Consider the following 121896-nt stretch of genomic DNA (forward strand, 5'->3'; position numbering starts at 1 on the left):
AGTTATTCTGGTCATGAAATATTAACAAATATGAAGGTAGTAAATTTGGATAATGTCATGGCCAATTTGCTTTTTAGTTTCACATTGATATCTTGACTTTCTCATACGTGTATTTGGATGCAACACGTCTTGCGTTGCATTATGGCCTTTGCCTCTTGATGATGTCTTAACCATATCTCTTAAATTGTTGTAGGTGAGGTGGTGGTAGTTGCACGTATTGTCTTGGTTGGACTATTTGCCCTGCAGCATTATAGAACACAAAGATGGCTTTCATGTTTACAATTAATGTATATAACATCATTGTCTGGAATCCAACTGTACACTATGGGCTTTCTCCATAACACATCTACAAATTCTTCAAGAAAGCAGGAAAAGCAAGGTAGATTTCACTTGGTGGAGTTCTACTTTGCATTACAGGTACTTGAGGAACTTTTATTCTCTAAAAGTCATTTATGATTGTCCTGTAATCCTGTAATATGCAGCTGCTTCTTCATATTTACGGCACCAACAATCATGGAATTTTTTAGCAAGTGTAGCATTGGTGTCTAACAGTTATCAAAGCAATGTTGGCAGATCTTGGACGTTTTACTTCAATATCGATAAGAGTATTGTGGCAGTGACTATCAACTTTTTCTATATGAACTATTTTCTGGTTTTGCATGCTTCATTTATAGTTTTGATGAACCAGGTCGCATTTTTGTTGGATTCATCTACCTGTGTAAGGAAATGCAATATATGGGGCAGGCTGCATACTTATCTAAAAAATTAGATGATATATATTAAGTTTGTATTACTCCATTCCAGGTACATTTCTTTCAAGCTGTTGGTTGATATTTTCTACGGAGCTTACGCTTGGCTTGTGTTTGTGATTGCAATGCTTCCTGAAATTGTTGCTAGCTAAGTCATAAAAACAAAAGAGAGAAACTCAGATTTAATGTGGTTTGGTACCCTATACCTACGTCCATGGTAGCTCTCAAAAGTATGAGAGACACACTATCTCCATCCTTTAAATAATACAGATTTTTCTACAAGGAAATTTACATGAGATGTTTATCATATCAATCTCATTGATTTCAGTATTGGGGATTACATTATCTTGAGAGAATTTAGGAAAGGAATCCTGGCACATTTGAGTAATGATTTTGGCTGGAATGTTATCTCTGCCAGCCTGCACAATGATGATTTTGGCAGCGTCAATCTCTTCCTTATTTTCAGCTTGAATATCTTTCTGATTGGCAGCTTCAATGTCTTCCTGATTTTCAGCTTCAATCTCTTTCTGTTTTTCCTCATTTCTGGTTTGAGCCTTATCGTTAACATTGCCCCTCAAATTGGTGGGGGATGCAATCCATACACCAATTTTGTTGCGTAAATCTTCAAGTTGAAGTCAAGGCAGTGGTTTTGTAAAGATATCAGCAACTTTCTTAGTAGTGGGGATATATTTGGTGATGATGGAGCCAATAACAACTTTCTCCCGGACGAAATGGCAATCAATATCAACATGCTTCATCTGTGAATGTAATGCTGGTTTGGTGGAAACCTGAAGAGCAGAGATATTGTCACAATATAATGTTGGAGGTTGAGAGAGATAGACTCCAATATCCTGCAGTATGTAGGTGAGCCATATGAGTTCGGTGGTGGTGGAGCACTCCAAGAAATAGGATTAACCCCAAGAAAAGTGCAAAATCCTGTTGTGGAACGTCTAGTGAGAGGACATCCTCCCAATTCGCATCTGAGTAGGCCAACAGTTCAATGGCTGAATTCTTCATGAGTCTAATTCCTTCATCAAGAGTTCCATGAACATATCTCAATATTCTTTTAACCAGAGACAGATGAGATGAAGTGGAATTTAGCATAAATTGGCTTACATAATTCACATGATATGACATATCTGGCCTTGTCATTGTGAGATATTGTAAACCCCCTACCAAGCTTCTATACATGGTAGCATCAATTTCCATTGCATCTTGAGGTAGGGGCAGGCGAAAGTTCATGTCCATGGGTGTGGGCATATCTTTGACATTCAATAGGTGAGTCTTATCAAGCAACTCATAGGCATATTTCCCTTGATTGAGGATCACATATTGAGTTTTGAAGTGAGCCTCTATGCCAAGGAAATAATGAAGAAAACCTAAGTCCTTCATGGCGAATTCTGAGCTGACTTGTGAAATAAAATCTTGTATCTGCTTTGTGTTATTTTCAGTAAGGATAATATCATCGACATATAGTAGGAAAATAAGAATTTCCTGTGTATTTCGACACACAAAGAGAGACGAATCAGCAACACTTGCAAAAAATTTCAATGAGAGAAGAAATGTACCAAATCGGTCATACCAAGCCCGAGGAGCTTGTTTTAAACCATAAAGAGCTTGCATATATGATCTGGTTTGAGAGAATCCCAAAATCCAGGAGGTTGTTCTAGATAGACTAGCGCTTGTAGAAGTCCATACAAAAAGGCATTTTTGACATCAAGTTGATGAATATCTCTTGCATTATGAAGAGCAATAGATAAAACAATCCTAATAGTAGAAGGTTTTACCACTGGTGAAAAAGTCTCAAGAAAATCTATTCCAGGAATTTGAGAAAATACTTTAGCAACAAGCCAAGCCTTAAGGCGTTGTACTGTTCCATCACTTCGTAGTTTTGTTTCGAAGACTCATTTGCTGCCTATAACATGCATGTCCTTGGAATATGGAACCAAATCCCATGTATTATTATCATGAAAGGCTTGTATTTCTTCTTGTATGGCTCTCTTCCAGTTAGGGCCTTTGAGGGTCTCTTTGATGGAGCGAGGCTCTTGAGGAATAGAACAAGCAATGAAATATTTGGGATTAGGTTTCACAATCCCATCCTTAGAACGAGTCACCATGGAATGAGAGTTGGTTGTTCTATTGTTGGTGATGATCTCCAGTGTATTTTCAGCTCGATCATTGTTTGACATATTTCCTTCTCCTTATTCACTAGTAGGAATGCCATCTAGCCCATGTGAGATAGTGTCACTTCTCGTTGACGCATTCATACGTCCAGGACTATCATTGTTGGAGTCATTATTGTTGTACATATTTTCTCTGTCTTGAGTGCTTGTGATAATGTCATTATGTGCATCTAGGATAGTGCCCATGGTGATTTCCTCATGAGTAGCATTTGACTGAATAGAACCATGAGTGTTGTCATCTGTTGTGAGCTTTCTTAGATCGTTGTTTTGGTCACCTGCATGCTCACTAAAACTTGTTACCTCTTGAGTTGGGTTCATGGGGAGAAATAATTTGCTTGGTTGTTTGTATGGGAAATTTTTCTCATCAAATATGACATGTCGTGAGATGAAGATTCTTCGAGTTGGAGGGTATAGACACAAATATGCCATGTGTTACTCCAAATAGCCAAGAAAAATACATGGTAAGCTTTTTGGTTCAAACTTGCTCTTTGCGTATTCACCAAGAAAAGAAAAACACTTGCATCCAAAGCTGTGAAAACTGGAATAATCAGATTGTTTGTGAAATAATTTCTCATAAGGTGAGGCCATGTCGAGTGTAGGCAAGGGAAGCCTATTCATCAACCATGCTGCAGTAGAGAATGCTTTTACCCAAAAGCACATAGGAAGATAGCTATGAAATAAGAGAGTGAGGCCAAGTTCTAGATCGATGACGCCGCTCTACCATCCCATTTTGTTCAGGTGTTTTGGACAAGCCTTATAATGAGTAATACCATTAACCTTTAAATAGGATGATAAATACTCACTGTTAAACTCCCCACCTTCATCAGTTTGAAAGATTTTAATCTTCCCATCAAACTGATTTCTAATCATAGCATGGAGTTCACAAAAAAATCTTAAACAAGTCTGATTTGTTTTTCAAGGGATAGAATCATATAAATCTTGTGCATTCATCTATAAAAACAGCATAATAACGAAACTTTTGATGAGAAGAAATCGGTGCTGGCCTCCACACAGTGAATTCTTTCAAAAGGCACTTGAGAATGTTCTTCAACTAGATCCATTAGGATCAGCTTTACATTTATGTAATATTTTATAAATTCTATTTTGGCTGAATCACAAAATTCTTTCGTTTATCTTGACAGCTAGTGGAAGTTACATGAATCTCATCTAAATTTGAATTATCTTTTGAATTTGAATTTCCAAGAATAATATCTCCATTGTGATATTCATAAATATGGTCCTTAATTTACTCTAATACAAACCCCGCCCCCCCCCCCCACCAAGCTCAACATGAGGTGGTGCAGATTGAGTTTGTCCTAGAGTATTGTAAACCAACACAACAATAATTAGTTCATCCACTACACAACTTTTTAGGGTGGTGGCCGTTGCGACCATATATTTTTCATTCATTCACACACCATTCATCATGTTTCCTATTTTTCTCTGGAGATCTTTTTATCTCTAAAAATAAGTTTCAGATTCCTTTGGTGACCTTACCTTCCATTTCATCATTTCAGCAACTTCTAGTTGTTAATGGGGTCTGGCTTTTTGTTGGATCTAAGGGGCTGATAGTCACAAGAGGCACTACTCCAAATGTACATGTTAACACTTAAAAATTCACTCAAACAAAACCATCATTTGAGACCTCTTCTTTGCACCAAAGATCAATTGGATGCTACCTTCTTTCACCTCTCTCTCCTTCTCCATTGCTTTTCCCCTCTCGTGTTCCCTTTCTCTAGTTCACATACTAGATAACGACACCAGACTTATGAGCAAGCCTTTGTCTCTCTAGCATGGCTATTCTTTGAACCCTAGAAAATAGTTTCCTTTTGCTCAGCCCTTAGCTCAGCAAAAATTGGCCAGCAATTTATTCAATAGCAATCTCTAGATCCTAAATGCATTGCCTTCCTCTTCCTCAAGGAGCTCCAAAGCTTCTTTAAGCTAGCTTGTCTTAATCCTCGCCCTATCGGTGTGACATCCCCCACTTTTTTGTTTATGTTTTTCCTTGATTTTTTATGAATGTTTACTTTTATTTTTTGCTAAGTGATTCGCTTTCGAATTGTTGTTTTTTAATTTATTTTATGAATTGATGATGAGTAATGGATTTAAGAGAGAGAGAGAGAGAGAGAGGTTGGATAGATGTTGTTTACATGCAAAATTTCACAGTATTTTATATGACTATCCATATGAAAAAAGGTTCAAAGAAATTACACTAGCCTCCATATCTCTTGTAGGAAACTATGAAAGGTAGGACATTACCCATATGAGATTGATCGTTCATGACACATTTACCTAGGTAATCAGATCAAGGACTAGACTAAGTTTTTCAGATTCTAAGTTATGTGTGAACAAGATCCTAACATTTCCATCACAGCTTTTAACGAAGAAATTCCAGCTGATTGCAGAACTGGTTTCTTAGGTTTTTGGATGTAGACCCGAGATTCCCAATCTAAAATCCAAATTATTGAGATTCAAGCATAAATTCAAGATCTGACTTAGGAAAATCCACATATGTACTTTGTGGTCTAATTCAAAGATGTAAAACTAAAGACTTGAAACTAGGGTTTAGATCTAAGGGGTCAACTGAGTTTGATTCTAAAACCAAAATTTGTAAAATCTAAGATCATTATCTGAATAATATGATTTTGAAATCCAAAGTTTAAATTGGGGTATGATCCAAACTCTAAGATCCAACTCGTAATTTTGCACCGCTCTTCCTATATTCACGCTCACCAACCACCACTGTAAATTTGGTGGGAAGTACCATCCAATCTTGCCACTCTTTGTCAGTTTTGAATATAATATTCAAAATGCAAATTGGAATCCAACTCAATGTAAGAACGAAAATCATGATCCAAATTGCCAGTAATCTAGATTTGATGCACCAAACATAATATTCAAATTATTATCCAATTTCCTAAATCTTGATTTAATTAGATGATGTAAAATCTAATTCACAACGTGTTGATCAATTCTACTCTCACATGAAGCTATTTACACTCAAAAAGAGATTTAGGTGAACCTTACTGGGATCTAACTGGGTTCTAATGTGGGTTAGTAATGGACCCGTTATAGTGGGCTTCATGTCGGGTCTTGACTAAGGCATAAATTAAACCTAATGTGGATTTGAGTATGATCAATTTTTGTTTTATATCACAATCATGTTTGAACCTAGCATTTTAGAAAACAAGTTTGAAATGTAGTTCAAATTTGAAAATGTAAGAGTATGTTTTTGAAAATATGTGTTCCTATAGAAACCAATTTGAATTAGTTGCATCAAGGGCTACTGTCGCATGCACGTATCTGATAACTCAACCCAATTATCACATGGACATAATTGTATGTGCGTAGTTCAAATTAAATGCATGATGCAACACGAAAGCAAGTTATGTGAATGTACATCAACATCACATATCATAACAAAACATCTAATTATAGTATGCATAATTTTACAAACTGAACCCACATAAGAGCGAAGCTAGATCAAGAGTTGAACTAGCTCAAATTCTTTTATTAATTTGAATGCAAATTTGAAATGAAATGTTGCATTATAATATTAGAAAAAAGCACAATATGTATAATAACATGATGTAGACTAACATGTTGAATTATGATTTGCAAGACTAGACACTGTCGGTTAGAGTTAGGATATGTTGCAAAACACTAACTATGTTGAAGACATGAGATAAGTCAAAGTTGAACACTAAAATCTGATTGAACGTACGTCAACAATATGCACAAGAAAATTTAGATAAGTGGAGAGAATAGGACAACTTGATTATGTAGCTGATTTGACAAATTGAAAACCAAGTATGTCTATGTTTGATTGACATGAAATTTAGACTCTATACATGGGACCATTAACTGAAAGTGATAGATTTGCAAAATTGTGGGAGCATTTCAGCAAACTCTGACTATTAATGGTGTCTGCGTTTTTGTTGGATCTAAGGTGCTAATAGTCAAAAGAGGCACTAGTCCAAATGTACAAGTTAACACCTAAAAATTCACTCAAACAAAACCCTCATTTGTAGACCTCTTCTTTGCACCCTTGATCACTTGGATGCTGCCTTCTTTTACCTCTCTCTCCTCCTCCATTGCTTTTTCCCTCGCGTGTGCCCTTTTTCTAGTTCACAGACTAGATAACGACACCAGACTTATGAGCAAGCGTCTGTCATCAGCATGGCTATTCTATGAACCCTAGAACAAAGTTCCCTTTTGCTAAGCCCTTCAGTCAGAAAAAATTGTCCAGCAATTTATTCAATGACAATCTCTAGATCCTAAATGCCTTGTCTTCCTCTTCTTCAAGGAGCTCCAATGCTTCTTTAAGCTAGATTGTCTTCTTACTCGCCCAATCGGTGTGATCTCCACAACTTTTTTTGTTTATGTTTTCCCTTCATTTTGTTTGAATGTTTACATTTATTTCTTGCTAAGCAATTCACTTTCAAATGGTTGTTTTTTAATTTGTTTTATGAATTGATGTTGAATAATGGATTTAAGAGAGAGAGAGAGAGAGAGAGGTTGAGATAGATGTTGTTTACATGCAAAGTTTCACAGTATTGCATATGACTTTCCATATTAAAAAAAGTTCAAAGAAAGTGCACTTGCCTTCATATCTCTTGCAAGAAATTACAAAAGGTAGGACCTTACCTATCAGTATGAGATCTGATCGTTCATGGCACATTTACCTAGGTAATCAGATCAAGGACTAGACTAGGTTTTCAGATTCTAAGTTATGTGTCAACCAAATTCTAACATTTCCTAAGTTGAGAAAGATGAAAATTTGAAAAATCTAAGTGGATAATCAGAAATTTGAGTACATGAACTGGGAGAATGTAAATTCAGATCCCAAGACATAGTGCAAGAACTATATTATCATTGATCCATGCAATGATTCATACATCTAATATGAATGCATGCAAACTAGGTCCAAATAGAGTTAAAATCTGGTTTCTTAGGTTTTTGGATGTGGACTGGAGATTTGTAATCTAAAATCCAAATTATTGAGATTCAAACATAAATTCAAGATCTAACTAAGGAAAATCCAAATGTGTATTTTATGATCTAATTCAAAGATGTAAAACTAAAGATTTGAAATTAGGGTTTGGATCTAAGGGGTCAACTGAGTTTGATGTTGAAATCCAAATTTATAAAATCCAATATCTTGATCTCAGTAATATGATTTTGAAATCCAAAGTTTAAATTAGGATCTAATCCTATAGGGTATGATCCAAATTCTAAGATCCAGTTTGTAATTTTGCACCCCTCTTCCTACATCTCACGCTCAGCAACCGCCACTATAAATTTGGTAGGAAGTGCCATCCATTATTGCCACACTTTGTTAGTATTGGATATAATATTCAAAATCCAAATTGGAATCCAACTCTATGTAAGAACTGAAATCATGATCCAAGTTACTAGAAATCTAGATTTGATGCTCCGAACATAGTATCCAAATTATTATCCAATTTTCTAAGTCTATATTTAATTACATTATGTAAAATCTAATTCACAATGTGTTGATCAATTCTAGTCTCACATGAGCTATCTACACACGAAACGAGATTTAAGACAACCTAACTAGGATCAGGATTTTAACTAGGTTCCAATGGGGGTTAGTAGTGGGCCTGTTATAGTGGGCTGCATGCCGGGTCTTGACTAAGGGATAAAGTAAACCTAATGTGGTTTTGAGTATGTTAAATTTTTGTTTTAGATCGTAATCATGTTTTAACCTAGCGTTTTAGAAAATGGGTTTAAAACATAGTTCAATTTTGAAAACATGTAGTTCAAGACTACGTTTTAGAAAACGTGTGCCCTTATGAAAATCAATTTGTATCAGTTGTCGCATGTTTGTATCTGATAACTCAACCCAATTATCACATGGACATAATTCTACATGCATAGTTCAAAATTAAATGCATGATGTAACACAAAAGCAAGTGATATGAATATACATCAACATGAACGAGCATAACAAAGCATCTAATTATAGTATGCATAATATTAAAAACGAAACATACATAAGAGCAAAGCTAGATCAAGAGTTGAACTAGCTCGAATTCTTTTATTAATTTGAATGCAAATTTGATATGAAATATTGCATGATAATATTAAAAAAAAAAGCACGATAAGCATAACAACAAGAATGTAAAATAACATGTTCAATTCTGATTTGCAAGCCTAGACACTGTAGGTTGGAGTCAGGATATGTTACAAAACACTAACTATGTTTAAGACATGAGATAAGTCAAAGTTAAACATTAAAATCGGATTGAACCTACGTCAACAATATGCGCATGAAACTTTGGCTAAGTTGAGGAAATAGGACAACTTGATTAGGTAGCTGATTTGACAAATTTGAAAAACAAGGATATCTATGTTTGATTGACATTAAATTTGGACTCTATACATGGGACTATTGGCTGAAAGTGATATATTTGAAAAAGCATGGGAGCATTTAGGCAAATTCTGATTGTCAATGGTGTCTGGGTTTTTGTTGGATCTAAGGTGCTGATAGACACAAGCAGAACTAGTCCAAATGTACATGTTATCACTTAAAAATTCACTCAAACAAAACCCTCGTTTGTAGACCTCTTCTTTTCACCCTAAATCATTTAGATGCTCCCTTCTTTCACCACTCTCTCCTTCTCCATTGCCTTTTCCCTCTCATGTGTTCTTTCCTAGTTCACGTACTAGATAATGACACCAGACTTATGAGTAAGCCTTTGTCCCACTAGCATGGCTATTCTTTGAACCCTAAAACATAGTTTCCTTTTGCTAAGCCCTTCAATTTGCAAAAATTAGCCAGCACTTTATTCAGTAGCAATCTCTAAATCCAAATGCATTGTCTACCTCTTCGTCAAAGACCTCCAAAGCTTCTTTAAGCTAGCTTGTCTTCTTCCTCACACTATGAGTGTGATCTTCACCATTTTTTGGTTTATGTTTTCCCTTGATTTTGTATGAATGTTTACTTTTATTTCTTGCTAAGGGATTCACTTTCAAATGGCTTTTTTAATTCGTTGTGTCAATTGATGGTGAGAAATGGATTTAAGAATGAGAGAGAGGATGAGATAGATTTGTTTACATGCAAAGTTTCATAGTATTACATATGACTTTCCATATGAAAAAAAGTTCAAAGAAAGTGCACTTGCCTCCATATCAATTGTAGGAAATTACGAAAGATAGGACCTTATCTATTAGTACGAGATCTGATCATTCATGGCACCTTTATCTAGGTAATCAGATCAAGGACTAGACTAAGTTTTTCATATTCTAACTTGTGTGTCAACCAAATTCTATCATTTCCTAATTTGAGAAAGATGAAAATTTGGAAAATCAAAGTGGATAATCCAAAATTTGAGTACATGAACTGAGAGAATCTAAATTGAGATCCCAACACATAGGACACAATGCGTGGTCTGTATTATCATTGATTCATGGAATGACTCAGATCTAATATGAATGCATGCAGACTAGGTCCAGACAGAGTTAAGATCTGGTTTCTTAGGTTTTGGATGTGGACTGGAGATTTGTAGTCTAAAATCCAAATTATTGAGATTCAAGCATAAATTCAAGATCTGACTTATGAAAATCCAAATGTGTACTTGATGATCAAATTCAAAGATGTAAAATTAAAGATTTGAAATTAGGGTTTGGATCTAAGGGGTCAACTGAGTTTGATTTTGAAATCCAAATTTGTAATCTGATATCTTGATCTCAATAATATGATTTTGAAAACCAAAGTTTAAATTAGGATCTTGCCCTATAGGGTATGATCCAAATTTTAGGTTCCAGGTTGTAATTTTTCACCCCTCTTCCTATATCTCAGGCTCAGCAACCGCCACTATAAATTTGGTGGGAAGTGCCATCCATTCTTGTGACTATTTGTTAGTTTTGGATATAATATTCAAAATCCAAATTGATCCAACTCTATGTAAGAACAAAAATCATGATCCAAATTATTAGAAATCTAGATTTGATGCTCCAAACATAATATCCAAATTAGTATCCAATTTTCTAAATGTTGATTTAATTACATGATGTAAAATCTAATTCACAATGTGTTGATGAATTTTAGTGTCATGTGAGCTATCTACACTCAAAAAGAGATGTAGGTGAACCTAACTAGGATAAAGATTTTAACTGGGTTCCAATGTCGGTTAGTAGTGGGTCTGTTATAGTGGGCTGCATGCTGGTCTTAACTAAGGCATAAAGTAAACCTAATTTGGCTTTGAGTATGTTAAATTTTTGTTTTAGATCGCAATCATGTTTGAACTTAGCATTGTAGAAAACGGGTTTGAAGCATAGTTTAATTATGAAAATGTGTTGTTCAAGACTACATTTTTGAAAATGTGTGTCCTTATGAAAATGAATTTGGATCAGTTGCATAGAAGGGCTATTGTCGCATGCATGTATCTGACAACCCAGCCCAATTATCACATGGACATAATTCTACATGCATAGTTCAAAATTAAATGCATGATGCAATGCGAAAGCAAGTTATATGATTGTACATAAACATCACAGAGCATAACAAAACATTTAATTATAGTATGCATAATTTTAAAAACTGAACCCACATAATAGTGAAGCTAGATCAAGAGTTGAACTAGCTCGACTTCTTTTATTAATTTGAATGCAAATTTGAAATGAAATATTGCATGATAATTAAAAAGAAAGCATGCTATGCATAATAACAAGAATGTAAACTAATATGTTCAATTTTGATTTGACTCTATAGGTTGGATTTAGGATACATTACCAAACACTATGTTGAAGACATGAGACTAGTCAAAGTTAAAGAGTAAAATCAGATTGAACCTACGTCAAGAATTTGCACATGAAAATTTGCTATGTCGAGAAAATAGGACAACTTGATTAGGTAGCTGATTTGACAAATTGTAAAACAAGGACATCTATGTTGGATAGACATCAAATTTGGTAGAGAAACCCTCTAGACATTGGACAATCAGCTGAAAGTGATCGATTTGAAAAATCATTTAGGATATAAAAGATATAAGATCAGAAACATATGCTGGAAACCCAAAATTGCATTAAACAGAGTCTGAAAATAAGTTAACAGGTACATTTGCTCTGACAAAAACTTTATCAAATCAACTTAGATCATTCTGAAAATTGACATGTTGACTCTCAGCGTAACGGAGTATCAATAAAACTTTAAAGATCAAAAAACCATTTGGAAAACAAAAAGTTATGACTTTGGGAACTTAGAGCAGAAATATAGATAACAGAAAACAACATAAACATAACTGACTTCATGATTACGTTTGGAACAATGGAAATGGTATTAAATCAACTTGGTCTTTCCTAAATTTTGATTTATAGATTCTTTACATAACATAGAATCCACAAGAGTTGAATGTTTTGAAAAATGTTAAAGGGAGAGTGAAATGACATCATGAAGTTGGTGGCGATTAAGCCTATACACAATTCTACAGAAAGCTGCAAAAAAATAGTCACCTAATGAGCTGGTAAAATCAGCTTCGAATTAGCTAAATTAGTATGGAGAGAAACTAGGTACATAGAAATGACTTTTTCATTTTACAGAACACGAATTGGGGTCTTAATCAAAGGTGATGAAGTTTGTAAATTAGATTAATTTCATGATCTGATTTCTGTAGAATGTTGCCGAAAACAGACTTTGGGAAAACAACCAAATACAAAAACAAATGAGCTTAGAATTTGATAAAGTTTGGGAAAACCAAACTAGACACATAGGAAAAACATGTCCCTTTTATGAATTGTGGTTAGAGAGATATAACTTCTTGAATTTAGGCAAAATTGTAAAAAATACATTCCAAAATAAGATATTTTACGAATTGTTGTTAGAGAGATATAAAGAAACTCAATAGGATATTAAACAAAGTACATTCCAATAAGATTAACATATTTCCTGATTAAAAGATAAGAGATTAGAAAGTGAAGATGAGGAATATTACTTTTTGTTTGGACACCATGTGTGGCTCACATCTCAGTGTGCTTTTAAGTTTTAACTACAAACTTATAAAGTTGATTGGCATTTTCCCTTACATTTCTTTGTTGGAACATTAAAAAGGTAAAGGAAATAATAACTGATCCTAGGAACCCCATTAAGATGTAAACCATCTCCAACATTTGATGACACTTTAGTTAGATAATGTCTTGCATAAGACCATCTATAAAGACTTTTATATGTGAAGTGATCAAAGAACATAAAGATCCACAAAAACCATAATTAATATACTTCATTATAGATTGCTTTGTATAACGAATATGTTTGTAACCGTGTTAGTATTATTTTGGTATGCATATGCACATGGAGAACATATTGCTAGCTAGTCATTTGTGAGAAGGAGTAGATTGTTGTTGTTGTAAAGGGATTGCAATTCCATGTTATATGCATAAAAATAACTTGAATCAGGTTGTACTGCCAGTAGGGCCAAGTATTGGTTTCCATTTATTTAGATTTTATCCAAATATATTGTTGGCAAAGAGTAGGGTCCTATAAGCATTTAGAAGCATGGGTGTGATTGAGATTTGTGTTCAAGTGTTCAAAGAACAACTTGTACATGCTTGCTTCAAATAGCTTCCTAATTAAGAAAGTCAAGCTGTGAGTAGGGCTGTTATCCAATGATGTGGCTAAGCCTGAGTTCAAATAGGGTTTAGGTGGTTGCTGTTTGGCTCTTAGAGGCATCATTCTTTTTATGAAGACTGCGTTATCAAGAATTTAAGGATCAAGGTCCTAGCCTAGAAATTCTACCATTTAAATTTTCAATTAGATAGAAGTAACCAACCATTGGACCACAGAGCTCATTTTGAGTATTTAAGGCATTGTAGTAGACTAAAAAAAGTAGACCTGCTATTGATCTGTGACAATCACAAACAAAATCAGAAATAGCTTATTGATAATGCTCAACACATGGAAGTTCCTCACTACATTATGTCACTCAACCAATTGAAATAGATGACTTGCTCAATGTAGTTCATTAGTTTTGACCATTGAAGTACGCATGCATGGAAGTTCTCGTAATAGAACGAAGAAAATAAAGTCATATAGTTCAAGGAACTGATAGCCACCTAAGCAATAAAAGTCATTGTAATGAGAAAATATCATTTATGTTAGAGATAACCAAAACCACTTCGAATGACGAGAATGTGTGTTTGTGTGTGTGTGTGTGTGTGAGAGAGAGAGAGAGACAGACAGAGAGAGAGAGAGACAGAGACAGAGACAAATAAAGAGAGAGAGACCTCTAGATTTCTAGCTTAGGAGCATTACATTCGATATCTCAAATTGCACCTCCAAATCCCTTATTTATAACAATCTTTAAGGTAGACCCCATCCAGACCCAAACCTCGGCACTAACATTAATTGTAATTTGAGATAGGTCAGGAATCGGGTCTATTGGACTGACCAAAAGATTATTATAAGGGATTTGGGAGTGCAGTTTGGGATATTGAATGTAATGCAATCCTTCCTCTGGGTCATGTGACTGAGTCTTGGGTAGTGTTTTTATTGTAAGAGGCGGTAGTTAGTAGTTGGGTGCAATGGTATCACAGCCGGACTATGAAGGCAACCTGATGAGAGACGTTCCAGATTGGCGTAGGTGGGGATCGATGGGAAGTGCGAATGAAAGAAACATTTAAGATGACTAATCGAAGGATGGCGGACATCAACCAGAAACTGCAGGCAATCAGCTCTGGGCCACTCATTATAAAGGAGTTGCTATTGTAGTTGCTTCGCCACACGTACGACACTTCTAAGCAAGATACAACCAGGGACGACGGAGGAACCTCTGATTCAAGAGTGACCCTTGGGAATATGCTAAGCACATCATCGGTTGTCGCTGCTTCTAAGGTCAAGTTTGTTGCCGAAGCGGAACAGAGAAACAGTCCAGCGTTTTCGGATCGTATGGGTGAAGAAGATGTTGCTCCAGGAATTGTGGCTGAAATGCCAACGAAGAGCGACACATTCATTCCTAGGAATAAAAATAATGAAAAGGCAATGGGACATGCCGAGTTGACCCTCAAGTGGGCGACCATATCTATTGACATCCTCCTGTTGGTGGAAGGGGGAGAGGGATGCCAAGACGGTCGAGATCTTTGACCAAGACTTCCTTCAGGATATCTTTTACAGCAATGATTAGATGCAGCCTCTGGCTACCTTGGGTAGACACACCTGAAGCGTTCCGTTTGGCGATCAAGTATTGTGGAAGATGGCGAGCATGCCACTACGTTTTTGCATCCATCAGTCACAGTTATACAGCTTTGTGTGCCCAATAACAAAGAGGGTGGTGCCTACATTCATTATCATGATATGGATGAACAAAGACATGCAAGCCTATAACCTTTTGGCTGATATGTGTCCCACCTCTTTTAGTATGGAAAACTGTATGATATTATTCACTACTCTAAAATCAGCCAGCAAGATGCTACCCTGCCATCATTTTGAATTTGTAGCTTGGGTAGGAAAGGCCATTAATGTGTCCCTTTTTGGATCCAATGATGGCCAACTCCGCATACGTTTTGATGGAAAGAAGGAAGCAATTATTATTTCTTGCATGAGCGTATGAATTGCGGGCAGACATTCACTTCATGGAAAGGAGAGGAACAAATGAAATCGAGGTGCCAACTAAAGAGGCAGAGCAGGTGTATAGAGCCCTACAATTGCAAATGAATAAAAGGGAAGGCGCTTGCTCCCATCTAATAGAACAATTCCTTCAACATACTTCTGCTAGAACAAGGTGGACCTTGGTAAACTGTACTTATTCTTGTAGATCAACAGCTAGAAAGTGTTATGAAGTGGATGAGATAGAAGATGAGATCGTACGAAGTCTAAAAATGTCTGGCAGTCCATTCTGAAGATCCCTATAAATATCTCAAGATAAAGGATATGTACTGGGCAGAAGGCTACCACCCCATGACGTTACAGGCTAAGGCTGGTCAAAGCTGGTGCATGAGTTGTGCAAGGCCTTCCATCGGATTGGATATTGGAAGAGTTTACGGGCAACCCGCATCAGAGGCCTTCCCATCAGTTACTATCTCATCTTCTAGAGCTGGGCTCATGCTTTGCATTAACTTCCACCGCAACTATCTAAACATGAAAGAATAAGAAAGATAGGAAATGGCAATCCAATTGATTGTTATCTATGGTTATCTCTCGTGCTCATTTTGTGGAAGCGTCGGAGAGGGAGCAGCTGATTTTCAAGTGTGCACTTATACTATCGCGACTGTTAGTGGGTGGTCCACTTTGTCCTGCGGACAGCAAGGAAGGAACCTTCTTCGTTGGCATTCAATTCCCATGCTAACACCTTGAGGTCAATCTCAAGGTGTTTTTCGAAAGAGGGAGTAATGTTAGTATCCAGGTTTTGGATCAGGAATCGGGTCTGGATCGGGTTTACTGGACTGATCCAAAAGATGGTTATAAGTAAGGGATTTTGAGGTGCAATTTGGGGTATCGAATGTAATTCAATCCTTCCCTGGGTGAGGGTTTTGCTCTAATTGTGTTATGGCAGAGCATGTGAGTGAGTCTTGGGTAGTGTTTTCATTGTAAGAGGTGGCAGGTGGCAGGTGGCTGCTAACACCAACATCAAGATAGAATCTAGAACCACTACTGCTGACAGCAGTAATATGACACTGTCAATGGTCATCTCATGAAGTTAAATTATGACACACAATTCAAATTAATTAAACATTGAAGTTAATATAAGTAAGCAAATAATGAACTTTAGAAACTAAATGCAGATTATCACATGGAACCATGAAATAGTTAAACATATATATAGTTGCAAAAACTGACCAGATGTTCCTTTATGTCACATTTTGTGCAAAATATGCATTTTTCTTCCATCCTTCTTGGTTGTCTAGAAAACCGTAACAATTAAAATATGGAAAACAAAAGTGAATATGAATGAAATATATGCTTCCTTTTTATATTTCAATACTACGTATTAGGGGGAGGTTGTGTGATGATCTGTGGACACATAATGGTGTTAGTAGTGTACCTCAACATTGCTTAGAGTACAAACTCATGGAGGTATAATAAGTGGCAGTCTCCAGGACGTAACTCCTAATTCAGCTCATAACAAGGCCCTACCAGGAAAGCTAGATTTGAGCAAGCACACACTTTGCTAGGATAGTAGTAGAACTTCTAATTTGTAATTTGGTCTCAGTGCTTTTTTCATGGTCAGATATATTACTAACATGAAGGATCAATCACCAACATGTCTAAGTGTCCATGCCTAAGTGAAGATCAGGACAAGGAGAGGACAACCAGTACATATGAACCACCATGGTAGAGTAACATGGATATATGAAGATTTGAAAAAGAAAGAAGCCGACAAAAATGTAAGTTAAGTGCATAATATAACATATTTATCTGTCACTATTTGTTCAGATTGTCTAAAAATTACGGATTAAGTTGACACAACAACATCTTTACTCAAACATGTCGGTTAAATGCTACTTGACTAGTTAACGACTCAAGCTTGAATATTTGCAAGTTCAGTTTTACATATAAACTCTAAGGGGTCTAAGGACCTGCTTTGGTATCAGTATGGGTGCCAAACCACTTTTTCGAAGAAAAAACCAGTTTCCTGTCTATTTTGGCTGATAGAAACCTAGTTGTCCCCACAAAATGTGGTTTTTCATGTTGGTGGTCAGACAATGAACCCCGCTCTTTCATCAGTAATATTTATCCACACCATAGTTAGTGGGGATGAAGCAACGTTTTTCCCATTACAATTGAGATTATTTCCTACTGGATTACGACTTGTCTTATTTTGTTTTGTTAGAATTGACTGCTGAGAGTGAGACATTAAAGTTGTAATTGTTAGTCTGGCACTACTTCAGTTGGGAGACACAATTCCTGGGCAACCACAAACCAAAAATGGAAAAGAAAAAGTGAAAGAAGCTATTTTTGTTTAGTTATAGCACTATTAGTAAATATGTGCATCAGGTTGCATTATAACATGCCTCTTTATCCTCTTAACATTTTAAACTGGACTCATTTATGTCATTTTCAGGCATTAATGGTGTAGTGCCTAACAACAATGGAAATCAATTATCTATGTAAAACATGATTCTAGTGGGAACTAAGCTATGTGCTACTGTCTTTTGGTTTTCTGTAGGTCTAGTCCGTTATTTATTGTCGTACGCGCATATTTAGATGGAGAAAGGTGCTCAACAAGAGTGAATCATGATACATGACGGCAGCTGACAACTAGTGTTCATGCCTCCACTTTGTCAATTTTGCACTAAACACTATCCCTCTCCATATACGTGTTCAAGTGAAATAACTTGAGAAGATGTCAAAATCATTAAAATTTCCAGCCCTTCTCCTTTTTCTTCCATGCTCTGCCACATGTAAAGGGAAATGCGTTGCTTTTATGCCTTACAGTTTGTTTTGTGACATTTGAAATTTGTTACTAACTCATATGTCTCTTGTCTCTGTAGTACTATGCCTCGGATACAACTTATTTTAAGTCCTCTCTGAACTCTCATCCCTAGGTCTTCTACGGAATAAGTATTGGGTGAATGCGCTTACGTCATCTCTATTGCTGGGAAATAAGGATTGTATTACCTGACAAATATCAGTTCTTCTGGAATTCGAAGTACCTGTTAATGCAATTACTATGGATTTTCTTCTTGGTTCCAATTTTAGATGTTTCTCTTGTATTTGAATAATTTAACACATTATAATGTGTACTTGCCTATTTAGGGACAATCTGCATATTATGGATGTACAAACCTAAGACAAATATATCAATCACGAGGCTAAAAGAGTATCAGATATCTACAAATTTCTTCACATTTATTTTTCCTATCTATATAGTACAAGTACAAAAGCCACATGATTTGCACACAACTGGGGAAATTCAATGAACTTCCGTCATCCTCGTGAAGGAGCGCACTCTTTTTTTTCTCCTTTTTTTTTTTTTTGCAATGGTGGAGCAAAAGATTTATGGCTGAGAAGTATTTATATACATATACATAAATACATACATGCTTATGTACATATATATAAATGACAATTTTTTATCGCATAAGAAATATTAAATTTGAGGGCACCAATATATCATTAACTAAATTATGTCGGGGAACCATCATGGAAATAAACTATGTTATGTGTGTGCATGTGGGCAACCACGCACACTATCCCTACACCTAGCTTGCCAATGCATTCTTTATGATGTTGAATATACATACTGTCTCCATGCTTATGTGTGTGTGTGTGTGTGTGTGGAGAAAGAGAAAAGATGACTAATTAATTCACAAAAAATTTTATTATCAACAAAATAAATTGTCTGCAATAAAAAAATACATTCGCAAACCATTTTTTTTGTAATGGTAAACTCATCCTCCATCTTGTCATCCATTGGTTTTCCCAGGATTATGAGTTCCAGCTTCAGCCTGTTCTGTTGCTGCAAAAGAACCTCGATGTGGATGTCTACAGACTGTAGTGGAAGAAAGACTCACTTGGTTAACATAGATGTTCAGTAGGCATCACGTATAACAATCTGCTGAAGCAAATTATTGCGCCAGTGGTTTCTATTGGGAAATTGCCTTATTTGCAAATAACCACTTAAACATATTTGCAATGAGTGGGCGCCAAACAACTTCTGGGCATCAGCCCAAACTTTGCATAAACAAACTAGAGCAATATATATATATACAATGAATAAAAGTAAACCAATAGATTGGGGACTAGTTCGTATGTTCTCGCGCAACATGTGTCGGGGCTCATCTCAACCTGGGGAGTTCGAACTTATGTTAACCCTTAATGCGTAACCTGCTTAGGCTAAGTACTGCGCTAGCCTGATAGTACGGAGGCCAGCCTCGTCTTTGTTCTCATCAATCTGTCATTGCGATCTTTAAGTTCCTTTCGTTTTTCAGTGGTCTCAGATGGCTCGATCATTTTATCGATGCCCAGCTCATCCTTTCCCAACACCTCTTCCATGATTTCGAACTTCAGTTCTTCATCTATCAGTTGCTTTATGGCTTATGCTCATCAGGAGGTGCATCGCAGAAACATCAACCATTTGCATTACTACAATTCTCCAGTAAGCAGCCAGCTTAATATGCAACAAGCATCTCTATATCATCAGCGCTGCTGGTCGATGCATCGGCATTCCGAAAGCTGTCCTTTAACTCCTTCATGTTCATGAATTCTTTTAGTTTGTTGAAATACTCAGGATACTCAGGGTTATATGTGTAGTCTGTGTATTTCTCCATCTCAACCTCTTCGACATTTGCTGGGATGACAAATCCTTCATCTTCATGTGCACATTCTATGTTGCATCATTAACCACTTTCTTCATCTGTGGGCAGAAGACGAACTTGTCATCAATCACTTTTTTAACCACAACTAAAACCTTGTTCCATACACGCTCCAGGAATTTGGCGGGCAATTCAGCTTCTTTATTCGCTTTAAAGGCGTTGCAGTGCAAAACACATGGAAGCCAAGGCCCCTGAGTCTCCTTCAGTTGCTTAAATTCTTGTGGAATAGCATAATCAGTAGCAGCCTGCGATGGAGAGGCCTGACCCTGGGGAAATGGATCTGGGTACTCTTTGTTGAGATCTTCGTAGAATTGCTCAATGTCTTCACAGATGCGGGCCGTGCAATGTAGATCATCAGAGTCGGGGGTATTCTTGAAATTCCCCTCACAAGGAGCATCTCCAATGACTTGATCAACTTTTCCATTAGGTTACTGAATATGCTTTTTGCATTCTCCTTGTGGAGTATGGGTAGCTTCTTTAACTCAATGGTGTTGTCATCTTCTCGGTAGACATTCTCAGATCTGCCATTCTTGAATCTGCAGCAGCCGACTCAAGCATGGGAATGCCAACCATGGAGCGGTCAATCATATGTAGTGGTGGACTTCCAAAGAGCTGCTGCTCTTTCTTTCTTGCTGTTTCATGGGCCTCTACGGCCAAGCGGTTACAAACATACACGAAGCAGCTTTCCTTCGAGTTAGAGTCCATCTAGTCAAAGTCCATTTGATCTCATTCATGTGGATGTGTGGGGTCCTAGTCGGGTTCCTTTTTACTCACGTTTTTCAGTATTATCTTGTTTTAGTTGATGATCTTACTAGAGTCAATTGGGTATTCTTGTTATGGGAAAGATCATAAGTCATAGGTATTCTTTCGAAATTTATCAAAGAAATAAAAACTCAGTTTCATTTCATTGTCAAAAATATTCGCATTGATAATACTATTGAATTCAAATCCTCCGTGCTACTTCAATTTTATGTCAATCATGGAATTCGACCTCAATATACTTGTCCTCACACGTCCCAACAAAATGGTGTTATTGAACGTAATCATCGGCAACTCCTAAGTGTAGCATGTATCCTCATGTTGCATTCACACATGTCTGCCTATTTTTAGGGTGATGCAATTTTTACTGCATGCTATCTTATTAACATATTACCCTCGTCAGCCATCCAATAACGTATTCTCATTCAACTTTTATATTCAGATCGACCATTATTTCATATACCTCCCAAAGTATTTGGATGCACCTGCTTTCAACACATCCTAGACCCATATAACAACAAACTTGTTGCCCAAGCCATCAAATATGTATTCATTGGATACTCTGCCAATCAATAAGGATACAAGTGCTTTGATCCCCAGACTAAGAAAGAGATTATCAGTGCGGATGTTATTTTTTTTTAGTCTCGTCCTTATTTTTCTCCTTCGAGTCTTTCTCTGTTTGAGATGCCTGTACCTGTTCCTCATTCACCAGTGTCACTTGAATGGATCCCTCCATCTCAATCTATGTCATGTGAATGTTTCCTTGATCCTCCATTAGTTTACAATCGCTACATTATCCCATCTTCTAACCATCAAGCCTCATTAGATTCACGGTGGCGGCAAACCATGCAGGAGGAAATGGATGCTCTTATCTCTTGGGAGACTTAAGATTTGGTGGCTCTACTGATGCACTCTGATGTGGTTGGCTCCAAATGAGTGTTCACCATCAAGTATCTTTCTGATCGATCATTTGAACGGTTCAAGGCACATCTTGTTACTAAGGGATATACACAAACCTATGGCGTCGATTTCTTTGAGACCTTTTCGCCCGTGGCTCGGTTGGGCACTATTCGACTGATTATATCTCATGTTGTCCAGTGAGAGTTGCCTCTATTTCAGCTGAATGAGAAAAATGCTTTTTTGTATGGAGATCTGTCTAAAACCGTTATCTCTCTCAACCGCCCACCAACGTCTTCTCAAGAGGTAAGCTCCACTGATAAGACTGACTTAGGATTAAATAATGACCACACTGCAGATGATCTTCCCATTGCTATTCGCAGGGTCAAGCGACAATGCACACTACATTCGATTTCTAATTCTGTCTCTATTGACCATCTGAGTACAAGTTTGACGCAGTTTGATCGAGCTCTATCTAGCTACATTATCCCATCTTCTAACCATCAAGCCTCATTAGATTCACGGTGGCGGCAAACCATGCAGGAGGAAATGGATGCTCTTATCTCTTCGGAGACTTAGGATTTGGTGGCTCTACTGATGCACTGTGATGTGGTTGGCTCCAAATGAGTGTTCACCATCAAGTATCTTTCTGATCGATCATTTGAACGGTTCAAGGCACATCTTGTTACTAAGGGATATACACAAACCTATGGCGTCGATTTCTTTGAGACTTTTTCGCCCGTGGCTCGGTTGGGCACTATTCGACTGATTATATCTCATGTTGTCCAGTGAGAGTGGCATCTATTTCAGCTGAATGAGAAAAATACTTTTTTGTATGGAGATCTGTCTAAAACCGTTATATGTAGCAACCACCTGGTTTTGAGCGATAAGAGGAGTGTTCCAAGGTATGCAAATTAAATAAGGCTATTTATGGACTTATACAGAGTCCTCGTGCATGGTTCCATAACTTAACTGAGGTTTTATCTAAGTATGGATTTCAACGATCCTAGCTTGATCACTCGTTGTTTATCAAGCGAGACACATCTGGTATAGTGATATTGATTGTATATGTGGATGATATTGTTTTCACTGAAGAAAGTAATCAAGAAATAGCTCAGACAAATGAGTTTTTACAACAACACTTTGTTACAAAAGACCTTGTTCAACTCTGTCATTTTCTGGTATTGAGGTGACTCGTAGTAGTAAAGGAGTTGTAATGCCTCAAAGAGAATATGCTCTTGATCTTCTGTAAGAAATAAGTTTATTGGGGGTTAAACCAGTCACAATTCCCATGAATCCCCACATTCATTTACATGATGATGCATCAGAGCCTTTTGACTCTAGATCTTATAAATCTCAAATAGAAAAACTATTATATTTGACTGTCACTCGCCCCGACATTAGCTTTGTTGTAAATAAGCTAAGTCAGTTCATGGAAAAACCCCAAAAAGTTCATTGGGACACTGCTCTAATGATTGTCAGATAGTTGAAACCAGCCCTGGGAAAGGGGTTATGGTTCAAAGAGGGAGAAAGGTGTTAACATCAAAGCATATAATGATGCTGATTATGCAGGATCTATAGATGACAGGAAGTCTACTACAGGTTTTTGTGTCTTTGTGGGAGGTAATCTTATTTCTTGGAGGATCAAGAAGCAGAATGTGGTAGCTCAATCTAGTGCTGAGTCGAAATATCGGGCTATGGCTCAAACTGCGGCTAAAATGTCATGGGTCATATCATTGCTTCTAGAGTTTGGTGTTTTAGAGAATCTCCTAATGAAGATGTATTGTGACAACAAGGCCACAACTTATATTGCTACCAATCATGTCTTCCATGAGAGGGCAAAACACATTGAAATGGATTGCTACTATGTTCGGAACCTAGTTCAAGAAGGAATTGCTAGCACCATTCATGTCTCATCAGAAGATCAGACAGTTGATATCCTCACCAAGGCTCTTCTCATAGGCGATTTCCTAAGATATTGTAACAAGCTGAGCATAATTGATATATATGCTCCAGCTTGAGGGGGAGTTTAAAGAGTGTTTTTGAAATATTAGAAAGTTAGAAAGAAGGTCTTTAAATATTTTCTTATAGTAGTTGGACTGTTTTTGTAAAGTTTGTGTCGCCAGCCCTAATCTCTTTAAAACGAGATCAGTAATGAGTAATCTTTTTGGCTTCTCCCTCTCGGGTTGTAACACCCACAAAAGTGGTTTTCCATGCTGGTGGTCACCCGATGAACCCCTCTTTCTTTCTAGTAATGTTTATCCACACCATAGTTGGTGTGGATGAGACACTTAGTTTACCCATTCTAGGCGAGACTATTTCCTATTGTTTTACAACTTGACAAATTTTGTTGAAATTGACAGATTTTAAAGCTGTAACTAGGATACAACTGACTATTTCCGGCAACGACCAACCAAAAATGGAAAAGAAAAAGTGAAAGAAGCTATTTTTATTTAGTCATAGCACTATTAGTAAATATGCACGTTAGGTTGCATTTTAACTTGCCTCTTCATCATTTTAACATTTCAAACTGCACTTGTTTGGATCATTTTGGGGCATTAATGGTATAGTGCCTAAAAACAATAGCAATCTGTTATCTATGTAAAACATGATTCTAGTGAGAACTAAGCTTTCTGCAACTGTTTTTAGTTTTTTGTAGGTTTGGTTCATTACTTACTACTGGATGTGTATACTTAGATGGGAAATGATGCCCCAGGAAGATCATTAACTACTCCTAAGCTAGTTTTGTTACATTTCATAGTCTACAAGCTTCATTTGTTTAAGCCATACAATAGTTTTTTATGCTATTTGGCAAACTAGATACTATTTGGTGAACCTTGAACTACATTTTCAAGTAACCTTTCAGGGCAAACAGGAATACTGCAATTTGCAAATGTTTTATCCAATTGTAGATGCATCAATCATTATACGTTTATCATGTTTATAATTCATCTAGCTATTGGATAGGAGTAGGACTTCAGGAAATACCAAGTTACAAAATGAGAGTCCAGACAAATGGGCCGTTCAAGACATTGTAATTTAACATGATCATGTGCTGCTCCAGTGACTCAACCCTACACAAAAGTGAATCATGATACATGACGGGAGCTCACAACCAATGATTGTATTTGTGCCTCCTTTTGTAAATGTGACATTATCAATTTCACACCAAATACTATCCCTCACTACATATGTGTTCAAGTAAAATAACTTGAGAACATGTCAAAATCATTAAAATTTCCAGCCCTTCTCCTTTTTCTTCCATGTTCTACCACATGTAAAGGGAAATGTGTTACTTTTGTGCCTTGACTGTTTGGTTTATGGCATTTGAAATTTGTTAATAACTCATGTGCCTCTTGTCTTTGTAGTACTATGCCTCGGATACAACATATTTTAAGTTTTCTCTAAACTCCCATCTTCTGGGTCTTCTATGGAATAAGTACCGGGTGAATATGCTTACGTCTTCTATATTGTTGGGGAAAACGAGATTGTATTGCGGGACAAATATCAGATCTTCTGCAGTACCAAGTACCTATTACTGCAATTACTATGGATTTTTTTCTTGGTTCCAATGCTACATGTATCTCTTATATCTGAATAATTTTACACATTATAATGTGAACTTGCCTGTTAAGGGACAATATGCGTATTTTGTATGTACAAACCTGAGACAACTATATCAATAAGGAGGCTAAAAGAGTACCAGATATCTAGAAATTTCTTCACATTTCTTTCACATATCTATATAGAACAAGTACAAAAGCCAGTTGATTTGCACACAGCTGATGAAATTCAATGAACTTCCATCTTCCTCGTGAAAAAGCAGACTCTAATATTTTTGCAATGGTGGAGCAAGAGATTCATGGCTAAAAGGCATTTATATACATATACATAAATACATACATGCTTATGTACATATATTTATATGTATATAATGACAGTTCTTTTATTATTAAAAAATATTAAATTTGGGGGCACAATATGTAATTTACTAAATTATATCAAATTTGGGGGCACCAATATGTAATTTACTAAATTATATCGGGGAACCATTATGCAAATAAACTATGTATGTGGGCCATGTGAGCAACAACCCCCACTAGCCTACACCTGGCTTGCCAACGCATTTTTAAGGTTGTTGAATGTATTAATTGTCTCCATGCTTATCGTGAACAGTGAGTAGATATCATATATATACTTAAAGTCTGGACCTGCCAAACTGAAAGTCGCAGCGTAGCTGCTCCAGCTGCCTGCCACCTAGCATATTAAGATATCACTTTGGGCAGGAGCGAGTGTGATTTCTTCGCCCCAAACTCTGCTCGTTTTGGGCTAGGGCCCAACCCAATCTAGGGGCTTGATTGGGTCGTCCATGGCCACGTAGCTTGTCACTCTCTGCATCACCCATGCCTGATGCAGCAACAGAAGGGGGGGGAGAGAGAACCTAATCTGCTGTTAAGGTTTCCAACCTTTATACGTTTAATGGTCGTATGAGACCATTGTTGGGGATAGTAAAACAATGCAGGCAATTGTGCCATGGTTCATCTTATAGAAGTTAGCATTGCTTATCCTTGAAGCAATGGTTCAATGGTTTTATAGTGGAAAAGTGACCAGCACCTCATGGTAGAAGGCGTGCATGATTTTGTCCTACTGAATATCATACAAACTAAAACCCATTACAAATTGAAAAATCATGTAAAACTAAGATGCTCTGATCGAAACTCAACTTTCTTCCAGAATGTTACAAACTTAAAATGCTTACACTTCCAATCATATTCTTTGGATTTCAACTATTTATTTCTAGTACATTACTATAGTTACAAAAATTTGGTATACGACCTCGAATTTAGAGGCTTATTTTCAAGAATAGCTTAACTGGGGCACTAGACATGTTGGCCAACTCCCTCATTGTACCGTTTACTGTACTTTCTATACGAAATCATTTTTGAATGCCTGAAAGAACTGTTTGATGACATCCATGACCTTGCTTGAAACACTATCTATTTTGTCCCTCTTCAAGACTCATCCTTATTATAACCATCCACCGAGTCCGATGTATGTTTTGTCATTTGGTATTTCTTTTCCATTGGTGAGATACTATGAGTTGAATTGTAGATTCATTAACACATGCATCATTTTGATTCTTAGTTGTAAATTAGGGCAAAGGGTCCCTCACTTCATGACATATTATTAGAACTGTCAATCCGCTTGTTCGCAGTATCACCCTCACTTTGTTTACTACCATCACACAATAACAGATTGCTGTAGAGGCCATCCATCTATATTTCGCTTCAGTTTTAGGGCAAGCCACCATTGGTTCCAAAGAATGTGCAAAATCCAGATGTGGACGTCGTGTCTCTTGGCACCCGGCCCAATCCGAATCAGAAAAAGCATACAAGCGAAAGGATGACTGAGGTGAAATGGTACATCCGAGTTCAGTGGTCCCATGAGCATATCTAAATATTTTTTTTAACAAGCATAAAATGACTTTGAGTAAGGTGCTGCATATATTGACTTACGTGGTTCATACTGTAGGAGATGTCAAGATGTGTGAACGTGAAATATTGAAGTCCACCTACCAAATTGTGATAGAGTGTAGGATTAACAAATACTAGATCTTCGGGGGTGGCCGAAAGTTTTGAATTAGTGGAGTCACAGCTCGTTTGCAAGCTGTTGGATCAGCACGTTCTAAAAGGCTGTATGCATACCTTTTTTATTGAAGAAAAGTCCTTGAGGTATTTTGCAAACCTCAATACCTAGGAAGTGATGCAAACTTCCTAAATCTTTCATCAAAAACTCTTGACTAAGTTTAGTGAATAATTCTTGAACACAAAAATTGGTGCTGCCGGTCAAAATTTTATCATCATCATATAATAACAAAATGATGGTTTCCTTTTTATTATGGCAAATATAGAGCGAAGAATTTGAAATGCTGCAGAAAAAACCTTTGGAGAGTGGAAAAAATCTGAACCTATCATACCATGCCCGTGGAGCTTACCGAAGTCCGTAGAGAGCTTTATGAAGCATGCATACATAAGCTGGTTTGGTAGGATCTGCAAATCATATGGCTGCTCTAAAAAAGCAGTTTCTTGTAGCTCTTCATGTAGAAAGGCATTTTTAACATCAAGTTGCCCAATATCCCAATTTCAAGACAAGGCGATCGTCTAACACAATGCGAATTGTATCAGGTTTGATGACTAGTGAAAAAGTTTCCATAAATTCAATTCCAAGAATTTGATTGAACTCGCAAGCCACTAGTCGAGCTTTTAAACGATCCAAATTTCCATAACTTTTCAGCTTAGTTAGAAACCCACTTGTGGAGATAACATTCATATATGAGGTTCGGGGTATTAGAGTCCACGTCTTGCACAATTTTAATCTTCCATTTATTCCTCCATTGCTTTTCCCTATTCTGGATGCTTGAATGCCTTTGTGACTGTTTTAGGTTCCAAAGGAACCATAAGGCAATGAAGTAATTGGGATTTAGTTTTTAACTATGCCATCTGTTTCCCTTGTGACTACATAATGTGAATTGATAGGAGATGGTGACTGCGGATCGGATCTAGAATGTGGCATTGGATTAGCATGAAATGACTCGATGGCCTCTTAGGAAGAGCTAGCATCTGCAACATGAGAGTTATTATCAACCATAATAAGTGCTAGATTGTTACTTGGAGAAATTTTATGGTTGTCATTATGTCAATGGGTTCTAATGGATCCATTCTCACGATCATCTCTAGAACAAGACTTAGGTGCTTCCACAAATAACTGTTTGTCATCAAGCCATTCCTTGTAGGTGACACTCCTTTTGTAAATTCTCCTTTGAATTTGAATTTCCAAGATTAATATCTCCAAAGTGATTTTCATGAATATGGTCCTTAATTTGTTCCAATGTCCCCACTCTACTGCAAGTTGAGGTGGTGCAGATTGAGCTTGTCCTATAGTATTGTAAACTGAGCATTAGAGAGGGGCTGAGTCAAAATATGTTCATAAATACAAATATATATGTATATATGTGTGTGTGTGGGTGTGTGGGTGTGTGTGCATGTGTGTGTGCACGCGCGGGCGTGAAGATATCCACTAACAAGATTTTTTTAGTTAGATCATTAATATCACCACTTGATCGGCCAGCTCTGCCCTTCCGACCATGACCATCTATATTAACGTAAAAAATGGGATATGACAGCAGTTGACTGGTTCAATCTCTTTCACACCCCACTGGATTATTCTGCCAGCCATGCATGCAGACGTCCTACAGTTGACTTTTTTCATCCATCGACATTTTTATCCTTCAGTTACAACATCTCAACCAGATCCCTTAGGATCAGCTTCACAATCATGTAATCATGTAATGTTTAATGATTTCTATTTTGGCTGAACTACACAATTCTTTCTTTCATCTTGACAGCTCCTGTAGGTAACATGAATCTCCTCCAATGTGAATTATCTTTTGAATTTGAATTTACAAGATTAATATCTTCAATATGATTGTCATGAATATGGTCCGTGCTCTTGCTCAAACTGAAGCTGTGCAGATTGAGCTTGTCTGATAGTATTGTAAACCGAGAGGAAGAGAGGGGCTTAGTCAAAATATTTTCATATATATATATATATATGAACATATGCAGAAACACTAGCATGATTTGTCTAGTTGGATCATTAATATCACCACTTGATCAGCCGGCTTTGCACCTCCAACCATGAACATCTACATTAACTTAAAAGCAATGGGACATGACGGCAGTTGACTAGTTCAATCTCCTTCATACCCCACTTGGTTATTCTACCAGCCATGTGCGTATGTCCTATGATCGACCTTGCAAATAATGCCTCTTGTAGAAAAACCAGAATAAACTTAAATTCTTTGAAATTTTTTGCCAAGGAAAGGATATTTGTAATTTTGCATATGTAGTTAATTTGTCCACCTAAACGAAGAGGAGAATGTACCATTTCTCAGACATGCGAGTCCTTGGATATTTGTGCCCTTAATTTCTGTATTGTTATATGAGCATGCCATCTTCATGCTAAGGGCAATTCGGAAGCCGAAGCTTGTGACTTTTTCTTGCGAAGGCACTGCATTAGCATGACAACAAATGTTAAGTAAAAGAAATAAAAAAAATGATGAGAGTTAGGGAGAGAATAAATTCTCGCTCCATCATTTGCATGAGATGAGATAGAATATTTATTTCCTTTTTTTTTTTTGCTTGAGTTACTCTTTACATTTATGTAATATTTAATGATTTCTATTTTGGCTGAACCGCACAATTTTTTTTTTATCTTGATTGCGCGTGAAGGTTACCTGAATCTCCTTTAATTTGACTCCACCGTGGATTTTGAATTTCCTAGATGAAAATCTCCAATGTGATTGTCATGAATATAGTTTTTAATTTACAATAATGTCCCTACTCTAGCTCAAGCTAAGGTGGTGCAGACTGAGCTTCTCCCATAGTATTAAGAACCGAACAGTAAAGAAGGGCTTGGTCATAATAAGTTCATAAATGTGTGTTTATATATATATATATATATATATATATATATATATATATATATATATATAGAAAGAGCATGATTTTGGTAGAATGATCATTGATCTCACTGATTGGCCAGGTTTGTCCGTCCAGCTGTCAAGATCGGGATTAATTTCAAAGAGATGGGACACGGCAGCAGTTGACTAGTTCAATCTCTGGCACAACCCACTCGATCATTCTTGCATATGTCCTGCAATCAACATTTCCCATCCATCCACACTTGATGATGCAAACTGATAAGTAACATATATCTGTCCATTGCCCGTGCAAATAATGCCTCGCATGGTAAAACCATGATAAACGTAAATGTTTTGAAACCTTTCACCGTGGAAGACATTTGTAAGTTTGAATCTGTAGTTAGTTTCATTGCCTAAACTAAGACAAAAATATACCATTTCTCAAACAAGCAAGTCCTTGGACATTTGTGTGCTTAATCTTCATTGGCACCATAGTAACATTTGAAATATTATGATGACCATATTATTGTATGAGGATGCTATCTACATGCTAATGGCATTTTGGGAGCAGAAGCTGCCTCTTTGTATTTCTTCTTGCAAAGAGATAGGGAATGAATTAACTCTCCCTCAACACATGCATAATGAGAAAGAATATTTATTTCTCTTTTCGCTTTGGTTACGAAAGAATGTTTATTTCTCTTTTCGCTTTGGTTACGACATCTCAACTTGATACCTTAGGATCAGCTTTATATTTATGTAGCATTTCATTATTTCTATTTCGGCTGAACCACAGAATTCTTTCTTTTATTTTGATACGTGAAAGTTACATGAATCTCCTCTAATTTGAATTCTCCTTTGAATTTAAATTTCATAGATTAATATCACCAACGTGATTTCCATGAACATGGAGCTTAATTTACTCTAATGTGACTACTCTAGCTTAAGCTAGGGTGGTGCAGGTTGAGCTTAGGGGCTTAGTTATAATATGTTTATAAATGTATCTCTCTCTCTCTCTCTCTCTCTCTCTCTCTCTCTCTCTATATATATATATATATATATATATATATATATATATATATATATATATGAAATAGAAAATGTCCAGAAACACTAGCATGATTTTTGTAAATGGATCATTAATCTCACCAGTTGATTGGCCAGCTTTCTCCTTCCTGTTTTGACCATCTACATTAACTTAAAGGCGATGGGACATGACAGCAGTTGACTGGTTCAATCTCTTGCACACCCCACTTGATTATTCTGCCAACCAAGCATGCCTGCGTCCTACGGTTGTTGCTTTTCCATCCGTCGACGCTTTTATGCTTAGGTTACAACATCTCAACTTGATCCCATAGGATCAGCTTTACATTTATATAATATTTACCGATTTCTATTTTGGCTAAACTACATAATTCTTTCTTTCATCTTGACGTCTCGTGAAGGTTAGATGAATCTCTACTAATGTGAATTCTCTTTTGAATCTGCATTTTCAAGATTAATACCTCCTATGTGATTTTCATAAATATGTTCTTTAATATACTCTAAGTCTCTAATGTCCCTAATTATTATTGTAGACCGAGAAGAAGAGAGGACTTGGTCAATTATATATATATATCCTGAAACACTAGCATGATTTTCCAAGTTGGATAATTAATCTCACCACTTGATCGGCCAGCTTTGCCCGTCCAACCGTGAACGTCTACATTAAAGCAAAAGCAATGGGACACGACAGCAGTTAACTGGTTCAATCTCTTGCAGACCCCACTTTATTATTCTGCCAGCCATGCTTGCGCACGTGTTAAGATTGACCTTCTCCATCCGTCTACACATGATGATGCAAACTAATAGGTAAAACATTGCCATCCATCACCCTGTAGGTAATGCCTTGGTAGTAAAACCATGATAAGCTTAGATGCTTTGAAATTTTACGCTAAGGAAGAGGTATTTGTAATTTTGCATATGTTGTTAGTTTGTCCACCAAAACTAAGAGGAGAATATACCATTTCTCAAACAAGCGAGTCCCTCGGATTTTTGTGTGCTTAATTTCCATCGGCGTCATATTAACCTTTGAAATGTTATGATGACCATATTCTTATCTGAGGATACTGTCTACATTTTAATGGCAAATTGGGAGGTGAAGCTACTCTTTTTGACTTCTTCTCGCAAAGGCACTGCATTAGCATGGCAACAAATGTAAAGCAAAATAAATAAAAAATGAAATATAATGAGAGATAGGGAGAGAATAAACTCTCACTCAATCACTTGCATGAGATGAGGGAGAATATTTATCTTCTTTTTTGCTTCTGTCAAACCATCTTAACTGGATCCCAGCTTCAGATTTATGTAATATTTAATGATTTCTATTTTGGCTGAACCATACAATTTCTTTTTTTTTTAATCTTGATAGCTCGTGAAGGTTACACGAATGACTTCTAATATGAATACTCCAATGTAATTTTCATGAATCTGGTCCTTAATTTACAATAATATCCCTACTCTACCTCAAGCTGACGTGGTGCAGATTGCGCTTGTACAGAGTATTGAAAACCGAGCAGTAGAGAGAGGCTTAGTCATAACATGTTCGTAAATATATATCTGATTGTGATTTTGGTGAAAAGTGAAACATATGTGGTGTTTATATCTCGAAGGGCTTAGTCATAATAGTCACCTTATACTGTCTTCCTGTCGAGGTCCGCAGAGCTGCTTCCAAGATATACATGTGTCGTATGTCTCCCAAGAGAAACTTCGTCGCAGACTCGTCGACGATTGCAACTTGAAACAGGCAGGTCTTGGAGCAAGGAAATTTTAAGCTCCAAAAGCCAACAACATGTTTGACGACGTGCTGTAGAAGGCTCAATTTCTTATCATACAAGAAGAATAGAAGCCCCAGGTTGGTCATTTATGTTGAAAATTTGTACATGGACCAAACAATATTTTTCAGTATATTTTTATGCATGTCAAATTAATTTTTTTTAAAAGATGTAAGTATAATATTTTTTTATGAGAAAAAAATTTCAAACTCATTTCAGATATTACAGTTGTTTCTAATGATGTTAGGCACGTAACGTGGGGCATTCATAACCATTACTTAGAAAATGAGATCTAATGACAGTCAACTTCTATGTGTTTAGTGCGCTCATGGAATGCCAAATTTGCCCCAATGTAAATGGAAGTCATGTTGTCGCACATCATCTTCATTGGCTCCTTTATCTCGACATTCATATCTTTTAATAGCATTTTTACCCACATAAGTTCACAAGTGCAGCTTGCCATGGCTCTATACTTGGCTTTGGCATAGATCGGGTGACGAATGATTGTTTTTTACTTTTTCATCTCACAAGATTTCTTCCAACAAGGGTGCAATATCCTAAGGTCGGCCTCCTATCATTGGGGTCACCTACCCAATCTGAGTTTATATATCCAATAACATCAAGCTGCTGATCTCGTCTCATTAGGATCGCTCTGCTTAGGGTCCCTTTCAAATATCTCAGAATTATGTGGGCAGCTTTGACATGTGTAGACCTTGGTCTATGCATAAACTGACTAATCAAGCTAACTACGTAACCAATGTCTGGCCTTGTAATAGTCAAGTATATAAGTTTCCCAACAAGTTTTTAAAAACTCTATACATTCTCCACAAGATCTCCTACATCCTTCTTTAATTTGCAATTAACTTCCAGTGGCATATCAATAGGTTTGGCACCAAGATAACCTGTTTTCTTAAGAATGTCTAGAATATACTTCCTCTAGCATATAAAGGTTACCTTGTTTGAGTGGTTCACTTCAATGTTTAAAAAATATTTCTAGGTTTTAATATCTTTGCTTTCAAATTGACGATTTAGATATTTTTTGACATAAGCCATGATGTCATTATATGTTAGAATAATGTCATCTGCATATACTAGTAGAATGACAATTTTTGAGCCTCGAATAAATGTGAACATTGTGTAGTCTGAATTGCTTCTTTTGAAGCCTATTTTGCTGAGGGCTTCATTTAGGCTGCCGAACTAGACACAAGGTGATTGTTTGAGCCCATACAAAGCTTTCTTTAGCATGCATGCATGTCCATGCTCATTTTTTGTACCTTTTGGGGCCTTCATAGACTTCTTCATTGAGCATCCTGTGAAGAAATCAAGTTGCATCAATGGCCAAGTTTGATTTGAAGCAACTGAGAGAAGAGTCCTGGCTGTGTTCATTTTTGCAAATGGAGTGAAGGTCTCATTGTAATGCCCTCTGTCTGAGTGAATCCCTTTGCCACCAATCATGCTTTAAAGTGTTCTATAGTTCATTGCTAAGGTACTTTATCTTGTCCAATTACATCCCACTAACTTTTTTTTCTTTTGATAAAGAACTAGGTCCCAAGTTTGACTTTTTTCTAATGTTGTCAACTCATCTTTCATTGTCTCTCTCCACTGTGGATCTTGACTGTCCTCAAAATTTTTTGGGTTCATGATGAGAGTAGGCATTCAGGACATAGGTTCTATAGGATTCTAATAGTCTTTCAAATGACAAGTATTGGTCTATAGAATAAATTTTGTGGGTGTTAAAGTAAGTATAGTAGCCACTGAGTTTAGCTGGAGGTCTAGTAGGATGGGAGGAGCGTCTGTCTGACAAGAGGGTTGGTATCTTCGGACTAAACATGTTCAGAGTTTTGAGAAATTGGAGGCTGGTTGGCTTCATCTAACTGAAGTGGCTCAGTGTCAGTCTCTTGATGTCATGAGTCACTATAAGTGTTCATCATTTCTCTAGGATAAGGCCGACTAGGATTTGAGACCTCATTCAATATATCAATCAATTACTGTGCGGAGGCAGAGCTTGTAGTTTTAATCTACCCTTGACTTTGATCTTCAAAGTACAGCTCCAGCTCAAAATGCTTAAGATCACGAGTTACAAATAATTTTTTCAAGGTAGGATCATAACACTTGTATCTTATTTTCCAGCTAGAGTACCCAAGAACTATGCATTTCTTAGCCCTTTATTCAAACTTGTTTCTGAATTTTTCTTGGATGTGAGCATAGCACTTGCATCTTAACGTCCTTAAATGTTCGATAGAAACAGTTTTGTTGAGAAACAATTGAATGGGAATCTATCTGTCAATACTAGAGTTTGGCAATCTTTTGGCTAAGTAGCAAGCGGTGGCTATGGCATCTGCCCAAAATCATTGGGGAACGTGCATGTACATCATAAAGAGTACGGGCAATGTTGAGTAACTTCTGGTTCGTTCACTCTGTAACACCATTTTGTTGAGGAGTACCAACACAAGTGAATTTGGGTTGTATGCCTCTTTTTTTAAAAAAAAATTAAGGCATCATTCATATTTTCTTTGCCATTGTCAAACCGAAGTTTTTTAATCTTGCCTCTATATTGTGTGTACACCATATTGCAATATTCTTCAAACACACCACACACTTCATTTTTATTTTTGAGAAAACATATCCAAGTCATGCAAGTTTTGTCTTTAATAAAAGAAACATAATACTTAAAACCAAATAAGACATCTCATGGGTCGGACCACATACATCTGAATGAACAATGTCAAAAACTTCCTTAGACCTCTTAGAAGAAGACTAAAATGGCAATCTTGTGGATTTTTGGAACTCACAAGCATTGCATGCCTTATCTTCAACCTTGAGACTAGGAACAAACTGTGCTAAATTCCGATCTAAGGTGTGACCAAGCCTTGCATGCCATATCTAATAATTTGTCACCTTGATTTTTGGATGATGAGATAAGAGACCGAAAAAGTAGGCATCCATAACATATAGGCCATTCTACTCATGTCCTTTTCCAATCTGTTTCTTCGTTACAAGATCTTAAACTATCACATCCTTTGGGGAGAAAATAGCCAAATAATTATGAGATTTGTGATCGTACTTACTAACATTAAACTATCAGGTATTTTTGGCACATATAAAACAACATATTTATTGCATCTATCTAAAAGTATTGTTTCCTCTATACCCTCAATGTTCATGGAAGCCCATCAATAGTAAAAATAGGACATTCACTAACTTCATCAACATCGATGAATTTAGAGAAGTTGCTAATATGATCAACTACTCCAGAATGAACAATCCAAAAAGAATTATTTGAAAGAATAATAAAAGCATGATTATTACCTTTAGAGTTGCCGACTGGTTGGTATGATATCTGATTGGTTTGGGAAAATTTTTGAAACTATTGATTAAATATATAAACAATGGTTTGAAGAAGATCATGATCAATCGTGTTTAAATATTTTATCTTCTTCAAACCATTGTTTATATATTTTTGGATCAAACTTAACTGGTCTATATTGCATAAGCTCATCAAATAAACTTCGAAGTTGAGAGATATAGAGGTGGATGGGCTTATCATCTTTCAAGAGTTTTGCAATTGCGACTTGGATTTCATAAACACGAGCCAAGTTGTTTTGTTCTCAAAATAGCTCCTTCAGGGAGTCTCATATCTCCTTTGTCATCTCTATGTATAGAAATCAATTTGAAATAGATGGTTCCATAGAACTGATCAGGCACAACATAACCATGCCATTCTCAGAATTCCATTCACCAAATTTGGGGTCTGTTATGGCCAGTGGAGTAATCTTGCCGTTCACGTATCTTCACCCAACTCAAATAGTTTTGCTCCTGATCTTGAGAGTGTTGCTATCATGATCATTTGTGATATGTTTCAAATTGGACGCACCACACGACCACCTTGCGATTCAGCCAAGGGAGCAGAAAAGAGGTGGGCAGAAAGAACACTTAAACAGCAGAAGGAACATTCTCCAGGAAAAATTGTATAGTCCACTCTGATACCATGTTCAACAACATAAAACCGTCATGTGATAATGAAGAAAGAGGAAGAGGAATGAACACAGAGAAAATATGTGGTTCGGCATGTAAACTACATCCACTGGGAGAAAGGGGCACTTTATTTCCTTGATTGTTTTTCAGAGATACACAGATGGTTATATAAAAAGGTATAAGATTACTCCAGCAAAGCGACAAAACTCTGAAGATTTTGTTCCCCAAAATATGCAGCCAACGGATATGCCTTAGCTGGGAAATAACCTGCCTTAGCTGGGAATAATGACGTTGATCTCTTTCTCCAAAAAACTAGTAACAGAACCATCTACCACAACTGAAACAAACATACAAAATAGACTTGCATTTTGTTAGAAGAAACTTTCTTGAGGAGACATGTTAATCAAGTACATTTCAACCAAGTGTCATCGACATTTTCACCAAGCCATTAATGAAACAATCACACAATGTACTTCTTCAAAGGTGAATTTGATCATGTTCACCTCAGTAGACTCAATGAACTTGAGGGGGGATGTTAACAAGCCATTGGGTATCAATGACAATTAATGATGCAGCAGTGGTCTGCTCCAGCTCAATGTTCAACTCGTCTGCTCAAGAAAGAAAAAAAAGAGCTTGAAGAAAGAGAATGACAAGCAATCTCAACGTGTAGCTAAATCCAGAAAACAAGAAGACGCTGAAAGGGCAAGAAAATCTGGTGCCAACAGCCATTTTGGAAACCAAAATATATAAAAGCTGAAATGTATTGTCGTGTAAATTGAACTTCGCGGGCATAGGATTTATTGTTGGAACCACGTTAAATTTGGCACTCTCCCCTTAACTCTCTCTGACGTCTGTCTATTCTATTAAGGCTTATTGTACATACAAGTTCAAATGAACTAAACCATATAAAGTTGATGTGCATTACTTCTCCTTTCTATCATTTTTTGTCGACAATTGCCAAAAAGGGATGCTGCCGTTAAATGGTGATATGCTGGAAAATGTGAAAAGGTATACTTTTCACATTTATTGCATAAGGTGATTTTCTGGCCATAGTGTAGATTTGCCCGAAGCCTTCAGTTAAGCAAAAGTTGCCTTTCTTGAACTAGCTGGTAAAGAAGTGTTTCTTAACGCTCGGCAAAATCATCAATCTACTTTTTCTCAAAACGACCAACAAATTAGCAATATTGGTCGTGAGGTACCACTAGAATGTGTCATTCAATTGAATGTTCCTGCGCTAATTAAATAGATGAATTGGATATTGCTTTTCTGGAGGATGTCCATAGTCAGTTACCAAGTCTTCGTAAGTGCCAAACGAATCCACTTTCGCCTTGCTACTAAGTTTTTCCTTTCTGTTTGAGTTATCTACACTGTATTGGACATTTAATGTGATTGTATACCTTGCATCTATTATGGGAATTGCCCATAACCCTTCGGCAACTCATTACACAAATCTAATGTTATGCATGGGAATTAGTTTTGCCGTTGGGCAATAGTACTCCTATATGGTCTTGTTGTCTTGAGCTCTTGTTTGCCATGTCTCCGCACTGTCAAGATCCCCATTTCTAATCCAAAGCTTTCCATCCAATTTACCACCTAATGTTTCTTACTAGAACCCAAAGTTACTTAATGGCACATACTATATGTGAATATCAATTGTCTAAAAGATGATGGTAGACATTAAAGCAAACCATCACCATAAAAAATGCTGCATTCAAGGCAAGGATTACTGTGTCCATTGCCCAAAGCTTGATGATGAACATTAAAAACAAAACATCATTTAAATGATGCTGCATTCAATATTCTGTTTATGGATTTTATCGGCATTGCGTTTTGATTTTGGTGATCATTTTCGCTTTTGTTTTGTCCTTTTGTGTGTTTCTGTGCATTTTGGAACTGCTTCTCATTTCCTACTTCATGACATTTCTGACACTCACTTCCTCACTTTTAGAGGCCCTCATCCAGCTGGGTGTCAGGTTACCTACCAAGCTAGCTTGGTTGACACAATCTTTCAAGTCCCATTGTGAAGAAGAATATTAATGCTTGAATCACACATGATGGGTAGAGTATCGGGCTTCTATTTGGTTGTCCATCTTCTAGAAGGAGACCCCTCAAAACTTTGTGAGGTGACATAACTAAAGGATATTGGCGGGTTAATTAGTTGGTTCACATGCAACAGTAAGTACTTGACCACTGTGGTTGCTTTACGATGTGAGCATCATGAACAATGAGCTTGCGCTTACTAGAATTTTAATTATGTATGGGACAGTTACTTGGCAGGGTCTTGACCGAACTCGGCCCTTTGGACATTACATATTCCCAAGCTCCTGCTGTGCCTAGCCAAGGTTAGATGGGCTCAGTCCAGTAGGACAAGCCTCGCAGCTGGGCCTCACCTCACTGGTGCGGCTCTATTATCAGATAAATTGCACTAGCTGTACTTGCTTACCAAACTTAAACTTTTGAGACTTGTTACCGATGAGGAGGTGATGTCCTCCAACCATCAAGACCTCCATCCAATCATCTCTCCCTAATGCATAGCATCAAGAGGGAGAGATCAAACACACAAAACAATGCATTGGATGGTGTATTGTGAGATGCCAGAGGATTGCTCTGTCTAAACCCGGATAAAAGAATCCACAGATATATATATATATATAAGTCATCTGGCCTTTTATCTAATCATGATGCTGCAAACAAGTTTTAAATCCAACGATCCTCTACATTATATATGTAGGCAAAGATTTGGAAGAGTGTCACCAACCGACTTTCACAGTTGCATGTAGGGAAACACTTTAATTTGATGGGTTATCCATGAATATGACACTTTTCTTTCGTTGAAGAGGGAACTTGCCCTCCTCTCCATACTTGATGGGTCATTTAAGGAAATAAAAAAAAATCAACAAATAAAGGAAATCAAATATTTCTGTGACGACACGAGTTGGAAAAACTGAACGAATCTCAAAAGAAAGAAGAAAAAAAAAATCAGTGGTTGATGTATGAGTTTACAGTAGTGATAATTTCTCCAGCAAAAAACACCTTTAAACAACTTTCTCCAACAAGGATATGCATTTTAGTTTTAATTGTGCATTAAACATCGTTTAACCCAAACGGTGTTCTAGTTACCAAATGGCCCCTTAATGGGTGTTAATTGGTGACAATAACATGTTATTTTTCCATATATATAATCCAGAAATTAGAAGAGATTGATGAAGCACTATATGACATCATTTCATGGATACTAATTTTTGAGACAAATTCATGAAACAGTAATAGCAACTTAACAACCCCTTATGGAGTGTATGTTAATTTGTTAGTTTTCCATAAATGTGTGTGAATGATTCGGGCATATTCATATCCACTGTAGGACAGGTTCATGAAAACACATGGTATTCCTATTATCAAACCCCTTAATTAAGAGAACACCCTTCATAGGCAAGTTTTGGTGTGTCCCCCTTCGTCAGGTCTCATTTGGAAAACATGTCTGAAGCACTTGATGCAAAGTGGCAGATCTCTTCGTTGTCACAGTGGCTGTTCAACCCAGCTATTTATATTTGCGTATCTCACAAATGTCGCGAAAAACAATATTTGCTTCATAAATCGTTGAAAAATCAAAAATTTTCTATTAAACTTTGCAAAATATTTCAATTTGACCCTGGTAAAGATTTTGAAAATTATATAACTGTCCACCAGATTTCTTATCAATATTAATATTGGTCCAAAAAATATCATTGCATATCATTTTGGGTTACTTTTGTTTTCTCAATTTTATGAATTTAGAGACAAGTTAAAGTATATTAATTGATTTAAAACTAATGAATTGAAATAACAACCAACTTAAAACTTCAATCAGCCTCACATGTCTCCAGTATGCGTCGCTAGGGAGTGACGTTGATATCACTATTCATCGCCATTCAATTATTTGGTTCAAGAACTTTCCCCCAACATTATATATCATAATCAAGGAGTTCATCTGTCTTACTCAAAAGTTACACTCCTGGAGGACGAGAGAGAGAGAGAGAGAGAGAGAGACGCACCTAATTAACAATTAGGCATTTGTTTTATCCTTAATTTGATTATTACCCATATTAAATGGAGTCGTATTGCCAATATAAAATCTGAAGTAAAATTAAAAATTAAAAAAAAAAAGACCATGAACCTAGGAAAAGGCACAACATGTGGACCATATCATATCAGCATGCCACCAAAAAACCTTCCAACAGTGGCACTAATAAATTCCTTTTAAATTGCATCGTCAAATTTCTTAAGCGAACACACTCTTAATCACTGAATGGGCCAGCCAATGATTAACTGGAACCCCATTTCTTAATTCATTTAATGGCAGACAAAAGCAACTCACCACTGCATCAATATGTAATGCGCCTTGCCTGCCAGTCTTGGCCTTTGCGGACTTCTTTATAAGTTTTCTTACAAGTTTGAGAGGTGGGAAAGACTTTGCGCAAGCCAAACAAGCAAACGGTCGATTTGAAAATTAAAATTTCAGTCTCAAAAAAACTGCAAAAGCAAGCGGGAATGGCCAAGTTTTTGTTTAGTTCCTTGGGCCCTTGCGTGACTTTGTAAAGTAGGTGCACCTAACTTTTTGCCTTTATTTCCGCCGTTTGCACAATAGTATAATTCTTATGGAAGTTTCTATTATTACAATCTACGTTGCCCCAAAAAATGTACTTTTGTGCAAAGACCTGACCAAGGGAAATATCAAATATCCCGTTAAAAACAAATTTATAACTGGGAACACAAAGGTTAAAATATGCAACCTAGATAACGTTAACAAGATGTTAGGTGCCTGAAAAGATTAAAACCCTGACCAAAGTCATTACAAAACACAATTTGGTTGGGTTGGTGCCAGTAAAATCATGTATTGTCTGTTGGATTCTCATGGGTGCTACGTCTATGTGCCAATAAGGGTGGGAATGTCATACTAGTTGCTATACGTTAGACCCACTTCAGTCGTCTTTGTAGGGGGGCAAAAAGATCCTGAAGGAGGACCTCTAAACCATGGGGGCAAAAGGAAAAAAACAGTGCTTCGGCCTAATACAAGGCTTAAATGAAAAAAATGACCCTGAAAGTAAGGGAAAGGAAAGATAAAAAAGAAGTTTTCTTATGGACCTCCAAACCATGGGGGGCCGCAAGGGGAAGGGCAGGTTTCAACCTGATAAAAAGGGCTTAAATGGAAAAAAAAAAAAAGGCCCCCGCTTATAAGGAAAAAAAGAAAGATGAAAAAGAAGTCCTTTTTGGAGCCCTAAGCCGTGGGGCAACGGGAAAGGGGAGGTTTCAACCTAATAAAAAGGCCTAAATGAAAGAAAATAGCCCCCCATGTATGGAGAAAGAAAGATGAAAAAAGATGTCTTATGGTGGATCTTCAAGGGTGTAGTATAGCTAGTTAGGTTAGTGGCCAGTGAAAGCCTAGTTTTCAAAGAATGGTGTAATACTTTAAATTCTTATGTGTGCTACTTCTCTCGATTACAAATACTAGTAGTATGATACTTTAGTTGACAGGTGTACTATAGGTTCATTTAGATTCTAAAACATCCCTAGATCCTAAAGTGGAGGGGAGAAGGAGGGCTTCAGCCCTTCTCCAAGCAGTTTTTGCGCACCCAAATTCTGTATTTTTTTGTTTTCTAATTCACAAATATTTCTCAATCTTTTCCCTCATAATGTAGGGGAGTCGCTAGTTCCTAATCAATTAATCTGAATCTCCTTCTTTAGCTCCACTTAAGGGGACAAACCATTTGATGCAATAGATCAGCTCCTTATCATTGTTTCTTTGACAGCCTATTGGATCTTTTATTTGCTTAATTGTCAAATTTAAGCATTGACAAAATAGAGTAAAAATGTGTATTCAATGCAAATCTCTGTCTCATTCTGCGGTATATACCTGGTGCAATTCACTATTTACTTTTTGGCGCGTAACTAACTTTTACTACTGCAAAGTCAATCTTGTAAGTAAAATAGTATTGAAATATGTTGCGGTGGCTTTATAAACTGCTTAAATAAGTAGCACGTTTTTTGTAATTTTTTATTTCTTATTAGCATTGTTTTAGATAATTTTCTATTTTCTTATGGCCAAGTAAATTTATTTGTTTTACAGTCAGTGACCCATAATCGATTCGGAGTTGTACGGGGTTCATACACGAATCACATATCCACGTGCATATATCCAATGACGTGTTGCTAAGTCCAGGGGCGAAGGTAGGGGGGCCAGCCTAGGCCATGGCCCCACCCTGGCCAATGAAAAAAAAAACTTTTACATTGGAAAAAGTATTATTTTTTAATCATTCTATGTATTTTTTAGATTTAAATTCAGTTTAGCCCTACTCGGATCCAGAGGTTGGACTGTACACTGGCTAAGTCTGTGTAGAATTATATACATGTAGAGTGGATGTGCATAAAGTTTCACTTGGATACAAGAAAAACAGCCATATAGGCCGGCATGCACTTGCGCATATGAAAACCTTGTGAAATTCCAACATGTAAAAGCTCTAAAATTAAACAACACAGGAAAATGTGCTAATTTTATATATAATTTTCAAAATACGTATTCTAAACATATATAAGAGATAGCTATGCAATTAATTATGAGCTGTCTAATCATTTGCTTAATAGTTTGAATTTTTCAAAGCGTGAGCAAATGGCATCTATTGATTTGGTTTTGGAAAAGTATTTTCTACACATCGTACTGTATAAACCATTGATCAAGTTTAGTGAAGGATTCGTAAATATTGCAGATAATTATCATATTTAATTACTCACTGCGTATATATATCCATGGCATTATCTGAGCTGAAGAAATACATAGACCCTAGAGTTTCCTCGGTCTGTAATCTACTAATCTCTCCCGCGAGATCGAACGGTTTTGAGATTTAGGATCGAATAAGAAATGAAAAAAGTGGCTACCACCGAGGTCGAATGGATGAGATTTTGGCTTCGGATCAAAGATGAAAAAATGGACATGCGAATACATAGCATGCTCAAAATGTTCGTACTTTCTTTTCAAATTTCAACTCTTACTCTTTACCTAAAAAGGCAATACAAATTCAAATTTTAGTACTTTCCTCATCTTCCATTCTTGAGACCTCATCCATCACATCTCTCAAAAAAGGTGTGAGTGGGTTTCTTTTTTAAAGAATATCCTTTTTGGACTTTAACTTTCTCAAAACCTATTTTTTTCCTTATAGAAGGACTCCCATTTTTACTTACCAAGGGTATTGTAATCATTATGTACTATGGTGCGTAATGTTTTGTGTACAGTGATGCACATAACTAGCTTTGATTGATGATGGATGATATGTAGACAATTCATGCATTTTCTACTTCCTCCAATTCCTCGTTCTACATATTTTTGATCTCATGTATATATGAGAAATTAGTAGGTACAAGACTCTTATCGTGAAACTTCAATTTACCGATTGATGGTTGAAAAGAAAAAAATTGTTAACTATGCTAGCTGACCAGAATGTCATATTTTCTTTTTCTTTTTGTTCTTATTTCAATCATTCATCTTATAGAATCGATGGCAACAATGATTAATTAATGGTCAAGTACCTTATAAGAGTTTAAGACCTATCAATTTCTTTTATATATATATATATAGAGAGAGAGAATTACCTTACCATCTAACCAAAGCTATTTATCTAAAGCAAATAGATAGTTAAAAGAAAAACAAAGAGAAAAATGTGTAAACTAGTATTAAATGAAATTTTTTCTTTATATTTATCTCTTAAATGTTCGATCTGTTGAACCCAATAATGCAAATTAAATGGTTGGATGACTTTAAAAACCTATAATCACCATTCGATTTATATATATATATATATATATATATATATATATATATATATATAAACAAAAACTAAAACTTATAATAAGGTAATATTTTGGACCAACTAAACTTAATGGAAACTGTTACTGTTTATTAGTATTATTTGGCGTTTTAGTTGTCTGTGCACGTGTGCGGGCGCAGATGCACATAGATAGAAATGCTGCATACGGGTGCGTTTGTGTGGCACAGCGCCATGTGAACAGCGGATCAGTGGTACCTCCGTGCGTGCATGCATGCCATGCTTGAAGATATCGATGTAACAACTCGACATGGGTGGGATATCGATCCACCTTGAAAATTCAATAACAACGTCATCCCGAAACGGATCCATTGTGTCATCGGCTCCCATCGTCTTGTAGCTACCAAAGTCATGATCATGAGTACGACGATCATCAAGAAAGTTAACTAGCCATGACCTTCATTTCTCACATGCAAACAAATGAGCAATAATGGCTACAGCATATTCTTTCAAGCCGAGTACCCATGAAAATTAAGTTATTGGGAAGCTGATCAAGATGTGCATTGTACAACAGTCCATGTGTATGACACGTATTTCATGTGAACGGGTTAGAAAGATACGTGTAATGTACATATACCTGTTACACATAACCCACCTCCTTTAGCTAGTTTCGGAGTAGTACTGCTGGCATTGATATTGAAGCAAATTAAAAGCCTGAGCACCTGACTGCAATGGCCCCGATCGAATATTAATTAGTCTCACGTGGTTAAGCTATTTAATTAGGTGTTATATGTAACGTACATGCTTCAAACATTAATCAATCAGTTGCCCATCATCCTCAATGCTAGAGCCTGCAGCTCCCCAAGTTCATCATGGGGCAACCATTTCATGTTACAGTTTTGAGCAGCTGATGAATGCGGGAAGAACGATTCGCCCTCGTTGTCGACACAATCGGTGGAGCTCTCACTAGGAGGAGACGCACCTTCGTCGTTGAAACTACGTCCATGGTGGACATAATTAGCTGCGGCTGTTTCATTATCCAGCTTCCTGCAGGACCTTCCCCTCGGCTGCAGCGTCCCCTGCTGGCCCGTCGTGTACTGGCCGTGTGGATGGTGCGGGTGAGCGCCGCCGCCGCTCTTTGCCCACTGGTTCTCCGCCGGCAGCTGCAGGCCGCCCATGTTGTGAGCCAACTGAGCCTTAGCTTGCATCACTTGTGCTTGTAGTGTTGCTACCTAACAATTAAATTTAAAGTAATTGTAGGCTGTCAGAGATATTGTTACTTGTGGAGATGACTTCAAAGCACAGGTTGCTTAAATTTTTCTTTTTTCTTTTATAATATTTTTACGGGAAAACTGCACCAAGTTTTAGGGTGCAAGTGGGTCGAATTCCGATCGACTAATGCATAAGAATTAATGTTGGGTTTCCCCAATTAAATTAAAAAGTAAACAAACAAATAGAAACGAATGCCTAATGCCATACCAAACGCATCCACACCTCCTCCCAAGACGGGAGACTTTAACTATGTTTTAGGTATATATATATATATATATATATATTCTATGGTCACCTTCTTTGAGGGAGCATAAGCAACATTTCATTTTATTTTCGCATCCACTCTCTCCGGTCTCACGAAAATAACAGGCTTCCTTTAAAAAAGATGCATGTGAATGACGTCCGGTAAAGGAAGATGAGGGTCGCAAACTTGCAAAATGCCTTAAAGGCTAACTCAGGCAGCTCTAAGTGGTTATACGCACGACCCTAGTGTACAATTATTTTCTTTCTATGCCAAGATGTGAGAAATAACAAAAACACCCATGCCTTGTCAAAAATTAAGCCCTGTGTAAGGCCAGAAGGTGAAAAGTAAAAAAGATGAAATTTTGAAATGGCAAAATTGCCCTCATTCTCATTGGTGCATAAGTGTTGTTGCCTGCACTAGGGGGCTGTAGAGAACTTGATCTTAGCTCTAAGCTTATGTCATAAAACATCTTTGCCATTTAAAGAAAAAGTGAATTGCATGCACCACACAGTAGTACCGCACACATCCAATGAAAAGAAGAAAGAAACTGAGGAATTTCGGAATCTTTCAAAAAGAAATGTTTGTTTGGATTGTAACTTTTTTTGTCATTCTTTTTTATCGTTGTACGAAGGCTCTTCTTTTAACTGATCAGGGTAGTCTGGTCATTATACCACCTAGTGCACAATTTTTTGTACACCAAATGATGCATATAAACCACCTTCACGGTTCCAAGCAGGCTACCTGCAAAACCCTGTGGACAAAAAAATTTGTGCATATGATTGTGAAATAACCAAAATCCCATGATTAAAATATTTTTTAAAAGGTAAAAAATAATTGTAAAAAGAGTAAAAAAAAAAAAATCTAAACTAGCCATTATTTTTATAGAAAAATTCAAAAATACCGTCCACCCCTTTGGGCATACTCGTTGCTGAACATAAGTACACTCAACTCGATCTCGTTACAGAAAGTGGCTTTTCTAGCAACCAAGTAGTACAAAGACTCAAACTAGACTTATTTCATCAGTCAATCAAGCAAAAAAGTATGCCTTATGTGCTCGGTCGTTGCATTTATGCAGGAGGAAGGACCAATTTAGTACCCGGCTCGAGTACCGATCCCTCTTGCTAATTATATGCTTAATGGAATTTACCTTGGAACTGGGCCAGAATATCAAGCGCTCGAGTCGAGCGCTGAGATGGGCATTCATCCATGGGAATATTAATCCTGCAACCCTAAAGATTCTGCAATCTTGTGATTTAAGAAACCCAAAGTTCCCCAGTTTCTAGTGTCAAACCTTTTTGCCGTTTATACACAAAAACAGAGTTATGCTACAAAAGGGGCTACTGACATAAACAAGAAACAGTGGGATTCTAAATTTGCCTAACTTGGTTTAATTAAAAGTAGTAAAGCTAGAGATCATTCGATAAATATCGAGTTTCATCCAAGCTTTTCCTAAGCTAGCATCAAGCTTTAGAATATATTGTCATTTCATTAGTCATAAACGGCAATTTTTTTCTTCTTCCACCACCAAGACTTGTTCCCCATCACTTTATGTAGTAATAAACAATAGCAAAAATCATGATCACAAGCATCTCCATCGCATCGAGATTGCTCATGATAGAGACGTCATTTTTTACTTGTGGACGTCGATCATTTGCAATACCACTAAAGAGGTGCGAGGTGTGCTTCTCTTGGCACAAGGAACTGATAATTGGAGAAAATTTTCCAATAACAAATTAAGCAAGATATGCAATAAAACAGGACACGGTCAATGTGCAGTCTCTGCTCTCCAAGGTAACTGCTTGTTCAAAAAATACTTCAATTTTTGTTCTTGAGATATATATGTATATACTTATATACACTGCAAGTCCAAATTTATGAACTGCCCGAAGACTGCTAAAGTAATTTATGAACTGCCCAAGTTACTTAAGAAGAATATAATTTGTGAAAGCGTGGACAGGACGCACATGCAAATATCTACGCAAATATCACACAAGTTCCTTATATGCTTCCATATATATATATACACATATACTCACACTGTGAGCCTCTCGCTGCAAGTGCATCCCAAAATTAAAGAGGATATCAACCTGGGGATCAGAACTGATCGGAAACGACCTTTAAAGGATAGCCTCGAGAAATTATATACCTGCTGTTGCAGTGCAAAGATTTGAGAGACGCAGCCATAGACGGGGTCCTTGATGCGCGCGTCGGCCTCGTAGGCGATGGTGACAACCGCCTCGCTCCGCTCCGACGCCGGCACATGGAGCAGAAGCTTCGACACGTTGCTTGCACCGAAGATCTTATGGATGGCGGCGAACCGGGCCGCCCCTTGCTCCGAACAGAAGTACGGTGCAAATATACAGTTCGCCACGCACTTTCTTCGGAGAAACTTGCAGGCACCACAAGGCGACCCTGCACCAGCCATTCTCTCTGCCTCTACGACACCAACAAAGTTCAGAACAACGGCGAACGAGAGAAGAACAAGAAAAATAAGAATACAGGAATGGGATCTTTTCCTTCTTCAGAAAGGGATGATAATACTGGAAGACAAGGAAGATTGAGTGGGGAAGCAGGGGACCCTAGCTGTTGTATAAATAAAAAAGGGTTGGAGGGGACAAGAAGGTTAACGGTGTCTTAAATTCAGGGGACATTTCTAACTTGTGTCCGTGTCTAAATGCGGAAGTGAACGAGAACAAGAAATGGAAGAAGAAGAACAAGGAGGTGTGGGGGGGCAGACCTGAACGCGTCCTGATCATCTGCAGAGGGCTTAAGGTGGTTTCCTCTTCCTTTGCCGAACCATGGTGATGGGTGTGCTGGGTAAAATTTTCTTTTCTTTTCTTTTAAAGGGGAAAATAAAGAAGGTAACATGTCCGCCGAATGGCCCCCTGCTTGGGAAATGGTGATACGGTTACGCTTTGACCGACAGGTGCCAGTGGGGAACTCACCTGCTACCGGGTGGCGGCATTATTGGCGCTTCTCTCCTGCATGCCTTAATCCGTAGATTAATTAAATGCCTCCCACGTCACTTACTTATGTGGTCATCAATAATAAATGCTTATCACATTAAAAAAATAAGCAAAATTGAATCCGAATCGGTTTGATGTAATATTTTAACCTTTTAACCAGCTATACATATTATATGCACTCTACTTGCTTATGTAGTATATAAAAAAAAAACATTCCCGAACTATCTAGGTGCTTTGGTTTCATATTTGGGAAAGATTAAACCATGCATCAAATTTAAATCATATTTTTTTAATGTGATAAGCAATGGATAATTGATAGCCACATAACTAAGTGAGGGAGGGCGCCCTCCCTACGGTTAAGGAACTTAGAGCATCATCTCCTGTTAATTCATTTTATTCGTTTTCACTCTACTCTTAGAGTACAAACCTATCCAGGGGCTACGGTTGGTGATATGGAAAAATAACCATTCACCTTAAAAAAAAAAAAAGGTATGTCCCTAAGTTTTCAATCAGTATTTCTTGCAATATTTTAGTTCATGTGGTTTCTCTATAAATTCACGTCAACTCTTTTAATTGTATATTTCTTGGCATATTAGGCGTGTACGTCATTCCTCTTATATTAAGGGAGCATTTTTTTTCACCATAGGCCTGCGGGTAGGGATGCCAATGGATTCAATTTGAATTAGATGTACCCTTGATTGTATCTGAATCAGGTTCATGTTCCCATGAAAATCGGGCTAGGGAATCATCCCTCTATTTAAGTTGTGTTTGTTCCACTATGGATAAAAGAATATGAAAAATACAAAATGAACAGAAAAAGCAAACTACGAAGCCCTTAGGCCATTAACATCTTCTTCCTGGTCAATAAGCCAGAAGCCCGATACGATAACTCATTAGAAACTTCTACACATTGACTCAAAGAAACAAGAGAAAAAAAAAAAAAATCATCAGAATTCAAAAATCTCAAAGATTGAATCCATCCCTGCAACCATAATTTCCAGTTAACATTGTTAGCCCTGATTGGAACTTTCACGGAATTGTCACCGATGGACTAAATAGAGAAGGCATCAATTTAGATTTCATACATGATCATCATTCATCTATCTAACAAACATACAGTCTTTGACAACACCAGCAGTCCAAAGAAGCCCAGCAGCACATACTCTATCACCTCTCACCCATCCAGAAACCACTTGTAACACTCATCCTTCCTGGGGCTTATTCATCCAGAAAAATCTTGGCTTAAAGCCAAAATATATTGCACAAACAACATTTTTAGACCAAGATTGCTTCAAAATCAACTCTGCACAACTATGCCAAATGCTCCATTTAATCTACTTAAGAGATTATACCCAAGCACCATATCACAGCATTAAAGCGAAGATGCTAATACACACGGAATTCCTTACAAGAAAACCATCTGCAATACCACCAAGCCAACTCAGAGCATACATCTTGGCAAGGGACCCTATTGATTCCAAACCAAGATCAAACAAATCTCCCAAAAGCAACAATTGTAGGACAATTAAAAAGAATATGGTTTTGATTTTCAGATGTGTTCCTGCAAAATAACTCATATAGAACCTAAAGATATACCAAATATTTGCAATCTTTATGTCTGTTAGCAGTCGACTAAAACTACCAACATAAACAGACCAGTCTTCATGTTCATGTTCATCTTCAAATACAAATAAAGAAAAATGTATAGCTAATTATGTAAATCCAAATTAATAATATGATTCTAATCCAAATCGGACTTTTAAATGCACATCGGATTCCAAATCCTAATCTGTATTCAACTTTTAAATGCATTGAATGCAAACCACATCATGACATGATAAGAACCAAAATTCAAAATTATGGATTTTTGATGTAGGATATTTCAACCAGCAACTAGTTGCGTCATTACCCCAAACGCAAATGAAAGATTGATATAGGATATTTATTTGAAACTCAATCTGAATTCTAATTGGAATTCAATTGAATATTTATTTAAAACTTAGTCTGAATTTAAATCTAACCTGATGTCATTTCTTAAATATGAATCCATTCCAATTTCTTAATTGAATGTTTATTTTTTTTTCTGCATTAACTCTTTTGAAGTAGTTTGGTCAGACGTCAGATGTGAATAGGATCCCTTGGCATCCATTACAGTTGAGCAGACCGGCAGTAACTCTGACATTCCATAAAGCACCATTTCGCTGTACTCTTGAACACTAGAAAGGAACCCTCCAAGCGCTTCTAATTGAAATGTTCATCTCAAACAAACACGACCCTCTACGGACTGCATGTGTTCTTTGCGTTCTCTAAACACTAAGAACTATAGTTGGCAAATTTATGACTCAGACTCGGATCCGCAGATTACAAGGTGACTGGGTCATCGAGTATTCAAATAACTATAATTTATATTTACTGCAGCTGAATCGAACCTATGGCTGGAGTTTTATAGGCGATCCAAGCTGACTAGGGCGAATCAGCCTGGCCAATTTGCAACTGTGTTTGGAACTGCTTGCCACCCAGCCGGACAACAAGCAAAGGCTCTCCACATTACAGTGCAATATCCGGATATGCCCTCTTTTGGAAACCGTTCGCTCGGTGTTCCGCATTTTCGTGGTGCTTGTATAATCCACATGACGAGTGGAGTATGGCATATTGTAGTGAAAAGGCATTTATACAATCACAGATAAGAAAAAAATGACTATAATATTATTATATGTTTTGTCTTATTTATCATGCAAAATGTATAGCCATCATATTTTTTAGATTGGTTTTTTTTTCTTTCCCTTTTGCTATTTACGACCATTAAGCTTCTTATGTTACATGTCTATGGCCTTGCGTGGGCAATAGCCCACACAGTCCCTTGGGATGATATATTATCTAGATAGCGGTTAGCTCTCACCATATTGTTGCCCCTCAATCGTTTACCTATTTGAAATTAGTGTCCTTCAGCTAAAAAGTTTTGACTACATAGAATTTCAACAAATTGAAAGCAACTTGAGATTGATATACAAAGAATTTTGCTTATAACCAAAAGAAAGCTAAACAAAGAAACTCGCTCTCCGCGTATGCTTGTCCAGTACACCTAACTTTTTGCTCTAACTCGGCAGAGTTTTGGACGCTCATGCTAACTGGCTCATATAGGGAATTATGTTTCTCAAAAAACATGCTCAACTTTTGAAGAAAAACAAAAGAAGGAAAAAAGATGGAAGCTCTGCTTAAGTATATTTTACTTTGTGGTGTACGAGCTAAAGCTATATGTCGCACAAAATATGTAGGTAGTACTTCATGTAAAGTATAAATTAAATAGGTAGTTAAGGCAAAACTTTTGGAATTTAGGTTCCACGGATCTCTGGTCCGATGGGATCCCAGATCAGCGACCGCAGTTTTAACAAACTATAGATTTCAGTTTTGAACCCCAGTGTGGATCTAAAATCGATGCTACGCATGGATTTGAAGTCGGACGGAGGAAGGGGAGGGGAGATCGGACCACAAACCCGCGGGTCACTACAGATCTCAGGTCAGTGGTAATGAAACACAACCTTATGGAGGGGTTTTGTCTTTTTCATTAAAATTAGCATGGCATTGGGGTTCAAATTGTAAAAATGTTATTTTCATCTGCTAGGTAGGCCTGCCCATAAATAAATAAAAAAAGGGACTGCACACTGCAGATCTAACCTAACCTATGGAAAGGACTAAACATCAAGGATTTCAAGATACGTGCTCGCAGCCTTTTTTCTTATGGACAAAGGTTTTTCTTCTTTCTTCCTCTCTTGGTCAGCCGCCATATGATCGGTTTCAAGACTGAGACTGACCTTCCATCAAATACTGCCAAGGATTGATAAGTATTGAATCCATGAGCGGGCATATATGTTCAAGTTCTTTCAATGAAAAAGCAAGCCATATGATTCGCTCCACTGCCAACCACAACATGTCTCAGTGAAGACCAACAAAATCATGCCCGGCCGCGTCTGCTTATCATGTCAATTTCGAGACAAGATTCCCAAAATGCCAACAACCTCATTAATCATGAAAGATCTTACAAACAATAAAAAGCACAAATGCAGTAGGCCATCTCGGAAGACATCTATCATTATGGTTCTCAATAATTTATATGACGAAGATCACATCCAAAGGCATGAACCTAAATTTTTTAGAGCATGGTTTCGAGTGGGTGGAGTTTATATCCCGACCACAAGCATAGTTCCAAGTTTTCTTTGTCATATCTAAACATGTGGAAGGTGATTTCATATGACCTAGCCTTCATAAAGCTACATGCATCTTTATGAAATCCACGCTCATCTAAAGAGAAATGTATACCTGAACGTAACGCCTAAAAGGGAACACGTTTATGTTATTGTTTTTAATCCAATATGAAAAACTACCGGTCTCTGCGTATATAAATCTTATGTATATAATGAAATCCTCCGGCCATCTAGATCTGTATCCAATTACAAGATCAAACACACAAGGCCAGAAGATTTCTCCGTCCAAATCCGGTTATATATATAAGAAAAAGAGAGAGAGAGAGAGATAAACCAGTTCTCTTTCTTTAATTTAAATATATATATATATATATTGAAGAAATACTAACATTATAACATATATAATTAAGCCGACCTGAATTGTCATGTACTTAGGCAAAAAGCAGTCCAAAGTTTCAACTATTATAATTAACTGACCGTTTTCCCGTCTTTCTGGTCGTCCATTCGCCTCTTGGTCAAAGATAAAACCAAACGCTTTCTATCATTATTGTTTTAGCAAATAAACAAGAATGATAAAGGACAAGAAGTACGCCCTCAATTTGAAAATTTTAAATTGTAAGTGGGTATTTTTTTAGATAATTTTCTGACAAAAGTTTGGTGGCCCCTCTAATTTACTTGAAAGATCTAGATTAATGCAAAACTGGAGCCCATGTGAGTCAGACCAAGAAATCATGCCGAGCAAGTACTCCAGTCCCAATTCCACTAAGTGGGATCATCAATATAAGTACAAGGAAGAATTCAAAACAAAAGAAAAAACAAATGACAGTACGGATACTTGATTGAGGTTGAATGAACAAGCTTCAACTTGGATGTACTCTCTCTCTCTCCCTCTCTCTATCTCTCTCTAACATATACATAAGATCTATTAAACTAGTTATTAAAGTTAACATTGGTGGTCATTGCTCTCAATTTCTGATGATATTTCACTAAATGATTTTAGACAATCTTGTTTTCCTTAATGCTGCCTAGACCAATCATGTGTGCGTTCTTCCTTACATCCATGTGAAGTTTGATCATTTTTGGTACATTTTGGATTAGAGCGTGAATGTGTGTATGTATATATCTCAGTGGTTACTCTCAATTTGCGATGCTATTACTCTAACCATGCATGATTTTAAACATAATCTCGTTTTCCTTAATGCTGCCTGTACTAATCATGTGCGCCTTCTTACCGTTTATGTGAAGTTTGATAATTTTTTGTATATTTTGCTAAAGGACATTGCATGTGGGGATGTAAACGGGATCATATGTACCAATTGTCAAGCTGATTTCATATCCAGTCAGATCTGGTAGAAGAAAAAAAATATCTATATCCGACTACTAATCAAAACTCCAATCTGCATGCAGGTTTTATAACTAAATCCAATTCCAAGTCCAAAATCTGACTGGGATTGATCTCATAAGGTACTGGCCTAATAGCATATAGATGATCCATCTCATGCTTGCCAGATCCAAACTCTGTTCTTAAAAAGTAGGATTTGCCTCTGATTACATATGATCCAATTAGTTTGAATTAGGTAAATTCTGGATCTGATCCACCGCTTACATCATGGCTTCAGCCATTTTTTGATATAACAATTCCAGTTAGGTAGGAATACTTGACTAGTTTAAAGTGTGCCAACTTCGTATTTCTTCCTTGGACTAATGTTCTAAATATTAACGGTGGTGATTTTATGAAACTTAAAAACTTTAATCTGAAATAGTTCCCAGGATCAAAGCCAATTTTAAGGAGGATAAGTTTTCAAGTACAAGAACATGCAATAAAAAGCTTTAGAATATAATGTGTTCCTGGTGTTTCCAAGGGTTCATTTAATAACAGAAACAAATAGCTATTGTCTCATGCACCTGCCCCAATGAAGGCAGCTTCATGAAACACTGTGACAGATTGTTCCATGAATGTGGCTTAATTTTTGACAAAAGTTCATGGGATAATAACAGTTTGTTGGGGTTGCCAAATGGCTCCTAAGGGGACTGGAAAGATGTTTGGATGTTTTATAGACCGAAAACTCGATTGTTTTCTTCTGTTAGAGAAAACCAATAAAGAAATGAATTAAGTATAGCAGTATGTTTTCAATAAAGTTAAAGACAAAATAAGGGGAGGAGTGCACCTTGTAACCAAAAGTGAGGGCTTGCCACGAGATATATATAACGGCAGCAACAAATTTTTTTTTGTCATGAACCGACAAATCCAAGTCTAAATCAGGTTGGCACATCTTCTACCTTGTATAAAATATTAGGAGAATCAGTGGTCGTCAGTGCGAGTTGTATGAAATACCAGGTGACCCGATCTGAGTTCATAAATCGAGCTATTCATCACCTATAAGACAAATATCATCTTACCCCATGTTTTTTGCCTAAAGAAAATTTATTGCAGGCAGGAGATGATGAGGACATTTTATTATAAAGCATAAGACAATAAAGTTTTATTTCTAAAACCAATTATCGACGAGCCAAACCCAACACAAATATGTGATAGAGATTTATATGGAAAAGACTTATGAATAAACTTGTCTAATGGAGCAGAGTTGAACATATATCATCCACACTGCACGCACATCCTATTATTTTCTTCCTAGCTCTAAAGGGTAGTTTCTTGGTTTGGAAGCGAAAGCCAGTTCAACAATAGAAAGCTTTCTTCGTCACCTGAAGTTATGCAAAAGTGTCTAGGACCAATCCACACACACAGCATAAGATAAGACGGTCAGGAGCAAAAGCAAGGTAATGTTGGGCATTGGGCCGGGCCGCCGGCGAGTACCCTGCCTCGGCCGAGCCCTAAAAAAATGATACCGATCTGGACCGATAATTTATCGAACCGATAAGCTTGGGTGGGTTCAATATTTATTTTATTATTATTATATATATAATATTTTATTACAATTAATTATATACATATATATTATTTTATATTTAAAAATATATATTTTTAAATATAATCGAGCCAGGCTGGTGTTTCTGGTGTTTTAATGGTCGGGTGGGTTTTGAGCCTGCCCAATCCCATCTTTTTATTGGGCTGGAGCAGCCCGATGCCAAGCTTAAGCAGGACACCACCCAGATTTCAAAAAAACTAACAATGTACAAGTAAATTTTAGTTTACTGTCTAAAAACATTTGACAATTTTTATTTCCACCTTTAGTAGAATTTAGTAGAATTTTGAATCGATTGTTTGAGCCCTACAAAAAAAAATTCTTGGCAGTTCTGGAGCCCGTTAAGTTTCAACCAAATAAAAAATCATATAATTTATATGGGCATCGTAAACATATGTGTACGTGTGGGTGAGAAGAGAAAAAGGAGACAAGGAAAGATCATCTGTAAGTCATGGGTTACCCCAACAGTCACTGCACAATTTTCGGATCGCCAATCCAAAAAGATGACCTTGGAAAGTAAAGATTGTGTCCATTTGGTAGAAGCCGACATTCTTTGACATACGTCCCAAAGGGGTTACCCTAACTTATTTGGTTGAACTCGCAGCCAAGCCGGTACAAATCTCATTGTCAATTCAATTTCTATAAGTTACTCGAATTGCAAACACGTTCTACCCAAGGTTCACTGACCTCTTTGTGCTGGAAGTCAAACAGCTCATATGTCTACGGCCTCGAGGGCTGCGATGGGAGCACAGAAGCATATCCGGCTTGTTGCAAACAGGCACTGCGAAATAAAAAGGCAATAAAGCTCTAAAATTTTTTTCATTTTCCGTCGTCAAATGTCGTAAAAGTTAGTTAACTAGAAACTATCAACCCAATGGCAGAAGCTGGTGGACCCGTCCAGGATCTATAAATCACCTTTCCTGAAGAGGTTAAACCGGTGATTCAAAAGTAAACGTCCAGTAATAGAAAACGCGAGTCGAAACCTAAAGTTTGATACCGAGACTACGGATTGATCGCATACGAACAACTAGCAGAGTTTACGCCAATGTCTCTGTGAGCACTGAAACGTGGAATTGTTGGAGCTCAAATAAGTTTTAGCATGAGAACGACTAGATACATCCTGCCCATCAGATGCAGATGCAAACTGAACCACAAAAACCCAATCAGACTGAAGCCATTCGCAGATGCAAACAGAGCAACCTGACAGACTGAAGCCATTCTCTCTCTCTCTCTCTCTCTCTCTCTCTCTCTCTCTCTCTCGCTCTCTCTCCCTCTATATATATATATATATAGAACACCTAAAACCTGCATCGCACTAGCAATCCAAAATTTATACATATCTCAGCGCGCCCTTCAAAATGCAGTGCCACAGTGCCATGGTCTTGTATCCCCATATGTTTATCCAAATAGTTGCATAGTTACCTCTTGTGATGAAACCTTACCTTGAGCAGAAACTGCATTTTCACCTATCCAAAGAAAAGGAAAAGGTAAAGCATACATACACATGCCACCGAGTAGATTATCATGAATAACTCAGAAGGTGCTGAAATCAGTGAAGTTTTGCTCGTCAGTGGTATGCAACAAAAGAGAGAGACAGCTGCTGTTCTTAAAAGGTGACTGAAAACCTAAAAAGACTGACCTGTGATGTATTATAAACTATGTACTCATTGTACATGAGTTCAGATGCCCTAATACGCGATGAAACTGGCTTGCCGCATGGCACGACAACTTCATCCTTCCATTTTTCATAGTCCGACAGTTTAGGCATGGTTTTGCCTATCCCTTTGGTTGAGTGCTTGCCTTCAGGAGGTCTTTCCATATACTGGCGAAATAAATTGGCGACCATTCATCAGTTCCAAATAAAACATGAGATCAACATCCAAAATTGTTACTTACTGTTGCTTTCTTGAGCTCATACATCTCCCCTAAAGAAACTTCACTGAGAAGCATCAAGCCCACTGGGTCCTTCTTATCAGTGTAACAATATTGTGCACTCTTACTGACCAGGTCCGCAAAATAGATGCCTTTACCAAACTATGCAGTGGGAACTTAGTCAATAACAGAGGAAAACAGGCATTTACATAAATGATTAGGTGCACAGACACATACATGATGTGAGCAAGAACATGCAGACATGCGCACTATATTGTAAAATGCTTATTATAAACTGCATCGGTCAAGTACAAAATAAGACACACATACAAATTTGTCAACCTAGATGTACTCCAGATAAATAAATAAATAAATACATAAACCATCTTAAAATAAGTGTATAAATTTTATTCCAATATCCCAACAGTCACTTGGTGGATTGAATAGGCTTTATACACCAAAAAGAGATACACAAAACATCCTGACGAATGTGTAGGAATACCTCACTTGACACACCTAATGGTCAGACAGAGATAGGTTCTAGTTTCAAGCCCTCCTCCTCCTTTGTCCCCTAAAACAAGTAACTCCTTGAATGTGTAACTTAAGGTTCAGTTTACATCTTACCACAACATCAGATCATATCATTGATTCCATCTGATGTGGGGTAGTCAGACCCTACCACCATGTTTCATATACTAATACAGTCAAAGCATCAGTCGGTCTCTCCATGTGGTAGACCTCATCTAGGGACTCGTCCAGAATAATTAGGGATAGGCAGCACCAGGCAGTCCTCAAAAAAAAAAAAAAAAGAACGAAAATTTACAATAAAAAAAATTAAATTCATTAACATATATTCTTCACGAGAAACATAATGTATGTGTCAAATGCTGTTCTTGTTAAACAACAGATTTTCGGATCCTCCATCTAGATCCAAAATCCAGCATGTTGAACGATGTCTCACGTTATTCAATGCCCTTGTAATATGTGAAGTCTCTTAGGATTCTACGTTCTTGTAAACTGTGTTGAGGCATTCAATGTCCTTGTAATATGTGAAGTCTCCTAGGATTCTACGTTCTTGTAAACTGTGTCTTTGTAATATGTGAAGTCTCCTAGGATTCTACGATGAAGAGTCTCTTAGGATTCTGTAATTGTAACTGTTCTCTCTTATAAATATGGGCCATGTAGACCATCCTGGTCACGGCTTATTCTTTTCAGCTTCTTCTTGTTTCATTCTTTCTCTCTCTATCTTCCTGCATGAATACAGATTTCTAGTTGCAGATATTGGTGTCAGATTTCTATCATGGTATCAGAGGAAGGTTGTTATCTCTACCTAACAAAATGCCCAAACAGGTCTGATTTGGACACATCTTGTTATATCGTGTCTTCCTTCCCTTTCATCTTCTACTTGTATACCCTTCCTTTCTGTTGTCATGGAAAACCTTTCGCATTCTGGTATGTCCTCAAATTTTCTTCCTCATCTTATTGCCGAAAAACTCAACCATAAGAATTATCTAACCTGAAAAAGGCAGATCATGCCTTTTATAAGAAATCAAGACCTCTTTGGACATCTCGATGGTTCAACAAAGGCTCCACCAATATCTATTCTGCAGGAGATAAAGAATGAGGCAGGAGAGGTCATTGCTGTTCAAGAAAACAGCAACCCTGAACATATTGTGTGGATAAGACGTGACCAAAGTCTGGTTGCATATATTTTGTCTACTCTATCTCAACAAGTGTTACTCTCAGTTTCTGATGACTGTACTGCGGAAGAATTATGGGAAATTCTTGCTGATACTTTTTCCTAAATATCAGAAGCTCGGATTATGTACCTAAAGAAAGAATTTCAGAATTTGAACAAAGGTTCAACATCTATCATGGATTATTTGGGGCGTATTAAGGCTGTCGCAGACCAACTTGCTGCCTCAAGGAATAACATTTATGATAAGGAGAAGGTGCAACAAACTTCAAGTGGAATTGGGCATGATTATCATGCCTTTATTACAGCTCTTGTGGTCCTTCCTGTTTTGCTTTCAACGAATTACAAGGTAAACTCCTCCAACACGAAATGAATATGAAAAGAGTCATTGAAAGGACTGATCAAGGGAACTCCCAAAATGTATTGGCCATGAATGTAAAATTTGGTCAAAACCATGGGAACTCTGATCATAGTGGTCGCGGCAACCGACACCAAATAATCAAGGTATGCCTCATTTGAATACTTCAAGAAGAATACCAATTTGTTTTCAATGTAACAAGAAAGGGCACTGGAAGGCACAAAGCTGGTTTAATCCTCAAAATAAAAACAAAGGGGTAAGACATGATTACAAACAAGGAGGACAAAATTCTAAAACCACCGCAGTTATTGATGGCAACATTCTCCAAGATGACTATAAAACAAAATGAGCAGGGAGAATGGTTCTTGGATTCAGGCGCAACCACCCATGCGACAGGAAATGCAGGTAAATTGACTAACTTATCCCCTCATTATGGTAGAAATTGCAGTATAACAGGTGACGGAAAATCTCATCCCATTACACATTGGAAATGCACATATTCCTTTGTTATCTTCATCGCTATCATTGACCAATGTTGTTCTTGCTCGCAATATAAAAAAGAATATCATATTCATTTCTAAACTCATTGATGATACAAACTCTTTTGTTGAATTCACACCTTCTTCTGTCTATGTCAAGGACCTCCAAACGAAAAAAATGTTCGCTAAAGGGGAGTGTCAAGGGAATATATATGTCCTCAAGGAATGTCTACCCAAAGATTCGTCCACCTTTGGTATAGGATTGAAGACATTTTCTCTTTCTCATAATGCGTCACCAAGTCCTTGCCATTTCCAATCAAAAGTAAGAGGCTCTAACCAATTTTTGGAATCTAATCTGTGGCATAATCGGCTGGGACACTGTGGTCGACATTTTATTGAAAAACTTGTCACAGATAGTCTCATTCCAAGATCAAGCTTACCTCTTACTTCAAGTGTCAAAAAATGTTTAAGCTGTGAACTTTATAAGAGTCATATTTTACCTTTCCATAATATAAATCAAAGGGCTTCCAAACCCTTTGAAATTATTTTTTCTGATGTTTGAGGGCCAGCCCCTATTGATTCCATGTCTGGTTCATGATATTATGTCTTATTCACTGACTCTTACTCACGATTCACTTGGATTTACTTCATGAAACACAAATCAAAAGTACTTCACATATTTCGAAACTTCTATGCCATGATTCAAACCAAATTTTCATACAATGTAATGCATTTTCAATATGATGGTGGGGGAGAATATTCCTCACTTATTTTATTGAATTTCTACGTGGAAAAGGGATAACTAGACAAATCTCATGTCCTTACACACCACAACAAAATGGTGTAGTTGAGCGCAAACATCGACATATAGTTGAAAGCGCCATGAGCATGATGCATAATACTAATGTGCCCATTTCCTTATGGACTGAAGCCTTCCATACAGCCGTATACATAATAAATTGTTTGCCTATGACACTCTTGATGTCTAAATCGTCATATTTCACACTCTTAGGCAAACAACCTGATTATAAGAAATTGAAGGTTGTGTATGCTATGTTCATGTTGATGCTGCCTTGATGAACAAGTTTCAAGACAAAGCTATTCAGTGTAGATTCGTTGGATATGCCGATGAATATAAAGGTTTTCAATGCTATGATCCAACAACTAAACGTATCAAGACTTCAAGAAATGTTACTTTTGATGAGCATAATTTTGATGATACTAATGAAATGCCTATGACCATTGAATCTTATGATCCTTGGACCAGTACACAGTTATTCAATGCAGATCCCATTTCAGAAAATGATGTGCCTCAGGGTGAAGAGCGAAAGAGATCAATACAGTCGTCTAATGTGCCCCAAAGTGAAAATCAAGAGGGTCCAATACAGTCATCAAGTGTTCACGAAAGTAATAATGAAGTTAAATCAATTAGACGTTAAAAATGTTTTCCTTCATGGTGATTTGAAGGAAGAAGTTTTCATAGAGCAACCTCTTGGTTTTGTTGAAAAAGACTCGCGAATGGGTTTGCAAACTAAAAAAATCCCTGTATGGACTTAAGCAAGCATAATGGTTATGGTTTGATAGTTTTTCAAACAAAATAAAGGAATACGGATATCAAAACAGTCGTCTCGACCATTTCCTTTTTATTTTCAAGAAAGAAAATGTTATTACCCTCCTTATATATGTTGACGACATCATCATTACAGGGAACTCGGAAAAACATTTTGATGAGATAAAGGGTCTGTTAATGAGAAACTTTCAGATGAAAGACCTTGGAAGCCTGCGATATTTCCTTGGGGTTGAAATTCCTAAGCAAGGAGATCATCTCACCTTGACGCAACAAAAATATACTCTTGACCTATTGGATAGAACATGCACGATGGATTGTAAGCCTGCTGAAACACCGAGTGTTCTGAACCAAAGGATGAGTATAAATGATGAGGAAACATATGAAGACCCCACCAAATATCGCAGCATTGTTGGTGCTTTGCAATATTTAACATTTACCAGACTTGATATTACCTATGCGGTAAATCAAGTGTCTCAATTTATACATGCACCGAGGGACACACATATGAATGCAGTTAAAAACTTAAAAGGATACTAAGGTATCTCAAGGGAACTGTTGAAGATGGATTAGTGTATTGTAAAAGTGAAAATGAAGCTGCTGGTCATGAATTAATCACATATGCTGACGCTGATTGGGCTGGAGATCCAGACGAAAGAAGATCTATCTCTGGTTTTAGCATCTTTATAGGCAAAAATTTGGTATCTTGGAGTAGTAGAAAACAAAGAGCAGTTGCAAGATCAAGTATAGAAGCTGAATAAAGATGTATGGCTGCAGGGACGGCAGAAGTGACTTGGATTCGACACTTGCTAGAAGATATAGGAGAAAAAATTAAAAGCTCAGTACTAATGTGTGACAACCAACGCGCCATCAACATTGCTTTCAATCCTATACAACATGGCCGAATAAAACACATTGAGAATGACCAACATTTTATCAGGCAGAAGGTGGAGAATAAAGAGATAGAACCAGTCTTCGTTGGAACCAATGAACAAGCTGCTGACATATTTACTAAAGGATTGACAAAGTATCGGTTTTGGTTTTTGAAAAGCAAGTTGTTCATTATTCAAAAACGTGCACAGCTTGAGGGAGGGTGTTAAACAACAGATTTTCGAATCCTCCATCTGGATCCAAAATTCAGCACGTTGAATGATGTCTCACGTTATTCAATGCCCTTGTAATATGTGAAGTCTCTTAGGATTCTATGTTCTTGTAAACTGTGTTGAGGCATTCAATGTCCTTGTAATATGTGAAGTCTCCTAGGATTTTACGTTCTTGTCAACTGTGTTGATGTATTTAATGTCCTTATAATATGTGAAGTCTCCTAAGATTCTATGATGAAGAGTCTCTTAGGATTCTGTAATTGTAACTGTTCTCTTTCATAAATATGGGCCATGTAGACCTCCTGGTCACAGCTTCTTCTTCTCAGCTTTTTCTTGTTTCATTCTTTCTCTCTCTACCTTCCTGCATGAATACAGATTTCTAGTTGCAGATATTGGTGCCAGATTTCTATCAATTCTTAATGTTAAACGAGCAAAAATGAAGATGGGACATGAGATAAGAGAGAGAAGCTAGAGAGGAGAAAAGGAGAGAAAAGGAAGTCATAGCTCTTGGCAACACCTCCTCAACTAGATTGAAAGGTCTAGTTAGGGTTATGTCTAACCCCTTACATAAGAGTCCAGTAAATAATTAAAAATTCAAAGAACTACCTAATAATAAAGTTTCAAAATACAGAAAACCTCACACCCACACGTTTTCTCAACACTCTCCCTTAAAGGTGGAGCATAGATGTCTATCATGCTCAGCTTGCTACAACATTTCATGAAATCTGATATAGGGAGAGCTTTGGTAAATATATATGCAACTTGATCTTCTGAAGCAACATATTCAGCACAGATAATCCCTGCTTGAACCAAGTCCCTAATATAATGACAATTCACCTCGATATGCTTAGTCTGTTTATGGAAAACTGGATTATTGGCCATATAGGTGGCCGCTTTATTATGACATTGCATTTTTATAAGCAATTCTATCTAAATTCCAAGGCTTCTAGCATGACACTCACCCAGGTGATCTCAGTGGCAATTTGAGCCATGGCTTAGTACTTTGACTCTGCACTAGACCGAGCCATAACAACTTGCTTTTTACTTCTCCAAGAGACTAAGTTCCCTCCAACGAAGATATAGAATCCTATAGTAGACTTTCTGTCATCAATAGAGCCTGCATAATCTACATCAGAATAAGTCTCTTTCTAGAATGATGAACTTCTTCTAAATAATAAGCCCCTTATGACACACGGATACATGGGTTTAGCCCACGTACCCGCGTCGATACGCGGATACGGGATACGGGGTGGATACGTTTTGGATCGGGTCTAGGCCAAACCTGATCCGAACCAAAAAATGAAGTCGATTTGTATGATTTTTCCTATTGTATTAGTTCTCCTCTTACAGAAAACAGTAGAAGAAGACACGTACAGTAGAAGAAGACACGTTTTTTTATCAGAAATATTAATTTAATGTTTCTTTTTCATTTTATCATTTTTGAGAATATAAAATTTGTCATATCCGAGTATCCAAAAAATTTGAAAATTGTTGTGTCCGTACACGTATCCTCATACCCATACTCGTATCGTACCTACACCCAAGTGACATAGATAAGCCCTGTCCAGGAGAACTTTTTAGAAACTTCAATAGTAGCATAGCTCCATCCTAATGGGATTTTCTAGGCTTGTCTATAAATTAGCTCAATTTTCCCATAGCAAAGGATATATCTGATCAAGTGACGGTTACATATGCCGCATACTAGAGCCCCTTAACCCACATGAATATGTAACCCATCAGCTGTGTGATGAATTTTTTATATAGAACACCTTTTTCTTATCAAGATTTTTTTCTAAATTTTATATATTTTTTACTTTTTATTTTTTATAAATTAAAAAATAAATTTACTATATATTTTACGACTATGTCACATGAATGCGAGGTGCAGATGGCAAGTGCAAATGCAGAAATTTTCAAAAAAAAAAAAAAGGTGCGGGTGCGGCAAAGATGTATGTATGTGTGTGTGTGTGTGTATATGTATATAAATCATTTATTATAGTCTTATTATCTATAATTGTGAACTTTTTGTATTAGAAATAGTTTAGGGGCCAGTTTTGGCCAGATTCGGTAGACCGAACCAGATGCACTATGCTAGAGAAGCACCAATACCAGCATCCAAGCGAGAGCCAGAGTCATTTACAAGCCCCCATGTGACATAGGTTTACGATATACTTATGATACATTATGATACGCGTATAGGTCAGCCTGACCGATATGATATACCCCTTACAACATTGGTTGTGGATGCAGCTGAAACGCTCCTTGGATGTAGCACTCCTCACCAAAAAAAGAAGAAGGGAGGAGGAAAGAGGAGGAGGAGACAGGAGGAGGATGAAGAAGAATAAGGTGGGGAGAAGACATACCTCACTTGCAGTGGGAGGAGATGCACATGCACAGGATAATGGTTAGGGTTTTAAATTTTTATAAACCTTTTTTATTTTAAATATCTCTTTTATTATCATTTCCAAACAGATGATAAAAGGCTTATTTTACAGTTGGTCAAAGGATAGTCAAATTTTCCAGAAAATGTGATAATCCACAGCCCGCAGTCATGAAGCGGAAAACCTAATTTTATTATGCTTTATTGGTAAATAAGTATTTGAAACATACCTATGGTTCAGATCAGTGTTGTAAGAACAGACTGACAGGACTGCTGATTTGATGAATTGGCCAATTCAAGGATTTAGCAGAATCGGTTGTGAATCAGCCAAAAGTATTTTTTAAAAAAAGAAATTGAAAGACAAAAAAACTTACAATATTTAAAAAACAGTTAAAAGCTGACATGGGGCACCCTAAAATCAGCCATAGATTCAATTTAAGATCGGCCAGTTCTGACAACATTCGTTCAGATTGGTCACAACATCATCTAACATGTACGTTGATGGGGTCTAATGAGGAAGCTTCAAGCCTAATGCATACGTCTGTACGTGTGAGAGAGAGAGAGAGAGATAAGTACCATATATCCAGTTGCCGGGGCTTCAGGAGGTGCTATTCTTAGACCTTGACTGAGAATACCAACAAAATTTGTCAATCTAGAACCTGCCATAAAAGAATAATTCATTTCCTACTGTCAAAACTACTGGAGTGTGTATTTCATTCATCAATTCTAGAGTAACACTCATACAAGTACATGAATGACCATTATAGAATATAGTCTTTAAAAATGGTCTATGGAGCATTCAGCCACAGCTTTTACATATTTCGCCACTAAGCAACATCTGGCAGCCAGAAGAAGTCAATTTTCTTATACACAGGCACACACATATAGAATGGAAGAGAGAGCCATTAAAAATTTATAATGTCACTAGGTTTAAGTTTGTGTGAAGTGCAATTTAATATAAGCAATCTTACATGTACATCTGGATAAATATACCGCACAAGTGGTGCAAGGTCATTAATTACCAATGATATGCGCCAAATAACTTCTCACAGCCTAAGACCAAGGCAGGGGAACAGCAGTTCATGCTTATGCACCAACAGTGTAATGTATAAAAGCAGTTGTGGAATTCAATAGGTGTTCATGCATTTATGCCGAATAATACCATTAACATATGAAATAAGAGAAAACAAGCACCGGTTAGGTAGGCCCAAGTAGCGAAAGAATTCTTTGGGTAGGTGTTCTGTATGCATGTTGAGTGAATGTATGCACAAAACCACCAGATTAAGGAAACTAATATAAATGCTCACTAATGATTGGGAACCAGAGTAGTTCTAAAGATTGGGGACCAAAGCAGTTTAGTATAATAACTTTACAAGGACATAGTTTAAAAATCACGGAGATGTAGTTAAAAAATCACCATGCCAGAGTAGCATTCGATTCTTGAGCTTGCTTTTGTAAGGTGCATATTTGTCCAACTCCCCTTCCCTTTCAAGTGCATAAACATCTTCCAGCTCAAGAGCCCAATCCTGGAATTTGATTGCAGAAAAGATTAAATTATCACAGAACATCATGATAGAGCAAATCAATGTTAAACATCATAAGTTAAATATACAACCCAAGGAAGCAAAGAACGAAAGTAATTCACCTTGTGTGTGGGGGCATGTGTGCTGAGAAGGAACTTCTTAACCAGCTGATAATCTGCACTATCATGGTCTAGTGGCACAATATCACAGCAAAGCTTCTTATACTTCTCATCGAGAGAGACGTCACTTTCAATATCAAAACCAACAATTTTAGAAGCTATTTCCATATCTTGAAGAGCTTCTAACATTTTTACCTACCAATTTGACACACAAATTACTCATCTATTGTTTCACTAGGGATTGAGATATGAATAGATAGCACAATATCGAGTACACTAAACAAAGAAAAAGTGAGAATGAGCATCATCTTCTCAACAAGCAATAAAGGCAATGAAAGCAGGCAAGTGGTAGGTGGAACACAAAAGGTGAGGTAAGATTTTAGAGTTGATTCATTATTATGGCAAACCGAACTTGCTACTAGGGATGGAATATGACACTCCATCACACATATTGGGAGTGTCTAATCTCCCTTCAGAGTCTCATTCCCTTAAATTATTGTTTATCCTTATCTAAATATAAGAAAGAATATTGTTTCAATATCCAAATTAGTTTATGATTCTAATTCATGTGATTATTATATTGACTTCTGCCTATGTTAAGAATCTTCACATGAAAAAAAAAAGCTACTTTGAAGGAAAACCACATGGAGCCATGTACATCTTCTAAGATCCCTTTCATTCTCTTGCATGTGCAGATTCAAAGCCAAACTTATCATTCTTGCTGAGACTTATCATGCTTTGCTAATATCACATGGTAAAAAAATAGTTTAGAATATTGTTCTCCTTTCTTTATAGAGGGGTTATTTTCTGATCAATAGGTTAGGCCTATTTCTTAATATTTCTAAGAACTTTCAACCTTTAGCCGAAAACCAGCTTTGGCTGCCTTTTATGAAATTCCATTATGATGATGAGAGAGAATATTTCTCAAAAGAATTCATGGGATGTATCAAAAATAATGGGATCAATCTACAGGTATCTGTGCACATACTGTTCAACAGAACAGCATTCATATTGTTCAGAGTGATTTAGTAATTGCAAATCATACATGAAGCATTCAGCTACACAAAGAAGTTCTTCAGTTCATGTGATAAATACTGCCCACGAAGATTCTCGATCACAAATATCCATATTATGTGCTGTTTGCAAATTATTCTGATCGTCAATCATTATGGGCATATGGATGTATTTGCTACATTCACATAGAGAAAGCACAAAGGAATAAGTTTGAGCAGAGGCGCATACATGCAAGTTTTTTTGGATACTCCAATCATCACAGAGATTTCAGAGACTATGAAATTGAAGGCAAGTGTACCAGAATTCCCAGAAATGTTATTATTGATGAAAGTTATTTCCAACAAGATGATGTTTCATGTCTCCCATAAGTGAAACAGGTAAATCCCACAAATATTATTATTGCTGAGAGTCATTCTCCGCAAGAAGATGTTAAGTTTCCTATAAGTGAAATCGGTAAAGTACCATTATCATCATCTGTTGACTAATGATTTATTTTCTTCTATTAAGGATGTTGGTGAAGACGAGCCTCAAAAATAGTGCACGAACTTAAAAATAGCACAATTAAGAACTCTAAGAAAATAGTCCAAAACATACCATTTTCCTTATCCATTCTCTTGTAAATTTGGTTTATATTATGAGACAATTGGATATCAAAAATGTTCTTATTCATGACAAACTAAAGAAAGAAGCAAAACAGGGAACAACCAACTGGGTACAGTGAAAAAAACCAACACATTGTGCAGGTAAGAGAAGCATAGATTCCATATATCTTAGATAATTTTTTGTTCATTAGCAAATACATGACTACTCTTCATGTTTATTTTGACTATATAACTGTTAGAGGAAGCCGAATCAACCATAAGAGAGGTACTAAAGGGTTTGATAAAGGATTCAGTAGAATGGAAGTATTATGTGGGTATATAAATTGTCAGAAAAAGGGAAAAGAGCTACTTGCTGCGTAACATAAATATATAGATCACTTAACACAGGCATATGCAGCTGATATTGACTCCCAATCCTATTCATCAAGTGTGCAGTCAAAATGACATGACATGCATAGTGACAATTGAATATGAGTAGTCAGCATTTTGCAATATTTGACAAGAAACAGTGTTGTAGGCAAGTAGTGTATCCTGTCACGCATCACGTAACATAATTATGTCAAAAAGTCAAAAAGTGATACAATACACCTTCGAACATAGTTTCAAGGGTGCAACTATACCATAGAAAGTGTAACTTAAAATTTATACTCCCCATATCATATGTCACTTTACCAGATGAGGTGCATACACCTTAAAAACATAAAAAGATGCTAAATGAAAAAAGTTTTTCCCTGCAAGTAAAATTATGTAAATATCTAAATGTGCATGTTAACTTCATCATAAAAGGCATTCTAACACATCCAAAGTGAAAAGTTAAAAATTGAAGATGATTTCATTCAACAGGATTAGAGTTTTAATGATTTCCATATGAGTTTAAGGCCATTAAATTGTTTCAAGACTCCAAGGAGCAAGTCGTATATAATAAACAGTTAAACACTTATTTATTTTGAACCACTGTTAAATATTGGGAATTTGGGATCAATTTATGCAGTTAATTTTGATTATTTCTGATGAAAGTGTGCATGTGATGTAGCATATATTTGTTATTTTCTTATGTTTAATGCAATTCACAGAATTCTTTTCTTGTTTTTCTTTATTTAAGTATTTTCTGTTTTTTTAACTTTCAGTGATTATGTGTACTAAATTTACAATGTGTTAACTTTATCTTACATATAATTTTGGACTTGACTAATGCAAGTTACAGGCTTACAGCATTTTGCATCATTGAAGATCAATCATCCTGATGTGGTATATGTTTGCGGTCATTACAATCAAGTTCCTTTGTTCATGCACCAATCTAGAATGGACACATAAATTAGCAGTTAGAAGAATCTTAAGGTATCTTATATGTACATAGATTTCTTACAGCATCAAAAAGGAACAAAATAAAGATACGTGACAATTATACCATTTTCTTCCTTCTGGTTGAGCAGGAGATCCAAATGAAAGTATGTCAGTTTCAGGTGACTTTTTCTTGGTCAAAGCATAAGCAAAAGGCAGTGACATGGTCGAGCACCAAAGCATAACATAGAAGCATGGTGCAGTTTCATCAAAGTTCGTTTGAATAAGATATTTATTGCATGACCTGGGAGAAGTTATTCCAAATTCTATACTGTTTAGTGACAAAATTTATTTCAATCCAATTTGACAAGGAAGAACCAACCATAGAAAGATAGATCAATAGAAGTACAGGTAAAGTTTATTGGAAGTTTATTGGCAGTGAATAAATCAAGTTGCTGATTGATTTAGAAAAGGACTGACAAGACACAATTTTGGAACGAAAAATCCCAATTGTCCTTGGAATGCACCATATCCAACTTAGGGAGTCCATCAGGTCATATTAATGAATTTAGATCTACTTATATCTAGATCTGCATCTGTTCTAGTAGCAGATAGACAGAACTAATGGGCCAGGTTCAGACCAAAAATAGTTTGGGATAGCTCAACGTTTGCAATATTAACTGAAAAATACTAAAACAACTGCCAACTGCATACCTGAAAATTCGAACAACTAATAACAACAATACACCTAACGTTTAAAAAAAAAAAAAGGAAAACTTGAAAAGTAAAAGGGCTTATGTCATTATGTGTGTCCCACATATTGGTACACTTTCTACAATATCGATTGTGAATGATTGTGCAACATCTTTGACATTGTATTTCAGCAGAAAAAGTCAAAGATCAGTTTTCAGGTCTTGTACTGCCATATGTTTTCATATTACATCAGCTCATTAAATAACAATGTTTGCACTACCTAGATGAATTTTTTCCTTCTAATCAGATGTTAGCCAAATCTAGCATCACATGGTCATGTCATATATAGCATGATAATGCATTATATGATACAAACTAGCAGCAAAGTGTTTACTCCTAGCCACTATCCATTTTTCCAAGTGATCTACATACACCAACCAAATTCATTCTTGAACATCCAATCAGTAACTGAGGGACCAGGTTTAGCATTAAAATTAGTTTAAACAAGTTTTTCTATGATAAACAATGATGTTAACATTGCTTTAGCGTTTCATCGAAAACAAAACCATTGTTTTAGTGTCATTCAAGCAGGTCCTAAGTAGCAAAAAATCCCAGTACTTCTTTCAAGTCGTAGAATCTTATAGACGTTCTTTTACCAACAATTTAAGAATGTCGTGTGCAAAGGGGCACCTCCATGAAGCACACTTCAATGACCTTATTGGAGGATCAACATGATCAATATTCACACCATCTAGAAGATTTCTGCAATTATCATTCAACAATGTTCGTCAAGGCACAGCCTTGTGAAGAAAGATAAGCATCCACTCTACTCATACCATCTGACATTCAGCCTCCTGTTTCCTCAATTCCTCAATTTATAATATGATTTAACTGTTAGACTTCACGCTAACAAGCAACTCACGCACACTAACTCTCGGTGAAAGCCCAGCCTTCACTTAGAAACAGGAAGATTTCATTCTCTATTAGGGTTTTAATCCCTGGTCAGCTTTATACAACCAATAATTGGGGTGGGTTAGACTTTCTAATTACCTCCCTGACCCATGTACTGGGTCCATTTACCGACCCACTAACCAATTCCCCAAGGCTTAGTAACCTCATTCTGACTCAACTAAAGCAAACGACTCAGCTCAGAACAGATGTCTAACACTAACCCATGGGTAAGCTCAAATTTTGGGCTTTTAAGAACAAAATTATAAAAGTTGATAGTGTCATTCATACTATTCCCAGTAGTAACATGCATTAGCAACAAGTATTCAAAAATCAAAAGGTCGCCCAGATGATGATGTGATAAGTAGACACACTACAGCATTTATGCAAGTTAGAGAGAGAGAAAAAGAGATAAAAGGATGAACTGCATGAAGGAAACTTAGCATTAAAGAAAAGTTATGTACAAATAAACGTAAATGGAGAGGAAATCTGCAAAGTAGAAGGTGAATCAAGGCCCTAACAAGCATTTCACCAGACCTTTGACTTAAGATCATCTTCATCTTTGATAATATGTGGATGGACTGAAGGTATTATAGTGAAAAAGCGGTTGCTTGCATCAACAATCAAGCTCGCCTTCATAGATGGCATGTACGTCTGATTTGATAACAGGTTTTGAATCTCTGTTAATGCTTCAAATCCTAGAAAGTGACACCAATTTGAAATTCAAAAAGAAGGATACCTTTAAGCACAATTATCAAAAAATTCAACAATACAGGTGCAGGAACAGAAACAACTGGATGACAAAGAGAGTTCATAGAGAAGGCATTTTTTAATGAAAATAAATTGGAAAACTCCCTACCCTTTTGGATATTGCTTTTGCTTAATTTCCCAAGAGGCATCTCTGTCATATTAATTTCAAACTCCATCATAGCAGCTCTACAAAAGGCACATTTTTCTTCTAAGAAGAATACCAAGCAATCAAGGTAAAGATAAATAAAGAGAACAAAAATAACCAACCTGTATTTCTGAACATCAAAAAGCATCTTCATCAATTCCAACAATCTTGGAGCTAGCTGGCTCTCATGGTAATGATCTTTTTCAATTAGTTGTTTATTAACCCCATAATCCTACATATACAACCAAAAGATGGTAAGTGACTCATATTAGTCAATATTGTCTAAAACAAGAAACACTAAACTAAAAAAGGAATTCGGCCATACAATCTCCAACGGGAAAAATCTGCCAGGCTGCTTTTCAAAATTTTGCTTCCCTTCCCATGCCTCCCATGTATTTCCAGTTTTCTCTAGGAATAAACGTTTAAATTCATGGATTGCATCAGATTTTGACATCTCCTCCAATTTGGTTCCACCAATCTTATCATTTCCAATTCGACCCCATTTTCGAAACACAAAACAATCTGCACCTCGATCATCTTCAATAACTTGCAGGATATAAAAGCTTCACATGAATGTAGAAATTAATCAAGACAAAGAACAACACATGTGAACCATGTCTAAGAAATTAAATCAACTTCAATTTGAGTAGCAAAAACCTTTTCTGCTTCCTTTTGATATTTGTGCTTAAATATAAGTTCAAAAATAAACTAAAGTAATAAACAGATAAGGATGGTAGGTGTGTAGGAGACAAGTGCAGAAAAATCGGTGTGGTATATATCATACAATACAACAATATATGTACTGTAACGATCACGATCAAGAAGCTCGCTATTTACACCCCTACATCTAGATGCAAGGGTGCAATGGCCCCTTAACGTACATATCATATGATACAGAACCCACAGCATACAATACAGCTTGGCAAACAGGAAAAATAGACCCAAGGCCCTTTCTCACAAGTTGGGTTTAAAAAAACTCCCATTCCCCCTCACTAAACATTATTGGGAACAGAGTGAGTGGGAGCCCTTGCTGGTTTATGGGGGAAGATTTGATCCTGATACATCGATTTGAGGTTGAAATAAAGGAGGTTTCGCTTCCTTCTACAAAAGATAAAAATATTTTACCATAGATTTCTATTATCTAATGAAGATTACAGTATATTTGCCTTTTTTTGTGAAGATTACGGTAGATTTACGTATGAGAGATCGATCTGTTGTTGAACAAAGAGGGGTTCCAATTTCTTCTACGAATGGTATATAGTCTCCCATTTTTACCATGGACTTCTATTGTTTTTTAATTATTACATTAATTTGTAATATTTTTTGAAGATTAATATGATTTTTATTATTTTGTGAAGATATGGCTTCAAACGGTTCGAATAGCAATAATACACAAGGGCGAAGGAAAATAATCTGTTAACAATCATTTGCAAATATTACAACTTATCAACAAGGAGATCTCAACTAAAGCATGAGAATGTGGCTCCATTCACCAATAGTAGAGAAAATCCATCTGCTAGCATTTGTTCAACAACAATCTTTGGAAATGATCAATGTTTTAAAGAAAAAAATATTGAAAAGTAAATGGATGAAGTAGAAAGAGGCTATGGTGAGCACTGGGAAGTTGAGAATGACAAGGATGAGAAGCATCTTGATGCTCAGCCTAGTTTAAATTAGATGTGACCAGCTCAAAAGCAAAAGGAAAACGATTCATGTAAGCAGGAGGCAGTTCTTCCGGCAGAATGAACAGAGGTGCACCATGAGGCAGGTCCAATGGTAGAGCACCTAATAGAAAATTGAATGCTTTTGGATCAATCGGAAGCTTTTTTCCTTATACAGATCTAGGTTCTCAACCTACCTTCCTTGCAGCCATGACCTCAAAAAATGCATAAAAAAGTGACTCATACTGTCATAGAATTGGGAGATGACTTCACGAAGCATGTATTCTTTATAATGTAGCTAACTCATTTCATTTTCAAGTTATGGCAGATGCAATTACTGTTAAGTTTGTGCGTATGGGGATCGGGTCTGTTCAGACCCGATCCACTTCTTTTATATCCACACGCCTAAGAATACTAGGCGGTGGCATTCTTGTAATATTTTATATATTTTTGTACAAATCTGTTGTAACCTAATTAGGTTAATGTTCTTAATAGAGATTAAGGATTGCAGGGCTGCATTGGCCGACTGCCTCTCTTCCTCCATCGTCTTGCTTTCTATCCTCTCTTCTCAACCTATCTTATTTTCAACCGGAGAGACATGATTTAGTGAAGATTCTTACATGGTATCAGAGCCAGGTTGCAGCGTCTTCCGGTGAGTGTTTTCAATCTGATGTGATTTCCCCTAATCTACCCTAAATCCCCTTTTTTCTGGCGTGATTAGCCCTAAATTCAGTTTCTGCCCTAAATCTTCCTTTCTGACGTGATTTGCCCTAATTTCTGCCGCTGCCCTAAATTCTGCCCCAAGTCGTCTGCCCTAATCATCCCTTTTTTATTATCCCTCTTCGTATTTCTTGCCCCTCTTTTCAGTCATGGATCAGCCGGCTCCTTCCCTTTTATCTTCCAGCTTTCTCTCCCAACTTATCTCTCAAAAACTAAATCATAGTAACTATTTGACTTGGAAACGTCAAATTGTCCCATTCATTAAAAGTCATAGACTCTATGGACATATCGATGGCACTACTCCAGCACCTCCAAAGTACATTCACCGTGAAGTGAAGAAGACCGTTGTGGAAGATCAGGCTGCTGGGACTCCGGCTGGGAGTGAGATTAGATTTGAATATGATACTCTCACTGAAAACAATCCTGAGTAAGAAGTTTGGCTGGCTCACGACCAGTCCCTTGTTGCCTACATTACTTCTACTTTGTCAGAGGAGGTATTAGGAGGCATTGATGATGATTTAACAGCCCTGGAGTTGTAGTCTACCCTTGCCACGACGTATTCTCAAGTATCGGAAGCACGTTTTCTGCAATTAAGAAGGCAATTTCAGGACATCAAGCGTGGGACGCGTCCAGTCTTGGAATATTTGAATGAAATAAAAAGTGTAAGTGATCAGCTTGTTGCCATTGGACATCCCGTCAGCGACAAGGACAAGGTGCAACAAGCTTTAAGTGGACTGGGAACAGATTTTGACATATTTTGCACAGCCTTGGAAGTTCTTCCTGTCCTCCCATCTTTTGAAGATCTGAAGGCCAAGCTTTTTCAGCATGAAGCTAGTCGTGTTCAGCGACAGAGTTTGATTCCTTCCAACAGCCACAATGTACTCATCACAGGAACACATGCACTGCAAGGGAATCGCACCCGTCCTTGGACTTCTCAGGCGGGAATGGGAAGAGGTATTCTCCCAACACCGCAGGGCATGAATACTACGCCTAGAAGGGTTCCGACTTGCTTCTATTGCAACAAGAGGGGACATGTAAAATCAGAATGTTGGCACAATCCTCAGAACAAAAATAATCAGATCAGGCGTGAGAACAAGGCAGCAGCAGGGCCAACTTCATCATCATCTGGCTCAAATCCGACATCGAATGTTTCAGCAGACGTGCAACAGCTTCTAATGACAGTTTATCTAAACTCCACTTGAAACAAAATGAGCAAGGAGAGTGGTATGTGGACTCTGGAGCAGCAACCCATGTTACTGGTGACATAGGTAATCTCTCTAGTGTTTTCCCTTATTTAGATCAAGGCTCAGTTGTCACGGGAGATGGTTCCCATCACACAATATCGCACATTGGAAATGTAAAAATATTTATGGGCTCTTCTTCCATTCAATTAAAGAATGTCCTTGTTGTTCCTAGTTTCAAGAAAAATATTATCTCAGTGTCCAAACTTATTGATGACACTCATTCCTCTGTTGAATTCACACCATCTTCTGTTTATGTCAAGGATGCTCGAACCAAGAAGACATTCGCTGAGGGCACTCGCAAAGGAGATATGTATGTCCTTGAATAAGCTCCAAAGCTGTCAAAACCTCACTCTTCAGATTCATGTTTTCCACGTCATAGTGAAGTCAATGTTGTTGAGTATAATAAGCTGTCCATTTGGCATGGTCGGTTAGCTCATTGTAGTCAGTCTTTTGTTCGAAGTCTTGTTGCAGACGGGCTCTTAGATAAGTCCATTCTGAGTTCAGTTAGTGAGTCCAACATGTGCTCGAGTTGTCATATTTGTAAGAGTCATGCCCTTCCTTTTCAATCAATCAATAAAAGAGTTTCAAAGGTTTTTGACACCATATATTCTGATGTTTGGGGGCATGCTCCAATTCCTTCTTCTTCTGGGAGTAGATACTATGTCATTTTTATTGATTCATATTCCCGATATACTTGGATCCATTTCATGAAACACAAATCAGAAGTTTTCCGCTTGTTCACTCAATTTCATGCCTTGGTTCGGAATAAATACTCCAGTAATATTGTGCATTTTCAATGTGATGGTGGTGGTGAATTTATCTCTAATGAATTTACTGAGTACTTACTAGATCATGGGATCACTAGACAAATCTCATGCCCGCATACACCTCAGCAAAACGGAATTGCTGAAAGGAAACATAGGCATATTGTTGAAAGCATGCTCAGCATGATGCATGACACAGACTTACCTATGACATTGTAGGCTGAGGCTTTTTATACGGCTGTTCATGTTATAAACCGACTACCATTGGATTTGCTTGGTGGAAAGTCACCATTTTTTCTATTACATCAAGAACAGCCACATTATGAGGAATTGCGTGTTTTTGGATGTGTGTGCTATGTGCATATTGATGTTTCCTTGAGAAACAAATTTCAAGATCGTGCTGTTTTGTGCAGATTTATAGGGTATGCAGAAAACTACAAAGGTTATAGGTGTTACAATCCTAAAACTGGGCGTGTACATGTTTCACGGCATGTTGTTTTTTATGAAAACAGGTTACAGGATCCAAAGGCTACTTCTGTGACACTCAATGACAAAAATGAGGTGTATGATACTTGGTTACATGCTGAAATCTTAAGACAAGGGGCGAAAATGTTGCCTGAGCGAAAGGAGCAAGCTGTAAATGAGCCTGAGACACTTGTAAGTAGTTCCTTAGACAGCACTACTTCCTTGGATAGCTTGCCTTCATCTTCTCAGCCCAATGATCCACCTATAGATAATCGGTTCTCAGGCCTGGTATACTCTAGGCGATCAGTCCCTACTGCAGCTCCACGCAAATCACAACGCGTACGACATCCTATTGACAGATGGGTGAGCTATAACAATTTTTCTTTGGACTTTCAGCTGTTTATGACACAAGTCAGCAAAAAGGTGGAACCAAAATGTTATCAACATGCGAGTAAGGAAAAATGTTGGGTTGAAGCTATGAATGAGGAAATGGCAGCCTTGCATGAGTGTCAAACATGGCAGATTGTCCCTTGTCCAGATGATAAGAATGTTGTGGGCTCCAAATGGGTGTACAAACTGAAATATAAGTCAGATGGTAGCATTGATCGATACAAAGCTCGCCTTATGGCGCGAGGCTTCACTCAGCAATACGGGGAAGATTATGATGAGACATTCAGTCCGGTCATCAAGATAGAAACAATATGTGTAATTATTTCTCTTGCAGTCTCATATGGATGGCCTCTTTATCAGTTAGATGTCAAAAATGTCTTCCTTCATGGGATTCTAAAGGAAAAGGTATATATGGAGCAACCTCCCGGCAATAATACCCATGATCCTCAAAAATGGGTTTGTAAATTACACAAGTCTCTATATGGGTTGAAGCAAGCTTCTAGGTCATGGTTCGATCGGTTTTCTCATCATATACAACAAGTTGGTTTTCTCCGAAGCTCTCTCTATCACTCTCTATGTATCTACCATACCGGAGAAGCTACCACTTGGTTACTTATATATGTTGATGACATTGTTATAGTGGGAATTCTTCTTCACATATTTCTCATGTTAAAGATATGTTGAAGCAAGAATTCAAGATGAAGGGTCTCGGCGAATTACGGTACTTCTTGGGTATTAAACTTGATAGGACGAATGATAGATTGACTCTTACGCAGCACAAGTATACCCTTGATGTTTTGGACAGGGCAGGTATGATTAATTGCAAACCAATAACTACTCCTAGTGTTTTGAACACTAAATTGACTGCCTTTGATGGAACTGTTGCATATTCCAATCCTACATTCTATCGCAGCATTGTTGGTATGTTACAATACCTCACTTTTACTCGCCCAGACATAGTATATGCTGTAAATCAGATCTCTCAGTTTATGCATGCACCCACAGAAGGACATATGGATGTCGCTAAGTGAATCTTACGGTACCTCAAAGCTACTCTTGGAGATGGACTAGTCTACACAAAATGTCCCAATGCTTCACTTGGACATAGCATATATACCTATACTGATGCAGACTGGGCAGGGGATCCCGATGACCGACGATCAGTTTCAGGTTTCTGTCTTTTTCTTGGTTCTAATCTCATTTGTTGGAGTAGTAAGAAACAGCGTGCGGTTGCGCGATCTAGCACTGAGATAGAGTATAGAGCAATGGCTGCAGGGACAGCTGAAGCGTCGTGGTTACGACATTTGCTTGGAGAGCTCAATCTTCCTATTGTTCAGTCTTCATTACTTTGTGACAATCAAAGTGCGACAAAAATTGCCTTCAACCCCATCCTACATAATAGTACCAAGCACATAGAGATTGATCAACACTTCATCCGTCAGAAGGTTGAAGAAGCCGAGATCTTGTCTGCTTATATATCCACCAGTGAACAGATAGTTGATCTCTTTACCAAAGGACTCACAGGGCAGCACTTTTGGGAATTGAAGAACAAGTTGTGCATGATCAAATCTCATGCACAACTTGAGGGGGGTTGTTAAGTTTGTGCGTATGGGGATCGGGTCTGTTCAAACCCGATCCACTTCTTTTATATCCACACGCCTAAGAATACTAGGCGGTGGCATTCTTGTAATATTTTATATATTTTTGTACAAATCTGTTGTAACCTAATTAGGTTAATGTTCTTAATAGAGATTAAGGATTGCAGGGCTGCATTGGCCGACTGCCTCTCTTCCTCCATCGTCTTGCTTTCTATCCTCTCTTCTCAACCTATCTTATTTTCAGCCGGAGAGACATGATTTAGTGAAGATTCTTACAATTACTTTTATAGGTCCTCATTATAAAATGCCCTCATATCATTAGTTGAGAAGAAAATTTTTAATGCAATAGTCAAAGAAGTAAAGACAAACGTTTGTCAATGATGGATGGGTTTCACATCCACATGCCCATAAAAGAAAGACTTGTGCGATTGTGGATATTATATTTAGTAATGAATTTCGGGAATCATGCGTACAGTTATTGAAAATCAGTGTACCTTTGGTCAAAGTCCTCAGGTTGATTGACAACAAAGATAGATTTGTATAAGAGTACTTACACCGCTATACGAACAAATAGATAAAGCAAAAGAGGCCATCAAAGATGACCTGAAGGGGAAAAAAAAAAGTAGCCATGCATGTCTGTGTGGAATATTATAGACCAAAACAGTGATGGAGCCAAGGTTTCTTTGTTGGGGAGCCAAGGAAAATTCTTCACAAAGGTCTATTATGTTTTCTAAAATCGTTATAGGGCCAAATGAAAATTTTTGTTTCTCAAATATGGGTGGTCGGCCATGGCCCCTACCAGACTCTAGACCCTAGATTGGAAGTGGACTAGACTTTTCATACTGTAGTCTACTCCTTAAATCGTGCCTTAGGATATTTTGCAACATTGAGAAAGGTCAAACAGGTTATGTATGGTTTATATGAAACGTATTGAAGTATTAGGCATGGAACCTAGCAAACATCAACACGATAATGTTCATCGGGAGATGGAAATATATGAAAATTAAGTGATATGGAAAGAAATACAGACATTTGAATTGTCCAAGTATTAGAGAAAATTTTTCAATTTACTTTTCATAATTGCAATTTAGTCATTTATTTATTGTTTCTCATAGTCTTACACTTATGTTTGTATTTGTGGTGAAATAGGTGTGGGAATGGCAGCTGTCACACGGCTGCTTTTCTTTCTTTTGGAGAGCCAGGTGTGGCCTAGTTTTTTCAACTAAGCAATCTTCAAACTTTCTTAGCAGAACAGCTTTGGAGATGGGTTGCTTCAGACTTCCTTAAGTATGAAAATGGTAAGACGTTCGAATGTATATGGACACAAATCATTGAAGCATATAACCTAAGAAACTACGTGGCTTTGAAAATTGTACACGAATAAAGAAAGTAGGTGTTGACATATAGAAAACAATACTTCTGTGCAGGCATGATAAGCACATAAAAAGTAGAGAGCATGCACGCTGCACTGAAAAGGAGAGTGTACTCTTGCTTACAAATATTTTGATTCATGGAACACTACGACAGATTTTTGGATGGTCTTAGGAACTATGAGCTTGAAGAAGACTTAAAGCATTTGAATGTCGGCCTTAAAGTTTGGGTTTAAGGAAGAAGCTATTCAAGCAACTAACTATGGGAATTTCATGCATAACAATCAAGTTGCAGAGTATATCTTGTGATCAAAGGGGGAGAGATTCGACTAAGATCAATGATGCGTTCGTGACCTACGACCTCAAAACAAGTAATGTCGAATGTTCTTGTAAGAAATTTGAACTTAAAGGTATTTGTGTCGCCGTGCTCTAAAGACTCTCAATCGAGAGGACATTCAGGAACTGCCAGAGAGATACATCATAGGAAGATTGACAAAAAATACAAAGTTGGAGATAATGAAGAATTCTCCTAAAATTCCTTTCTGTGATGGTCTTAAGCCATGCAGCTTGTCCCGCTATCAGCATCTGTGTAAGAAATTGACTTATCTTGCAGACATGGCAGCAAGAAGCAATCGAGCTTATGAATACATGACGCAGTTGGCAAACATAGTCATAAGGAACGTTTCGACTCTATGCTGTGACAAAAATGTGGCAATTACAAGCCAGCCCAAAACAGGACGTCCTGTCGCCCCAAACCCCTCGGAGAAGAAGGAAAGCCATGATTTTGGTATCAATATGTTGTTTGATAATTCTGAGGTGAAGATTGTAAAATATAAGGGCACAAGTCTACCATTCAATTATTTGAAGAGGAAGCCAATATCTGATAGGAGTTTGTGTAGGACACAAAACGCCTTGGAAAAACAAGGTAGGAGAAGAGAAATCAAGCAAGAAAATCATCATCAACAAATTGAGTATGTTTCATTTATAAGTGGTGCATTTGATACCTTGATCTCGTCCACATATATGCAAGATGCATATGATCACAATAGTTTTTACAAAACTACTAAGAAGCTTTTTATATTCTACGTATTTTGTATTTTTTAACTTTAAGCACATTCTGATAATTGATTTTGTTTAATTGTTCCAGAACCTGTAACACTCGTTTTTGTAGGTGGGCCGGTTCGGATCCAAACCCGGACCCGAATCCAGTAGCGTGGGAGCCCGACGTCGCCCTCTTCTCCCTCGTTTCCCCTCTTCGTCTCTCCCTTTGCTACGACCACAGCGCAGAGAAGAGGAAGACGGAGGTCGGTGCAGCGGCGATGGAAGTGGACGGCGGCGGCGCTCATGAGCCATCGGTCTCTCCCTCTGTCTCTTCTTTCTTCTTCTTCTCCCCCGCCCTTTTACCGCACCTTCCTCTCTCTCGACTAGCTATCTCTCTCTGCCAACGCCTTCTTTTGCTCGCCTCTCTCTCCCGTGCTATTCCCCTCCGCCGCCACTCTCATGCTCTTTCGCCCTCTCTGCCTACACTCTCCCCTCTCCGCCAGCGCCCACTCTCTGGCCGTCTCTTTTTTTCTCTACATTCTCTCTCTCTTCTTCCCCCTCTTTGCCGAGCCTCCCCCTTTTTGCCTTGCCAACTGCCTTCTTCTCACGGCAGACTTCTCCTTTCATCTTCCTTTCGTTGATGTTCATCGTACTTATTGCTGGATGATTGGATTTCAGCTAGGGAAGTCTGCCTTCCCCCTTTTTTCGGCTATTAGGCCATGTGGTTGGTGACAGCAGCAATCTGGGGCTTTGGCACTTGATCGAACGCTTGAGGTGGCTGCCAAGAACATTGCGACAGTTTGGACACTAAGATTGGGGTGAGCGAGACCTAATCGAGCTTAGATTATTGAATATTATCTATTAGAGCATGTATAATTATTATTTGAGCATGCTAGACTCATGATTTAATGATTTGAAATGCATATTAGCGATGTTGCTATTTTGGAGGAAGTTTATGACTATTTTGAGAAGGACGAGTATCTACGTATATAATGGCTCTTCTAACATGTTGGGTTAATTTTCGAAGCAATAGGGAAGCATGGTAGAGATTGTGATGTTGTGGTGAAGGTTTAAAACCGTTTTAACGAACTTAGAAAATAGGCTTCTATTGATGTACATATGCATGGTATGTTGAGAATCTTAATTGCAGGGAAGACACCTCAACTAAAGAAAGCTAATGAGAAATGTGTTAGTGGTGGATTGATCGAACCATTGAGTTTTGACGCGGCAACGTCAAGAAGTTGGGAAGAGGCCTATTGGAGGGCTTGTAGGTCGACACTACCCGTCGACACCCTCTTGGGGCGATGACATGTGCCTTAATGATTTTGTTTTATATTTGTATGCATTGGAAAACCAAACTACTAGAGAATTTACCACTTGTGTATGTTTGCAGGTACACCGGGCGCGTTCAGTAGACCTTGAGCAACTACACGTGAAGCTCGAAGCGTTTTGGAGTGTTTTGTGGACACGCGACAGGTATGGCGGCATTCCAAGCAAATCTCTGCCAGGGGCCAACGTGTGAATGTGTGTTCCTAGGATTCCTAGGATTGTGATGTGATTGAATGATTGTTTGTGAGTGAATATGTATGTATGCAAATGATTTGATATATGATAAGTTTTGTTTTGAAAATCTATTAGAAGCTTATTTTGAAAATTGTTACGCATTTGCATGTGCATGCTAGAATTGATAACTGCTTAGGATAGATGAGGTGGGGTATCGAGTCGAGTGTCTCCTCGACCCCAATTGTGCATTAGAAAGCATCCTAGAATGATAACTGCCTAGGACAGCTACGAGCCAATCACGGATCGAGACTACTCTCCAGGATTTGGCTAAGTTTTTAAAGATGTGAATGAAGTGTTTGATAAGATGTGAGTTTTTATGAATGTGAATGTTGTGATTTGTTACATATGCATTGCCGCGGGCAATGATGCAAATGAATGAATTGGAAGGTAATTGTACCTGTACTGTATGACGGCTAGCTAAGAATGTAATGATATGTGTGGCACTCGTGTGGAGGCAATTGGAGGTGTGGGTGCACTCGTGAAGTGTAACAACCTCATGAGCTAGCCAGCCATTTTGTGAATGTGCAATTATAATGATAATAATGAAAGAATAAGAGATGAGAGGCCAATAGGATTAAGCCTGGACAACGGGCCGGGCCGCCGCTGGGCCGGCCAGGCCCGGGCCGCCGCTGGGCAGGCCAGGCCCGGCCCGATCGAACCCGGGTCCGGGCCGGAACCGGGCCCGATAGGCCAGCCCGGCCCGGCCCGACTCTCCCTCTCCGCTCCCCCTCCCCCTCCCGCTCCCCCTCCCTCTCTGCTCCCGCTCCCCCTCTCCCTCTCTGCAGTCTGCTTCCGTTCACCCTCTCCCTCTCCCTCTCTGCTCCCGTTCCCCCTCTCCCTCTTCCTCTCTGCTCCTGCTCCCCCTCCCTCTCCGCTTCCCCTCTCCCTCTATGTTGATCTGCTCCCGCTCCCCCTCTCCTCTCCCTCTCCCTCCTCCTCCATCTCCCTCTCCCCCTCCCTCCTCCTCCATCTCCCTCTCCCTCCTCCTCCGTCTCCCTCTCCCCCTCTCCCTCTCCCTCCTCCTCTGTCTCCCTCCCCCTCCTCCTTCCCCTCCTCCCCTCCTCCCCTCCTCCTCCGTCTCCCTCCCCCTCCTCCTCCATCTCCTTCCCCTCCTCCTCCATCGGAGCGCGACGTGACGGCGGGGGAAAGTCGCCAAGAGGGCGACCCGGGCCAGGCTGGGCCGGCCTCGGGCCGGCCCGATGCCCAGACCTGAGTAGGATGTGGCTATGTGTTTGGGAGTTGTCCCGCCTTCGCCACTGGTCTCGCTTGTTAGGAGTGCAGGCGGTGCAAGGCCCCAGGGTACTGTTATGTGATGTGCTTGGAGCGTTGGGCTCCCGCCTTCCCAACCTGGGTGTCCTAGAAAAGGCTGAGTATCTCTCCTTGGATGAGTGTTCTACCGCTGCAGCGGGAATGGATCCATACTGTTATGGGCCACCACGGGTGTTGTCTCTCGGCTGTAGGCCGCCTGCGGTGTGCACGTGTCTGTGCTTGCACCCACAGGAACTGTCAATTCACTAAAGCTAATGAAAATGAAAGTATATGAATGAAATGTATGTGAATGATGTGTATGTAAATTGAAATTGTGTTATCTTGGCCATTGAGTGGCCTTTACATGTCGTGGTCTATGTGAGGGGCCTTCTTGGCAAATGATGTGACTATGCCCTGACACGACATGATGATAATTTGTTTTTATGATTGTGATTATCTCATATTTGAGACCTACCTAAGAGGGTTTGGGATTTTCCTGGCTTGTTGCCATACTGCGAAGGCTAAGCCTTCAGTTGTTTCTTTTTTTCAGGTTTTGGCGGACCCAGGGCAGCAGGTTGATCAGATGGCTTCACTCACATTCTACTGGAGAGGTTTTGGGCCCCTTGTAGTTCTGGTGCATCTTATTTTGATTTTATTGATGTCTTGTTTTTGTTAGGCATCAATTATGTGGTTTGGGGCATTTTGTCATACATAGATGTGATTTTGTATGAACTGAAATTATTATATAAATGAAAGTTGCCCCATTGTTTCGAATGACATAGCGCTCTCTTTTTTTTTTTTGAACTGTTGTGTAGTCGCACTTCAATTCTTTAGGTTTAGAAAAAGTTTTTGTTTGAGGGTCAAAAAGTTGGGGTGTGACAGAATCCCATGAATTCGGTTGGACCTTCCCAATAATAGCCAGCTCTCATAATGTATCATATATTAAATGATTGTCTTAAAGTAATAGCTATTGAGGTAACAACACCTACAAAGAAGGCGATAAGGCACACAGTGACTAGAGAATGAGATAACAACGCGTCTACAAAGAATATGATAAGTAAATGGAGACGAAATAATGCAATAACATAACGAAAAATAATGGTTATGAAATAATGAGAGAAGACATGTGTACAAAGTAAGCGATAAATAATGGAGACAAAATAATGCAATCACGTGACAAAATAAATAGTTACGAAATAATGAGATAATGTGTCTACAAAGAGGGCAGTAATGGTAACGAGAGAATGAGACAACAAAGTGTCTACAAAGAAGGTGATAAGTAAATAGATACAAAATAATGCAATAATTTAACATAAGGATTGGTTAAGTAACGAGATAAGACGCGTTTACAAAGTAGGTAATAAGACGCGTTTACCAAGTAGGCAATAATTCAACACATCTACTTATTGCAAGCAAATTTTCATAAGATTTTCTAATATTATTGGTAGCATTAGCTTGGGTGAAGCTAGGCTTCCTTCGAGACATTATCTCCTGCATGTATTTCATCATGAGCACATTGCAGTCATGGTTGTTTGTTTGCTATGGACATTTAACTGGTAAAAGGTTATAGTCATCCACCATTGTGATGCTGAAGACATGTCTAAAGCAATATTTCTGTACAAGAACCAAAACTTCTAAAACAACAAACACAACTTATCTTAATAACAATTAAGGTTAAACTGCATACTAGTCTGTAGGGTTCTTCCGCTATTTGATAGTTGTCATAGCCTAAGAATGGATTGTATATATGCACTTGTTTTTCAATGTTGTGGAGGACGTACAACACCTTGTTAGATACTCTAGATAGTTGATTAGAGTGTTTCTGCAATATTAAAAAATTGGAGTGTAGGTCTTTTAATTTTATCTAATGTTGCTTTGACTAATATTGTAAATGTTGTACCGCCAGCCCTAATCTTTTTAACTTTGAGATTAAGGTTACGTTAATGACATCTTTTTGGCTTCTCTCTCTCTCTGATTGTAACATGGTATCAGAACCATCTCCGGCGTCGACAACCAAGTAAGTCCTCTGGCGACTCCCTTCTTCGGCAACTTCTTCCTCCATTGACCACCTTCCTCCGCCCTCTTCTCGTCGCCCATCTCTATTCCTTCTTATCCACCAACAAAGAGGCGGTAAGAGAATAGAGTTTGGGTGTGCTGCATGGAGAAGGACCTGATCACGCCTATGTGGAAGGCGTGATCAGATCCTTAAGTGGATCTCGTGGATGCTGCTTAAGGTGTGATCAGAATTTCACATGGATCATGTGGAGCAAAGTTGATCTGCTGATCGTGGAGGCTGTTTTAGATTTGTCCTTGACGTGGATGGTACTCTACTCTACTGATCGTATGAGGGGCGACTGAAAGCAGAGCAGCAGCAGTCTGCAGTAATTAGCAGAAAACAGCAGCAATCTTCTGAAATTTCGTACGTGGGCCAGCTGTCATCCGAAGCAGTCGACTCTAGGGCTGCACAACTAGTCGAGCCAACTCGGGCTCGACTCGAACTCGCTCGAAAAGGCTCGGCTCGAGCTCGACTCCTTTATAAACGAGTGAGTTCGAGTTGAAAGTTAAACTCGAAACAGTAAACGAGTCGAGTTCGAGTTGCAAAAACTCAACTCATTTAAACTCGACTCGACTCGACTCGTTATATAATCAATTGAATTGGATAAACCGGTTTGCAAAACCGGTTCACCGGTTTAGGGTAAAAACTTTTTCTCTTTGGAGTCTTCGCATTTTCACTCTTCCGTCTTTTGCCTCTCTTTCTTCCTGTCTGCTCTCTCTCTTGTTGTCTTCCCTCTTCCGACGACCACGACCTTCGGCAGCTCGGCCTTCCGTCTTTCCAACTGCTCTCTCTCTTCATGTCTGCTCTCTCTCTTCCCATCTGCTCTCTCTTCCCGTCTTCCCTCTTCCGTCAACAAGACTGCAAGGCAGGCTGCCTTTACTAGAGGGAAGCCAAAACCAGTTCGTGGTCTTCAGTCAGGTGTTCAGTGACATCGTTCGATCCTCTTCGACTGTCAACTTCCCTCTGGCTAACTTCCTAGTCCAGCAAGCTCCACTCCTCTCATGAACCAGATACCTTCTCTCCTCTGCCGCTTACACTCTCTCTTCTTCCTAACCTTTCCCCCTACCCTTTCTCCAAGTTAATCTGTTCAGGTTTTGCTAATCAATAGTATTTTTTGGGCATAGTCTCTCTTTTCTGGAGTCTCTTTCTCAGAGTTTGTTTGGCAAGCAGCAGGAAAATGTCAAAACATCTCACCGGTTCTGGTTTTTTCTTTTTGATTTTTGGCTGAGATTTCTTGTTGTGCATTGCACATTCTTGCTTGTTGGGTTCGTTACCCTGTTTATCTATTGTTCATGTGTTGGTTTCTGATAGATGAAGATGGTTGATCATATTTTTTGTTTTCTATGCTACTTTGTGTTACTTCTTTTTCAGGCATTCATTGAATGGGTTAAAGTATTCCCTGAATGTGAAACTTTGCTTGATTTTTCAGCATCAAATTTTCCTGTCATGCTTCTTGTCACCGCCGCACGGCCTGCACAAGCAAGGCAGCACCACCATCCGGCATCCCACATCCGGAGCCAAGCTTGGCTGTGGCAAAGGTGAAGACGCTTCCATGTTTAGGATTTCTTTTTCGATCTTCTGTGCCAATTCCTTTGTTTTACCTTCTTGCTGGTCACGTCCTTGTGCTTCGGCTTTTCGAAGGTTCAGATTTGACAAAATATGGTCTGATTATGTTGATGGTTCCTCGGACTTATGAAGTTCAGCTTCTTTTCTTTTTTCCCTTCTTGTGAGCCCGATGGATTCTAGATGATAGTAGATAGCATTTGGACAGATGAAGCTCTCATGTTTCTGTTTGTTGTTACATTAATATATCCTATTGTATAATCAGCAGCAGCATCATAGAACCTGTATATGCTATTGGGTCATCATGAGCACTAGCCACGAGTTAAAAGGGTAGGTTACTTCTAAGGTAGATGCCATCTCTTTTTTCGTTTTTCTTAATAGCAATGAGATAATCTCGTGGTGTCTGAATTTGAGTCCGCCTTGAGAGTTGGACCATACCATTCAGCTAGCTTGTTTGATGCCAGCAGCAGTACGCCTTCTAGTCCATTTAAAGCATGTTTGTGCTGCTTCTAGAAGTGTTGTTCTGCTTCTAGAAGCTTGAAATGAGTCTGCTCATCTTTATCATTTGTCTCAGCATTCAAGATAAAAGTTTGTTTATATTTGGAACTTTCTATAGGACGAGAAAGAGGAAAGAAGGCTGAGGAGGATTCAAGCAAACAGAGAATCTGCAAGGTAGACTATCAGACGAAGACAGGTAATGGTTTCTGTTTACCATGGATTTTATTCAACCTTGCTTTTGTTGAAGTGTAATTGCTGTTAATCCTTTTGGGCAGAGTTAAGGGTTTTGGGTTGCATGTGCAGCTTATAACAGGTTACGTTGAAAAGAAAGGGAAAATGCTGTAAACCAACCACCATCAAAAGGCCTCAGTGCAAAAAAGAAGAGGAAGACTGCGCAGGTATTTCTACTGCTTCACTCCAAGCTCCGGCCTGTTTCATTTTTCCTGGAATCATCTTTGTTTCACCCAAGTCATGGAGTGCCATTATATTCACTTAAATATTTAATCTCTTCTCAATCTGTTCTACATTTTTGAATGCCTTGATTCTTGTTTTTGTTTCTCTCGTTCACATTGTTATATATCTGTGTTGGTACTGCATGCACACCTGCGTACATATATGCTGAAGTGTGTGCTGAAACACACGTTTGCAAAATATAGAAGGCTGGATTTATTGCACTGAGATTCATGGGAACTTTTATGCTTTGACATTTCAGTCCAACATATAATACTAGATGATGTTCTGGTGAGTTGACATGGAAAAAATAATTCAGTTGACTTTTGGTTTCAGGTATGTCCTTCTCAGCTTTTAATGCTGAAGAAATTTTATTTACCGCATCTTCTAAAACGTGCTGGGTCTCACTCCATGAAACCAATATGCCTGGGAACAGACTTTAATATTCATGTCTACTAAAAGCTTACATCTTATTACAGATTGATTCCAGATTCAGAGCTCACAGCTCCAAAGGAGAAGAAACTCACAGGCAGGCAATATTTTGAAAGTGGAAAACACACCATGGTATGTCTTCCTCAATCATGGGAGTGATTCTCTTCTTTTGAATTTTGATGTTGTTTTTATTTTCTCCTTTTTGTCACCGTTATTTTCAAAATTTCAAGTAGTTAGCTGTAATTAGATAATCTATTATCCACATTTATGATTGAATAAAGAAAGCAGCTCCATCTGCTGAAGACTCAGAGGAAGAAACTGATGAAGATATTGAATTTGATGATGATGATTTTAAAGGTGGACTTCTTGTGTCTCCTAGAATTTGATTTCCTGTTGTTAGACTGTCTATCTACTTTCTAGCTAAATGTGCATTTCAACAGCAATCTTATGTCTGCAGATGATGATGAAGAACTAAGAAGACATGCTTCAGCATTATCTCTCAGAGAAGGCAGAGATAGCATTCAAACTGCCATAGCCAGAGTCCCAAATGTACCAGATTCATTGAGGAGAGCTATTAGTTCTCAACTTCCATTAATTGATACAAGTTAAATGCCCAAACGAGCTAAAAGATTGAAATGCCTAAACGAGCTAAACAAGTAAATGCCTAAACGAGCTAAACGAGTCAGCGCCTAAACGAGCTAAACGAGTCAGCGCCTAAACGAGCTAAACGAGTTACAGTTAAACGAGTAAATGCTAAACAAGTTAACGAGTTAAATGGGTTAATCGAGTCGAGCTCGAGCTCGACTTTGTGTAGTCGAGTCGAGCTCGCGCTTGCTATAAGAAGCTCGAGTGGAGTTCGAGCTCGGGTCGAGTTCGAGCTCGAGTAATTTTAGCCGAGTCGAGCTCGAGCTGGCCAAGCTCGGGCTCAGCTAGGCTCATGTGCAGCCCTAGTCGACTCAAATTTTCGTAATATGTTATCTTCTCTCTTTTATACTGTTCAGAATTGGTTAGTTCTATGATTACAGATCCCTCCTCGTTGCCTAGTGTGTGATATTTGTATGATCTTCGAGGACAGTAGAGATATTCTTCTCTACAGTGATTGACTGTTGCATCCTATATATTGTGTCAGTTTTTTTTCTTGTTATCTGCTATGGCTGACGGTAGTAGGTCCGTAGGTTCTAATGAATACAAGATGGCTGGTAACTCCTCTTTCTATGGGACCACAATCAAACTTGATGGTTCGAATTATGAAATCTGGTCTAGGATGTTTATGATATCTATAGCTGGTCATAGGAAAAAATATATCCTTGAAGAAAATGAACCCACCAAGAAGAAAGGGAAATATGCTGTGTGGGATGAAAACAATAACATTGTGATGTCATGGATTATTAATAGCGTAGAGTCTCGTATAGCTTCAACAATTGCATACTATACCAAGGTTAAAGATATGTGGTCTTTCTTGAGGAATACATATTCTCATGCTACTAATGTTAAGATTTTACAATTGGAAGAGGAGTTATGTAACATACGGCAAGGTGATCATGACCTATCACAATATTTTGGTACATTGACTACTGCGTATGAACATTTAAAAGCTCTTCGTCCACTTTGCCAGCACTGCTATGAATCACACTTTGAAACTGGTATGTTAGCAAAGTTTCTATCTAGGTTATCTTCAGAGTACTCTGTGGCAAAGGCTCAAATCCTCACAAGCAGTGATCTCTTTGACTTAGCAGACACATATAATAGGCTGAGTTGTCTTGCAGCCACTCTTTCTCAGCCTATGCATGACACACTGGTCTCTGTGTTTGTGATATCAGGAGGACGTGGCCATAGTCCTTATGTTGGAGCTAGGGGACGTGGACCAACCCGTGGTGCAGGACGCGGCAAGTTTCAATGCACCTTTTGTGACAAACTGGGTCATTTAGAGGATCGTTGTTGGGACAAGCATCCTCACCTCCGTTCTGTTGGTCCACCTGGGCATGGTGGAGGTAGAATCATTGCAAGCAAAGGTCCTTCTTCATCCTAAGCAGCCTCCTCAAAGGCTACAATATCTATGGTTGAGTCTTCTACTGATTCTCCTATATCCATGTCATATTCACTTAACTTAAGTAAGGATGGATATGATTTTGTTCTTGCTCAGAGATCTGCTTCTACATCTGCCACCACTACTGCGATAGACTCAGCCTTTTTTTGTTGGTGCTCCTACCGATGACTCAGGTATGATGTGGATGATAGATTCTGGTGCATCCAAGCACTATTGGAACCACAGGTTTTGTCGTCATTAATCAAATTCTCTACACCACAGCATGTCAAACTGGCTAATGGCAAGTTGTCCCCTGTTTTAGGCAGCGGTGATATCTATCTCCTACACTTAGGCACTATTACACGTGCTATATGCTCCTCGGTTTCCTATTAATTTGTTATTTGTTAAGCAACTGGCTAATGACTTACAGTGTAGAGTCATTTTTTATCTTGGTTCATGTTCTTTTCAATCCCGGTTCATGTTCTTTTCAAGACTTATTAACTGGGAAGATGATTGGTGGCAGATATGAACGTGAGGGCCTCCATTTCCGGTCAGTCCCAGTAGATGTTGCTACATCTTCATTCCCCTCAATGACTTCTCCTTTCCAATGGCATCTCAGACTAAGTCATCCATCGGAGTCCAAACTTCGTCGCATTTTTTCAGATATGTCTGCATCAGAGTCTTTCTTAAGTGATGCTTGCCAGTTAGGCAAGCATACACGGAGCAGTTTTCCTTCGAGTTAGAGTCTATCTAGTCAAAGTCCGTTTGATCTTCTTCATGTCAATGTGTGGGGTCCTAGTCGGGTTTCTTTTCGCTCACGTTTTTTGTATTATCTTGTTTTGGTTGATGATTTTACTAAAGTCAGTTGAGTATTCTTGTTACGGGAAAGATCTGAAATTACATGCATTCTTCAAAAATTTGTCAAGGAAATAAAGACTCAATTTGGTTTTATTATCAAAAATATTTGCACGGATAATGCTCTTGAATTCAAAATCCTCTGTTGTACTTCAACTCTATGTCAATCATAGAATTCGACCACAATATACTTGTCCCCACGTGTCCCAACAAAATGGTGTTGCCGAACGCAAACATCCGCAACTCCTAAATGTGGCCCGCACCCTCATGCTGCACTCTCACATGTCTGCCTATTTCTGGGGTGATGCTATTCTTACAGCATGCTATCTCATTAACAAATTACCTTTGATAGCCATCCAAGAAGGTATTTTCATTCAAAGTTTACATCTTGATCGACCATTATTTCATATACCTCCCAAAGTATTTAGATGCACCTGTTTTGCACACATTCTAGGGCCAAACAAAAACAAACTTGTTGCCCAAGCCATCAAATGTGTATTCATTGAATACTCTGTCAATCAAAAAGGATATAAGTGCTTTATCCCCAGACCAAGAAAGAGATTATCAGTGTGGATGTTACATTCTTTGAGTTTCGTCCTTACTTTTGCTCTTCGAGTCCTCCTACATTTCAGATGGTTGTATCCGCCCCTCTTCCTATTCCTCTAGTGTCACTTGAGTCTGTTCCTCCTTCCCAACCTATCACGTGAATGCTTCCTTGATCCTCCATTAGTCTACACTCGTCGTCATGGTCCCTCTCCCAACCGCCCACCAACGTCTTCTCAAGAGGTAAGCTCTACTGATAAGACTTAGGTATAAATGATGACTACTCTGTAGATAATCTCCCTATTGCTATTCGCAAGGGCCAGTGACAGTGCGCACTACATCCGATTTCTAATTATGCTCTACGGACTATCTGAGTACAAGTTTGGTGCAGTTTGATCGAGCTATGTCTAGTCACAGTGTCCCATCCTCCCACCATCAAGCCTTGTTAGATTCTCGATAGAGGCAAGCCATGCAGAAGGAAATTGATGCTCTTATCTCTCGGGAGACTTGGGACTTGGTGGATCCACCGATGCACTCTGATGTGGTTGGCTCCAAATGGGTGTTCATCATCAAGTATTATTCTGATGATTCAGTTGAACGGTTCAAAGTATGTCTTGTCGCTAAAGGATATACACAAACTTATGAAGTTAACTTCTTTGAAACTTTTTCACCCGTGGCTCGGTTGGGCACCATTCGACTGGTTATATCTCTTACTGTCCAGCAAGAGTAGCCGCTACTTCAGCTGGATTTTAAAAATGTCTTTCTATATGGAGATCTCGCTAAAACCGTCTATATGCAGCAACCACCTAGTTTTGAGCGACAAGATGAGTGTTTCAACTTTCAAGGTGTGTAAATTGAAAAGGGCTATTTATGGACTAAAACAGAGTCCCCGCGCATGGTTCCATAAGCTAACTGAGGTTGTATCTAAGTGTGGATTTCGAAGAACCCAACTTGATCACTCGTTGTTTATCAAACGAGGCATATTTGGTATAGTGATATTGATTGTATATGTTGATGATATTGTTTTCACCCGGGAAAGTAATTAAGAGATAGCTCAAACAAAGGAGTTTCTATAGAAACACTTTGTCACAAAAGATCTTGGTCAACTCTGTTATTTCCTTGGTATTGAGGTGGCCCGTAGTAAAAGAGTTGTAGTGTCTCAAAGAAAATATGTTATTAATCTTCTGTAGGAAACAGGTCTATTGGGGGCTAAACTTGCCACACTTCCCATAAATCCTTGTGTTCATATTCATGATGATGAATTAGAGCAGTTTGACTCTAGATCTTACAAATTGCTGATAGGAAAACTTTTATATTTGACTGTCACTCGACCTGACATTAGCTTTGCTGTAAATAAGCTAAGTCAATTCATCGAAAAACCTCGGAAGGTTCATCGGGAGGCTGCTCTAATGGTAGTTAGATACTTAAAATCAGCCCCAGGCAAGGGGTTATGGTTCAAAAAGGGAGAATGGTTGACATAGAAGCTTATAGTGATGCTGATTATGCAAGGTCTGCAGATGACAGGAAGTCTACTACAGGTTTTTGTGTCTTTGTGAGAGCAATCTTATTTCTTGGAGGAGAAAGAAGCATAATAATGTGGTGGCTCGATCTAGTGTTGAGTCTGAATATAGGGCTATGACTCAAATTAAGGCTGAAATGTCATGGGTCAAATCAGTGCTTCTAGATTTGTGCATTTCAGTGAATCTCCCAATGAAGATGTATTGTGATAATAGGGCAACAACATATATCGCAAACAACCATGTCTTCCATGAAAGGACTAAACACATTGAAGTGGATTGTCACTACGTTCGGGACTTAGTACAAGAAGGTGTTATTAGCATTGTTCATATCTCCTTAGAAGATCAAGTTGTTGATATTTTTAACAAGGCTCTTCCCATAGGCGATTTCCTGAGAGGTTGTAACAAGCTGAGCATGATTGATATATATGCTCCAGCTTGAGAGGGAATGTCAGATACTCTAGACAGTTGATTAGAATGTTTCTGCAATATTAGAAAGTTGGAGTTTAGGTCTTTTAATTTTATCTAATGTTGCATATGCCAACACTTGCTTTTCTTTGTCCCTTTACAATGTTCGAAACCACATATTGTTTTGTAGGTTATGTGCTTCAATTATTTGTCTTCACATACATTCGAACGTCTCACCATCTTCGCACTTAAGAATGCAATTTGCAAAACTTTTTTTAAAGTCAGTCTTATGATGCATTACATGTTCTATGTTCTTTGTTGCATTTTTAGTATATGCCACAAGCGCAAATGATGATGCACCTTTGGCCATACGAAGGACACTGTAGCTGCTATTGCATTGTCACCATCCATCAACACAACTTTGGGGTGCTTTCCGTTAAGGGCCTCGGTGAATACCTTGAACAACCACTCAAATGTCTCAATGGTCTAATCAAAGCAAAATGCACTGCCGAAAGTACAACTTTTAAAGTGATCGTTCGCCCCTACGAATTGTACAAAGAGCCATCCGTGGGTATTGACCTTCATAGTTGTGTAAAAAATAAACATATCGCTAAAGCATCAATAATCTAAACTCGACCTCGAGTCTACCCTAAAGACATTTGTAGCATAACCATCCTTGTCCATCTGAATGGCGCTGTAGAAACCTGTGTCTTTGCTTAATCTTTTATGAATAGATTCAACCAATGCCATAATTTCTCCTTCTTTCATCGATTTTGTCCTCTTTCGCCTCAAGTGGTTTCTATGATCATGCGTATGAATGGAACATTCTCACGGCTACCTTCTACGTCAACAAACAGGTCATCTGCCTTCCTTCGCGGTATGCCTGCACCATCAGCCAGTTCACTTATTTCAGCATGCAACAATGACAATTTGCTATGCGACCTCAACATGTGGGTCATGCAAGAAGATGCCAATAGATGGTTGTGTTCAATCATGACTGCACAACTATCAATATTTTCAATTTAGATGCTTGCCAACTCCAAATTAGCAGCACAACTGCCCCTTGTATTAATCTTGTGCTTCTTTACACATGAAACTGATCTCTTCCATCCTTCTTTCGAACAAAGATATGACCTTCTCACAACCATGCCCAGTGTGTTTCTATTTCACACTGGTACGTCGGTATGGCAAAACTGGTACGCGGCTACGTTGTGGTACGTTTGGATCTGGTTCCGGGTCGGAACCAGATCCAAACCGCGATAAAACATAAAAACAGACCAGCGATTTCTCCCTCTCAGCTTTCTTTGCTCTGGTTCCGGCGGGTGCTTGGGTAGGTGGGGACGGACAGTGGGTTTCTTCTGGACGGCGGATTTCTTCTAGCAACGGATGGCAAATGCTTAGGTTTCTTCATTTCTTTTTTTTTTTGGTTTCCTTTTGATTTTTAGGGTTTTGATCTGCTTCATTGAGGCGGGATTTGTTCTTCTTTCTAGTTTATCAAAATTGATGGCACATTCCAGCAGAATTTCCTGCTCCCTATTCATCTGTTTTGAGTTTCGCCATCTGTTTGACTGTTTCAAAAGCCTATTCATATCTAGCTCGCCGCCTGCTCCCTGTTCATGTCATGTTTTGAGTTTTTTCCTTTTTCTTTATACATTCAGTTATCAACTAAGATTTCTTGCTCCCTCTTCATGCCATCTCAAATTTCCTGCTCCCTGTTCTTGTTGTGTTTTGTTGGTTTTCTCTCTTCTGTGAAAACTGAAAACTAAAACTTGCAATGCTTGAAATTAGAGATTGTTCATGCCGTGTTCTGTGAAAACTGTAAGTCTGTAACTTGCAATGCCATGTTCTAAGATTTCCTGCTCCCTGTTCATGCCATCTCAAATTTCCCCTGTGCTTTTTGTTAGGCTTCATTTCCCTGTGCTTCAGACATGTTCCCTTGTATGTCTCTTCCATTTGCATCATATGCAAAATGCAAGTGGTTTTGCATATGCCCTTGTCGAGTTATTTAATTTGATTATAACTTATAAGTTATGCACTATGCAGCATACGATTGTTGCTACCTTGTTGTTAATGTTCCTTGCGTAGAACAACATATAACAACTTGTTATATGTTGTTCTATGCAAGGAACATTTTATGTTTTTTTTATGAGATTACTTATGAAACTATGAAAGGAACATTGTCATTTGTTTTTTCAATTTTTTGAATTAGAAATATATAATTTTCGTTGTACCGCTGTACCAAAATTTACGAAAACACCGTATCAGTACCCGTACCTATGTGACATAAGTGTGTTTCTCTCTATCCTACCCTTCCTTACACTAAACCCTGGCGAAAAGCATAACAATTGTAGAAATTGTATGTTGCGTCCTTCGTCTCGAACTTCATTCCTACAACAGGAGCATGTTCTTCGGGATTCTCCGTCTCGAACTTCATTCCTACAATAGGAAACTCCATTCCCACAACATGAGCACGTTTTTCGAGATCCTTTGTCTTGAACTTCATTTCCTACAACAATACTCCATTTCTTACAATATGAGCACGTTCTTCGGGATCCTCCATCTCGAGCTTCACTCCTACAACAGAAGCACATCCTTTGGGATTCTTCATCTCTTTGCAGAGGGACTCAATCTCTTGTTCGTCGCCATTTGATGATGTAAATATTTCATACATTGTGCCATCTGCAATGCATAAAGTTCGTCAATCAAATAACATCTTCACATTATCTCACGAATTATTGATTTCACGCATAAATTCCTTATATCAAATAACATTCAACATTATCTCACCATAAAGTCTGTCGGTCAATAACGAACCCTATCTCACACCGTCTACTTATCACCTACTTTTTAGACGCGTTGTTATCTCATTCTCTCGTTACCATTCATTGCCTTATTAGTAAACTCGTTGTTATCTCATTATTTCGTAATCATTTCTTTCGTTACTTGATCGCATTATATCATCTCCTTATCGCCTACTTTGTACACGTGTCTTCTCTCATTATGTCCATCAATAACGAAAAGAATGGTTACAAAATAATGAGATAAATTGGGATGCATAAACTTATCTCTTGCATTTGCTATCTCATGCATTCGTTATGCCACGAATTTGTTATTTCATGCAAACTATCTCAAATACGTTACATCTAGCACATAAACTACGATGCAGTCATTATTTCGTCTATAAGATCCATATGACATTGTACCCGTTGCGTCGACATTTTCTTCCTTTTTGAGCTCTGCCTTCACCTTCAGATCCTCAGGAAGTGCTCGTTCGATTTCTTCGAATGTCCGACCATCAAAAAAAAAAGACCTGCAGAAGTCATTGACTTTGTCAACGTCGCCCAAAAAAAAAGCACAGCGACACGTTGAGAACTCACCATCATTTCCTTTTGTTGTCATTCCCACCATTTCTGCTTCAAGGTCAACTTTTCGTCACCGACAACCACCGTGGTCCTTCCTTCCTTCAATAGGAACCTCTCTCTCCTTTTTTTCTTATTCCGAACCGTCTTCCTTTGCGTGAAGGAATACATGTGGCGTGAAGGAACACAAATTAAGTACGTATGTTGTGTCTGTGCAATGTAAGGGCATTCCAATAAATATGCATATGTACATTTTATGTCACAAAGGTCAATACTAGAACTCTACATATAGGTAGTAAGGTCTAGACTATAAGGGCATTCATTTAAGTATGCACATATACCTTTTCCATCACTAAGGTCAATACTAGAACTTTACATATACGTAGTAGGGTCCACCTTCGGCGTACACTTGTTGCGTACACGGAGGTGGTGCACAAAACTCGATCTCGGCTCAGATGGGCTGTTTAAACTTTAAACGTTTCAAACCACCTAGATCCCAAATGACCCGAATCAGATATTGGGTTTGCTCAAATGAACCCGGACCCAGCTTTAGAATTGCAGGAACTGGTTTCTGGAGACCACGTATCGGTCTGTTTCATGCATGAAACCGGTCTAGACTCCAAGGCACCATCGAGCTAGGGCTCGAGGTTCGGGTGTCTCTCTCAACCCTGCCCCTCTCCCCTTTCTCTTTGTCAGGCACAAGAGAAGGCTGCAGACCTGCAGGCCGTTCGCGAGACGCACAACGCTGCCTGACCAATTGTCAACAGCGGTTGGCTGCCCAAGATCTTAGGGTGGTGCACATAACTCGATCTCTGAGACCCGAGAGAATATAAAAACCAAGTTGGACCGGTTTTAATGCATCAAAGAGACCAATATGGGTCGCTAGAAACTACGTTGCAATTCTGAAGTAGGGTCCAGGTTCATCTAAGCAAACCCAAGATCTTATCCGGGTCATTTGGGATCCAGGAAAAGTTTAAACAGCCCATTTGCCTTCCTTCTTTCACCACTTAATGTCTAGTTCCTCCAACACTGAGTGGACTAGGGGGAATATCAACCACCTAGCTACAAGATCTACATCGCCGAGGATGACTTTTTTCAACCCTAGGAGAATGATGCAGGAGCAAAGCATGAAAAAAAAAGATTTAGTTTCAATTGGCTTTTATTTTATTTTTTTATTTTATTTGGATCTCATTCTAGTATTTTAGGGTTTGATTTATTATTACTTTGTTTGGATCCAAATCCAGGGGTCCATTTTAGGCTATATAAAGATGTTTAGAGTCTCATTTGTAATTAGTTTTGGAGTTTAATGAAATCCTAATCTCTTTGAGTTTTCCTATCCTACAGTTATTTCCGTTCAGTTTCGCATTCCCTTTGATTTCCCTAGTTCAATTTAGACGTTGATTGTGGGTTAGAGGAGCAGTCGTCTTCCCCACTACGTCAGTAATAAGCTAATATACAGTTGTTCCATAAGTTACATATTCTTGCTTTATAATATAGATTAACAAATTTTCTCTTATTTATTTTACAATTAGAAAAAGCATCAGTAAGAAAGCAGAGATTTCAATTTGATCATATCAAACTCCAATGTGTTGGATTCATGGTTAAGGAATAACCATCAACCATATTGTAAAGGGATGATCTTGAGTGGTTGATAATGAAGGAGCAAAGGACGTTTGTGGGGAGTATGTATATGTTGGTGAGGATATTGAATTTGAAGAAGATGATGCAAATGATGATGGGAATAAAGACGAAAATGAGAATGCAAATGAAAATGAAGACGAAGATGATGAATGATGATCTTTTCATTTATTATTTGCATTCGATGTATAACACTTTAAACTTATTTAATAATGTGCTAAAGTTTGACCATAGTAACAAAAAACTTTCTCGCATTTCAATGGTGAGGTTTTTCTCGAGTATAATACGATGGGCTTGAAAAAAAAAGTAAAAAATACAATATAATTTAAAAAATTACAAAAAACTAAATATGAGGGGAAAACAAAATAAGGGGAGAAACTAATGATACAGACATCAAAAAATAAGTAGATTTGCAACAAATAAAAATTATAAAATAAAAAAAAACAGTTTGGCCTTAAAAAGGTGAAAAAAAAAAGAAAAAAAGAAAAAACAACAAAAACGCAAAAAAATGTGGTTTTCAACGTTTTTTTTGTGTTCTTTCATTTACATTTTTTTGAAAAAAAACAGCATTTTGTTTAAGTTTTAAACAACTACTTTATTTATTTCCTTTAAAAAAACACATTTTTTTGTGACTATGGTTTTTAGCATTAAGATTAACGTTAAATAGATGAATGTTCATTGCCATGAGGCAATATTTATGCATTACATATTTTTTATAAAGGACATACTTCATAATGAAAAAATAAATTACAATTACATTTACAGTACATTACATTATTACAGTGTATCTATTGGTAAACTAATATGGGTGGTGAACGCATCTTTTACAACTTTGGACAAAATAGTAAAGAGAAAAGAAGCACCTCATCATGTTAATGAAAAAGGAAAGCACAACATTTGATGATGTAATTGCCTTTAAATTAAGTTGGATGGAGATATTATGTGAGAAAATGGAGAAATTGCAATAATATGAAAGGCAAAATCTTACATCCAGTCCTATAAACTTAGCTTTGATCCTCCCCTTTGTTAAACACATAGATACATCATACATGAAGATCATACAACTCAAACTATAAAAGTAGCCATTTTAAAAGGAAAATCCTGAACCATACATGTACAAAAATGCTACACAATTATTCAGTGCAATAAGGTGAGGTAAGCTATTATGCAACCACCTAAATTATTCAGCTTAACAGGTTAGTTGATCTCCAGTATGAACTTGCAGAAACAAACAGACCATGAGGTAGCCAGGTTGTGAGAAAAACAGAAAAGGATTAAACAGAGTAGGGCGAGAAATAACCTATTAATCCCAGTTGATAAATCAGACATATTCAAAGTCGTATTGTATATGCTATTTCCATCCTCCAATATATGACCAGAATCCTGCAGACCAGAAGATTCATGCACAGAACTTCGCCCTTTAACTTTTACAGTCATTACCTCATTTTTTGAAACCTCAACAACAGACTCAACCACATATTGTGCCACTGAAAGTCGCCTCTGCTTCTCAATACAATCAACCAGATAATTTTCTCTTACAATGGGCACCTTCATCCTTCTGCAACATGGAAAGCATGACTCACAGGCTCATATAGATGCATGAATTTAAAATACCAATTGCATTGTATGCTAGGAAAATCATATTCATTGTAACTCTCACCTAGCTTTTCTAACCTCCACCACAAGTTCATCGATTTCACCCATGACAACCAAACAACTTGTTTCTGGGAAACAGTGAGGAAAAGAATGACAAAATCAGGTTGCTTATTTTTCTTTCACAGAATAGATAAATTCGTATTTGTACATCAACATTCTACAAAAGAAACAAAAAGGTCCAAGAGTTTGAGGCTTTGAGCCTATATGGTCAAACCTTTTTTTGTCTTTGCATGAAATACTCCGCCTGCATCTTTGATCATTTTTTTCCACTTTTCCTGTCATGTGCAGCTCAACATAAGAAAGTTAGTATTACGTATTTCTAAAAGGTGATATAAAAATTCCACATAAATTTCTTCCTCAATCAACACTAGTCTGACGCACCAGTGGTTCCCCCGATTTGCCAACAATAGCAACCTTTAAATCTGCCAATCTTCCACTGTCAGAGAAAGCAGATGATCTGGCACCCACACTTGCACTTGGTTGGTTCAAAGATTCTGGAGGAAGAACTCGGGCAGGCTTTTTAACTTTTTGGGATTTGAACCACTGCATTCAAACAGTTTTCAAGCTGGAACCATCTCTTTTTGGATAACTGGGAACTATTTATACTAGCATGACATATCTAATACCTTACAAAGGTAATCACTAGCTGTCCCTTCTGGAATTTTCCACTTTCCTTGTATGCGGTCAGGTGTATTGCATGAATAAGAACACTTACTCCATGCAGACACATACCCATGGCATCTATAGTTTCCTCCAGAATAATGAAGTGAACCTGAACAGACGGGGCAGCTGCTTAGTGCACCAAAGAGCATCCCATCAGCACTGCAAGAAGAGATCCAGCTAAGAAAATTATCAACCAGTTTATGCAAATTTACACCTTGGTTTCAGCAATGATATCCAACCTAACACTCCCAAATGGAACATTCTTGCACAAAAAAGCTGACAAATATATTTCAATATAACAATCCTGAGACTCCCAAATGGTACATTCTTTCACAAAACAAAAAATGTGATAAATATATTCATTACTTTCCAAATTCAAAATAAGAAAGGATTGCATAGTATGAGGCTATAAACTTAGATTCAACATCATAAACTTCAGGAACTAATAACAAGTGGCCAAGAGTAATTTAGGCACCAGCATAAAAATGAAATCTTTACGCACAGATTGAAGAACTATCTTAATCTAGATAAAAAATGCATACATCTACAATTTTAAAATTCGACCAGACTGGGAGCACATGGAATGGCAGACCTTATCTTAGATTCAGGACACGTGGTTAGGTTTCATCTTGACTTAGCACCCAACTATTTGAAGCTTTGTATAATTTCTATATGTAGAGAATGCTTGGGCTCAACTAGACCTATGTGTACCCATGTAAAGCAATTATTTAAAGGATGCAAGTATTTGAACTTTTACAGTCTCTTGAAGCTGATACTTATCAGTAATTGTTGTAGCCAAAATATGATGAAACAGTACAAATCACTAGTGAACTTTAAAAACTTAAGCATCATTTATCCAAAGACTCTAAACCACATGAGGACTTGTAATTTGAGAATTAAAATTGTTAAATAAGTATCATCGTCTGCTTTGTGTATGACTATCAGAAGCTCATTGAATTTTAGGAGGAAGGAAAATAAAAGAAGGCTAGGGAAGAGGAATAGAAAATTCTGATTCTGTTATAGTATGAAAGTTTAGAGTCTCCAAAGTATGAGTTCATGATTTAGTATTTGATAACATAGAACAACTATGTAGGAAAGCACCATTACCATCGCTCCCGCAAATCATATTCTGATCCTGCTGAGTCTTGATTATTAGCTTCAAGCATTTCTCGCAGTTCCACTGTTTTAACATGTTTACGGAGATCATCCTTTACAGCCCACAATGCCTTTGTCTGCTCTTCAAGCTTTCTTTCCAAAATTGCTGCATCGGACCCAACCTTTCCTAATTCAGTGGCTTTGTTTTTAGTAGAATTGATTCTTGCTGAGGCATTTTCTTCTGCTTTGGGAACTTTTTTCTGATTCTCTGTAGTAACAGCTTTTTTGCGTTTTGTTCCCCTGGACTGTTGTGAGACCTCATTATCTAGTGCTTCTACATCGGATCAGAAAAGATAAAAATGGGAGAAAAAAAAACTCAGTATAGGATACAGCTCTAAGACCAACAGTAATTTCCCTTGAAATAGCAAAGTTGAAGGCCATCTCTGAAAAATGGATGCACCTTTCTTAGAAATTCTGGTGAGGCAAATTTTTTCCTCATTTGGTAGGTCAACCCAGCCCCTTAGCTCCTCCATTCTGATAGATGAATGAATATCCACGTAACAGTTAGCATGGTACCAAGAAACACCTCTGCTACCCTGTTCATTGGGCTTTGCAGATACACGAACCTGCCAAAAGGTGCAACAGAAGACTATCAAGCACTAGAAAATGATAAGGAACTTAAGTTTTTGGACTTTGACATGCCAACATCTGTCAACACCATTTCATATGCCATGATATGACAGCTTGCAATGACATTGATAACAGTTCATAACTTAAACTGGCTCTTAATGAAAGAAACTGGTGTTAGAAGAAAATGGCAGCAATAAAATAAACAAATGAAAATGGAGACAGCGAAAAGGAATATGAGTGAGAAAGTCAAATGCAGTTCTCAAACAAAAAGGTTTAGAATGATGTTCATGCACCTAATGATTAAGGGGGGTCTAAATTCAAACTTCAAGGTCTTTGGCACATTATTAACTGCTGAGCAACTACAAAATGACAACAATATCTTCTAATGAACCCACTCTCCAACTTGAGGCTCTTGGCACAACATTGACTATAATGTGAAATGAGAACCAACGTCTTCCAATGCAGCCACTTAGAGTAAACTACTGCACTCACACTCTCTTCCACATTTTACTCGAAGAATGAAGATAAAGAAGTACAAAAGCATACTGCAAAGGTTTGTTTGGGTGCATGAATGAGGGTCTGCCGGGGAGGGGTGGAAGAAGAGAGGTCTATTAAAACCAATACGATGCTTATGCAAAACTAGGGAAAGAAAACATTCATTTATGGAGAAAAAGGACCAGTTGGCATAAAGGATAAGAATTGATGCAAAATGTTTCTCAGGTACGGGAACCTAACGTTTCAACTTTCAAACTTATGAACAACATCTCCGAGACCCTTGACCACCCAAAGGAGTGGGACAAATGAAAATGCCAGCTGATTAGTATTCCTTTGGAGGTGTCACCTATGTAGTATCAGCATAGTAACAAATATAGTTTACTAACTTTTATTGGAAAAGCTTTTTTTTTGTATTTCAGCGAAGTTGTTTTTCTCGGGGAAATTTAAGGAATTAAAAAATTAAAAAATATTATAATCAAAAGTTACGGGATTAAGAGTTATATACTGATATTATATCAATAAATATTTGAAGCATTTTTTTCTATGTAAACAAAAAAAATAGTAACATAAACGAAAAATATATTAAGATAGGATCTTTCAAGGAAGAGAGAATATCATGAGATTATCATGAAAAAAACTTTTGTGGTGATATTCCGAAAATTTCACAAGATTTTCCTTTTTGAAACAGTTTATGCTGTTTTGGAGATGAAAAAAGTGATTTTTTCAAAACATCACCTCCCTTGTGATGATGAGTTCAGATAACTTATCCTCAAAACTTTCAAATAAAATAAAATGACTATGCTTCACCTTCTTCAAAACTAGGTAACAAGAGATCAAGTAGTCATATCATCTTGCAAGTCCTTAAAGACGGATCAGACACAATGGTGGATAAATTTGATTCAGTTGCAACTTTTTAATTGGCAATTTTGCCAGTTTTGTTTTTAAGGTCATTCAAGCACTCTTGGACACTTTTAAGAAAAGGAAAACCATGTCACAAACATGAGATAGACATGAAGTTAAAATGGTCCGCAAGTACCTAGAACTTTTTAAGTATTTATAAATGCTTTGCCTTAAATTTTGAAATATTTACAAACTTTATGTCACTAATTATTGGACAATTACAAAAGAACATGACTTCAACAAACATTTCACAAACAGTTATCATATTATATAAATTATATCTACTTATTCTTAGTAGACAAAGCATAATCAATATAAATATCGCGATATTCCGGAAAAGATTATGATATCAACGAAAAAAATGAAAAAAAATGAAAAATTGGAATATTTTGAAAATTTTAAAAATCAATTTATCGTGATTTTAATCAATTTTTTCGCATTTTTCATGACTTTTTATTTCATTTCTGTTTTTATTTTTTTTTCTATCTTTTCTTTCATTGTTTTATTTCTTCTTGTTTAGGTATTTAACATGCCTTCATAGATGCAATATATTACTTTATCACTTTAACTAGATGTTTTTTATGTCTTCTTATCAGTTTCTCATTTATTGTATTTTTTTTCTAACATTTTGATTTTTTATGTTTTTAGGAAGAAAAACTCTTGAGTTTCCCAAAAAAAAAAACAACTTTGCCAAAAAATACCTGAGAAAAACCTCACCTATAAATACCCAAGAATGATAGTGGCTATTGTCCATAATTAGCTACTTCACCACATGAAGACTAGCTACCATCTCCTATTGCAATCCAGCCAAAAACTAGTCTAAGTGCCCAGCATAGGGGATCTTAATCCATCCCCGTACTAGACTTCAATTAGCACCGAGAAGGCTATAGACTAGGATAACCAGTACTACAGCACATGGATACATAAACACCTAAAGGTTTTGAGTCATGGGGTGTTATATTCCACACCACCCCAAACACACCCCCACCCACCCTCAGGTTCCAGCCCAGGTATGAGTTTGAACTTAGATCTAATAACAGCTAGCCTGAGTCTTGTCTCGCATGTAGATCCCATCCCACTAGACAGCATGACTCATGTTCACACTTAGAAAGTTAGAAGAACTACAAACCAAGAAAACCAGTAATATGGCACACTGGAACATAGTCCCTTAAAATATTTCTCAACATTCTTGATACAGGAATATAGCAAGTCTTTCTACATATATGGGATGGTATGTCCCTTCCATTTATGGTAACCTGGATTACCAACTTAAGACTAAAAGTTTGCCGTGCATCCTACTCATACAAATGTACCAAAGGTGGTCCAAATTCCAAAACCCTCATTTACCTCTAAGGACTGAAACTACCCAAAAATTTACAAATACAAGCATATAAATAGGAGTGCACGTGCAACCATCCTTTGTATCAGCAAATGCCTTGAAATTGATATCTTAGATATAAAATCCCATTTTATAATGTGCTGTAATAGTTACAAATATTTGAAACTTAAAGTTAAAAAGTAATATTATTATTAACACAAATGTGACGTGAAAGATTCAAAGAAAATTAATTCAAAGAAAGGTCACTTGATTTAAACCCACCTTTCCTTTCTCAATTTTTTGGTTGCAAAGTTTGCAGGTAGCACGAGAAGTTTGTGAAACTTCAATGCTGCACTCATCAGCACTTGCAGAATGTGTTTTAGTACCCAGAGTTCCAACCTCAACATGTTTCCGAATATTTTGTTGGTCTTCCCATCGAAGCAAATCCAAGCCTTCAACATCATCAATACTAAACAGTAAAAGCATGTGAATAATCAGCAGAAGAATATTATGCAGCTATGCTTGAAAAAAATAAATTATTCAGACACTAAATTACTTAATTGAAAGATGTTACACAACTGTAAGAACACATACGATTTAATTTGGTTTGCTTTCTTCAAGATGCAGGCAGCATGATTCCACATCTGAACCAGGAAAAAACAAAACTTTAGAAACATAGCACCATAAAGAATATGAAAAGTAAAAGGCAAGCTAAGCAAAAGTTAACATATGACATGAAGGACAAAACCTGAAAGTTCAGAAAATTGCTAAAAATGATGAACGCACAAAAAAACAGTCCAAGGAATTGTAGAAATTAGCATTGTAAAGGGGCAGTTTGTGTATGTTCTTTCTCAAGATTCATGACAAGCACACATGCACAACAATGTTAGTTGTATGCTTCCTTTCCCTTCTTCCAACCTTGTCACCAGCACACGTGCAAATGCTTGTTAACCAGTCAAGCCAACTCTCACAAGCTGCACATTCTCATCATCACATGCATGTATGGCACTACAGCTTGTGATATTGATCAAAATAACAGAACGTAACACGCCCAAAATCACATGGTGCAGCAAATATAGTAGAATTCTTTCACTTAGCCACAATTTTCTCAACTTTTATTTTCTGAAGTTCCTGAACTCGGAAACCTCAAGTGCTTGCATAGGTATCCCAAATCTCAGGCCTGAAGATACCCCTTGCCAAGACGACAACTATCATAGAAAGCTTTCATTGTTCAGATAAGACAGGAAAAGTGTGTTCCGGGAAAATATGTCAAACACCTAGTCGAACCATTTGTACCCAATCCGACAGAACTACGATATCATTTTGCTATATCCCACTCATCCAGAAAACTGGGACAGCTGAGTGCCTTGTGAATAATAGGATTGCTTACATCGACACCATTTTCTTCTATAGTTTAATACTTTAATATTCCTTACACTTGTATGCATGACTCTTTAATCATGCAGTAAAGATATAAAAGCAAAATTTGTGCCACATATTACTAGAAAGCATGCGTGAAGAGAATGACAATCCTCCCTTTCTAGTACAACCAACTGCAGGACGAACCAACATCTTCCAATATTCCCCAAATCCATCACTACCACAACAGCATTAGAGCAGTACAACAGACGGAAAGGCAGCACCGTTTACGCGCCAACGAAAATGCATTAAAACTTCTGATCCCGAAATGGAAGAAACAATGACATAACAAAATTAAATGAATGACAAAAATGGGGAAAAAAAAGGACAAAAGGAAAGGACCTAACGCAGTGAAGCAAGCTGCAGGTGAGAGGGAGATAGAGACACTTTTCAACAAAAAAAACACTCGATACAAAAATCCATGAGAACATTATAGCATATAGATAATGAAAACATATGAACATATCAGGCAATACAGGCATGTAACCGTCGAACTGGGTAGCGGCAACCATCTTGCCGAGACGAAGCCTATCCTTGTCAATGGGCAGTTTGCAGGTCTTGCAGGAGGATCGTGAGGACTTAGCGTACTCCGCCTTCCATGGCTTCGGAGGGTTAGCCATTCTGCTTGGTCTTCGCCGATGTCCTCCGAATGCCTGTTTTTCAACAGGAGGGAGGGAGGAAGGAAGGGAGAGACGGTGTCATTGTGGAACGGACCGTTCGAACGTACCTTAAACATTCCATGAGGTGTTTTTCTGAGGACAGGTCACGAGATTTGCCAGATGCAGCAGCGTTTAATGCTTCAAATGACAATCAAAACCTTAGTTAGCAGGAAACTCGCTACACGCCTCCCACTGGCATCCCGCTTCGCGCCGCTTCACCGGATGCCGGCCTACGTATGCTCTTTACTTACTTGTAGGATAGAATGGACGGGACATCTTGTCCACCAATGTTTTGGCATCATAGAGAATGGTATTCTTGATCCCCGGTTTGATGGTTTTAGGATTAGAATGCCACGTCTTTTTTGTCTGACATTTATTTTTCTATCCATTTTTTTGATATTTATTTCATCTCTATTTGTTCTGTCAGTCATTTTGTCTTTACGGTTAGTTTTGTCTATTATGTCTATTGTTTGATAACAAAAAATACTTTGTTTTTTTATTTGTTGTACACAATGTTTTCAGAAGCACCATACAAACAAATCTTGTTAACATGCAAAACCTATTTTCATATATGTCATATAAAACTCATGTCAATAAGTTATACCTTTATTGTGAACATGTTATAAAATTCATCACAAAAACCTGGTAAATCCAAATTAATATATTATATAACATGATCATATTAAATAAGACAATAGATGAAACACCCATATAGCAAAATCAACTCTTTCGGATAATTTCATATGACAGAAGCATCATTAGTTTTAAATGTTCAAACATTTATATAATCAACAGTAACAAATGGAACCACAAAACATCAAAATATAAATAGTTTAAAATGTTCAACTGTTGGAGGCCATAAGTTGGAGTAATTGATAGTAAAAATGGATATAAAAGATTAACATGACAAAACCTACTATAAACACACAAATAACTATAACAACTCACTAGCAATTGGCATTCTATCCCATGTAGTGTATGTGTCTCTGGTCTTCTTCTCAAAAATCATGTAATACTTGAGATGTTGCATCATCATGGTTCTTGCATTTCAGAAATGAGAATGACAGGCAATAGTTAGATTTTCAAAATGAAGAATTAAAATAGTCATGTATAATTAAAATAATGGCATATAATATAATGAGCATTTTAGACAATGAATATTTTGGTTAGACATAATCATTTCACATTACTGTAGTAATTTGCTCATGGAATTTATTGTTGCTATTATATGTTTGTGTTTGTTCAATATGATCATTATCATTTACAATTTCACTTACTTCACTTTTATCCATATCATCAAGAACAAATTTTTCAGTGTTCGGGTGTTGGTGGACTACAAAATTTTGAGGAATACATATTGCTTGTACAATTTTAACTTTAGTAGATATTGGATATGACACATGATTCTTTGAAATCGAAAATATTGCTTTAAGTAAACCAAATACTTTCTCAATGGTGGTGTGCACAAATGAGTGTCTATAGTTATATAATTCTTCTTTTGTCCAATTTACCTAGATCCAAAAACATTAAATTTTGATAGGTGATATCGACATCTTTTATATGGAGTTAATAATCTGATAATATTTGGGTATCCAGTATCAACAATATAATATTTGCATATTTCATAATCAACAATGTGTTTTGTTAGTCAAACAAATCCAGTGATCATAGTAAATTTAACTATTGATCTTCAATTTCTTATCATGTAGAACATCTACTAGATGAATATTACCTTCGAGTGTATTGTACAATATTATTGCATCAGTTGTACTTCCTTCTCAATTGGCTAGTATGTAGTGAAACTGCTTATTGAATCCAACCACTAAAATGTGTATACCATCCACTACTCTCAAACAATTATATTGATACATAATTTGTGTCAGTAATCTAATGTTTTACCGTAAATAAAAAGTTTGACTATAAATATCTATTGAATTGTAGTTGTTTACATTAAAGTATGGAAAAAAAACATTGATCTCCTCTAACTCGGTGAGTGTATCGACATTTCTATATCTTACGCATTCATGTGAAATTAAACAATTGCTTCAAAACCAAGTTAAAGTACTAACTAATTGTTTGTCCTAAGTGCCAAAATTTATATTAGGTTCATCGATTTCATTGATCATATCCTGATGTAACAAAAAACATTGCTACTTGTTTTTCAACTATGATTTCTCGCACAACCCCCTACTTTTCACATATTGCATAATAGTACATATGTTCATCGATTTGACGTTAATAGAACTAAACAATTCCTTGGGTGTCTATGCATATAGTCATGTATAAATTTGGGCACCTTCTAGCTTATTAGTATCCACTATATTTTTAGTAGGCCTACCTTCAACCTTCAAGTATTCCATGATCAACCACATAATAAGAATAAATATAACTGTAGATATTTTACGAAACAATTGCAAACATGAATCCATTCCCATTTAAAATACATCACAAACTACAAGCAATTAAAACCATAAAACATGCATGGTTATAAACAACTATAGCATATGAGAAATTCAAATAGTTACACAAATTAATAGTCCATAATTACAAACATATATAACTGATACATAGTTACAAACTTTACTTGTCGTTAACCAATCTACATGTGGAACCACCTAACCTGCAACTCAAATGACATCATAAGAAAAACATTTGCTTTATCAAAATTGTAAAGTAAATTGATTGATATGAAAAACAAATGATTCTTTATTCCAAGCTTGGACACCCTCAATAGCCCCCTCCAAGCTCAGCTACCTTCCAAGCCTAACAGCTGTCTCTCAAGCTCCTAGAAAGCAGTTGGCTATCCTTCTGCCCATCCCAACAACTTTCCTTTAAATAGGTTTAGCAGCTTCCATGCTTGGCACAACAACAGGCCCTCTCTCAAGCCCACTTCTGCAGCTCATCTCCCAAGCATAGTTCTTGGATTATTTTAGTTGTCTCTTCTTCAAATTCAGTACCTTCCATGATGTTGGACGCAACTTACTCTCAAGTTCAGTAGCTTTAGCTTGCTTCAGTGGCTTCCAAATTCAGCTCGAGCTCAGCAGCACCCTCTTAAGCACTTTAATTCAGCTGTCCTCTCTCTCTCTCTCTCTCTCTTGTATCAGCCAAGTAGAGAAGAAGAGAAAGAAGAAGGATGGAGGATAGTTGAGAGCTTGAAGATCTCCTCCCTTTTGTTGAATTTTCTAACCTTGAACCCAATTGTTGGGGATCAAGCTTAGGCTTTTCTGGTTGTAGGTAGCGAAAACCAGGCATCTTCCTTCCAATCCAGCAAGAGATCAAATCTTTTCTACTTCCTATCCTCAGATTTCTTAAGACGTTTCATTAGAGTATTCATCTAAGATTTCCAACTAAAGAAACCAAGTCCAGTGCTATTCACCCAAACAAGGTGGTTACTCTAAAATGAATCTCACTTCATTCTATTTTTCTAACATCTATGCGTAGATGAATGAATGAACTGATGTATGTGCACACAAGGGGGTTCCTATTTATTTAAAGTTGAGAATGTTGTCTAGCTAGGTTATTCACGTAAAATGTACATATTAATTGCATCATATTGCATGTTTCTATTTGTCTTTGGACAAAAAAGCCAATCTAAACCTGTTTTGGGCAAATGAAACAATGGTTTTCTCAATTGACCCACCTATGGACTCAAAAAACTTATTTTAAAAGTCCTAAACCAAGGAGAGAATCCATGGTGAGATGGACCAATAATAGAATAAGAAATCCATGGTTCGACCATGTGGTGCTCCTTTACTTTGTCTTTCTACTTTTTTTACTCTCTTGTCTTAGTGAATGCTATACGTGAGGGAGAGAGAAGAGATGGGAATGAATGACATCTACATTCCAATATTTTGATCATATACTAGAAAGTAGAAACCTATTTTTTACCCATTAAGGATTGAACTCACTCAAATAAATGAGTGTAGTTTACCTTGCAAGAGGCTAAATCAGTCGTAATGAGTTTGTTTTTATAATATTAGCCATTATTTGTTCAAAATATATTTCTAATTTTTTTTTAAAATTCTGCAATTCACTTAACTTTACTCACCATATTTGATTGAGAGCCAATGCCTAATCCCACATGATTAGCAATCCTATAAACAAGAGATTTCTCTCTTATTAAAAAACATAAGGAACCTACCTAACCGATAGTCAAAACCGGCAACTATGAGAGGAAACCAGATTTTCTGCTCTTTTCCCTATCAAATCCAATCCATATGTTTATCAAATATCACCTGAAATTTCAAATTGTGGACCCAAATCAGCTATCACCAAGTTGGGAAATGGCTGTTCAAATTCACCTGTTTATGAAGGAACCAAACCTCTTTCGAACGACCTTCTAAAAATCAGTTTTACAATGCTTTAAATCAAGAAAAGAAGTCTGAAGTTTCATATTTCTAAGATTCAAAACCACGCTCATTTCAGCCCAAAAGGAAAGCCAAAATCAGCCAGCCAACTGCCTAGGTTTGCCCCCTAAATTTTTGAACATATCAATATCGCAAAACTCAATTCTGATCAGATCATTTTTCTGTAATTTTACAGAAATAAAAGTTCATTTCTAGTAGAGAAATGAGCTGAATTTCAACAAGAAAAAAAATTAAAATATCAGCCAAAAGCGGCTGAACTAGACCCTAAAATTGGAAAGTCAATGTTTTCCGAGTTGGTAGGATTTTCCTCTAGAAAATGACGCTCATCAAGATCATAGTCAACATCCCAGTTATTCAATTTGTGAGTCCATTTGAAAGGAGTCTCTGAACTCCTCTTCTTCAGAAAAGGAATTTCAAATTCCCAAAGTCAAGATTACAAAATGATATTTAAAATCGAGTCAAGCTCATGGACTATGCTTAAGGATGCATCTAGAAGCCGTCCAACATTTCCAATCTCCCAAAACCAGCCAATATCTATGCCGCCATGAATGAAGCCCAATTAGTTCATGCATAGAGAGATGAAAAAGTGAAGCATGAATAACAAACATGTAGTTTGCTTTACAAACACATGCCCAAAGCACACAAATTCACTAATCAACAAGAAATAAGTGAACCAAATCAGAGTTTCTATGGTGATCTAGTCATATTGCAACAAAGGTTGGGGCCCTTCACTTAGCGAAAAACCCCAATCCCAAAATTTATTTGAAAATGATTTAGAAAATCTTGAAGTTTTCAAATCACCCAAATATGTAATTTGCCAAAGAAAAATTCATTTCAAAATCCCCAAATTGTGCTCTCCAAAATGGAGTAAAAAATAGACATCTCATTTCTCACATATTATAGAATCACAAACTTCAAAAGAAGTTCAAAATCCAGCGAAACAATCTAATCTATCTTTCAAAAAGAAATGCAATTTCAAAATCTCAAATCTATCAATTCTCAATTCAAACGGACTAGAGTTCAAACCTTCAAGGCAAACCAAATTTCCAACCTTACTCAGTCTCCAAACCAAATTGCCTAAATCTTTCCCAAAATCAAATTTAAGGAATCAATACTCAATTTCAATCATTTTATACAAGAAAAAATTGTCGAAAAAATATCATCCAAATCTTCAATCCTCAAAATTGACAGAATTCAAAAGAATTCATCTAAATGTTTAATCCAGTCCAAATCTTTGTCGAAATAAATTTCTCAAATAAAATCAAGTTTTTCATTAAAATTGAACAATAAAGCAATCAAGGTCAAAATGAACTTCAAAATCAAATCCAATCATTGCACAAGCATATAGGACATCAATCAAAATGACTTGTATAATTTGAGAAATATTTAGACCTTGGCCCGGTTACTGCTATTAATGTATCATTTTTTAATGCATTTTACACTTATTTTTCTGAAATTATATTGCCTACCTATAAGAGGTAGAGCATGGAGCATGTTTCGGGTAGGTTTGATCAGAATGAGAATCAGACCTGTATATTTCAAATTATAATAAACTTATCCAAAGAGATAAGGATGCCATTAAGAAATAAGACAAGGGTAAAATAGAAAATTACTTTAGGGGACATGAAGAGAATTTGTCAAGGGTAAAACTGAACCTTTAAAAAATGTAGGGAAATGATCGAAATTTCATAAATTGACAAGGGCATTTTGGTTCAAGTGAAAGATTAAGGTCTAAACACTAATTAAGTTAATATAAACATGTTTTTATTTAGACAAACATGGTTAAAGAAAGTTAAGCTTAATTAAGAGTAAATATAATATATCTTAATATTTCTAGGATAGGTATTAAAGGGAGCACCCTTCCCTTAATGGGAGGTGCCTTTATGTGTGAAAGAAGGAAAAAATAGGGGAGGAGAGAGAAATAGAGAGAGAGAGAGAGAGAGAGAGAGATGAGGGAAAGAGAGAGAAAAAGAAAAATAGCGTGCATGTCATGGAGTGAAGACCGCGTGGACACTCGACAGCCCAGGTAGGTCACCCTATGCACATCCGTACGGTTTTAAATTCTTCAAATTGGTTTTTATTTTGTCAGAAATAGACAAAAGGAGATTTTTCATGTCCTACTCCTTCCATTTGTGTTTATGAACACATTCAGATTCTTCACCGCCTCTAAGGCATATCTATGGAGACATATATTAATTCGACGGTTGAATTGTCATTTACCTAGTGCACTTGCGTAGTGACACTTTTGTAGTTTTAAGCGAATGGTCCAGCCTATAACCACACGTATCATGCCAATAACCACACGTATCATGCCATTAGGCTCATTTTGTGACGTTGAGTCCAATGGTACCACTGATCCTAGCATCACCCACTGGCGCTTGGCTAGGCTTGGTTAGGTGGCCTGAGCCTTGGGCCAACCATGACCGGGCTGGCAGGCCATATTAAACCGGCCGACCATGGCTAGTCAGCCATGGCCATGCCATGACCATGCCTAGCCAGCCATGGCCATGCCATGACCATGCCAAGGCTAGGCTAAGGCCAACCTAGACCAGCCAGGCCCTAGTTCGAGCCCATGCCTGATGAACCTAATTTGAACGTAGCTTTTATTATGAAATATAGTTTTGTGGTAAAGTTAGTTTCACTTAATGGTGTTTAGTTTGCTTAAGCCTGCAAACTTAAGAGATCACTCATGACTCTAGGTTTGCCAGTTGTGAGCGAATTGGTTAGGCTATTTCAGATATGTCTTTGCATGCTATTCAATTATTCTATTTAATGTTTAGATTTTAACAAATTGCTTGAAATGCGTGCAGCATGCTAAGCATAATTGTCATTCATGTAAGATCATGCATTGATTATTAATAAGATGGATTAGAAGCTTGATGGTGAGCAACACAATTCTAAGGGTGGCGAACGATGGTTCATAGTTGTAATTGTACTAGGACGACAATCCTCTATCGATCATTGGGAAAACTTACTGCAGTAGTATCTTAAAACAAGTGGAATTGAAAAAATGATCATTGAACCCATGTATCTTTCATGATTATGCCACAAAGGTTAATATTCAATAATGCCTAAATAAACTATTGCATGAATGATATTGATTGGTAGTCTTGCTTACATATTTATTATTCATGGTATGAATATACTCAGGTCATAATGTTGTGACACATTGACGAGCATGCATGAGCCACATCTTCATGCACACCTCATAGGTGGGCCTACTGAGTACGAAAAATCATACTAATGCTTTGAAATTATATTATTTTTAGGTGATTTTGGCACGTACACTAGTAAGCAAGGGAGATCATGACACATTTGATAGTTTTGGCATGCAAACATTGACCATTATTTTGACATTTATTTGTGTGGTTTGCGACTCTATAACTAGTTGAGAAGGTTGGTTAGGACCTTCAATATTTAAATTATAAGGCTGGTTTATATTGGTATGAATTTCTGTACATATGTTTAATTGTGAACCACACTATCAATGAACATGAACCTGGTCCTTAGACTGATTAGACCCATTAAATACCTAGGACAAGTCATGTCATGTGCTAATATGTAGACAAATTATTTGTACATGCTTTAGGATAGACCAAACATATATCAACTACGTAGGTCATGTGATTGTGAATATTGTGCTACCCCCATGAATGAATGTATATAAAAAAAATTCGGGTATTTTTGAGATGTCACAATGTTTAAATGGTATTAGAGTGATGAGTTAGTGAGCCAAGGAATGATGTTTTGTCCATGTCTCAGATCACTCTTCAATCTTGCTCGATAGTGGTGCGAGTAACTTAATCAATAGTTTATATTGATGATTGATTTATATAGTTCAATATTTATTAACTTTATATTTATATATACTATAGAGAACTGATGACAAGTCTTCCATAGATGGCAATCAACCACAAGGATGGATAGGGTAGGGGGGGTTTATTATGCAACCCCTACACATTATGTCATAGCACATCTAGACCAGACTACATACACAACAAATCAGACCTTTAACCGTACAAAAGGAGGTTATATATAAACAGTTCATGGAGATGGAGCCACCAACTTTTATTGGAGTTGGTGATCCAGAATTGGTAGAACAAAGTACCCATAGCATCGATCGAATAATTTGGGTGCTTCATATGTCAGAAGATCAAAAAGTGGATTTTGACTCCTTATGTGAGCATTATGTTTCTCTGAATTGTCAAGATGGAAAGATTTTATTTGCCCCACCCAGTGATTTGGCATTATAATACCACTTTGGTGTGAAAATGCCAATTAGAGATACCATATCTACCATGAATGCTCAAAGGTGTATTGAGAATGGTGTTATAATATTCATTACAAATATTACTTAGTCAGAACATTTGTAAAAAACATTGGCAGACACTAAAGTAGTGAAAGACTTCCCCAAATGTCTTTTTAGAAGATTTGTTAGGCCTACCTCCAATCAAAGAAATAGACTTTTTTATTGACATTCTTCCTGAGATGGCCATTGTTTCTAAGGCCCTTTACAAGATGGCCCCAATTGAATTGGCAAAATTGGAAAAGCAATCTAGACAAGGGTTGCATTAGACCCAACACCTCACCTTGGGAAGCATCTAGTGTTATTCGTGAAGAAGAATGATGAATTACTCCGGTTGTGTATTGATTACAAACTTCTTAACCTAGTGATCATAAAAAATAAGTATCATTTGCCCAAAATTGATTATTTATTGACCAATTATGAAGAGATTGTGCTTTTCTGAAGATTCATTTGAGATCTAGTTACTATGAATCAAAGAGTGTGATTGCCCAAAATTAATGATTTATTGACCAATTACGAGGAGATTGTGCTTTTCTGAAGATTGATTTGAGATCTAGTTACTAAGAATCAAGGAGTGTGATATTCCAAAGACAGCTTTTCGAATAAGGCATGAGCATTATGAGTTTAAAGTTATGCCATTTGGATTAACTAATGCCCCAGTTGTTGATTTTCAAAGACCAAGTTTCAAAACAGATGGTCATTTTTGAACCAAATAAGCATTTTTTTCACCAATATTAAACACCTAGACCCATATCAGTCCAAGCCATTTTGCCCTTGCATCCTAGCATTTTGACATGGAAAGTAGGAATTTTCCAACAAGTGTCCAATAATATTCTAACATTTGAGTAGTTAAGTAATTTCTCAACTTTTCATGACCCTAGGAGTTGCCAAAATTAGCTCTCTATAGTTATCCCAGCCTAAAGTCAGCTCCCTTCTAGCTCAAATCATCTCCAGTGTAACTAAAAACTATGATCTTTAGCTCAACCAAGTCCAAAACAATTTTACCTTAATGGTGATAAACTTTATTTCGCTTATTTTGAGTCACTCATCCCAAATTTCAGTCCTACGCTAACTTGTAGATTGCCACTAGTCATTCTCTCTCATGTTTTCATGGACTTGAGCTGCATTTCAGCTCAACCTGATAGAAGGAGCTGAAACGAGCTGCATTTGAGCTCAACCCGATAGAAGGAGCTGAAACGAAGCTATAATCACGTTTACCATTACTCTCTTAGTTCAGTTTGAGTTCATTCATCCCAATTTGAGTAAAATTCAATTTTGATCTCTCTCTCCTATTTTTAAGGGTTTGTGCTGGATTTAAGCTCAACCAGCTAAAGTGATCTAAAAAAAGCTAGGATCATGTTTATAATATATAAATCAATCTTTCTTGAGTTTTATTTGAGTTCATTTATCTCAAGATACATGCAATTCAGTTCTGAACTCTTTCTCTCTCCTATTTTGAGGGGTTTGAGCTAGATTTGAGCTCAACCAGATCGATAGAACTAGATTTGAGCTAAACTAAAACTAAGCTAGGATCATGTTTGTCATATAAAAATCAATCTTCCTTTAGTTCAGTTTGAGTTCATTCGTCTTGGTTTGAGTTCAATTATGTTTCAAAGGCCTTCAAGTTCATTCCCAATACTTGCTTACACTCTGTAAACTGCTTTGAGTTCAATTAGTAATATTAAATTGATTTTTTTTTTAATCTTTCAACAGATCCTTATAGTAAGTAGCTTGTCCAAGCATTTCACCAGTGAATATTCTATTAAAAATTAAATTTTTATGGCATGCTTTGATTTCCCTTCATAGATATATGTTTGCAACTTGGTTTATTTTTTATTTTTAGAACAATTCAGGAGGAATTTTCAGCAAGATTCTAACCAAAGCCTAGTAAGAGTAGGTTCACAGCCTGGTTCATCGGTTCGAGAAAACTCATCTAAAGCTTGAAAAATAAGCATAAGGGTAAAATAGTTATTTTATGTCATATTCCTCTGCATAAACATGGGGTATATGCTACATATACATTGGTTTATGATTTTCTTTGATTTCTAGAGCTGTTCAACTAGCCTCCTCACACAATGCTATTTTGGTTATTTACCACCATGCAGTATTTTCATAAAACCTAACTTAGGAGCCACATGAACCTAAGTTAGCTTTCTATATGCTTTCACATGGATTTAGAAGGCCGGAGCCCAAGCTTAGCCTGTCTTAATTTCTCATTAATCAGAGTTTTTCAAAAACAACACCCTGGCTGAGCCCAGTAAAGTTATGCCCAACTTAGCTCCGAAACCTAATTTCAAAACTGAACCTAGACCAAGTCCAGTCCATGTCATGCTATCTAAACCCACCTAGCCTAGGTCAAGCCAGGTCCAGGTTCACATTTCAATTTAAAATTCCTGGTCCATATTTCGCAAGTCTAATTTCTATATCTCAATCTCATATCTAAGTCTTAGATTTGATCAATGAGCCCATTTCAAATCTTAGATATCAAATCATGATCCAAGTTTTCATACCATATCTAGATTCATCTTCCAGAATTTTGTTTGGATCTGGACTCAGATCTAGGTCCTAGTTTGAACCTAGATTCAATATCCACATGTGAGCTTGATGCACATTATATTTCAAAAATGCATCACAACTTTTTCACTCCATGCTTAATGTCAATTCATAGAAAATGACTTAAAATGTGCAAAATTCTTTGCTAAGCACTACAACATAGGCAGAATCCAAATCAATAACTTAATGTGGCAAGAATGAACATTTTTTTTGGTTTCATATCAAGTTTTAAATTATAGTTTTAATGTGTGTTTTCTCCTCTTCATATTCTTGCATCGTTCATTCTCCACACTCAATGTTAAACTAAATCCTTTATTAAGGATCAATCAACACTTTTCTGTGCAAACTTGGATTTTTGTTAAAGTGAATTCAAAATCTATACAAGAATGCATTGAACAAAATTCGATTCAAAATACCATTTTAGCCTATGATTTGTGTTTTTGAGAGAGGAGAGAAATTTAGTTTAGAGCTGCCTAAAGAGCCCAAAAGTTTGGTAAAATTCCAAAAATGGTGCTTATAAAGCTTGGCTCAAATAAATAAAATTTTAAAAGTCTTGGTGTATGTCTTGGTTGGGGTTGCATTTGCATTCAACATAGACCCAACCAGGCTTGGTGTAGAGGTCATGGGAGTAGGTTGAGTCAGGCTTCTAGGGCTAGGTAATTGGTGTAGAGGTCATGGGAGTAGGTTGAGTCAGGCTTCCAGGGCTAGGTAATTGGTGTAGAGGTCATGGGAATAGGCTGAGTCAGGTCTCCCAGGGCTAGGTAATTTCTTTTTCCTTTTTTTTTTTTGTAATTTAGTGCTTTCTTCCTTTCTTTTATGCATGTTTTAGTTTTAGTTTTTTTTTTTTTCTTTTAGCATGTCGAGTTTAGTTTGCTTTCTTGCTTATTTCCTAGGTCTCTTTAATTGCTTTCACAATGCTTTAGATTAGCAATGTATATTTTCTAGAATAGATTTATTTTAATGTCTTTAGGGATGGTGTAGGTGTTATGTATGCCCCTCTCTTCCATGTCTTTCTTTTGATTTCATGTTTTCTGCTTACTTATTACTTAAAACATGCATATAGAATGTAATTTTCTCTTATGTTTTCATTAGTCATGCATTACATTTTGATTTTAATATGCACTAGATCACCTCGCACCCACATGCACCCCTTGGCTAACTTCAAATAGGGTCAACCTAGTAGCTCAAGTATGTGAAAACCTGTTCCTAGTTTGGTCCTCACAAAAGAACCATTTCAAAATCAATAGTTTTCTAAAATATTTTTAACAATCAACTTCTTTAAATGATTTCAAAAGCTATAGGTCTGGTAGGCATGGAGTCTAAACCTAGCTCAATTCTACTGCCTGGCCCAGATTGGTCTTAGAGCCCA

At 37.4% G+C, this 121896-nt stretch overlaps 2 protein-coding genes across 5 annotated transcripts; both read right to left on the bottom strand.

Moving 5' to 3' along the window:
• Positions 1 to 45541: 45541 nt before the first annotated feature.
• On the bottom strand, positions 45542 to 49257 carry LOC116266136 (LOB domain-containing protein 16-like). Of its 2 annotated transcripts, none has more exons than XM_031647237.2 (3): positions 49173 to 49257; positions 48582 to 48871; positions 45542 to 46151 (listed from the first exon to the last, which is right to left on the bottom strand). In XM_031647237.2, the coding sequence occupies exons 1-3, from the start codon at positions 49189 to 49191 to the stop codon at positions 45741 to 45743; spliced, it is 720 nt and encodes a 239-aa protein (XP_031503097.1). In that variant the 5' UTR covers positions 49192 to 49257; the 3' UTR covers positions 45542 to 45740. The 2 variants fall into 2 exon arrangements, with proteins under 2 accessions (XP_031503097.1, XP_031503098.1); XM_031647238.2 differs by having other exon boundaries at positions 48582 to 48865; positions 49173 to 49230.
• An 8306-nt stretch (positions 49258 to 57563) lies between these two features.
• Positions 57564 to 109539, bottom strand: LOC116266021 (poly [ADP-ribose] polymerase 1). Of its 3 annotated transcripts, XM_031647072.2 has the most exons (21): positions 109119 to 109363; positions 107818 to 107867; positions 107506 to 107692; positions 104341 to 104506; positions 103893 to 104214; positions 102749 to 102944; positions 102504 to 102665; positions 102337 to 102397; positions 102127 to 102190; positions 101907 to 102024; positions 101767 to 101849; positions 73383 to 73620; positions 73180 to 73289; positions 73022 to 73098; positions 72700 to 72860; positions 67628 to 67819; positions 67400 to 67508; positions 66559 to 66641; positions 58424 to 58561; positions 58167 to 58349; positions 57564 to 57993 (listed from the first exon to the last, which is right to left on the bottom strand). In XM_031647072.2, exons 1-21 carry the CDS (start codon positions 109260 to 109262, stop codon positions 57946 to 57948), a joined length of 2892 nt encoding a protein of 963 aa, XP_031502932.1. In that variant the 5' UTR covers positions 109263 to 109363; the 3' UTR covers positions 57564 to 57945. The 3 variants fall into 3 exon arrangements, with proteins under 3 accessions (XP_031502932.1, XP_031502933.1, XP_031502930.1); XM_031647073.2 differs by lacking the exon at positions 109119 to 109363 and adding an exon at positions 109370 to 109539 and having other exon boundaries at positions 101767 to 102024; XM_031647070.2 differs by having other exon boundaries at positions 101767 to 102024.
• Between the last annotated feature and the right edge of the window lie 12357 nt (positions 109540 to 121896).

This window comes from Nymphaea colorata, chromosome 12 (genome assembly GCF_008831285.2).
Source record: "Nymphaea colorata isolate Beijing-Zhang1983 chromosome 12, ASM883128v2, whole genome shotgun sequence".
Taxonomy (NCBI): domain Eukaryota; kingdom Viridiplantae; phylum Streptophyta; class Magnoliopsida; order Nymphaeales; family Nymphaeaceae; genus Nymphaea; species Nymphaea colorata.

Excerpts from the sequence above, each read along its gene's own strand:
- LOC116266021 (XM_031647070.2), bottom strand. The coding sequence starts at position 109,262 with ATGGCTAACCCTCCGAAGCCATGGAAGGCGGAGTACGCTAAGTCCTCA. Across the intron at positions 107,868-109,118 it reads AGTTCGACGGTTACATGCCT|ATGTGGAATCATGCTGCCTG; the intron begins GTATTGCCTGAT and ends TTCCTGGTTCAG. Across the intron at positions 73,099-73,179 it reads TTTGATGTTCAGAAATACAG|AGCTGCTATGATGGAGTTTG; the intron begins GTTGGTTATTTT and ends TGCCTTTTGTAG.
- LOC116266136 (XM_031647237.2), bottom strand. Across the intron at positions 46,152-48,581 it reads TCTTTGCACTGCAACAGCAG|GTAGCAACACTACAAGCACA; the intron begins GTATATAATTTC and ends TTTAATTGTTAG.